The 142,863-nt window shown below is 49.1% G+C and overlaps 1 protein-coding gene across 1 annotated transcript; it reads left to right on the top strand.

Moving 5' to 3' along the window:
• Window positions 11,796–102,737, top strand: KCNK10 (potassium two pore domain channel subfamily K member 10). The gene is made up of 7 exons (XM_018053754.1): window positions 11,796–11,907; window positions 13,397–13,761; window positions 44,384–44,501; window positions 57,072–57,232; window positions 92,929–93,115; window positions 98,696–98,838; window positions 100,856–102,737. Exons 1-7 carry the CDS (start codon window positions 11,796–11,798, stop codon window positions 101,474–101,476), a joined length of 1,707 nt encoding a protein of 568 aa, XP_017909243.1. The 3' UTR covers window positions 101,477–102,737.

The raw sequence follows: 142,863 nt of genomic DNA on the forward strand, positions 1-142,863 counted from the left end.
GCACTCATCTCACACACTAGTAAAGTAATGCTCAAAATTCTCCAAGCCAGGCTTCAACAGTACATAAACTGAACTTCCAGGTATTCAAGCTGGATTTAGAAAAGGCAGAGGAACCAGAGATCAAATTGCCAACATCCGCTGGATCATTGAAAAAGCAAGAGAGTTCCAGAAAAGCATCAACTTCTGCTTTATTGACTACGCCAAAGCCTTTGACTGTGTGGATCACAATAAACTGTGGAAAATTCTGAAACAGATGGGAATACCAGACCACCTGACCTGCCTCCTGAAAAATCTGTATGCAGGTCAAGAAGCAACAGTTAGAACTGGACATGGAACAACAGACTGGTTTCAAATTGGGAAAGGAGTACGTCAAGGCTGTATATTTTCACCCTGCTTATTTAACTTCTATGCAGAGTACATCATGAGAAAAGCTTGGCTGGATGAAGCACAAGCTGGCGTTAAGATTGCTGGGAGAAATATCAATAACCTCAGATATGCAGATGATACCACCCTTATGGCAGAAAGTGAAGAGGAACTAAAGACCCTCTTGATGAAAGTGAAAGAGGAGAGTGAAAAAGTTGGCTTAAAGCTCAACATTCAGAAAACTAAGATCATGGCATCTGGTCCCATCACTTCATGGGAAATAGATAGGGAAACAATGGAAACAATGGCAGACTTAATTTTTGGGGGCTCCAAAATCACTGCAGATGGTGACTGCAGCCATGAAGACGCTACAAAGACACTTGCTTCTTAGAAGAGAAAAGCATTGAACAACCTAGACAGCACATTAAAAAAAGGAGAGATCACTTTGCTGACAAAGGTCCATCCAGTCAAAGCTATGGCTTTTCCAATAGTCATGTATGGATGTGAGAGTTGGACCATAAAGAAAGCTAAATGCTGCAGATTTGATGCTTTTGAACTGTGGTGTTGGAGAAGACTCTTGAGAGTCCCTTGGACTGCAAGGAGATCCAACCAGTCCATCCTAAAGGAAATCAGTCCTGAATATTTGTTGGAAGGACTGATGCTGAAATTGAAATTCCAATACTTTGGCTACCTGATGCAAAAAACTAACTCATTGAAAAAGACCCTGATGCTGGAAAGATTGAAGGTGGGAGGAGAAGGGGATGACAGAGGATGATATGGTTGGATGGCATCACCAACTCGATGAACATGAGTTTGAGCAAGCTCAGGGAGTTGGTGATTGACAGGGAAGCCTGGTGTGCTGCAGTCCATGGGGTCGTAAAGAGTCGGATACGACTGAGTGACTGAACTGATCTGAACTGCCTGGGGAGAAAGGATTTGCTGACTAGCCCTGAGAAGAAAGTCAGTGGTTTCTGAGCCCCAAATGAGTTCGGCAACCTTTGTTTTCTTCTCAGGCTGGGAGTGCACTACGGGGGCAGGGGTCGGTCTTTGAGTCCTGAAACCCGAATGTATGCTGTTTGGTCCTAGCCAGAGAGCCCCAGGAAGGCTGACTGGAGAGAAATTCTGCCTGCCTGGTACCAGAGAGGTGATTCACCAAGGGTGATTCATGGCATTCAACAGGGTTTGTTGTTTTTAACCCCAAAAACATTTTGCATGCATGAGTAGAAGAGAACCTTCTAGCCCTCAGTGAACAAGAAAGCTCAGAACTGAGCATTTGGAGCACGGTGAAGTGAATACTTCTCTGTCTCCCTTCTAGTCCTCCCTTGGCAATTGAACAAACCTTGAGGAGCTCTCCTTGGACTACTTGCTTTCTGAGAACTTGAGAAACTTGACTCAGAATGTGTGTCTGTGGGGATACAACCACCACCACCACCAGTCGTACCAGATTCAACGCACTCCACGGTTAAACTTTCTTTTGGGCACGTGTGTGAACTTGATGTCATAAATGCTGGCATAAGGCAGATTTATGGATGAATGGATGAATGAATTCAGGAATGAGCAAACTGTAGCGTGGAGCCTTCCAGCTGTAGGTACGGTGCTAAACTCCACGTTGAGATACGGAGAAAGTCTCAAGAGGAACGATTGGGGGCTGGGCAGTCAGGGAGGACTTCTTGGAGGTGGTGATGCATGAAGTGAGTTTTGAAGTGTGAGGAGCCATTGGCCAGATAAAGAGTGGGGGAGAGAAAGGGATCGAGAAGCAAGACCTGTTCCTCTGGGCTTGGCGTGCAGGGGCCTGGGTGCTGCTGGATTTGACTGGGGGAAAGGTTGTGTGTAGGGTGTGGTAGCCAGAGTCCAGGGAGACAGGCAAGCACCAGGTCCGGGAAGGGAGTCTTCCTGCAAGCCGCAGGGTCTGCATATTCTTTTGAAGGAAGCTCCGTGGTGCCTGGAGAGGAGCTTGGGTGTGCGGTGGACGTGATCAGCGCCACAACCCAGAGAGCGCCCCCTGGAGGACCGGAGGCTGCCGCTGGGGTTCAGGTGAGAGGAGGCAGGGACAGAGCTGAGTCAGGGTGGCAGCGGGGTCTTCCCTCCTTCTGCCTCCCCTTTCAGACCTTCTTCCTCTTGTCTTGGCTCCTGTCTCTAAAGGATCCCAATGTCACAACACCTTGGTCCCTTCCATCTGATAACACATACTGGAGTTCTCAAGGAGGACTAGAAGGAGAGGGCAGTGATTAGACCTGGGGTGAGACCCTTGTCTGGGGCAGGATTTTGGAGACATGGCTTGGTTCTTTAGTGTGTCTAGGCTGAGCATCAGTACCGTCTTTTTTTTTTTTTTAATTTTTATTGGAGTATTGGAGTTTAGTTGATTTATAGCGTTGTGTTCATTTCTGCCGTACAGCAAAGTGAATCAGTGTTACATATACATTTGTCAGCTTTTTCTTTAAGCTTCTTTCTCCACGTGGGTCATTGTAGAGCACTGAGCAGAGTTCCCTGTGTTCTAGAGTAGGCTCTTCTTAGTTATCTCTTTCATACATAGCAGTGTCTGTGTCCCCATCTCCCAGTTTATCCCGTCCCCCTTCTTACCCCTGGTAATTATAAGTGTGTTTTCTACATCGGTACCTCTATTTCTGTTTTGCAGATAAGTTCGTTTGTACCCTTTTTAAAGACTCCACATATAGGTGATAGCATATGATATCTGTCTTTCTCTGTCTGACTTAGTGCACTCAGGACGACAATCTCTGGGTCCATCGATGTTGCTGCAAATGGCATTATTTCATTCTTTCCTTATGACTGAGTAATATTCCATTGCATATATTTTTATCTTCTTATCTTATCTCCATTCCTCTGCTGATGAATATTTAGGTTGCTTCCGTGTTCTGACTATTGTAAATAGCACTGCAGTGAACACTGAGATGCATGTATCTTTTCAAATGATGGTTTTCTCCACACATATGCCCAGCAGTGGAATTGCTGGGTCGTGTGGTAGTTCTGTGTTTAGTTTCTTTTAAGGAATCTCCACACTGTTCTCCATAGTGGCTCTACCAACTTACATCCCCACCAGCAGTGTAGGAGGGTTCCCTTTTCTCCATACCCTCTCCAGTATTTGCTCTTTGATTTTTTTGGTGATGGCCATTGTGACTGGGGTGAGGTTACACCTCCCTGTAGTTTTGATCTGCATTTCTCGAGTAACTGCTAAGTCGCTTCAGTCTTGTCCGACTCTGTGCAAACCCATAGACGGCAGCCCACCAGGCTCTGCCGTCCCTGGGATTCTCCAGGCAAGAGTGCTAGAGTGGGTTGCCATTGCCTTCTCCAATGCATGAAAGTGAAAAAAGAAAGTGAAGTCACTCAGTCGTGTCTGACTCTTAGTGACCCCATGGACCGCAGCCTACCAGGCTCCTCCGTCCATGGGATTTTCCAGGCAAGAGTACTGGAGTGGGTTGCCATTGCCCTCTCCTCTCTCATAACTAGACTTTAAAACCAAGACTGTTAGAGCGATCATCGCTGCGTTCTCACCAGGGCCAGCTGGATCATGTTTAAGGTGGAGCTGTCACGTGGGAACAGGACAAGCCAGGCTTGGCTGCCAGGGTGCCTGAGATTAGAGGCAGCACACGCATCCTGTCGGCTCTTCTCAGAGGCAGGTCACCGGCTGCTGTGATGGCTGCTCCTCCTGTCTCCTCCCCTCTGCCCGTCTCTCCCCTCTGGTGCAGCCAGGGAAGCCTTTAGGGGACTCGAGGCTCAGCTTTCCCTAGGGCTCTTTGGAAACTCTGAGCTGCGTGTGTTGATGGCCCTGGAGCAGAGCCAGGCCTGGCGGGGGTCATGGTTGCAGAGGGGAAGCGGGTGTCCCCGGCCTGCACCCCGTGTGTTGTGATCACAGCTGCGCTTTGCGTGGGTTGCCAGGCACAGTCCTGTTGCTGCGTGACAGGGGTACCTCCCAGGTGGCTACATTTTTTTTTTAATGCCGTGGGTGCCATTTGGCCCAGGTGCAGGCACTGGGGGTTAGGGGTCTGAAGCTGGATCCCTGCTTACCAGCTTGTGACAGGCTCGTTGGCATCACCTCTCCTGGTCTCAGCTCCTCACCTGTCCGTGGGGGATAGATCGTGACCCCTGCCCTGCACAGGTTTCGTGAAGGTGCGCTCAGTTCACGCGGGCATCAGATCTCTGTCCGCTCTCCCATTAGATCTGAAAACAAGGAGGCGTCTTATTCATTTATCCATCCCCAGTGCCAAGCCTGGAGCCCAGCAGACTCGCGTGTTTGTCGACTGAACCTATGAGTGGATTATGCAGTTAAGTGTATGGGGCAAGGGGAAGCCTGAATAAAACAAAATTACTGAGAACTTGTTCAGACGAGGAGAGTCCCACGTGTGCCCCCGCATCCTCCCACAGTCAGGTTAAAAAGACGGAATGAGCTACCATTTGTGAGGAAGCATTTTAGTATAAAGATTAACTGCAGGGACACTGTCTTCCCACATTTTCTGTCTCATCGAGTCTAGACGGCACTTTTGTTGCCAAATCCCTTTCTGTTGAAGCGGTGACGTATGACTGGTGATGACTTTATATGTTAAGTGTCAGTGGCTCAGTTGTGTCTGACTCTTTGTGGCCCCATGGACTGTAGCCCACCAGGCTCCTCTGTCCTTGGGACTCTCCAGGCCAGAACACTGGAGTGGGTTGCCAGTTCCTCCTGCAGGGCACCTTCCAGACCCAGGCATTGAAGCCGGGCCTCCTGCATCGCAAGTGGAAGCTTCACCACTGAGCCACCGGGGAAGCATCCATTATTGACACATTTTAGATGAAAGGGCTTTTTCCAACTGGGATTTCTTTTAATTTTTTTAACCTTCCAATTTTATTGAGCTATAATTCACATACAGAACTGTGCGGGGTTAAGGTACACAGCAAAATGATGTGACTTACATACATTATGAAGTGATCACCACGATAAGTTTAGTGAACATCCATCATCTCATGTAGATGCAGCATAAAAGAAATAGAAAAAAAAAGTGTTTTTTTTCCATATGATGAGAACTCTTAGGATTTACTCCTTCATGTATAATATAGGGTAGCGACTCATTTTTTAACATTAATTTTGTTTTCAGTTCAGTTCAGTTCAGTCGCTCAGTCGTGTCCGACTCTTTGCGACCCCGTGAATCGCAGCACGCCAGGTCTCCCTGTCCATCACCAACTCCCGGAGTTCACTCAAGCTCATGTCCATTGAGTCGGTGATGCCATCCAGCCATCTCATCCTCTGTCGTCCCCTTCTCCTCCTGCCCCCAATCCCTCCCAGAATCAGGGTCTTTTCCAATGAGTCAACTTTTCGCATGAGGTGGCCAAAGTGTTGGAGTTTCAGCTTCAGCATCACTCTTTCCGATGAACACCCAGGACTGATCTCCCTTAGAATGGACTGGTTGGATCTTCTTGCAGTCCAAGGGACTCTCAAGAGTCTTCTCCAACACCACAGTTCAAAAGCATCAATTCTTCGGCGCTCAGCTTTCTTCACAGTCCAACTCTCACATCCATACATGACCACAGGAAAAACCATAGCCTTGACTAGACGGACCTTTGTTGGCAAAGTAATATCTCTGCTTTTCAATATACTATCTAGGCTGGTCATAACTTTCCTTCCAAGGAGAAAGCGTCTTTTAATTTCATGGCTGCAGTCACCATCTGCAGTGATTTTGGAGCCCCAAAATAAAATCTGACACTGTTTCCACTGTTTCCCCATCTACTTCCCATGAAGTGATGGGACCAGATGCCATGATCTTCGTTTTCTGAATGTTGAGCTTTAAGCCAACTTTTTCACTCACCTCTTTCACTTTCATCAAGAGGCTTTTTAGTTCCTCTTCACTTTCTGGCATAAGGGTGGTGTCATCTGCATATCTGAGGTTATTGATATTTCTCCCAGCAATTTCTCTTGATTCCAGCTTGTGCTTCTTCCAGTCCAGAGTTTCTCATGATGTACTCTGCATAGAAGTTAAATAAGCAGGGTGACAGTTTTGTTTTAGAATTATGTAAACTGTTTACGTGTTTCAAAGTGAAGTCTCTGACTTTTTTTTTTTTTTTTTTACTTTTTCCCTGGAATTTCCTTTTTTCCTAGCTTTCTGTTCCTACACTCCAGAGGAGAACTGACTTTGAGGTCAGGTTATTCTAATTTGAATCCTGGCTCCGCCACTGTCTAGCCACCTGACCTGGGCTTCGCTCTTTAAGCTGTCTGGGTCTCAGTTCCGTTGTCTGTGAAATGGGCATGCCTGATGACCGTGAGACCCCACGCAGGCCTCCAGCGAGAGGGCATATGACTGAGCAAGGGCCTGGTTGCTCTCTGACACACGCTGCGGGCCTGCCTCCTGTGGACCGCTTCCAGCCAGGGGTCAGGGCAGCAGGGACCCTAATGGGGGTCTCTTCTCAGGATGCAGGACCCTGAGGATGGCTGACTCGGGCTCAAGAGCTCCTTGTCAGCCGTGCTCAGCCTTCCTTAGCCCTTGGGTGCGTGTTCAGCCTTCCTTAGGCCTTGGGTGGTCCAGAACTCCCTCGCCCACCCTTCCTTCCCACTCTGCCTCAGCGGGATCATACTCACAGTGTGTCTGCCGGCCCTCCTCGCCTCCTGACTGTGTTTCCCTTAATAAAATCCACGCCCATGTAATCCCCACTTGGCATCTGCTTCTAGGAGGACCTGGGCTCATGCAGGGTTAGAGTACCGCATGGGACGATGTAAACAGTGTTCATTGGAGCGACGGGCACAGAGCCAGGGTGCAGGAAGGGCCAGGGGCTCCTGCACCTGCACCGCCACCGCCGCCGTCACCCACGTCTGGCCAGCTTAGCTTCTTTGGTGGCTCTGGGCACAGAGAGCTCCGGCGCAGGTCGCAGCTCACAAGGCAACTTCGAGCGAGAGCAGCTGTGGTTTCTGAGCAGAACAGGTGGGTTAATGACAGCATCCTTTGTGGGTGTATGTATATATAGCCCGGGGCTTCCCAGGTGGCGCTAGCGGGAAAGACCCCCCCTGCCAACGCTGCAGACCTGAGATGCAGGTTTGAGCCCTGGGTCGGGAAGATCCCCTGGAGGAGGGCACAGCAGCCCACTCCAGTACTCTTTCCTGGAGAATCCCGAGGACAGAGGAGCCTGGTGGGCTACAGTGCATGGGGCCACACAGAGCTGGACACAACTGCAGCAACTTAGCACGCACACATATGTAGTCCATATGCAAAGCCATGATTTTTTGAGTAGTCGTGTATAGATGTGAGAGTTGGACTATAAAGAAAGCTGAGCACCGAAGAATTGAAGCTTTTGAACTGGGGTGTTGGAGAAGACTCTTGCAAGTCCCTTGGACTGAAAGGAGATTCAACCAGTCCATCCTAAAGAAGATCAGTCCTGAATATTCATCGGAAGGACTGATGCTGAAGCTGAAACTCCAATACTTTGACCACCTGATGCGAAGAGCTGACTCATTGGAAAAGACTGATGTTGGGAAAGATTAAAGGCAGGAGGAGAAGGGGGCGACAGAGGATGAGATGGCTGGATGGCATCACTGACTCGATGGACATGAGTTTGAACAAATTCCGGGAGATGGTGATGGACAGGAAAGTCTGGTGTGCTGCAATTCATGGGTTGGACACGCAGAGCTGGACACGACTGAGTGACTGAACAACAGCAACAGTCTTTCCAACTCAAGGTCTTTAGCTTAATCATATCTGCAACGTTCCTTTTGCTACGTAAAGTAGTGTATTCATTGCTCCCAGGGATGCGAACAGGGGCATCTTTGGGGGTTATTATTTTACTGACCACAGAACAAGCAGGGGAGAAATAGAGGAGGTGCTTCAAGAAGTGATGTTGTTCCCACCAAATGTTGGCTTTCTCTGCCCATCAGCGCTGAACAAAAATTACTGATACAGAATTTGGAAGAAATAGAAAGATGACTTTAGGCCTCAGCTGGCAGAGGGGGAAACACAGCAGGCTAGTTAGTGCCTTAAGAACTGTGACCCCCTCCTGGGGGAACTGAGACACTGTGTACAGCCTGGGTCTCATGGTTTCAGGGAAAACGATAAGGCTCAAAGTAATGAAGGTCTTACCTTCTTGTGTGCGTGCCAAGTTGCTTTAGTCTCGCCTGACTCTTTGCAACCCCATGGACTGTAGTCCACCAGGCCCCTCTGTTCACGATTCTCCAGGCAAGAACGCTGGAGTGGGTTGCCATGCCCTCCTCCAGGGGATCTTCCCGACCCAGGGATCGAACTCATGTCTCTTGAGGCTCCCGAATTGCAGGCAGATTCTTTACTGCTGAGCCACCAGGGAAACCCCTTCTTCTTCTGCTTGCTTTGTTTAAAATATCATAGCTGGTGTCAGCTGGTTGGGTTCGTTTGTCTCTGGTTATTGTCCTGTGGCCTTCTTTCTGAAATGCAAAAAGCAACAAAGAGTGGTCTGCAAAGGGAAGGCACAGGATGAAATCAGCATGGAGGTAAATGGTGGTCGGTGCAGGATGCAGCTCAACGCAGAGTCAGGCTAGTTTTGAGGAGAGCCAACTTAGTTATAGACTACAGATTAGGAACAAAGTAGAACCTAGGAGTGATGAGGCCTATTCTCTTTATATTCTTTGTCCTCAATAAAGGGAAAGAAGAGAAAGAAAATCCCATTTCTGAAAGCAAAACTCATTCCTCTTTCTTCCTTTTCATTGCAACAATATGGAACACCAGACTTACGGGTCAGGAGGTGGGTGAAAGTGGAAGCGAGGAGGTCACTGGTGAGGCGTCTGGATTGGACCGAGCAGGGTGTGACAGTGGCGTGGGTGAGGCTGTGGCCACGGCGATGGGGAGAGGTGCCAGGGACGGAGACACAGTGAGGTGGCCGAGTGAATGGGAGATGAGGGCAAGATGGAAAGAAAGCGGCCCCGGACAAGGCTGGGCGTCTCTGCGGCAACAAGGGCAGGTGCAAATCTCAAACCTGAGTGTAATGTCTTTAGGGGAGGTTGCCTGTGTGCTGATTCGATTCAGTCATGTCGCACTCTTTGCGACCCCATGGACTGCAGCCCACCAGGCTCCTCTGTCCAAGGGATTTCCCAGGCAAGAACACTGGAGTGGGCTGCCATTTCCTATGCCAGGGGATCTTCCTGACCCAGGGGTCAAAGCTGCATCCCTCGTATCTCCTGCCTTGGCAGGTGGATTCCCTTACCACTGGGCCACCTGAGAAGCCCCTCATTTAAGATCAGTGCTGCCTTATTGATTTTCTATCTGTATGATCTGTGTATCAGTCTAGGTTAAAGCACCCTACTATTACAGTATTGTCAATTTCTCTTGTTACGTGCATGAATATTTGCTTTACATATTTAGATGCTCTTGTAGTGGGTACATGGATGTCCATGAGTGTAATGTCCTCTGCTTGTATTGATTCACTTATCATTCTGTAATGCCCTTCCTTGCCTTTTCCTACGACTTTGTTTTCAAGTATATTTCGTCTGACGTGGGTATTGCTGCCTCTACTTTCTCGTTGCGATTAGCATGACATTTGTCTTTCACTCCCTCACTTTGAGTCTCTATCTCTCTTTGGTTCTGCAGTAAGTCTCTTGTAAGCAGCTTATAAACAGGTCTTGTTTTCTTATCCAATCAGTCACCCTGTATCTTTCAATTGGAGCATTTAGTTCACGGACATTTATAGTAACGATGTGTATACACTCGTTGTCATTTTATCGTTTGCTTTCTGGTTGTTTCGATCGTTCTTTCTCGTTCTTTTAGTCCCCTTGCTTGTTTGATGATTTTCTTTCCTGGTATGCGTGTGCTCTTTTCTCTCTTGCTTTTGTGTATGGTAAGTTTCGCCTTGGGATTCTTATATGTTGGCCTGCACCTGTGTCTATTAGTTTTAAACAGGTAGTCTTCTAAGTTCAAACACAGCCTAAAAAACCTACATGTTTACTTCTCTTTCGCACATTTTTTGTTGTTGTTGATGTAATATTTTGCATTTTCATGTTTATCCCTCTACTGATTATTGTAGTTATACTTGATTTTACAACGTTTTTTTGTCCTTTAATCGTCAGACTAGCTTACTTAGGTGGTTGATCCTCACACTTTATTACGTACTTTCCTTTAGCAATGAGATTTCCCCCCCTTATCTATAGATCTTGTAGTATTTTCTTTTCTGCTTAGAGAAGACCCTTTAACCTTCCTTTTAGGGTTGGTTTAGTATTGATGAACTCTTTCAGTTTTTGCTTATCTGAGAAGTTCTTTGTCTCTCTTCCAATTCTAATTGATAATCTTGCTGGGTAGAGTGTTCTAGGTTGCAGGTTTTTCCCTTTCTGCACTTTGAATATGCCATGACGCTCCCTTCTTTCCTACAAAGTTTCTACAGAAAAATCTGCCAATAGGCTTCTGGGGGATCCCTTGTCTATGACTGTTTTTTTTTTTTTGCTTGCTGTCTTTAGAATTCTCTCTTTGTTTTGCTGTTTTACTTATGTTATATCTTGGTGTCTGTCTGTTTGGGTTCATCTTGTTTGAGACCCTCTGTTCTTCCTGCAGTTGGATGTATGTTTCCTTCTTTAGATTTGGAAAGTTTTCAGTCAGAATTTCATACAATGTATTTTCAGCCCCCTTCTCTCTGTCTCTTCCCAACGTGAACGTTGGTACACTTGACGTTTTCCCAGAGATCTCTCAGGCTGCTCTCATTTTAGAATGCGCTTTTCTTCGGCTGTTCTGGGTGACTCCCACTGTTCTGCCTTCCAGATCCCCTGTGCGTTTTTCTGTGCCACCGGGTCTGCTGTTAAGTCCTAGCGTGTTTTTATTTCAGTTATTTTCTTTGGTTCTGAGTGGTTCCTCTTCACATTTTGTTGTTCCCTGTTAAAATTCTCATTGTGTTCATCTATTCTTTTCCCTAATTCAGTTAGTATTCTTATTACTCATGCTTTGAATTTTTCATTTGCTGAATCATTTATTTTGGTTTCAGTAATTTTTTTTTCAGGGGTTTTGCTCTTGCTCTTCCAGTGGAGACAAGCTCCCCTGCCCTCTCACTTTCCTTATCTCTCTATCTTTATGAAATTAGGGCAGGTAGTTATCCGTTGCTGCTTGTGTTGGAGCGTTCCTGTTGCATCTGTGTCTGCCCAGTGGCTTGGGTGGAAGAGCTGGATGTGATGGGAACACAAGTGACATCTTTCCTCGGGTTGTGCTGCCAGCTGCCGCCTTGGTAGGAGGCGCGAGTGGAGACGGAGGGGCTGGCCGGAACAGGTGTGCCCTGGGGCTCCGTGGTGGGCGCCGGGCAGGGTCAGCCTCCGGGTTCTTAAAGCAGAGTCGCTGCGGGCTGAGCTGCCGGGCTAGCGCGGCTCGCTCCAAGTGCGCGCTCTCTCCCTCCTCACCCGGCACCCTCACTCCGGGGGAGCGAGCGGGGCTGTCCCGGCACCCGGTGAGGGCCGGGCTGCGGCCTGTGGGCGTCCGGCTGCCGTCGGGGGTCTGCGTGTGGCCCGGTCAGGGAGGGCCATGGCCGCCTGCGCCCTGCTCAGGCGCCGCTCCAGGTTTGCGCCGCCTCGCTGTCTCACAGCTGAGGTCCTCCTTGGTCACAGCCGCTCCGGCCCCACCGCGGAGCTGTGGCGTGAGACAGGCGGGCTGGAATGTCCCCCCCGCTCAGGCTGGCACACACGCCGAAGTCGCTGTGGTAGACCAGTTGGCCACTGGTGCCTCTCCGCGCTGCTTCCGGGCGAGCCAGCCCCAGTGCGCTCCTCTTGAGTGCAGTCCCGGCCTCCCACGGCTTCCTGTTAGCCCCGCCAGCCCTCCAGGGGAGCTCATTTTTCTGCAGAACTGCAGGGGTAGGGCCCCTACTATGGGGGTTGAACCGCTCACTTCCCAGGGAGAGTCTTCTCCCAGGTTAATCTCCGTTCTCCCCTGAGCACCCTCCCAGGGGCACAGCTCACAGGGGAGGTGAGTTCCATGTCCTCCGCCTATTCCTGCATCTTGATCTGAGAGGCGCTGTGTTTGAGCTTGGAGCCTTCTGCCGTATCATGGCACCCCACTCCAGTACTCTTGCCTGGAAAATCCCGTGGATGGAGGAGCCTGGTAGGCTGCAGTCCATGGGGTCCCAAAGAGTCCCACACTGAGCGACTTCACTTTCACTTTCTTGCATTGGAGAAGGAAATGGCAACCCACCCACTCCAATGTTCTTGCCTGGAGAATCCCAAAGATGGGGGAGCCTGGTGGGCTGCCGTCTATGGGGTCGCACAGAGTCGGACACGACTGAAGCGACTTAGCAGCAGCAGCAGCAGCAGCCGTGTAGGAAGCTCACCCTTCTTTTGTGACCATGCACTTCAAGAAAAGAACTTTTAAACTTGCCAGATGCTCATATCTTCTATACGCTTGGTATCACCTAGCCCTCAGTGCTTGGACAAATCTGCTGGGTATCCTTTTCCTACTTCCTGTCCAGACTGAACAGTACACTTTTCTTTCTCAAATATGGTGGTTTGCTATGTTGAAAGTGAAAGTCACGCAGTCGTGTCCGACTCTTTCCGACTCCACGGACTGTACAGTCCATGGAATTCTCCAGGCCAGAATACTGGAGTGGGTAGCTGTTTCCTTCACCAGGGGAATCTTCCCAATCCAGGGATCACACCCAGGTCTCCCGCGTTGCAGGTGGATTCTTTACCAGCTGAGCCACAAGGGAACCCTAGGAACACTGGAGAGGGTAGCCTATCCGTCTCCAGCGGATCTTCCCCACCCAGGAATCGAACTGGGGTCTCCTGCATTGCAGGCGGATTCTTCACCAACTGAGCTATCAGGGAAGCCGTAGTCTATCTCACACATTGCTTAACAAGAAAACTGAGGGAGGAGCTGAACGATAAATAACAGAGACGTGGCTTTCAGATTTGGACCCTTGTAGAGAAATATACACATTTCAGACTCAATTATTATTATTGAAAACTGGAACCCCTGGTGCTCAGCTTTTATCATTCAAGCAGACACCTAGCAACTGGTTGCATTCCCTCGCTGCGGGCTTGGGGAACCCATGGTGAGCCCTCCCATTTGACAGCCGGCTTGAAAGACCTCTGCGCGGTGACATGATGTGGGGTGTGTGTTTATAAACGAACTCTCTTCTCCCTCTCGCCCGCCCCGTTTCCCAGTGGCCGTTCCTGCAGCAGCGCCCCCGGCGTGCCCGCCCAAGGCCGCCGCTAACGGGGCTCCGCCGGCGCCTCGCCTCGCCGTGTCCTCCCGAGCCGCGGTCGTAGCCAGGATGGAAGGCGCGGCCCAGGGGGGCCTGCAGACCGTCATGAAGTGGAAGACAGTGGTTGCCATCTTCGTCGTCGTGGTGGTCTACCTCGTCACGGGTGGTCTTGTCTTCCGGGCGTTGGAGCAGCCCTTTGAGAGCAGCCAAAAGAACACTATCGCCTTGGAGAAGGCGGAATTCCTGCGGGATCATATCTGTGTGAGCCCCCAGGAGCTGGAGACGCTGATCCAGGTGAGCAGGGAGGGAGTGCGCCATCGCCTCGCCCGCGGGGGGAGAGGGCGGCCTGGATGTCTTTCTGGCTCACTGAGCCTTGCCTTTGGTCGAGATGCTTCTGGTGGTGGGGGGGGGGGGCCCTCTCTGGGAGGTGACGTTTGAGTGGAGACCTGTGACAGTGTGCGGGAGAGGGGTCCCCCAGACCACACAGTAGCAGGCGGCGTTCTGCACCACCTGCTCCGGGACGCGGTGCTCAGCGGCCGCAGCAGGCTGAGGGCTTTGGATTGTCACGTTCAAGGCCCCTTACTAGGCTGATTAACCGTTACATCTGTGTGAGATGCTGGGTAAGAGGGTGGCCTGGAAGTCAGAGAAAGAATTTTAAGCAAGTAGGGATGTCTTAACCTGTCCCAGGTGAGTGAGAATGGAGCAAAGGCCACCAGAAGTGGGATGGGGAGGCTGCGAGAGACTTGGAGTGGTTTTGGTGGCTTTGTGAGGATGGAGCAGTAAGAACATCTATAACAGGCATGAGCAAGGTGCTTTTTCGAAAATTCACTGTGTGTCAGGCACCGTGCTGGGGCCTCTCTGTACTTTGGATAGGAAGGAAAAAATACTCAAAACAAACAAACAAACAACAAAAAAAACGGAGGTGGAGAACTTTGGCCTCCTGCCTGCCAGGAAGAGGATGCAGAGGTGGGGTGGCGTTGGCGGGGGCGAAGTGAGGCTGGAAGGGAGTGTGGGGGACAGGGAGTCATCTAAGGCAGTATGGTGGAGTGGGGAGAGAAACAGCAGGCTTGAGAAGCACCTCAGGCGGAGAGGACCAAGTCTCAGGAAGAGGACGGGGGGCCGCTGAGAGCCCAGTTGGAGGGCTTCACTGTAGAGGTGACAGAGGGTGAAGCTTCTGAGCTGAGGTTTGGTTTCCAATCTGCACACTCTCCTGAACCATGAGGCGTAGAGGCTGGGGTTTGGTTTCCAACCTGCACACCCTCCTGAACCATGAGGCATAGAGGCTGGGGTTTAGTTTCCAACCTGCACACCATCCTGAACCACAAGGTGTACTGGTGGAGGGTGGTGACACGGAAGCAAGGGAGAGCCCCGTTTTTCTGGAGTTCTCACGTTTTGAAGGCAGAGGGATGGAGGAGACAGCTTTCATGGTTCCTTTGGGCCCTGGTGTGACCCACATTAAATTCTAATGGTAGGAGAATGCTGGAGTGTGTAGCCTATCCCTTCTCCAGCAGATCTTCCCAACCCAGGAGTCGAACTGGGGTCTCCTGCATTGAAGGTGGATTCTTTACCAGCTGAGCTACCTGTGAACCCCAAGAGAAAAACGAATATCAGATATCAGTGCAGGTGGGCTTCCCAGGCAGCTCAGTGATAAAGAATCCGCTTGCCAGTGCGGGAGTTGTGAGAGACGTAGGTTTGATCCCTGGGTCGGGAGGATCTCCCAGAGGAGGAAATGGCAACTCACGCCAGTATTCTTGCCGGGGAAATCCCATGGACAGAGGAGTCTGGCTGGCTATAGTCCATGGGGTCACAAAGAGTCGGACACAACTTAGAGACTGGGCATGAGCAGCATTTTAATGCATGCATGTAGAATCCACTAATAGAAAAACAGTACAGGTAAAGCTAGTTCCAGGCCAGGAATAGAGGTGCAGACCCAGCAGTGGGGAGCTGGCGGTGGGGGGCGGGAAGAGGAGAGGGGGGCAGAGTGGGAGGTTAGGATTGACATGCATGCACTACTGTGTGTGAAATCGATGTGGGAAGCTGCTCTGTAACACAGGGAGCTCAACCCGGGGCTCTGTGATGGCCTAGGGGGGTGGGGTGGGGCACAGTGGGCGTATATATGCATATAACGGAAACTGACACAGCATTGTAAAGCAAGCATAATTCAATAAAACATTCTAATGGTCACTACACATCAGTTTGCTATAGGAGTCACAAGTCTGGGCTGGCTTCTTTATCTGTTTTCAGCTCCACTGATAGGTAGGGGAATTCTGGGGCCACGTATGATCTGACCCCTTTATTGTCATTGTATTCTTTTTTTTGTTAGTATATAATCTTTTAAATGTTTCTGTAATCTGACTTGGTGGTGGTGGTTTAGTCACTAAGTTGTGTCTGACTCTTGCGAGCTCATGGACTGTAGCCCACCAAGCTCCTCTGTCCACGGGATTTCCAGCAAGAATATTGGAGTGGGTTGCCATTTCCTTCTCCAGAGGATCTTCCCGACTCACGGATTGAACCCACATCTTCTATATTGATAGGCGGATTCTTTACCACTGAGCCACCTCAAACTTGACTCTTAAGTTTAATAAAAATATACATTTTCCTTCTGGGAATGCATATGACTTCATACTATGTCCCACAATTTTTATTAAAAAAAATAAAACCTTACAATTTAAAGAGATAAGGGCAGTGTTTCGTACCACTCTTTCTTAGATGGCCTTGTCTTATTTTTTTCCTCCTTTCATGGAAACCTACTAACAGTTTTGTGATGATGAGAGTGTTGTGCTGATCTGTTTAGCACAGGTTTAAGGCTCGAATTGCTGTAAAGAATGGAGGACATAATTCTGGAGTAATTTTAAGTAAGGAATTATACATGCTGCATTGATATGTAATGAGACTCTTTTTATTTAGTTGCAGTACGTGTAATAATCTAATAGGTGGCCTGGATTGAATTTGGACTCATGCCTGAATTTTCCTTCCTTAGACAGTAAGATACTGGGGAAAGGGATCATGTCTTATTATCTTTGCATCCACATGTAGCCTCTGCATGGCTTTGCATCTGATTATTACCCAAGAGAGAAACGCTTTTGGAATGAGATATCAAATGAAATCTCTAACCCTGGTGATGCCACGAGGTATCTGAGCTTATTCGTGCATTTCTTTATCAGCTCAGTAGTTCCCTATTGTCCGTTCTTTCCTTTATGAAAGAATTCAGAGGTAGAATGAAGGGTAGGATGACAGAGAGTAGTTCTGGTGTTGCCGTTAAGACCTGTCCTTTGACTTCAAAGTTCCTCTGTGAAATGAGGGGTGTGTGTGTGTGTGTGTGTGTGTGTGTGTGTGTGTGCCCATGAGATCATTTTGATAACAATTTAAAAACCTACCCTTTGTTAGGTATCCATTGTGAGTTAGGCACCTTCCATTCATCATCTCATTTAATCTCTCCAATAACATTCTAAGTTACTACTATACCCATTTCACAAAGAAACTGATGCTAAAAGAGGCTGAATACCTTTCCAACCATCAAAGTGGCAGAGCTGAGATTCAAAGTGAGCTTTGCCTGACTCTTCCTTGCCTCACCCAATGAGTCTTTAGCCCTTTAAGTAGTTCTTGCTTGATGATTAGCTTAATTCTCTCTTAAACATTTGCTTCCTGTTTAACGCTTTCCAGAATTTTAGCAGAGTCAAAAAGCATTGGATTTCCTTGCTCTCTAACAGAAAACATTTCTTCTTTCCCCCTCTTTATATGCATAGACTGTCAGTCCTGGACGTGGGACACTTGAACAGCTCCATCCACTGCGGTGTAAGGGTTTATACCTGTGTTCATCTGCAGTTTTTGAAGGCTAAGTAGTTAAAATGCTGAGCCCATGCCAACTAAGAGTCACATTACTGGGGCTTCCCTGGTGGCTCCGTGGTAAAGAGTCTGCCTGCCAATGCAGGGGACACCGGTCCAGTCCCTGGTCCAGGAAGATCCCACGTGCTGTGGAGCAACTAAGCCCGTGTCCCACAACCCAGGACACGAGTCCTGAGCCCTTGCTAGCCAACTGCTGAAGCCCGTGCTCCGCTGCAAGAGAAGCCCCCGCGTCCCAGTTAGGAGGCCTGGCCCGCCGCAGCTAGAGAGAAGCCCGCACAGCCATGGAGACCCAGCGCAGCCAATAATGACAGCAATAGAGAACCTAATTATTACGCACTGTCCTTCAGTTCATCAGTTCACTGCTTCCTTCATAGGCTGTAAGTGGCAACACCTCTGGACCAGGGAGCACCCTCTCACTTTAGAGCATCCTCTGGGCAGCGCTCTCTGGAGTGCTCATAAGAAGCACGCTGTTTAGGAGGGTTTTCAGGATGCTGGAAAAATAGTATTATTGTATCTCAGCGATACTTTTATCTAATAGGTAAAAGGTTAGATTGATGGTATTTATCTGGTGGTGTTGGGACTCTAGGCTGAATTGAGTGAACCACTCATAGAGCTAATTCGGAAGGTGTAATTCATATTATTAATAATAACAAACACAGAGTATTTGGGACAGTTTGAGTGGCAGTCGCTCAGTCGTGTCTGACTCTGTGTTCTCCCATGGACTGTAGCCCTTCAGGCCCCTCTCTCCATGGGATTCTCCAGGCAAGAATCCTGGAGTGAAGATGCCAGTCATTGGGATCTTCCCAACCCAGGGATTGTACCTGGGTCTCCTGCATTTCAGGCAGATTCTTTACCGTCTGAGCCACTGGAATAGCCTAACACCCATGAAATGCCTGGACAGCTTAAAAGAGCTATAGCTGGGGAGGGGAGTTTTTTGGAGGTACCGGGGGACTGCAGAGGAGACAGATGGGTCACCATCCCTGACCTCGATGCTGTGATGGAGGAGACTGTCTGATTGATAGATTCATCTGTGCATTCTTCACACTGCTACTGAACTTCTGTTATATCAGGTGACAGGCTAGATGTTGAGGATAGGAAACAGGAGAATAAAATGTACCTTGAGCAAGTTACAAACCTCTCCATGCTTCTGTTTCATTATCAATAAAGTGTGCCGAAAACCCCTCACCCTTAGGGTGTTGAGAGGATTAAATTCTGTGACTCAGGAGAAGGGCTTTGAACTGTGCTTGGCATGTGGTGAGTACTCAAAAAAAAAAAAAAAGTAGATATTGCTACTTCTGCTGTTTATAGTGTTATTTAAGGAGCTCAGAATTGTAAGCAGTGGTTCCTAATGGGGAGTAGGTTGCTTCCGGGGAGGGGGCTCATCTGACAATGTCTGGAGACATTTTCTGTGTCACCGCTGGAGAGATGGTGCAGGAGGTTAGTGGGAAGAGGCCGGGGATGCTGCTAAAGACCCAGCCCACTCATCACGACGGGTCATCCAGTCTCACACGGCAGGAGACTGAGCAACCGCGGAGGGAGAGGCGTGTCAGCCAGCACCTGGAGCTCCCTGGAGCGGAGGTATCCCCCCAGTTGTATTGAGATATAGTTAGCGTATATCCCTGAGTAACTTCAAGGTGTGCAGCGTAAAGGTTTGAGTATTTATTGCGGCATGACTCCTGTAAAAAGTTGAGTGGGCATCCATCATCTCATATAGGAGAGAAACTTTTTTCCTTGTGGTGAGACCTCTTAGATTGCCTTTCTTACAGCTCTCATCTATACCGAATCGCAGTGTTCACTGCAGCCATCAAACTGTACCTTCCCGAGGACTTACAACTGGAAGTCTGCAGCTTTCCAGCACCTTCCCCCAACTCTGCTTCCCCTACCCCCATCTCTAATATTTTTCTCTATGAGTTTTTAAAAAAAAACACATTTCACACATAAGTGAAGTCATGCAAATATTTCTCTTCTCCATCTGACGTATGTAACTCAGTGTAACGTCCTTAAGGTCCATCTGTGTCTGCGCAAATGGCAGGGCTCCCTCGTCTTTTGATGGCTGAATAATATTCCGTGATATCTGCATCTGTCCGTGTGGACTTCGGCATCCATTCATCTATCTGGGCGCTTAGATTGCTTCCGCCTCTTGTCGCTTGTAAATGATGCTAGGAGCGTGGGGGTGCAGACATCTTTGCTGGTTAGTGTTTGTGTTTCCTTTGGATGCATTCCCAGAAGTGGAATTGCTGGATCATATGGTAATTCTATTTTTGATTTCTGAGGAAACTCATACTGTTTTCTGTGGCGGCTGTACCAGTTTCCGAGCCCATGAACAGTGCCCGAGATTCCCTCTTCTCTGCATTCCTGCCAGCATTGTCATCTCACCCTTTGGGTGATGGCTGGCTGGAGTTCCGTGACGTGTGTGCACAGTGGGAGCCCGGGGGGGCCAGCAGAGGTCAGGAAGGACTTGGTGGTATTTGTCTCTTTTAGTCCCTATGGTGATCGTATGAGGATTGTCTGTCATGCCGCTTCCAGAGGAGGACTCTGAGGCAGCCCGAGGTGCAGGTGACGCTCGAGTGAGTTGGAGGAGCCCAGATTTACTCCTGGCAGTCTGACCTGTGTGCCATTCTGTCATACCCAGTGTGTTGGAGCAGAGATGTGGAATGTGGGAAGGATCCGTTCAGAACTTGCCCCGAGGGCATCCCGCCAGCCTGGGGGCCCCTTGAGGGGGCTGCAGGTGGTCCGCACGCCTTGAGCGGGGAGGTGTGGGAGAGCTGATGGGTACGGGGTTGGACCTGAGAGGTGGTCAGAGAGGCTTGCCAAGAGGCTTCCTGCTACAGGCAGTGGAAAGTGAAGTCGCTCAGTCGTGTCCAACTCTTCGCGACCCCATGGACTGTAGCCTACCAGGCTCCTCTGTCCATGGGATTTTCCAGGCAATAGTACTGGACTGGATTGCCATTTCCTTCTCCAGGGGATCTTCCCGACCCAGGGATCGAACCCGGGTCTCTCTCATTTTAGACAGGTGCTTTACCATCTGAGCCACCAGGGAAGTGGGAACTCGCTGAAAGATTCAAGAAAGTTGTGACATGACGGATGTTTCCTGTTGGAGAGATAGCTCTTTTGGCCATGATGTTGGGTTGGAGGAAGGAGAAGCTGGAGGAAGGAGGAGTCATTTGGAAGAATACTGGGCCCTCACAGGTGGGTCGTGCTGAGGTGACAGTGGATGAGGCCGTATTTAAGGGAGTCTGACAAGGCCGACTTGAAAACGACTCATTTCTCATTCAGCCATGGTCTAGAGGGCCTGCCTTGAGCCCGCATCCCTGCCTCTCCAAGCGGAGGCCACGCAGACCGCCTGGCTCGGCAGGCAGCACCCACGCTCAAGTCACTCTCCCGTGTTAAGGCTTTCTTTCTGCTCACAGGCTGTGTGACCTGGGTGAGAGATGGCATCACCGCAGCCTTAGCTTCTCTTTCTGTAGAATGACGATGGTGAAGATAGCGTCCGCCTGTTAGGGAGTTCTGAGGAGTTAACAGAAAAGCTCAGCTACTCTGAGCTACGGTGACTGCTACTATTTATTTCTTAGGGAAGGCAGGAAAAAAAGAAGTTTAGAAAGCCCCTCAACCACGTGCATCTGGGGGTTTTCTGTTCAAGGAAAAGAGAAGAAAGCTCTTGAAACACCCTGTGGGGCTTCAAATCCTAAATTTCCTAACTGACCAGTGTTGATTTGCTTCGCCTGTTCATGGGTCAAGTCCGTGTCGCAGAGATGACTCTCCCAAGTGCTGAGCTGGGCTGCTGAGTCCATTTGCTGAGTCTCTGTGGCTGGAGCCCAGGGAAGCTGCCTAGCAGCTTTGTGTGTCCTCCTGAGGACTTACCCCACCCCCAGGATCATCACTTCTCCCTGCAGCTTTGGTGGGGTCACTTGGCCTCAGGTGATTCAGTAGACACCAGGCTGGCTTTGTGGCCTTTGTTCCCCCGACTGTTCCCCTGTGGGGTCGGGACATGTGTGGGAGAACCTCAGGGCCGGGAGACAGAGGCAGCCCCGGGGAGCGGGTCACCGGGACAGTGGGCTGACCGGTGACTGCAGAGTTGCTGGTCCTGAGTGAGAGCCGTGGTCCTCTGGGCCTGACGGCTGTTCGTCCCTCAGGGAGAAGCGTCCACCTTCTAGTTAGTGCCCCGGGGCAAGGCCGTTAACCCGAGCTGGGCCTCAGCAGCTCAGTCTGCAGAGCACACAGAAGACCCGTCCATCTGTGGACTCTTGCCCTTGAGACCCGGTGAGAGGGTCTGCAGACGACAGTATCGGGAGGTTTCCCGTGGAGCTGTGGTCACCATAAAAAATAGCTACCGTTTATTGGTGGTTTCCCTTCCTCTCGGCTTGTTCTAAGTGCTTTAATCCTTAAACCCTTGCACCAGACCTCCAGGTAGGATCTATCATCATCATTCAATTTCCTGGATGAGCAAATAAATTCTGAGAAGTTAAGCAACTTGCCCAAGGCCACCCAGCAAATAAGTGGTTAAACTGGGATTTGAGCCTCGGAATGCCGGGCTCCAGAGACCAGACGTCTAACCACTGTGCTAGACTGCTCACTTGTCAACGGTCTGCGTCCTCCATCCTATGTCTGCGCTTTTTCTTAAACCTTTTGCTCCAAGGAAAAGACTGGAGGGAGAAGGAGATATTTTCAGCTGGCGTGGCTCTGCGGTCCAGTTGCTGATGTGTTGGCTCTGTGCTGCCCCATGAACCGCAGCACTGTCCTGCACTGCCTCCCGGAGTCTGCTCAGATTCTTGTCCATCCAACCATCTCAGCCTCTGTCGTCCCCTTCTCCTCCTGCCCTCAGTCTTTCCCAGCATCAGGGTCTTCTCAAATGAGTCAGTTCTTCACATCAGGTGGCCAAAGTATTAGCGCTTCAGCGTCAGCATCAACCCTTCCAGTGAACACCCAGGACTGATTTCCTTTAGGATGGACTGGTTGGATCTCCTTGCAGTCCAAGGGACTCTCAAGAGTCTTCTCCAACACCGCAGTTCAAAAGCCTCAGTTGTTCAGCACTCAGCCTTCTTTATGGTCCAACTCTCACCTCTGTACACGACTATTGGAAAAACTATAGCTTTGACTGTATGGGCCTTTGTTGGCAAGATGATGTCTTTGCTTTCTAAAACACTGGGTTTGTCCTAACTTTCCTTTCAAGCAGCAAGCATGTTTTAATTTCATGACTGTGGTCACCGTCTGCAGTGATTTTGGAGCCAAGAAAAGAGTGTCTGTCACTGCTTCCACCTTTTGCCCTTTTATTTTCCATGAGTTGATGGGACCAGTTGCCATGATCTTAGTTTTTTGATTGAGTTTCAGGCCAGCTTTTTCACGCTCCTCTTCCATCCTCATCAAGAGGCTCTTCATTCCTCTTCTGCCGTTAGAGTGGTATCATCTATATGTTTGAGGTTGCTGATATTTCTCCTGGCAATCTTGATTCCAGCTTGTGCTTCATCCAACCCAGCATTTCAAATGATGTGCTCTGTATAGAAGTTAAATAAGCAGGGTGACAATATACAGCCTTCTCCTACACCTTTCCCAAGTTTGAACCAGTCAGTCACAGGACTGTAGCACTCCGCCTGTGGCCTGTTGTGTGTTCAAAGAAGGAGGTGTCAAGGAAGGAAAAGACCACGAGCCCCTTACCCCATTAAACCTAGAACTACTTTTCCTATTATGGGGCTGGGGCTGCTCCTCCTCATTTGGAGTATTGGGAGGAGGAGGTGAGATAACCCACATAGGTGCTCAGCAGAGCTCCCAGCACAGAGTTGGCATTTAGGAAACAGTATTTCCTCCCCCCGTTCCAGCTTTTGTCTCCAAGGCCAAGTGCAGGGAACGGAACTGGGAATGATAAGCGCACCTGGAGGGCTTGCCTTGCTTTGGCAGGTAAATAAGATACATTGAGCAGGTCTTTGAAGTCGTGGTTCCCACCAGCTCGGTTGGAGAGTCACTTCATTGCAGGAGCATCTTACCCTCTGTGCTCTCGCACACCACCAGTGCTTACTTCCCTGCCTCCAGCAGAGTTGTTTTGGAAGCTTCCCCTCGTGGCTTGTCAGGAAGGAAGCAGTGGAACATCCATCCTCTAGAGCCATCAAGGCGCAGAATCATGGAGCGACTTCCCTGCCCGACGGGAGGGAGCTCCGGCCTGCATGGGTGAGGGTCTGCAGTGGTCACGTTTCAGGCCGTGAATTCATAGACTTTTAAAGACTTCGAGTGTCTTCAGCGTGTCTGGTGTGGTTACAGGGCTGCGGTTTCTCCTGGAAGTCGCCCTGCTCAAGGGGGCGGTGTTTCATGGGAGTGGGTTTAGTGTTGGATGACTCAGACGGTCAAGAATCTGCCTGCAGTGCGAGAGACCTGGGTTCAATCCCTGGGTCAGGAAGATCCCCTGGAGAAGGAAATGACAACCCGTTCCAGAATTCTTGCCTGGAGAATCCCATGGACAGAGGAGCCTGGCAGGCTACAGTCTATGGGTCGCAAAGAGTCAGACATGACTGAGGGCTAACTGAGGGGCTCACAGGGAGGACCTAGGAGTTTCCTGGTCGTGGCACAAGCAAGAAAGATCCGTCTCTCTCTGGGGAGTGTCCTGACGGCTACTTGTGAGAATCCCACCCCCAGTGGGCAGGTCACCTCGCTGTCCAGAAGGCTGGCTTCTGTCCCCGGCACACTTCAGTCCTCGTCTTGTCGAGTTGCTTCACCCTCAGAATCCTCATGGCCTTCTCTGCATGCTGGTTCTCTGTCTGAAGAAAGACGGAAGATTCCCATGGCCTGGAAGCTTCCCATGGCCTGCTGCAGGCTGGCCCTGGAATTTCCGGAAGTGGGAACCTCGGGGGTGGGTCCCTCCTCGTCCTGCTGGGTGTCCCCCTCCTGGGCTGGTTCAGTGCCTTTTTCTGTTGGTGAGGGATCCTTGCCACTGGGTTTCACTTTGTGGTTGTGGAGGGTCTTTTATCCTTTGGTAATAAATGCCTAGAGCCTTGGCTCGTTTCCTCAGTACTGAGGCCTCAGGCTCGTTTTGGTGGCTACTGTTTGACACCATTGGTGAGGCCCTGACTGTGCGCAGGCTCGCGGCCAGGCTGTTCCTAACCTTGTATTTTCACTCCTCTTTATCCCAAGGAGTAGCTACTGTCACCGCCCACATTTACTGACGCTACGGGCCCTGGTTAAGTCCTCTCAACTAGCTAGTGGCAAAAGTGGGTATGGAATCCAGATTTTCTGACTCCAGAGCCCACGCTTTCTCTCTCTCTTTTAATTTTATTTATTTTTTTAATTGGTGGAAGCCTGCTTTACAATGTTGTTTTGGTTTCTGCTGTACAACAATGAGAATCAGTCATCACTATATACATATACACGTATCTCTTCCCTCCCAAGCCTCCTGCCATCCTGCCCTCTGGGTTGTCGCTGAGCACCAGGCTGGGCTCCCTGGCTTATTTAGGAACTCCCCACTAACTGGTTTACACACGCTACTGTACGGGTATCGATGCTACTTTCTCAGTTTCTCCCACGCTCAGCTTTCCCAACAACTGTGTCCTCAGATACATCCTCTACTAGGTTCATCAGCACCATTTTTCTGGGTTCCATATACATGTGGTAATATATGCTTGTTTTTCTCTTACTGACTCACTTCACCCCGTATAAGAGGCTCTAGGTTCATCCACCTCCCTACAACTGACTCAAATTTGTTCCTTTTAATGGCTGAGTAATAGTATTCCATTTGTATAAACGCACTACAACCTCTCTATCCATTCATCTGGTGATGGACATCTAGGTTGCTGCCACGTCCTGGCTATTGTAAATACTGTTGCAGTGAACATTCGGTTCAGTTCAGTCGCTCAGTCGTGTCCAGCTCTTTGCAACCCCATGGACTGCAGCACGCCAGGCCTCCCTGTCCATCATCAACTCCTGGAGTTTACTCAAACTCATGTGCATTGAGTCGGTGATGCCATCCAACCATCTCACCCTCTGTTGTCCCCTTCTCCTCCCGCCTTCAATCTTTCCCAGCATCTGGGTCTTTTCCAGTGAGTCAGTTCTTCCATTAGGTGGCCAAAGTATTGGAGTTTCAGCTTCAGCATCAGTCCTTTCAAAGAACATCCAGGACTGATTTCCTTTAGGATGGATTGGTTAGATCTCCTTGCAGTCCAAGGGACTCTCAAGAGTCTTCTCCAACACCACAGTTCAAAAGCATCAAATCTTCGGCACTCAGCTTTCTTTATAGTCCAACTCTCACATCCATACATGACTACTGGAAAAACTGTAACTTTAACTAGACAGACCTTTGTTGGCAAAATAATGTCTTTGTTTTTCACTATGCTGTCTAGGTTGGTCATAGCTTTTCTTCTAAGGAGTAAGCATCTTTTAATTTCATGGCTGCAGTCACCATCTGCAGTGATTTTGGAGCCCAAGAAAATCAAGTTTGACACTGTTGCCACTGTTTCCCCATCTATTTCCCATGAAGTGATGGGACCAGATGCCATGATCTTAGTTTTCTGAATGTTGAGCTTTAAGCCACCTTTTTCACTCTCCTCTTTCACTTTCATCAAGAGGCTCTTTAATTCTTCGCTTTCTGTCCTAAAGGTGGTGTCATCTGCATATCTGAGGTTATTGGTATTTCTCCTCGCGATCTTGATTCCAGCTCATGCTTGGGGTACGTGTATCTTTTAGAATTGTGGTTTTGACTGGTTCCAAATAGGAAAAGGAGTATGTCAAGGCTGTATATTGTCATCCTGCTTATTTAACTTATATGCGGAATACATCATGAAAAATGCTGGACTGGAAGAAACACAAGCTGGAATCAAGATTGCCATTCTGAAGTCCATTCTGAAGGAGATCAGCCCTGGGATTTCTTTGGAAGGAATGATGCTGAAGCTGAAACTCCAGTACTTTGGCCACCTCATGCGAAGAGTTGACTCATTGGAAAAGACTCTGATGCTGGGAGGGATTGGGGTGAGGAGGAGAAGGGGACGACCAAAGATGAGATGGCTGGATGGCATCACGGACTCCATGGACGTGAGTCTGAGTGAACTCCGGGAGATGGTGATGGACAGGGAGGCCTGGCGTGCTGCGATTCATGGGGTCGCAAAGAGTCGGACATGACTGAGTGACTGAACTGAACTAAACTGAACTGAATGGAATTTCTGGGTCATATGGTTGATTTATTCCTAGTTTTTTAAAGTAATCTCCATGCTGCTCTCCAGAGTGGCTGTATCAGTTTACATTCCTACCGGCAGTGCAGAAGGTTCCCTTTTCTCCATGTCCTCTCCGATATTTATTGTTTGTAGACTTTTTGAAGATGGCCATTCTGACTAGTGTGAGGTGATACCTCACTGTAGTTCTGATTTGCATTTTTCTAATGATGAATGATGTTGAGCATGTTTTCATGGGTTTATTGGCCATCTGTATGTCTTCTTTGAAGAAATGCCTGTTTAGGTCTTCTGCCCATTGCTTGATTGGGTTGTTTGATTTTCCTGATATTGAACTATGGGAGCTGCTTATATATTGTGTAGATTAACCCTTTGTCAGTTGCTTCATTTGCAATTATTTTCTCCCGTTCCAGGGGTTGTCTTTTTATCTTTTTTATGGCTTCCTTTGGTATTTGAAAACTTTTAAGTTTTATTAGGTCCCATTTGTTTATTTTTGTTTTTATTTCCATTAATCTAGGAGGTGGAGAAGGCAATGGCACCCCACTCCAGTACTCTTGCCTGGAGAATCCCAGGGATGGCGGAGCCTGGTGGGCTGCCGTCTATGGGGTCGCACAGAGTCGGACACGACTGAATCGACTTAGTAGTAGTAGGAGGAGGAGGAGGAGGTGGACCAGAGAGAACCTAGCTGCGATTTATGTCGAAGAGTGTGCTGCCTGTGTTTCCCTCTAAGTGTTACAGCTTCTGCTCTTACATTTAGGTCTGTAATACATTTTGAGCTCTTTTTTGTGTATGGTGTTAGGAAGGGTTCTAATTTCATCCTAGTACACGTAGCTGTCTAGTTTACCCAGCACCACTGATTGAAGAGGCTCTCTTTTCTCCACTGTATATTCTTGCTTCCTTTGTCAAAGATAAGGTCCCCATAGGTGAGCCCATGCTCTCCTAATCAGGTCCTATCTTTGACTTGACCCAGTGGGTTGAAGAATGTGTAATTGTATCAGGAGAAATTCCTCCTGACTAAGGGAAAACGCACGTAAGCCACAGGATCAGAGAGCTCCTTCCTGAGAGTCAGGGCTTGCCTTCCGACCCAGAGCTCCCTCCCAACATACAGAGAGCATCCGTGCCAGGGCCAGGGGCGGGGCTGTGGGCTCTGGTCTAGAGACTCATTTCTCTGGTCGAGGAGGAGTTAATCTGTGGTGTGAGCAGCTGCAGGAGAGACTGGGCAGGATGCTGTGGTCCTGGGCACCGACCTTTGATGTTGTCATGGTGACCGAAGCTGCTAGTCTGCAGACAGAAGGCCAGAGATCTTGAGCTGTCGAACTTTCTCCCCACAAGCAGGAGCTGTTGGTTAATCTGCATGACCCATGAACATTCCCCAGGGCTGTGACATTTATCATTCTCTTCTGCCCCAAATCACTCACTCACTCATTCATTAATTCAACAAATCTTTTGATTGCCTGCTGTATGCCAGACTCGATGCTAAGTACTGGGGACATGATAGTGAATAAAAGGCAGACATGATCCCTGATGTCTTGGAGCTTATAACTAGGATGGCCAAACATCTCAGCTTTTGTAGCCCTGGAATAATTGTGAATAGCACCCCTCTTCCTTTCAAAAGTTTCTCTGTTTGAAAGATAAATTACATGGTCACCCTGCTGATTGGCAATGGGAGAGGCCAACCTTATGCCAATAGTCACACAGATAGGTGTAAATAAAAACAGATAGAAATCGACTCTGAATGTTCACTGGAAGGACTGATGCTGAAGCTGAAACTCCAATACTTTGTCCACCTGATGCAAAGAGCCGACTCATTGGAAAAGACCCTGATGCTGGGAAAGATTGAAGGCAGGAGGAGAAGGGGGCGACAGAGGATGAGATGGCTGGATGGCATCACCAATTCAATGGACAAGAGTTTGAGCAAACTCTAAGAGATGGTGAAGGACCAGGAAGCCTGGTGTGCTGCAGTCGATTAGGTTGCAAAGAGTCGGCCAGGATGGAGTGACTGAACAACAACACAAACCAGATGTAGGCTGCAGAAGCAAAGCGGCTGGAGCTGGGAGGCATGTGAGCAGAACTGACTCAGCAGACGGGAAGCGGGAGCTGAAGGTTGGCCCCAATGGGGGAAGGAGGCCAGGATGTCTGGGAACTCGGGAGGAGGGGAGTGCTGTGGCCAGAGTTCTGTTGGCAACGGGAGACGGGCACTGGAGACAGGTAGTGGTGAAACCCCACATGGCCTGATGTTGGATTTTATCGTGAGAGCCCTGACTGTTTCAGGCAGCAGGTGACACGACCCAGTCAATCAGTCCATTGCCATTTTGGCCCCTCACATAAAACCGGAGCATAGCGGCCACAGTAATGAGCCAGATTTTAGTCGTCCGGTCATCCATTCACCAGCTTAACGTTTACGGAGTGCCACCTATGGCACTTTGCTAAGTGTTGTGCTCTGGATTTCTGAACTGTTTTATCCTCAGAGGTGAGAAAACTTAGGTCCGAGGAGAACCCTTCACAAACCCCCATGGTGGTAGTACCCTGCTTGGCCTGGAAGCATCAGATACTCACATTTGCCTCTGTGCAAATGGGTCTTCCCTGGGGGCTCAGACAGTAAAGAATCTGTCTGCAGTGCAGGAGACCTGGGTTCAGTCCCTGGGTCGAGAAGAAATCCTGCAGAAGGGGCTGGCTACCCACTTCAGTATCCTTTCCTGGAGAATCCCATGGACAGAGGAGCCTGGCGGGCTAAAGTCCCTGGGATCACGAAGAGTGCCCAACACTTATAGCCTCTATTGGGTCTTCATCATTTTCCCACCGGCCTCTTCTCCAGGTCTGTGAGCTTTTCGAGGCGGAGGCTATGTCTTTTATCCATGCATCCCTTATGCCTGGCGCAGTGGCTGGTCCATGGCAGATGCTTGCGGTTGAACGAGTGGTGCTTATATATCTCTTTTGGAGACCAAGAGCCCTTCACTTAGGACCTTCCCAGAAGCGAATTTCTTTCTGTGCACTCAGAGACCTTTCCTTCCAGTCAGGTTGTCCAGAGTACATGTCTGTGTTCTTCATGCGTGAGCAGACTCCTTGGTGTTGAAAGCCCCAGAGTTTTATATACTTAGGAACATGCTGGTTTTACGGAAAGAATGACTCCTGAGACAGGCACTCAGTGGCCTGTGGAAATCCTTGCCGTGAGCCGAGTTCACAGCAGGATCAGCCTTCTCCTTCCGTGACCTGGGCTCTCCCTTCTTCCAAGTGGCCATTTTTTTTCTTTTAATTGGAGGGTGATTACTTTACGGCGTTGTGTTCGTTTCTGCTGTCCAGCAGCGTGAATCAGCTGTGTGCATCCGTGCATCTCCTCCCTGTTGAGCCTCCTTCCCATGCCATCCCACCCCTCAGGGTCATTACCCAAGCAGCCTTTTGTGCAGGGTGCCTGGACCACAGCCAAGGCAGCAGGTGACCTCTGGTGAGTGCAGGATCGGGTTCTTTGAGCCCAAAGATGCAGCTCAAGTGAGCTGAAGCCACTCTCCCAGCCATTGCCCTGAAGTCAGAAGGCACTGCCCTTTCTCCAGCCACGCAGCCATGCGGAAGATTGTTCACCGTTTGCAAGAAGGGCCTGCAGCCTCCAGCCTGTCTCTGCAGGCTCCCACTTCATTACTATTATTGTTTATATCCCTGGGGTTGTTGATTCCATCACGGTTTAGTGAAGAAGATCTAAAGCTTTTAAGCCAGAAATTAAAGAGCTAATGGCAATTGGCATGACGCTAGGAACTGAATTTGCAAATGCGAAGTCAGTGTTCTAAAAACACTCTCATAAAAATAAAACAAAACCCAGAAATGAATGCTGTAGTATCCACATTATCTACAGATGTGCACGTTTATACCTTGTTTAAAGTGAAGCAAAAATCTCACTTAACAAGGTTAAAAAAATTTGTAATTAAAAAAAATTTTAGTGGCGTATAGTTAAGTTTCTCTGCCTTTTCTAAACCTAGCTTGTACACCTGGAAGTTCTTGGTTCACGTACAGCTGAAGCCTGGCTTGAAGGATTTTGAGCTTTACTTTGCTAGTATGTGAAATAAGTGCAATTGTACGATAGTTTGAACACTTTTTGGCATTGTTCTCCTTTGGGATTGGAATGAAAACTGACCTTTTCTAGTCCTGTGGCCACTGATGAGTTTTCCAAATTTGCTGGGATATTGAGTGTGGCACTTTAACCGAATCATCTTTTAGGATTTGAAACAGCTCGGCTGGAATTCCATGCCCTCCACTTGCTTTTTTGTAGTGATGCTTCCTGAGGCCCACTTGACTTCACACTCAACATCTACTCTGCTTCTCTGACTAGGCTAAAGCCTTTGACTGTATGGATCAGAACAAACCACGGGAAATTCTGAAAGAGACGGGAATACCAGACCACTTTACTCGTCTCCCGAAAAACTAGTATGCAGGTCAAGAGGAACAGTTAGAACCTTACACAGAACAACTGACAGGTTCAAATTTGGGAAAGGAGTACGACAAGACTATATATTGTCACCTTGCTTGTTTAACTTCTATGCAGAGTACATCATGTGAAATGCTGGGCTGGATGAACCATGAGCTGGAATCAAGATTGTCAGGAGAAATATCAACAACCTCAGATATATGGCGAAGTGATACACAAGTGATACACCGTATGTATCACTGTAAGTGTAAGTGATAAGTGATACATACCGTGACACCACTCTGATGGCAGAAAGCAAAGAGGAATGAAAGAGCTTCTTGATGAGGGTAAAGAGGATGGTGAAAAAGCTGGCTTAAAACTCAGCATTCAAAGAACCCAAATCACGGCATCCAGTCCCATCACTCATGGCAAATAGGTGGGGGAAAAGTAGAGGCAGGGACAAATTTTATTTTCTGGGGCTCCATAATCACTGTAGGCAGTGACTGCAGCCATGAAGTCTGAAGACACTTGCTTCTTAGAAGGAAAGCTCTGACAAACCTAGACAACATATTAAAAAGCAGAGACGTTACTTTGCCGACAAAGATCCATACAGTCAAAGCTATGGTTTTTCCAGTAGTGTGTGAAATGGATGTGAGAGTTGGACCCTAAGGACAATGAGCGTTGAAGAATTGATGCTTTTGAACTGTGGTGTTGGAGAAGACTCTTGTGAGTCCCTTGGACAGCAAGGAAATCCAACCAGTCCATCCTAAAGGAAACCAGTCCTGGGTGTTCATTGGAAGGACTGATGTTGAAGATGAAACTCCAATACTTTGGCCACCTGATGCGAAGAGCTGACTCATTGGAAAAGACCCTGATGCTGGGAAAGACTGAGGGCAGGAGGAGAAGGGGGAGGCAGAGGGAGAAATGGCTAGATAGCATCGCTGACTCAGAGGACGTGAATTTGCAGGTGCTGTGTTAGACTCTGACGATTAGAAAAATAAAAGATGATGCAAGATGCCTGCGCCCTGTTCTTCAGGAGCTTCTAGCCCGGACGTCACCGTCTCACTGGCTCACTCACACGGTATTACTGTGGCCACATATGCTCTTCAGTTTTGTTGACATTCAGCTTTTCAGTGATCGTTTGAGGCAGGGGTAAGCAGCTGAGGAGCAGAGGAGTTAGATAATTGGCCCGAGCTTAAGAGGCGGGTAGAACTGGGCTCTGGACACAGGCAGTCTGACTCCAAAACCCCTGCCTTTTCACCAGGATGGTCTGCCCCTGTTGGGGAAACTGAGGTGGCTTGAGGCTGGTCGTTAAGAGTCCAGTGTAATTGGTGCTGGAAGGTAAGGAAGTGCTCAGGCCCCTATTCACAGAGCAGGAGTCTCCAGCTCAACCTGGGGAAGCCCCAGAGGGACCTCATTCTCCTGTGAGAAGACCACGGAAAGGAATGATTATCTGCTGGTCATGCTCTCAAGGCACATGGCCTTGCATGTGCACATAAGGATGTTGGGCTGAGTCAACAGATTCTATTTAAGAACCACAGAACTCAATGTATCATTTAAGTCTGAAGTTGAGGGTTGCTTATCCATCTTCATGGAGAACATGCATTTTCCCTCCCTTCTTGGTAGAAATGAGCAGAAGAGATGCAAAGCTGGCTGATGAGCATTAGCTTTATCGAGGAAGGTAGGGTTTAGCCTTTTGTCTTGTGAAATAGGAGGATCAGAGGTACAATTCTCCATACTTCTCCATGCTGCCCTTTTTCAGGTAGAAGAAGGTGGTGTCTCAGACACGCTTTAGGAAAGAGGTTTGCGAGGTGGGCAGAGAGTTGTCTGTGGGAGACAGGAGAAGGCCAGAGTCAAAGGCAGACTTGCAACCATGGCCAGCTCTGTTGCCTGCTAACTGCTACAAAGTGGGCACGTTTCTTTCTTTCTATCGCTTCGTTTATAAACAATGGGAATGATAATAGGATTTGTTATTACAGGGGTTTTGTTCGGGTTGAATAAACTAAGGAGGCATATGGTAGATCCTGGCTCCTATGAATGTTTTCATGAACGTTCTTGAGCTTTCTTCAGAGGCTCTGGGGCTGTTTCTGTTCCCTGTCTGCCCACACATCAAGCCACTCATCCGAGAGAGGTGCCGGTAAGCGCTGATTCATTTCCTAAGGGGCACAGGAAATGAAATATTAATTGGGGATTAATATTGAGCACTCAAGAGTAAGAAAGAGTCCAGGCAGAAAACTGTCAACGTAAAAAGTAGTCACAACCTAGAAGTTGAGAGGTATGCCTTATTTGGTGGGAGTTTTTAGGACTTCAAGCCCAGGAGACGGCATCTCAAGTAACTCCGAGAGAACTGTTCCAAAGAGGTGGAAGAGGAGTCAGGTTACGTAGAAGTTTGCAGCAGGGGGCAGGTAGTCTGAACACTGAAAGATTATCGCTAATTTAGGAAAACCAGGTATCTCATAAAGGAGACTGAGTGCTCAAGAATCGATGCTTTTGAACTGTGGTGTTGGAGAAGACTCTTGAGAGTCCCTTGGACTGCAAGGAGATCCAACCAGTCCATCCTAAAAGAAATGAACCCTGAATGTTCATTGGAAGGTTTGATGCTGAAGCTGAAGCTCCAATACTTCGGCCACCTGATGCGAAGAACTGACTCACTGGGAAAGACCCTGATGCTGGGCGAGATTGAAGGCGGGAGGAGAAGGGGACGACAGAGGATGAGATGGTTGGATGGCATCAGCGACTTAATGGACTTGAGTTTGAGTAAATTCCGGGAGTTGGTGATGGATAGGGAAGCCTGGACAGCTGCAGTCCATGGGGTGTCAAAGAGTTGTACATGACTGAGTGACTGAACAAAAACAAGATATCTCAAGTTAAGGAATTTAGCGCTTTTCTGTGTATGGGAAGGTATAAGAGTCTGGGGGTACTGGAATCAGTCCTTTCATGTGCCTCTCAGCTCTCGGGGGCCAGCATCCTGGGATCTGATCGTTCACACCCTTAGTTCCTTGCTCACCTTAGGGAGTGGTGGCAGCTTGTGGCAGCTTGATGGCTGCCTGACAGCAAGCATGGTTCTCCCTGGGTTCAGAAAGTCACCTGTGGAGGGCTGGAATCGAGGATGCCTGTGACATTCTTGTTTATTGGTATGGCAGGAAGCACTCCATTCACAAAGCTACAATGAGTGCAAGATAGCAGAAGCATCCCTTTTTCATGACGTGATTAATCATCTGTTAAATCTCAAGCTCTCTCCAGTGCAGTGGTGATGGAAGGAGTAATCCTCTTGGATTTTGGTCACACAGCCATGAATCAGAATTCTAGGAGCTGCTTTTATAGCCCAGTGGGAAAAAAAATAAATTTTTTTCCCCCAGAAATTGGGTAGACTCATCTTTGATAGGAATAATCTCAACTGCAGAGAGTGGGGCATGCTTCAGACATTGCCCTTAGGACCAGAGTGATTTTTCAACGTCACTTGGCAAATTTGTTTCTCAGTCTGTAGAGGCTGAGTCCAAACTGAGATGAAAGAGTGACAGTTATTTCGTCTGAAAGTTTATTGATCTTTTCAGAGCAGACACATGTATCTCTGCCTCCTTAGGGTACTGGATGCTTTCAGATTTCTCTTATTTCATCCTTGCATGTAGTCCAAGAAAGAAAACTAATTCTATGTGGTAAGGCACAATTTGAAAGGTAAAAGAGCTCCTCCCAATATATCTTGGTCCCACATGACAGTGTTTGACTTGGTGAGTCATCAGTATATTCCCAGGTGCTAAAGAACCGAGTTATAGAACTTCCCCCAAAGAAATAACTAGTAGTGCTAGCAAGGAAAGCTCGCTTGCCCAGGGCGTAGCTCTGGATGGGCTGTTCAGCGCACGTTGGGTTTCTCTCTCTTGTTCTTCAAACAGAGTCTCTGCTCCTGCCGTCCAGTCTTCAGGTGGCCCTCTCTGTACGATTATAACCAGGCTGTAAATAAAGCGCTGATGAAAGCCTGCTGCCTGGATCCCCTGGGGACTCGAGGAAAGGCTAATATTTGCGCACAACTGGATACTCAGGGCAGCAGGGAAATAAACAGCACCCTCATATCGCCCATGGCACTGAAGGCGCTCGCGCTGCCTTTTTATGCGCTGGCCTGGTTCCTGGGTGGGAAGATCCCCAGGAGGAGGCATGGCTACCCACTCCAGCATTCTTGCCTGGAGAATCCCATGGACAGAGGAGCCTGGTGGGCTTCAGCCCATGGGGTTGCACAGAGTCGGACACGACTGATGGGGCGTGCGGCACACGCAGGTCTTGGGGAAGGTTTACTGACGGGAGACACTGAGGATGGCTGGTCTGCTCGGCCAGCGCAGGTCCGTCTGCTGCGCTGGCCGTCTGCCCGGGTGGGAGGTGGGGACCGTGTCCCTCAGTCTCCCTCTCCCATGACCTCTTGTAGACCTTTGGGGTGTCTCCTCCTGGAGGGCGGGGGCAGCCTGCTCTCTAGAGGTAGGGAGATGGGCTAAGAGGGTCTGCGATAGGGAGAAAGAGGCCCGCAGAGGATGGAGGGAAGCTGCCTTCCTGGCATTTAGGGTGATGATCCTCCAGGTGCCAAGGCTGAGCATCCGCTTGCTGTCTTGGCCAGGCAGATGTCCGATCATGGGCAAGATCCTTGTTCCTGTCTCGTGTGTCCCTGGGGGATGCTTATGTCACAGGTCACCATGAGGGTTCACTGAATTAATCTATGCACTGGCAAGTACTTAGGATTCCTGTTATCATTAATATCATTGGGTACGAGATGACAGGGCAGGCTGTCTGAAGTCATATATCCATCAGAAAGTTCTGACAGCAGCCCTGGAAGGCAGGGTCCTTTATTTAAAAACCTTTAATAGACGTATGTGACTGTGCTGGGTCTTAGTTGCCACATGCGGGATCTTTCGTTGCAACATGCAAACTCTTGGTTGCAGCACGTGGGCGCTAGTTCCCCCGTGGGCACTAGTTCCCTGACCAGGAATTGAACCCAGGCTCCCCGGCATTGGGAGCACAGAGTCCTAGCCACTGGCCCACCAGGGAAGCCCCTCGTTCATTTTAAAGACGAGAAAACCGAGGCTCGGGCAAGCCAAGTACCTTGCACGGGCTAGACGTGCGCACTTTACCCGTAAACTTTCCCCGTTGCAAGAGGAATATACGAAGTGCTTATACTCTTCTTCTGCACTGAGGACTTCTTGGAATCAAGAGGTGCCTCGCTGGGAGGTGGCTCCAGTGCTCCTCTCTGATACCCCTCTGTGCTGTTGTTTGAAGGACCTGTGTGGTGTGGTTCTGCCCTGGGATGTGAAGCAGCCTTTCCGTTCACTTCTGCTGCTGAAATATTGATATGTGAAATGCTTCTGAAGCAGGAGAAATAAAAAGCCACCGCGGCAAACAGATTAATTTCGTACTTCCCCTTCTCACCCGGGGCCCCTCCGCCGCAGTTGTGCGAGGCGCTGGGAGGATGCTGTACCCTGTTGTGGGGCTTGGAGTCATTAGGGCGCTTCTGAGCTGTGATGACTGCAGGTACCCACCGCCTTTCTCCGTCTCCCAGGGCTTGTGGCTTTCCTTCTCTCCACTAATGGCTGAAAGCGCGCCTGCTCTGAGGACATTTATGAAACCGCTTCCCCACCCCCCATCTTGCCTCGACCCCTGGCTGCATATCTCCTTCCTAAATCCCTTTGCTGGCTGTGCCCCCCTGACATGAAGAACGCAGAAGGCCTGGAGCCGCCCTGTGCCCTGGGACGAGGTCCTTTCCTTTTGTCCCAGAGCTGTAAGCATCAGTAAGAAGACCGTGTCCTGCAGTCTGGGCTGACTCATGAACCAAGCCGCTTTCCCTCTGCGAGTGTGGACACTAAATCAAACCGTCCCCGCGGTCGTTGGCGTCGGTGCGGATGCCTCCAATCGGTCGCCTTCCTCAGTCTCAGACAAGCCGAGTGATTACTGCTCCGCCTGTTTGTCTTCCTCCCGGTGCCACGTGAGGAAACAGAGAAACAGATGATCTCACGGTGGGCACAGATCACAGGAGAAAAGCCGCAGACAGTTAGTGGTCCCCTGAGGGCCGTGGTTCATCCCGGAGCAGCACTAAAGCTCACGATGGTATCGCGGACTGCCTGAAACTCTGACTTATGCAGCCTGGCCTTGCCCCATGGGACACCGACGCTGGGGAGCCTGGTGGATCGCCTCTGGGGGCTCCTCACGCCCCCTTCCGTCAGCCTCAGACCTGCCTCCTCTGTGAGAGGCTGCAGTCTCCCTGTCCCCCCTTTCTGGGGCTCCTGATGCAGGAGAGGGGGCAGGAAGGGAGGAGATTCTTTACTCACCTGTTTTCCAGTTTCACTGAGATTAAATTGACATTTTAACGTTGTGGAGGTTGAAGGTATCCCGTGTATTTATTTGATACGCGAATTTATTGCGAAATGATGACCACCATGGCATTAGCTAACATCTCCGTTGCACACTATATATATGTGTGTAATACACTATATTGTATGTGTGATACATTACACACTATGTATGAAATATACACTGTATAGTATACATATACGCTAGTGTATATATGAATATCCTGTAATAACTTCTATGGGAAAAGAATCTGAAAAAGAATGGCGATACGGAGATATGTGTATTGTTATATATGTAATATATATATGGACTTTCCAGGTAGCTCCGTGGTAAAGAATCTGCTCGTTGATGCAGGGGATCCAGGAAAGGTGGGCTCGATCCCTGTTGGGAAGATCCCCTGGAGAAGGAAAGGGCAACCCACTCCACTATTCTTGCCTGAAAAATCCCATGGACAGAGGAGCCTATTGGGCTTGAAGTGAAGTGAAGTCGCTCGGTCATGTCTGACTCTTTGTGACCACATGGACTGTAGCCTACTACGCTCCTCCGTCCATGGGATTTTCCAAGCAAGAGTGCTGGAGTGGGTTGTCCTTTCCTTCTCCAGAGGATCTTCCTGACCCAAGGATTGAACCCAGGTCTCCCGCACCGTAGGCAGACGCTTTACCATCTGAGCCACCAGGGAAGTCGTGAGTTGGGCATCACTGAGCGCTCATATCTGCGCACAGTGCTATACGTGCCTCTGATCCACCTTGCTGGGAATCAGGAATCTCCATTCTTTCCAGATTCTTTTCCCATATAGGTTATGATAGAATATTGAGCAGTGTTCCTGTGCTGTCCGCTGGGTCCTTGTTGATTATTTTATATATACAGTAGTGTGTATATGTTAATCCCAAGCTCCTAATTTACCCCCTCTCCCCAGGCTTCCCCTTTGGGAACCTTAAGTTTGATTCCCAAATCTGTGCGTATGCTTCTGTTTTGTAAATAAGTTAGAAACAGATTCTTTTAGATCCGTACGTGTTCATGTTCAGTCGTGTCTGACTCTTTGTGACCCCATGGACTGTAGCCCACCAGGCTCCTCTGCCCACAGGATTCTCCAGGCAAGAACACTGGAGTGGGTTGCCACTTCCTACTCCCTGGGATCCTCCCGATCCAGGGATCGAGCCCGCGTCTCTCACATCTCCCGACTGGCAGACGGATCCTGCACCATTTCCCTCTTTCACGTCAGCACGCTAACTGCGGTCATCGCCTCTTCACTCACCTGCTCTTTAAACACAGAACAAACATTACATTTCTTGGTGTTGGGTTGCTTTCTTATGTTTGTCTGTATTACAGAGGAATAAATTGCTTTCCTTTCACACTGCTGGGAATACCATGTGCCTACAATATCACTCATTTCTTATTGACTGAAGCATTCATTTATGAATCCCTTACTGGGTGGGTATTGGAAATTCTAACTTACAGGCTATAAAGGAAATTTAAAAAGACGTAGAATTAAATCTTAAAGTGATGCCTTCTAATTCATAGTATGTTTTCCTTGAAACACTCACATCCCATCTAGTATAATTATCTCCTTGTGATTTTCAGAAGACCTCTCTGAACTTGGTTGTGGGTGAACTTGTGAACACATGACGCTCCTTGAGTCTGAGACTGTGGCTTTAAATGATGCTGATGGGGCTTGTACCTCTAACCGATAACTGATCTTTCAAGCCAGACTGTGGCTCAGTTTTGTCATTTCATTAGCAACATGCTTGGACATTTCTAATGAGCTGGCTTATCTTCACTTTTGCAGCCTGAATGGAGAGGGTAAAAAACTTAAAAGCAAATGCTTTTCATTTTAATAGCCTTTACTTGAGTTCAAACAACTAAGATTATTAGAAAATACTTTAGAAATTTAATAAAGTTAGAATTATGAATTCAGTCAGTAATATGGAGTTAAAAATGATGCTGTTGATTCAAGTGATAGCAGTCCGTTTGTACTGGTTTTCCCTGTAGGTATATAACCTATAGACTGAATTCCTTTTAATCCTGGTTGTTTGCTGGAGTCTTTCTGATCTAGACAGTATCACACCTCATTCCTGGGCTGGGGGATCCTCTAGTCTTACCAAGAGCTTGGTGACTTGTGAGAGGTCTTCTTTTTCTCCTTCTTGCTTCTGGTTGTAAATCATATTCCAGCCCCCTGTACCCTTATATTTAAACTCACTTCCCCAAGGCATCTGCTTGTAGAGCCCACTTTACTGAAGACTTGGGGGCACAAGAGAGGGATTTACATCCGAGATCTGAAGCAGGTTAAGCTTGGGTACTGGATGGACCTGCTTTATTTAGACAGTATTTGCCTGTTCCTGGCTGTGCCGGGCCCTTGCTGTGCGGGTTTTCTCTGGTGGAGCAAGGGCTACTCTGTTCCGGTTCGTGGGCTTCTCACCGCAGCGGCTTCTGTTGCAGAGAAGCTCTTGGTGGGTGGGGCTTCAGCATTCGCAGCCTGGGGCTCAGTGCCTGTGGCACACAGGCTTAGCTGCTTGCTGGCATGTGGGGCCCTTTCAGATCAGGGACTGAACGCACGTCTCCTGCGTTGCCAGGCGGATGCCCTACCACTGAGCTGCCAGGAAAGGGCCTGCTTGTTAGAAGTCTTGGGCGTGGCAGCAACTGAGCTCAGCTGACACTTGTCTCTTTTGCTTTCCTCTTTTCCTTTTTTTTTCCCCCAGTGCTTCCTCTCTCTTTCCTCTGTTCCCTCTCAGGCTCTAAAACCCACTTTTCCCAGTTTTTATTTAGTCTTTAAATTTTTAACGCTGAGCCGTGGAGCTGCCATCCGCTGCAGCGGTCCCGTCAAGTCTGATGCCTCTGTCGACGTGTGCAAGGAGGCGGTCTAGTCAGAAACGACTGCTTGGGGCTTCCTTGCTGGCCCAGTGGTTGGGACTCCTCGCTTGCAGGGCAAGGGTCACGGGTTCGATCCTCGGTCGGTAAACCGAGATCCCACAAGCCACGCAGTGCAGCCAGAAAAGAAGAAAGAAACGACCCCTCGTGAGGTCCTTCTGCCTAAATTCTGGGACAGTGACAAGCTTCCTCCCTCCTCTGTGCCTGGAGGTGAGCACACGGTCGATGAGCGTTATTGTGTTCGGGGTACCATATGCAGAGGAAAGGGCAAAACCAGGGCTTTGGATCAGTCTGGGCTTGAATTCTGAACCCTCCTCTTCCTGGCTGTGTGACCGCAGATGGGGGAGTTGACATTCCTGAGCCTGTTTCCGTATCTTGAAAGAGAGAGGTAATATGACGTGCTTGCAAGTGTAGAAAGAATGGAATAGAATAACACAGGTTGTGGAAGGGATTAAAGGGAAGAACACTTCTAGAGCACCTGCCTCAACGCAGACACTCAACCAGTGTTAATTTCCTTTCCTTTCAACTGATAGATCCTTTCCTTGAGGGTTACATATGTAAACATTAAATATTTATCAATTGCATAATTCAGAGAAAAGAAACTTGAAAAGGAATCTTGTGTTGGATTTTTTTTTTTTTTGATGAAGCCAGTAATTACCCCCGCTTATCTTTGCTGCAAATCTGTCTGTACGTGGCTCTGGGTCTGCTTTGGATGTCAGCGTGCCGTCCTTAGCACAGAGAGGATGGATTGAACCCAAACTCTTCTCACAGCTTCATAGAAGTTGTACATATTAGGTATTGATGGTGTGATCTGAGGCCACTCAAGTGACTGGGCTCTAGAGCTATCCCCTGAGGTGGGCCCATCAGAGCTGAATCAATGATGAAGAGATAAACAAAGGTTAAGGCCTGTGGTTGGTCTGATGGCACTCACAGGAGGGTGAAAATGGGTATTTTACCAGCAGAAAGGACTCACCCTCTGTCTTCTGTCTGAAGCAGAGGATTGCAGAGCCACCAGTGAAGAAGTGATCTTTGTAGATTAGGCTGATTTAAACCATGAGCAAAGACATGTTCCATGCAGCTGGATTTTAAATTCTGGACTGCCAGGTTTATGTTAGAAGCAGTGGCCAGTGTAATAGTTCATGTTCTTAGAGGCAGGAAAGAGCAAAGACTTGAGCAAAAGAGCTTTTCTTCTTTTGTCAATTGTCTAGTGAAGTGTGAAGTGAAAGTCACTCAGTCGTGTCTGACTCTGTGATCCCATGGAATAGTCCATAGGATTCTCCAGGCCAGAATACTGGAGTGGGTAGCCTTTCCCTTCTCCAGGGGATCGTCCCAACCCAGGGATCGAGCAATTTGCCAAATCCAGTCAGTAGCCTGTTTATGAACAACTGTGAGCTAAGAATGGTTTTGCATATTTAAAGGGCTATATAAAGAAAAGAAAATTACACAGCAGAAACAACATGTGGCCCCCAAAACTGGAAATATTTACTCTCTGGCTTTTTCTGGAAACGTGTTGATCCCTGGTCTAAAGAGTTGGAAATACCTCAGATCAATGAAGGCAAAATGTAACTAACAATGGTTGACTTTTTCAGTTGTCATCTAATTTGTGGCAACCACTGTCTGCCCATTTTAACAAAGCTTGCTGCTGCTAAGCTGCTGCTACGTCGCTTCAGTCGTGTCTGACTCTGTGCGACCCCATAGATGGCAGCCCACCAGGCTCCTCTGTCCCTGGGATTCTCCAGGCAAGAACACTGGAGTGGGCTGCCGTTTCCTTCTCCAATGCATGAAAGTGAAAAGTGAAAGTGAAGTCACTCAGTCGTGTCCGACTCTTAGCCACCCCATGGACTGCAGCCCACCAGGCTCCTCCATCCATGGGATTTTCCAGGCAAGAGTACTGGAGTGGGGTGCCACTGCCTTCTCCGTTAACAAAGCTTAACGGCCATTATTTAGGATGAATATAATCACATCTCAATGTTAATTGCGTCTGGGAGTATCCACGAGGGGTTATTACAGTTTTCTGCAGAGAGTGGAGTCTTTCTTCCTTTCTAGATACTTCTAGACAGTATCTTACGTTTCTGCCACCTCCCTCTGAAGCCCCCAGCTGTCCCTTCTCCACCGCGGCTCACCTGGTTGAAATCTCCTCCTCCCCTCTCCCCTGGCTTGAAAGAGGTTGGCAGGGCCCGCTTGGGAAGAGCTGTGGAGGAACTGTCGACCTTATTCTGTGTGTGCTGAGACTCTGGAAGGATCTAAAGCAGCGGATGCATGATCAATGACCTGTGACGTGTATGTGATGAGGAGGTATAAGTCCTGGGCCTAGGCCGTCCGTGGGGGCTGAACCTGAACAAATAACCTCCTGGAAGAACTGGGGCCCAGATTAGACCCTGAAGGACGGGCACCTTCATGGGAGAGCAAAGCAAAGGTTCAGGAGTACGAGGGGCTGTCTCCTAGAGTGTTCTGCCCGGGGCTGGAGGCTTTTCCAGTGATGTGAGCTGCGGTTGGAGCGTCAGTGTGGCCAAGTCATTGGGAATTTTAAAGTGTATGAAATTCCAAATCCAGTAGCCAGTAAGGAGTCACTGTCACTTATTTTAAAAAGGAGGTGTGTGTGTGTGTGTGTGTGTGTGTGTGTGTGTGTGTGTGTGTGTGTTGGGGGGACAGTGAAATAACAATCACACAATTGGCAGCTCTTTGTTAAGCCTTGCTCCAATGCTGGGTACCTGGTTAAGCGTGTTACATTGATCATCTAATTTCATCCTCACAATAACTCTGTGGGGGGAGGAATTATCACCTCCAGTTTGCAGATGAGGAAATCTAGGCTAAGAGGGGTGAACATAACTTACCCGAGGTTCTGAGGTCCCAGCTCTCAACTCCTGAAACCAGCTCAGGGTAAACCAGTCCAACAAAACAGGCAAGAGCGGAAAGGAGCTGAAATCCCATCTTCCAAGAACAACCGCTTTGGGGGCCAGTCCTCACAGACCGCTTTCCATGGATATGCAAGACCTATGTGTTCTGCGTAACCTGTGCCAGGACAGGGTAAGACCTGTGTGCATGCTAAGTTGCTTCACTCATGTCCTTTGCAACCTTTGTGATCCTATGGGCCATAGCCCACTGGGCTCCTCTGTCTGTGGGGTTCTCCAGGCAAGAATACCGAGTGGGTTGCCATGCCCTTCTCCGGGGGATCTTCCCGACCAGGGACCGAACCCGTGTCCCTCACGTCGCTTCCATTGACAGATGGGTTCTTTACCACCGAGCCACCTGGGAATCCTACACCTGCAAATTTTACATGAATGACAGTATAGTATATATCAGGTTCCCCTCCCATTTAAAACTAATTTTTTACTTTTAATAAGTGAGTGTATAGTGCTATAAAAAAATTCTGCTAGGTAGATTTGAAGATCTAATTGGCTTTACTCAATGATTCATGAATTGGGCAGATCTCATCTGGCATCTGGAGGTATGCTTCCAGGGTCTGTACAAAATGGACGGTTTTTATAGGACAAGATAACTATTATGAAAAAAAAATGTCATATTTAGTGAAATAACTCAGACAGAGAAAGATGAATAGCACATCATTTATGTGTGTGTGCTAAGTAGCTTCAGCTGTGTCCGACTCTTTGTGACCCTAGGGACTGTAGCCCCCCAGGCTCCTCTGTCTGTGGGATTTTCCAGGCAAGAAGACTGAAGTGGGTTGCTCTTTCTTTCTTCAGGAGCTCTTCCGGACCAGGAATTGAATATGCATCTCCTGTGTCTCCTGCATTGGCAGACGGGTTCTTTACCACTAGCACCACCTGAAAAGCCTGATATCATTTATATGTGGAATCTAAAGATGATACAAAAGAGTCTATATATAAGGCAGAAATAGACTCACAGACACAGAAAGCAGACTTGTGGTTACTGAAGGGCCAAATGAGGAGTGTGGGGTTAACCGATGCGGACTACTCTGCATAAAATAGATGAGCAGAGGGATTTAGCACGTGGAGCTGTATTCTTGTAATGACCTGTAATGGAATACAATAAAAAAAGACTGAATCGCCTGCTGTACCCCTGAAACTAACACACTATTGTAAATCAACGACACTTCACTGAAAGAAAATAATAAGTATTAAAAAGATCACGTTTCTGGAGCAGGTTGGAGCTGCAGTAAAGTCAGGTGTTAAGCGCAGGTTTGGTACCGTGCGGTCCGGCACAGGCGGTGCGGTTCCGGGCCGTGCTTTCCTCTCTAACATAGTATTTCACTTTGTGACCGTACTTTTGTCCACGTAACCTGTCGTCTAGAGATCACGGCAGGTTCTTGAGCAAGGACGTCTTGATAAACTCCTTAACTGAGTCTCACGCTTTCTCACTTTCCTTGCAGCACGCTCTTGACGCCGACAACGCGGGAGTGAGCCCAGTAGGAAACTCTTCCAACAACAGCAGTCACTGGGACCTTGGAAGTGCCTTTTTCTTTGCTGGAACGGTCATCACCACCATAGGTACCCATGTGTTTGCAAGTATCTTTTCCCTGGCAGGCCCTCCTGAATAATGGCACTAAAATCAACAGATCGTCCCCATAGAATCCATGACTGCTGGGGGTTCAGAGGAGGCTTCCCAAACACTGTCGAATTATCGCAGTACTTGTGTGGTGGCTTTCAATAAAAGGCAAAGTAGAATGAACTGCTTCAGTTTTCAAAATGAAAGTCTAGGGGACCTTTAGTTTAAATGGACCTCACGGGAAGGTTAAAGTGAAAAAAATCAATCTCTGAATTGGTCATCGAACTCAGATTGCTCAGCTGAGTTGAAATTCCTTTTTAAAAACTGTACTTATTAGAGTTATTCATGAAGGAACCAAACTGTTCTACAAAGTTTGTTATGAAAAACAGCAGTCTCTGCCCTTCTCTCTTTTTTTAACCTCCCCTGGATACATTGCTTTCATCTCTTTTGCTTGATAATTTTGATATTCATCTCCATGTCTTTAAATATCTCATTTGTGCTGCACTTCCCGAATTTTATTTTAGTGATGATTTCTTGACTTCCCACTGAGGAAGATGAGGAATTAATTCCCTTTCTTCATCCCTGCCCACCGTGGAGGCTCTCTTCCCGTCCTCCTTCCTTCCCTGTGGTTTTATTAGATCAAAAGTAAATGTTTGCATTACTTTGCTGGGTAAATGCTCTTCACAGCTGATCATAAGGTGAGCTCTGATTACTTACTTCCTGCACCAATTTTTGTTCTCATTGTGTTTCTCTGTGTCTTTTATCTGATCCTCGGGGAGTCTTGTATTTTTGTCCTAGGTGTTAAATGGTTTGTCATAGGGGTTAACTTTATAATTATAATCGCATATAATAACCTTAGGGTGCAAATCTTTAAGCAGTATTAATTAGCCCTCTGTTATGGGGGATGACATCTCTTTCTCCACCACACAGTTTTAGTTGAGGCCATCCTATCAGTGTTTACTTTTACATTATTAAATATGCTTGAGCTTCTGTCAGACGACTTGCCCACTTTAAATAATGACTCTTGGCTCTCAGCGGTCATATATGCTGCAGTCAGGGAACTTGCTCCGCATCTCAGCTCCTTTTCCTCTTCCGCTGTCAGTCACTGCTCACGCCGTTCTGTAACCTCAGGGTGTCTATTCCACGTCTGCTCTGCTGCCTGGGCACTCCCGCTTGTGTTGGTCGAGGTTCTATGGTTAAATATCATCAGTGCTCATCTCTAGCCGTGGTGCACGTCACAGTTTTCCCACTGCTTTCGTCAATCTTCACTTGCTTGGCTGAAACTTAAAAACGGCTCCTGGGAGCGCTATTCCCTGGGTGTCTGTATTGTCGGATGGTAGCCCTACCCTTGAAGGGCAGTTTGGCTGGAAATGAAATCCGTGACTCACATTGTTTTTTAAGGATCTTGCTGGTTACTCTGTTTCCCCCTCTGCTTATGCAGTGGTGGAGAAACCTAATGCCAGGCAATTTCCCCCCTTTTATCAGTATGAGTGACTTGATCTTTTTGCTCAGCTACTCAAAAGATTATTTCTTTATCATCCGTCTGATAAAGCTACTAGGTTTTGTCCCTTTTATTTCAGGAAAGCTGCCTTGATAGTCATTTTGAAACATTTTCTCAGCCGTATGGTTCTGGTTCTGTTCTTTAGAGATTCCAGTCATACATCTATCATTTCTTCTTTCCATGTCTTCTATACTAGTATTTCCCCTCCATTCCTTTTTAACCCTTAAAATTGGCTTTCAATGTATTTTTTAAAATTTTTAAATTATTTGTTTTAATTGGAGGCTAATTACTTGACAATATTGTGATTTTTTTTGCCATTTATCACCATGAACCAGCCATGGGTGCACGTGTCCCCCATCCTGAACGCCCCCACCTCCCTCTCCACCTGCTCAGGGTCATCCCAGCACACCTGCTTTGAGTGCCCAGCTTCATGCATTGAACTTGCACTGGCCATCTGTTTCACATATGATGATATACATGTTTCAGTGCTATTCTCTCAAATCACCCCACCCTCGCCTTTTCCCACAGAGTCCAACAGGCTGTTCTATACATCTGTGTCTCCTTCGCTGTCCCGCGTATAGGGTTATTGTCTTTCTAAATTCCATGTATATGTGTTAATATACTGTATTGTATATTATACAATATATTGTATTGTTTTTCTTTCTGACTTACTCCACTCTGTATAATAGTCCAGTTTCATCCATCTCATTAGAACTGACTCAAATGAATTCTTTTTAACGGCTGAGTAATACTCCATTGTGTCTATGTACCACAGCTTTCTTATCCATAATTCTGCTGATGGACATCTAGGTTGCTTCCATGTCCTGGCTATTATAAACAGTGCTGCGATGAACACTGGGGTACACGTGTCTCTTTCAATTCTGGTTTCCTCGGTGTGTATGCCCAGCAGTGGGATTGCTGGGTCATAAGGCAGTTCTATTTCCAGTTTTTTAAGGAATCTCCACACTGTTCTCCATAGTGGCTGTACTAGTTTGCATTCCCATCAACAATGTGAGAGGGTTCCCTTTTCTCCACACCCTCTCCAGCATTTATTGCTTGTAGACATTTTGATGGCAGCCATTCTGACTGGCATGAGATGGTACCTTATTGTGGTTTTGATTTGCATTTCTCTGATAATGAGTGACGTTGAACATCTTTTCATGTGTTTGTTAGCCATCTGTATGTCTTCTTTGGAGAAGTGTCCGTTTAGTTCTTTGGCCCATTTTTTGATTGGGTCGTTTATTTTTTTGGAGTTGAGCTGCATGTATATTTTGGAGACTAATTTTTTGTCACTTGTTTCATTTGCTATTATTTTCTCCCATTCTGAAGGCTGCCTTTTCACCTTGCTTTTAGTGTCCTTCATTGTGCAAAAAGTTTTAAAGTTTAATTAGGTCCCCTTTGTTCATTCTTTATTTCCGTTACTCTGGGAGGTGGGTCATATCACTTGCTTGATTTCATCCTCTCTCCGTTTTGTGCGTGTGTGTTTTCACAGAGCTTACCTCCTCCGTGCGCGCCTTCCAATTTCACTTTCTTTACTGTGATCATTAGGGGACTCTTTTCTTTGCTGTTTTTTCCCTGAATTCCATCAGCTTAGCTCACATTTCATCTACACTTGTTACCTCGTCATCTTCTCCCGGATGTCCTGCATCTTTGTGGTTTCTCTGCGATGATTCTGAGAGGCGATTACTTCATGGCTATTTACAGTTTTGTTTGGTTGGGGCAGTGTCTTTCTGCCGAGTATCTTTCATTCACTGGTAAGTTCTGCTGCTCTTTCACTTTTTTTTTTTAATGGAAGCTTTATCTTCATGCCGAGGCAGTTTCTTTTGATGCCGAACACCCTGGATATCCCTGGACTAGCTGTCTGCTGAACTTTTCCGGGGGCTGGAAGAGGAGAGCAAGGAGAAGCTGGTAACCGTTCTGGCCGCACATGCCAAGACGCCCCTCTTTTCTGCTAGTGAGGCAGGGTGCCTCCTGCAGACCTGGCCCACCTGTGTTCCTCTCTGCATAGCGCTGCCTCTTCTGTTTTTCTGGACCAGGTCAAGCTCAGGAAGGCTTCTGTGGCTCTTCCTGTTCACACTGTGTTTCACACTTGGTGCAAACAGGGAAGTATCTTTTGAAGTTCAAGGTGAGACCCTCACTTTCATAGTTGGATTTTTACTGACACTTTCTGAGCTTTGCCACCAGTGGGCCCTTTAATTATTCTCTGTGCTTCCCTGTATTCTTTCCCATGTTGCCTCTGCAATCTCAGCTTCTGGGTAACCCTAACATATATGGTGGAATCTGTAGATTGCATCCCTCTCCCAGCTCTGCTGAAAAAGAGTTTGAGAGTTATTTGCCCTTGTTTAGTAGTGAAGTCACGTTGCAATAAAAGCTCTCATTCAGAAGAATGGGAGACACACAGCCATCACCAGTTCATAGCAGTGATGGCCAAACAGAGGGAGACTCTTCTGTACTCAGTGGGAGGATTCTTGCATTGACATTTGTTTATATTTTGTGGGAGAAAAATCTCTCTCATAGTTCAAATCTCTCAAATCTCATAACCCTCTGAGGCCTTCTGTGAGGTTTCTCCTCCTACTTTTCATAGCCACACATTAGCTGGGTGGTGGAGGGTGTGCCTTTTTGGGGGGAATGCATCTTTGGTGATTGTCTTCCTATTGGTGCAAGTTTCAGAAGCTCTGGGTTGTTTTAGAGGCACGGGTTTTTGTCTGTGGTTATAGACCGCATCTTCAGAACCTGTATGATTCTTACCTTGTTGCATTCAAGAAAGTTATGTGCAATAAGGAAACCTGGAGTGAGAGAGAATTGTCATTCCTTTTTGGAAAGTCTCATAATATAATTTCTGGCATACTGGGTTTGCACGTACAAATCTGTAAGTGTATTAAGACAACTATTCCAAGTAGCAGAGGTATAAATTATGCCAGGAAGTCTGGGGCCTAGAAGCCTTTCAGACACTCCAGACCAGATTAGATCATATTTGTCCTCAATCCCGTGGCATCCAACAAAGGATCCAGGATTACATGGCACCATTTGATGTAAGGGCGAAAAGCGCCATCCAGCTCAGCACCCCTCGAGGGCATTGCTGAAGCAGACCAGAGAAGACCAACGTCAGGTGCAACTGTGTGCAGCGGTCTGGATATTAAGATGGGGAAAGGTGTCATGTGTCGCTGGGGGATTTACGGTGAAGTAAGTCAGAAGGAGAAAGACAAATACCATATGATGTCGCTTACACGTGGGATCAAATATACGGCACAAATGAACCTACAAAACAGAAACAGACTCACACGGAGAAAAGGCATGTGGTTGCCAAGGGGGGAGGGGAGGGGGAGGGAGTTTGGGGTCAGTAGATACAGGCTATTATATATGGAACGGGTGAGCAACAAGGTCCTGTATAGCACAGAGCTCTATTCCATATCCTCTGGTAAACCATAATGAAAAAGAATATTAAAAACGTGTGTATATATATGTATGTATAACTGAATCACTTGGCTGTACAGCAGAAATTAGCACCTTATAAGTAACTATAGCGAAAGCAAAGCGAAGTGAAGTCGCTCAGTCGTGCCTGACTCTTTGTGACCCCATGGGCTGTAGCCCACCAGGCTCCTCCATCCATGGGATTTTCCAGGCAAGAGTACTGGAGTGGGGTGCCATTTGCTTCTCCAGGGGATCTCCCCAACCCAGGGATCAAACCCAGGTCTCCCACATTGTAGGCAGACATTTTTACCATCTGAGCCACCAGGGGAGACTCATAAGTAACTATACTTAAATTTAAAAATTAAAATTAAATTAGAACCATAAAAAAAGAAAGAAATTCAGTAACGCGCATGTGCATGGCCACAGTCCTGAGTTCAGGGATGGACAGGCTTCCTGGATTAGGCCAGTAAGCGAGTGGATTCCTGCAGGAGGAATTCCAAGTGGATTCCTTGCATGAGTTTTGGAGGAAATGACTTCTTTTTCTTACTGGAGGTAAATCGGGGAAAAGGTAAGTCCAGGACCCTGCTGCTCATTTCCTTCCCTTGAGGGGTTTTCCTGCCTAGAGTTCAGCTGATAGTGAAGAAGCCGAGTAACAGAAGAGGAGCCGTAAGTGAGGTCCCGCTTGCCCCCTCTGCGCTGGGCTCTATCGTGCTTTGAGTTTTCTCTCACCTAATGAAAAATCCTAACAAATGCACACTTATGGCTCAGCGATCACAGAGGGCCACTAAGTGTCCTCTGACCTCAGAGCCCGGGCTGGACCCTGCTGGCCACTGCGGCCGCGCCTCCTCCTCCTGTGGGCTCCTCGCTCTTGGTTTCAAGTCTTAGGTGGAGCTTCCTATTGGATAAGCCCCTAGGTTTCCGCGTGCTGGTGTCCTGGCAACCTGGGATGCTGTTGCCTCTATAGCGGGAGGACGGGTGCTGTGTCACACTCGGGCAAAGGACAGGGACCTTTCCCAGAATCTGAGGGAAGATGGAGCCTGAACAGGAAACGACTGCACAACAAGCAGGAGACAAAAACAGACAAAAATAAAAGCCAACCCAGACCCCAAGGCCCCTTCAGGCTCACGGCGCAGTGTGCGCATGAGGGATCGCCTTCGTTTCTATTCAACAGAAAAAATGCTTTTTTTTTTTCTCTCACTCTGTCTTAATTGAAAAATAATGTGTTGTGAGTTGAACACCATTTAGCTGGCTAAATTTTGACTGCGGGGTGGAAGGTTTTAGAAAGTCACACCATTAGAAATTTCTAAAGAAAACAGGAGTACAGTATGAGAAAGAATAATAAGGTGAGGAGATGATGTTTTCTCATAATTATTTAGTGGCAAATTCATTCATTACAAGTGGTAGCAAGGCTCATAAGAACAGTCAGTTCAGTTCAGTTCAGTCACTCAGTCATGTCTGACTCTTTGCGACCCCATGAATCGCAGCACGCCAGGCCTCCCTGTCCATCACCAACTCCCGGAGTTCACTCAGACTCACGTCCATCGAGTCAGTGATGCCATCCAGCCATCTCATCCTCCGTCGTCCCCTTCTTCTCCTGCCCCCAATCCCTCCCAGCATCAGAGTCTTTTCCAATGAGTCAACTCTTCACACGAGGTGGCCAAAGTACTGGAGTTTCAGCTTTAGCATCATTCCTTCCAAAGAAATCCCTACGAGCCTGCTAATTTTTCTTCTTCTTTCTGAGACATTTTCCATTATTTAGAACTCAGGCAGTAGGGCAGTTGGAGCTGAGGAGCTTTTTTATTACTTGTGAAATATGCATACATTTGCATGCGTGCTTGAGTTCACACAATGTGCTACATAATCTTGTAAACATTGCCCCATATTACTAAGGTTCTTTGGAAAAACATCATCTTTGATGGGTTCTGTTGGATCTATTATCAATCTTGTAATCACATGTTGTTGCAGGCTTAAGTGGTTTTTACTTCTGTGATAGTGTGATATCACAATGAAAACCTTAGTTCTCGAAGGACGATCTTCATCTCTGCTTGTTTTCTTGGCAAGATCCCCCAGGGGATGCTGTGTCAAAGGGCCTGAACCTTTTCAAGGCTTGCCAAGTTGCTCTCCAGAAAGACTTTCCTGGGCCACGTGAGGTTATGTGCTATTCAGACACAAAAAATGTGCTCATTATGTAGAATGCATATACAGAGATCTTAGGAATAATAGTTTTTTCCTGAAAAGCAGTGATACTACTCAGTAACAGAGGTCCTTTTTATCGGAAGATATCAAAGCACTTTTTTTGTTTTTTGACCAGATTTTCTTGTGCTCAGCTATACAGGAAAATCTACAAATGTGCGGCAAAAGGGGAACATGGTCAAGCTCTCCTCCAAACCAGGAGTCACGTCGGGAGGAGACTGGACTGCTGTCCTATCTGAGGTCACCTTGCACCCTGTCCCCTTTCTCAGGAACTAATTCTCATTTGTTGACTGTGCGGGTGGATCTCCAGGAAGTTTACTTTTCCTCAGCTGGAGGAAGCTGTCTGCAGATTCTTCCCACAAAACATCATTTGTGGAAGGACAGAAAATGATTTGAGTTCTCACCAACAGCTCTAGAAACCAATTAGATTTCCTCTTTGAAGCTTTTTTTTGTCCTTGCCACTCGGCATTTGGGATCTTATTTCCTTGACCATAGATCGAATCCATGCCCCTTGCAGGGAAAGCACACAGTCCTAACCACTGGACCACCAGGAAATACCCCATTTGAGGCATTTTTGGATTAGGTCACTTGACTCGACCCTCATCCTAGAGAGCCCCTCCTCAGGTCCCAGGTGGTAACCAGTAACCATGTCCCTCTCCTGGAACTCAATTAAGAGTTGTCGGACTTCCCTGGTGGTACAGTGGATAAGAATCCGCCTGCCAGTGGGACGGCAGCCATGAAATTAAAAGACGCTTGCTCCTTGGAAGAAAAGTTATGACCAACCCAGAGAGCATTTAAAAAGCAGAGACGTTACTTTGCCAACAAAGGTCCGTCTAGTCAAGGCTATGGTTTTTCCAGTAGTCATGTATGGATGTGAGAGTTGGACTATAAAGAAAGCTGAGTGCTGAAGAACTGATGCTTTTGAACTGTGGTGTTGGAGAAGACTCTTGAGAGTCTCTTGGACTGCAAGGAGATCCAACCAGTCCATCCTAAAGGAAATCAGTCCTGAATATTCATTGGAAGGACTGATACTGAAGCTGAAACTCCAATACTTTGGCCATCTGATGGGAAGAACTGACTCATTTGAAAAGACCCTGATGCTGGGAAAGACTGAAGGCAGGAGGAGAAGGGGGCGACAGAGGATGAGATGGTTGAATGGCATCACAGACTCAATGGACATGAGTTTGGTTAAAGTCCGGGAGCTGGTGATGGATAGGGAGGCCTGGCGTGCTGCGGTCCACGGGGTCACAGAGAGTCGGATGCAGCTTGGTGACTGCACAGCAGCAGTAGGTGCAGGAACTGTGCTCCGCATGTATTATCTCACTTAGTTTCACAATAACTCTCATTTGCCTCATTTTACTAATGAGAGGACTGAGACCCAGAGATATTAAGTAGCTTGTCTAATATCTCAAGGTTAGTAAGCCACAGAGCCCCACTTTATCCACCAGGACCAGCTACATAAGCACAAAGCCTATTGTCAAGTGAAAATGCAATCTCTTGTTAAAAAACAAAAAAAATGATTAAGAGCCTCAAAATGACAACAGCGGAGCATTAGACCAAGAGCGAGGCTCTTTTAAGTGGGGAACGCTGCATGACTGCCACACACCCATGAACGCACAGCCTGGCTTGAGAACGTTTGCTCTAACCCAAACCCCAGAGCTGAACAGCACACGGTTTGGCCAAGGTTTGACTTCAGCACATAAATAGCAAATGGGAGGTTTCTGTGTGTGCTGCTCAGGCCCGCGTCCTGTGTAAACACCAGCTTTGTCTTCAGAAAGGACTCGGGCTCTTTTCTAGCCAGGGGGTGACCGGCGCTGAGCGCTGCTGCAGGCTTTCTCATTCACAGCAGAGCGTTCTCGCTAGGCTGGTCTCTTCCTGCTGAGCATCATCAGAAGCCAGCTGGTGGAGGATCCCTGGAGGCTTCCGCTTTAGGAAGTCCACTTGTAATGCTCTGGGCTCCGTCTGCCTGTCTCGCAGCTTCTCACCCCTCAGCCTTTGCTGCCCCAAGGACCCACACCCCAAGTCCCGCCATGGGCCCCCTGTGCCACCCAGCCGGTCCAGCCTGGGGCACAGGCATTGTGTTAGTTGTCTTGGTGCTGCGGGAACACGGTGGAGTTTCTGGGGAGAAAATAGGAAGCAGCTCTTTTTTCTCCTGGGACTTAGTTTTGCTGGAGACACAAAGTGATTTCTTCCCGCAGAAAACCCAGGCAAGGTGATAATTGCGGATCCTTACTGAATGCTTACTCTGGGCCTCCTGTTTCACTGTGGATTTAATCTCCAAAGGGTCCTTAGGCTTCACATGTAGCTCTTGAAGCTGTAAGGTAGGTGCTATTCATAGCCTCCTCATTCAGACAAGGAAAGTGAGCCAGAAAGGTAAATTGCCCAAGATCTGAGAGTTAGCAAGTGGAAGGATCAGAATAGAAGTTTAACTTCCTGAGCTCTCAGGCCCTGTGACACCTTACTTCAAAGTTGTATCAAGCCTTCAGGAAGAAGGGGCAGGGAGGTCTTGAGGGCCCAGTACAAACAGAGGCAAAAATCCAGGAATGTGTCCTTCCTGTTGCCTCAGAGCAAAATTCCAAAAAGTAACTTATGCAATTTTCTTAGAGCAACAGGGTTGAGTGTCAAACTGGAGAACAGCCTCTCCATATAGTTCATCAGAGGCAGGGGACACACATAAGATAAGTCATAGCTCAAAAATGGTGATTACTTTACATCCAAAGTGAAGTGATGGCCTTAAACAGGCTATTCGAGGCTTGAAAGTGAAAGCCGCTCAGTCGTGTCTGACCCTTTGCGACCCCATAGACTATGAGTCCATGGAACTCTCTAGGCCAGAATACTGGAGTGGGTAGCTGTTCCCTTCTCAAGGAGATCTTCCCAACCCGGGAATCGAACCCAGGTCTCCCTCATTGTAGGCGGATTCTTTACCAGCTGAGCTACCAGGGAAGCCGAAGAATACTGAAGTGGGTAGCCTATCCCTTCTCCAGGGGGTCTTCCCGACCCAGGGAATGAACTGGGGTCTCCTGCATTGCAGGCAGATTCTTTACCAACTGAGCTATCAGGGAAGCCCCTCAGTTCAGTTCAGTCACTCAGTCGTGTCCGACTCTTGGTGACCGCATGGACTGCAGCATGCCAGGCCTCTCTGTCCACCACTCACTCCTGGAGTTTACTCAGACTCATGTCCATTGAGTCGGTGGCACCATCCAACCATCTCATCCTCTGTCATCCCCTTCTCCTCCTGCCTTCAGTCTTTCCCAGCATCAGGGTCTTTTCCGATGAGTCAGTTCTTCACATCAGGTGGCCAAAGTATCCCCTATTCAAGGCTCATTTGCATATTACTTCTTGAGTGCCTGAGAGCTTTGCTCTAACTTTAGTGTCCTAGCCTTTGAAACCCAGAAGAAGGAGCCACTGTAATAAGATCCACACTACTGCTTATACTTTGCTTTGGAAGCATACGGCCGACTGGTTTCCCCCACATTTTCCTTGAATCCCTCCAGAACCAGGCTTGGCGATGTTAAGTGAGTCTCAGGATAACCAGGTGAAGGTGGTGGTATTGGATTGGAGCCTCCTCTTCCTGCTTTGCTCTCAGGCTCTTTAGATGAGGGAAATGTCCCCTGAGCACAGTCCTGACCCAAGCGTTGGAACGGATCCTGTCTTAAAGCTGGCGGAAGGGGTGCAGCACTTGTTAAGGTTGATAAGATGCCAGCTCTGCAGATTCAAGGCCTCAGTGTGCCTCCCTGTGCCTGCAATGTGCTTCTTCCTGAGATATTCAAACTGAAAGATAATCGGCGTCCTTGACAGTAATCAGGCAATTGGGAGACAGTAAATTTATGGCCAGAGCCATAAACGTTTCCATAAATTACCAGAATATTTCCAGGTGTCACCATAATCCTCCAGGAATTGGAGCTGTATAGGCACCTTTATTCCTTTTCACCAGGGCTGTGTTAATGTAAATCAGATTATTCTGGAGGGAAATGCTGACAGAATGATTTTGTCCAAGTTCCTGAAAACACCCGAAAAAAGTTGAGAGCCTTTTTTTTTTTTTTCACAATTACATAAAAATCATGGTGAGTCAAACAAAAAAAAGAGCAAGATTAGAAGACTTACCTGAACAGTCATTTAAAAAATGGAAGCTATAAAATTTAGATGATTTGTGATAAGAGGTTTGAATGATTCTGACTTGGAAAGCTGAACAGGAAAATAACCGGGTGACTCAGCACCCAGAGGCAGGAAGCAAGAGTCCTCCAGGCCCACAGGAAGCTGAGCGACGGACCGGCTGTCAGCAGTATCGTTGCTGTGACGCATTCCCCGCGTGCTAATAACCATGAGCCCAATAGCTCACTTGCTGCGTGGGTTAGAGATAGACTCCCCTTCAGCTGTGCTGTGTGAGAGAATGTTAAGTTAGGTGACTAGCTAGACACTAGTTAGCGTAATGTTGCAACACTCACTGGTGTGACTACGAGTAATTTAGAGTCTCGTCTCTGTATAATGTGTGTCAATGCTATACGCCTTTTTCTTCCAGCACCACTGTCTTCGGTCCTGTCAGAGAGAGTAAGCCAAACATTCACTAGTTACTTACCTAACTGCAGAACTCTCGAGAATGCGGATGTGGGTGTTTCTGAAGCACTATTTGAAACAAGTGACTAGATCGGGCTATTAGAGGATTGTTTTGTATTTACACATCCATTCCACCACCAAACCTTTAGTTTGCACCTGAATCCAAGAATCCTTGGATTCTTGGTGCAAGAAGTGTGTGGGTTGGGGTGGGCAGGACTCCAGTGGCGTGGAGTTGCCAAGGAAGAGAAAGAGAGACCCAGGCAGAGCTCCGCATCCTGGTCCACGTGAGAAGGAGCACTCAGCCTCTCCTCCTCCACTCCTGGCTGTTTTCAGGCTTCTCAGGGCAGGGCTGTATGATCCAGGGGTCCTTTCTGAATTCGTCCTAGACCACCCATCCTCCTTAATGTGGAACACCCATCACCCTAAGAAGGCAAATGCAGGAGAGAGCCACAGTCCAACCCGTGGAGGGGATGGCCACAGGACGAGGCTGGATAGGAGAAGCTCTTTCCAAATCTAAAAAAGCAGTGGTAAACCCTCCTCAGGTGCCCAGTGTCCCTAAACCAGACATGCTGAAGATGTCTGATGTTTCTGAAATGGGTGGTAACATTTTCCACCAGAAACGCAACTCCAGATGACCACAGATCTCCTAAAATGTCATCTAATGAAATACATGTCATCTTATCAGATCCTGGAAACCTGGACCCTCTTGACTGTATACAGGGAGAGAAAGAAGAGTCGCGATGGAACGATGTTCTCAATTTTGTAGGGCCTTTAGAATGGAGCTCTCCTAAAACTCCTGAGGTTCAGGGTGGGGATGAAGCAGCCCTCTAGGAAGTCAGGTTCTTTGGTCCCGTGCTCTAATTTCTCTGCTGCTTCACCACTCTCCCTCTCTCTTTTTAATATTTCTCACCAGGGTATGGGAAGATTGCTCCAAGCACTGAAGGAGGCAAAATCTTTTGCATTTTATATGCCATCTTTGGAATCCCACTCTTTGGTTTCTTATTGGCTGGAATTGGAGACCAACTTGGAACCATCTTTGGGAAAAGCATTGCAAGAGTGGAGAAGGTCTTTCGAGTGAGTACTGCGTCTGTTTAAACCCTAACCTCTGTGATCCAGTTGGCTTTAGCCTGACTGGATCCAGAAGAAATTACCAGGGACTCATGCTGCCATTCTGATTTTCAATGGGGTAGTTCAATGTTGTGGTCATATTTTTTTATTTCGACCCATGGTAGTCACAGGTACAGTTCCTAATTCTTGTCTCTTGTCAGGAATCACAACACAAGGGGGTTAAGTGTGGATTTTCCAACACATATTTTGGAGGCATGTGGCATACTCAGCTTCTTGTTAAAGAAGGAAGATGTGTTTTTTAGTGTACTGGCAAGAAAGTGGTGCTCAGGCGCTCAGTTGTGTCCAACTCTTTGTGACCCCAGGGACTATAGCCTGCCAGGCTCCTCTGTCCATGGGATTCTCCAGGCAAGAACACTGGAGTCGGTTGCCATTTCCTTCTCCAGGGGAATCTTCCTGAACCAGGGATCGAACCCGCGTCTCCTGCGCCTCTCGCTTTGGCAGGCAGATTCTTTACCGCTGTGCCGCCTGGGAAGCCTGGCAATAAAGTGGAGAATTAGAAGCCCATCCGTTTTGTTGCTGGAGCGCCTTCTCTCTGTTTTATTTCCCAGCCTGGCGTCTTAGGCTGCTCCTGGCTTCTACGACCTCTCCCAGACGCCTGCAGTTTCCAGACGTTGCTTTGTGTTTTGCCTCTGTCTCCTCACGGCCCTTTCCTCTCCTCCCGCAGTTGAGTGCTCCCTCAGCAATAGCCTGCTCACATACTAACTCATACTAAGGTGTTGATGATTGCTATTGCCTTAGTGAGTTTTTCTATTTGAGAATACTCACCTTGAAACAAGGGACAGAAGTCTCAGTGCAAGGGATTTGTTTACTAGAGGTGGCATTCCTAGTATCAGTGCCAGGCATGTGGACTTGGGTTTGCACTGCCCTTTAGCTCATACCTGATCATGTAGTTTAACAGAACACTTGTTTCGGAGTAAGATCATTTCTGCTCTCTTTCTCATCTCTTTACCTAATTCTCAAGTCTTTCAAACTTCCTTCAGGGAATTATTTCTTATGATGCCTTCGTATTTAAAAATGACAATTTGAGCTCTTTATCAGAATCTGGAAATGATGGGCAGAAATAGGTCAGTGATCTGTTCTAAGGCTGTGCTTGTTTTCCCCTCTGAGACAAGAAATCATGACATAAACTTCTCTTTAGAAGAATGTAAGGGAGTGCGCCCCTTGAGCAGTTTCATAAATTCTTACTGAGCTGAGTGGAGGAACGAGGCACTAGAACTGGCTTGGAGATGTCTTCTGTAAGCTCAGGGACTTTGGATGAGCTGCCTCAGTTTGCATGTGTGCTTGCTAACTCGCTTCAGTCATGTCGGACTCTTTGCCACCCCATGGACTGCAGCCTGCCAGGCTCCTCTGTCCATGGGGATTCTCCAGGCAAGAATACTGGAGTGGATTGCCATGCCTTCCTCCAGCGGATCTTCCAGACCCAGGGATCAAACTTATGTCTCCTGCACTGCAGGCGGATTCTTTACCACTGAGCCACTGTGGAAGCCCTTGCCTCAGTTTACTCATCTGCAAAATGGGGTGGAATTCGAATTTACTTTGTAAGGTCTTGGTGATGGTGAAATGGAATAACGTACGGAAAAGAGCTTGGCACAGGGCTGGACACAGAGTTCAGTGCTGCTGAGTGTTTGTCTCCTGAAGGGGGCACTTGTTGGCAAGCAGGCCACAGTTAGAATTTCATGAGTGGCTCGGTGACATGGGGGTCTTCCTGGAACGTTCCACAACCTTTGGTCTGAGTTGCTGGCTGGCCAGCCAGCCTCATTAGAGTGTGCACCTGGGCTCCGTGGTCACCATGGAAACCATCAGATGCTCTGGTCTTTCTACCAGACATGGCAACCTTGTTTCCAAGGGCTGTTTTGAACTTCTCAAAGGTGGCCTGTTAGCCATGGCCTCATGGCTTCTGAGTTAGGGGAAAATGAATCTGGTGGCTTGAACACTCAGAAGAACAGAATTCAAGAGGAGAAATGTCTGATCTAGTGTTTTTATTTTTATATTGCTTTTCTAGATCTGAGTTTATTTGTGGAAAGGAAAGATCAGACTGCAAGCTTTTGAAATTCCCCCTTAGCAAAAATAAAATTTGGAAACTGTATTCTAAATGAGGGAAGAGGTTGCAATCATTTTGACGGCATCCGCTCCTGAATTTGGGGACTTAGTTCCCCTAATGAATTTCTTACTGCAAGTAGAGAGGACGGTTCTCCTTCCCCTTAAAGCTGCATCTCAAATGGATCATTACCAGGACTCTGGGACAGAGCCTTCAGAATCTCATGTTTCATTTTATGCTGATGGCCTTCTCACTTCCTTGCGGTGCCATCAAAGATCGGGAGTCTTTCAGGAAGGAGCTGGCGGTACATTACTGAATTGGCAGCACACGATGTATGCCTTTGCAGAACATTGGAAGGTGCTGTGGATGGGTGTCTGAGTTCCAGGAAGACTATGAGCACGCTTCCTCAATCTACAAACAAGTGATTCTGCCTCAGGTCGCTTGCTGTGTGCACTTTTGGTAGAAAGTCTCAAAGCTTGGCTATTCATGTAAACTACATCTAAAAGGCCACTTACTCTTGAAAAGTGGAAGTGCTGGTTGCTCAGTCGTGTCTGACTCTTTGCGATCCCATGGACTGCAACCCACCAGGCTCCTCGGTCCATGGGATTTCCCAGGCAGGGCTGCTGGAGTTTGGCAGCCATTTGTTTCTCCAGGGGATCTTCCCTGCCCAGGGCTTGAACCTGGGTCTCCCTCACTGCACGTGGATTCTTTGCCATCTGAGCCACCAGGGAAGCCCACTTTGAGAACTAAAAATTGTATAAAGTAGCAAAGCTTGGGGGTGTGAAGTTTTGGTTCCCACGAGGGTGACCTATTTAGTTTTCACTTCTTGGGGATGTAGCCTTTTCCTTCACCTGTGGAAACAGAGGATTTTTAGTGGAGTAAAGGTAAGATATACAATCTAGGAGCCTAGATTCTGAGGTGACATGGTTTGGAGTCTTTTATCCCATTCCAGGTCTGAGCCTCATTTTAAAGAACTGTTGAGAGTTATTGTATTAATATTATGTAGAAATGCCGAAAGTATTCTTAAATATCCGACTGTTGAGGGTTTTATGGGGTGAATAAATGAAAACTCTTTCTTCCCCCTCTGGCGTTATGAACTAATTGAGAAATAGATACAGAAGTCAGATGGAGATTAAGAGGCCAGCTTTCGTGCTAATAAGCTTATCAGAGAATGTAGTTTTAGCTTTGATGCCAGGAGGACTTACTAACCATTTTCACCCTGATTTAGAAGGATTTCCATGCCCTATTAGTTTTATATTGCTGTGTAACGGATTAATGGGCACTTAAGGCAGCACTGGTTTATCACATCATTGGTGTGTAGGTAAGACATCAGGACGGGCTTGGCAAAGGTTCTTGATCAGGATATCAAAGGCTAAAAAGTCAGAGTGTCGACCAGGACTGTGTTCTGGATCTGGGGAAGAGTCTGCCTACATACTCATTCAAGTCTTGGCAAAGCATAAGTTCCCTGTGGTTGTAGGGCTGAGACTTCAGTTTCCTTGCTGGTCATAGGGTGGGGGCCATTCTCACCTCCGAGGTGGCATACATCCCTTGGCACAGGTCCCCTCATCTGGGAAGACAGCATGGACCCCTTCTTCTATCTCAGTGACTTCCCCTCTGCACTCTCCTGTCAGCTGGAGAAAGCACTGTGGATTAAGAGCGCACGTGATTAGATGTGTGTGTGTGTTAGTTGCTCAGTTATGTCCTCCTCTTTGTAACCCCACCGACTGTAGCCTGCCAGGCTTCTCTGTCCATGGAATTCTTCAGGCACGAATACTGGGGTGGGTCGCCATTCCCTTTTCCAGGGACTCTTCCCAACCCAGGGATCGAACCCCGGTTCTTCTGCACTGCAGGCAGATTCTTTACCATCTGAGCCAGCAGAGAAGCCTACAGTTGGATGAGAGATGAGATATCTCACCTTATCTCTGAAGGTCAGCTGTGCCGTGTAAGCTAAGTCACGGGAGTGATTGCTTATTGTGGTCCAGGTTCTGGGGCTCAGGGTGCTGTGTCTCTGGCCATTTTAGAGACCCTGCGCCCCCGCCCCATCTTGGTCTTTGGTGGCACAGGCCTTCTCGGTGAGGGCAGGGTCTGCTCTACTCGCTACACCAGAGAGAGCGAAGCAGAGTGCAGTTCCCTTGAAGAAAGGTTTCAAACAAAAGAAATCTTTGAAGAAGGTTTCAAACAAGAGAGAAACGGGGCCGAGCCGAGCCGAGGGAACTCAGTCCCTTCTGCCGAGCCCACCGGGTGAGGGAACTCGGTGCCCCCCACCAAGCCTGCCCAGTGAGGGCGCTTGGTCCCTTCTGCCGAGCCCACCAGGTGAGGGGCCCCGGTGCCCGCTGCCGAGCCCGCTGGGTGAGGCCCTGCCCAGCTGCGCGTGGCACAAGGAGGCGCAGAAATGTTACCCTGGCTGGCGTTCTTCTGTGTGGAACTCGAGGCCAGGAAAACGGGCCTTGCCCCCATGCCGATTTACAGAGGGTTAAGAATTCGACACAGCTTTCATAGGGAGAATCCTGGAGCGAGGTTGCTTCAGGCTTCAGGCATCCTTTCCCAGTAACACGCTAAGGATTCTGGTGCGAGTTCCAGAGTGTGGATTTTTTTCCCCGTATGGAATTCTCTGACACCACCTCGATGTCTTTCAATTCAACTCAAGTCTGGCACTGTCTGCCTGGAATCGGCATCAGGTCCCATAGGCCTGCTCAGCATGTTAGATGGAGCAAGTCCAGCTTCTTTCTGTGTTTCTGTTGAGTGGAGGTTCATGAATCAGAGGTTCCCCTCAACCCCTTCCTTCCTTGGGTTCAGATAGTTTGTTAAAGTGGCTCAGAGAACTCAGGAGGCCCACTTACTCACTAGATGACTGCTTTATCACCAGGAGTGTTTAAGGGTGTGGATCAAAAGTGAGACACAGAGCTACACAGTGCAAGGCCCCAAAGCAGCTGTGCTTCCCCAGGGGATCTGGGGCCTGGCCGGCTGGCATGTACAGTGATCTGGTTTACCAACCTGGAAGCCTTCTGTAACTCCTCCATTTTGAATTTTTATGGCAGTTTCATCCCATGGGTGTGATTGATTGAGTCGTTGGCCACTGGTGATTGATTCAATTTCCAGCCCCTCTCCCAGCCCTACTGGAAATTAGGGGTTGGGGGTGCAGTGAGGGTGTGGCTGAAAGTTTGGCACTCTGTTCCTGGTTGGTTTCTGGTTTCCCTGGTAACCAACTCCCATCCTTAGATGACCCCAAAGCCACTTCATTAATGTAACAGAAGCTTTATGGCTCTTGGGAAATTCCAGGGGTGTTAGGAGCCCTGTGCCAGGAAAGGGAAAGTGAAAGTGAAATTGAAGTCATTCAGTCATGTCCAACTCTTTGCAACCCCATAGACTGTGGCCTGCTGGGCTCCTCCATCCGTCCATGGGATTTTCCAGGCAAGAGTACTGGAGTGGGTTGCCATTTCCTTCTCCAGGGGGATCTTCCCGACCCAGGGATCGAACCCGGGCCTCCCGCATTGTAGGCAGATGCTTTTACCGTCTGAGCCACCAGGGAAGTTCATAAGACCGTAACCAAATACATCTTTCTTATTCTGACTCACAGTATTACACACATACACCCAGGCTTGCTCTCTTTCTGCTCTAGTTTCCTTGGCACATTAGCTTTTCATCCACAGACTTATTACCGCGTGGTCTGCAAGATGGCTGCCTCAGGACCAGATAGCATGTTTTCACTCAATCACATTTAAAAATTTATTTTTTGAGGTATAGTCAATATTGTTGTTGTTTAGTCGCTAAGGTGTGTCTGACTCTGCGACCCCCTGACAGGCTCCTCTGTCCATGGGGTTTTCCAGGCAAGAATACTGGAGTGGGTTGTCACTTCCCTCTCCGGGGGATCTTCCTGACCCAGGGATCAAACCCATGTCTCCTGCATTGCAGGCAGATTCTTTACCACTGAGCCACCTGGGAAGCCCCTTGACCCTGTCAGAGGAAGTTAGTTTACGTACGATGGTCACAAACACCAGCAGCTTACTCTTACCCCCTCCGAGGCTGCTGCCACCTGGGCGTTTCTCCAGACGTGAGGGTTTTTTTAGGGGAACAGACAGGACATTGCTCTTCAGAGCTTTGGCCTCCAGTCACAACCCTGCCCCACCCAGTGGAAGAGGGCCTGGAATGCACTGTTTGATCTCCAGGAAGGGGAGGGGGTGGGTAAATTGATGAGTCATGTCACGTGCAGATTCCCTCGGACTACCTGTTGGCTCCGTAGGATGACAGGCATCCCTGGGATTTAGATGCAGGTGGCCTACGACTTGCTCTTTGGGGACCACATCTCTAGTGATGCTCATATTGCATCCAACAAAGATGGAGCCCGTGATTTGTTAAGTGACTTGCCTAAAACCACAAAGAGTTGAGTGAGTGAGCCTGGACTTGGGACGATTTGTAAATGTTTATGTAACATAAGGAAAGCCTGGCGGTTCAGTGGTAAAGAATCTGCCTGCCAATGCAGGAGACGTGGGTTCGATCCCTGGGTTGGAAAGATCCCCTGGAGAAGGAAATGGCAACCCACTCCAGTCCTCTTGCCTGGAGAATCCCACGGACAGAGGAGCCTGGTGGGCTGCCGTCCATGGGGCTGCAAAAGAGCCGACCACGACTGAGCGACTAAACAACGACACGTAGAGTAAAAGTAACTCTTCCTCGGTTTCCAGCAGGAAATCTGAGCGGTTAGCAAGGAAGGATAATTACCTGGGATTGAGCAGGGCTGACCTTGGTTCCAAAGGAGCTTTTGGAAGTGGGCAGCCTTTCCCTTCCCAGAGGTGGGCTGGCTCTTGCTGGGCTGGGCTGACTGTCACTTGATAGGACGCTGTAGGAAACTTGGTCGGATTTTGGACTGGATCTCATTTTCTTGCTCTGAGTTGGACTTTGGCCTCTGGTAAAGAGCAGCTGCCTCTTTTCATCTGGTGGATCCACTGGCTTTCCCATAGTGCCTCTAAAACCAAGGGACACTTTTCTTCTTTGGCCTTTCCCTCCCAAGGGAACAGCAGAAATGTTTATTTGCCTTTGGAACCAAAGGAACTTGGTTGTAGCTGACAAATAACGTTACCCTAGTCTTATCAGTATTGGAGAAGGAAATGGCAACCCACTGCAGTGTTCTTGCCTGGAGAATCCCAGGGACGGTGGAGCCTGATGGGCTGCCGTCTATGGGGTCGCACAGAGTCGGACACGACAGAAGCGACTTAGCAGCAGCAGCAGGAATAATTTAGGAGAAGGCAGTGGCACCCCATTCCAGTCCTCTTGCCTGGAAAATCCCATGGACGGAGGAGCCTGGTAGGCTGCAGTCCATGGGGTCGCTAAGAGTCTGACATGACTGAGCGACTTCACTTTCCCTTTTCACTTTCATGCATTGGAGAAGGAAATGGCAACCCATTCCAGTGTTTTTGCCTGGAGAATCCCAGGGACAGGGGAGCCTGGTGGCTACCGTCTATGGGGTTGCACAGAGTCGGACACAACTGAAGCGACTTAGCAGCAGCTTAGCAGCAGGCTTATCAATGCGGTGATCACTTAGGGACTTTCTCAGAGGTTAAAGCATCTGCCTGCAATGCGGGAGACCTGGGTTCGATCCCTGGGTTGGGAAGATCCCCTGCAGAAGGAAATGGCAACCCACTTCAGTATTCTTGCCTGGAGAATCCCATGGATGGAGGAACCTGGTGGGCTACAGTCTAAGGGGTCGCAAAGAATCGGACACGACTGGGCAGGACTTTAGAACCCGCCAAATGCTTAAGACAGGGTAATGACAGTCTCAGGCTGGCAATGATGTTCAGTTTGTGGGCGAATTAGTTACTTTGGGTTGGAGAAAAGAGCTGGTGGTGAAAGCCAAGGGCTCCAGAGACCTCTGCCATGTGCCTGGAATGAATCAAGGAAGGGTTTTAAAGAGCGCCTTTGGCAGGAGGGCTTTTGTTTCTCACCGGGTGTCTTTGAGCTAGTCCCCACAGCAGTGGGGTGAGCAAAATAATTATTATTGCAAGAAGATAAAAGCTCTTGTTTTGGGAACTGCATGTTATTCTCAGCTCTGTGGCTTCAACTATGATCTCCAGCTCTTAGCATTACTGGTGAAGGTCAGTGGGGTACTAGTCATGCGCACCAGCATCTTGCCTGAATAGTCAGGGGAGCGGGGGAGGGCCAGATGGTGAGCTGAGAGTGCCTGACGGTGTGTGGGTGTTTGTGTGTGTGAACGTGTGTCTGTCCGCCTCTGTGACATGCCTGTACTAATGCATACCGGGTGCGCAGTGCAGTCCTGGGAAATAACCCAGTAGGACTGATGTTACACGCAGGCAATGCTCCGCAGTGCTTAGTTGCTCAGTCGTGTCCGACTCTTTGTGACCCCGTGGACTGCAGCTCGCCAGGCTCCTCTGTCCAAGGGATTCTCCAGGCCAGAGTACTGGACTGAGTTGCCATTCCCTCCCGCAGGGGATCTTCCCAACTTAGGGAAGGTCCCCCACTTTGCAGGCAGATTCTTCCCTGTCTGAGCCACCTGTTCCGTGGATTTTGATCAGAGAGAAGACCCTGGTTTTAATGTGAACCGTTTGCTGTCTTACTTTTCCTAAGGGGCTGGAAGGGGATGGGAGCTAAATGTTTTCTGAGGTTTGTTGATTTACTTACGGATGCCCTAGGTCGTCGCTGCTGCCTTTCTCTAGCTGTGGCGGCGGGGCTGCTCTCCGCTGCGGTGCCCGGGCTTCTCATTGCGGCGGCTTCTCTTGCTGCAGACCAGGGGCTCCAAAGCGCGTGTGGCTCATGGGCTTAGTTGCTCTGCGGCATGTGGGATCTTTCTGGACTTGGGATCAAATCAGTGTCTCCTGCATTGACAGGCGGACTCTTTACCCACCGGGGAAATGCTGGTAACTGTTTTTAAATGCAGAGAAGGCATATATTTTTAAAGCTTTCTTGATTAGGTTCAGAACAGCTGAAATCATTTAAGAATATTGTCCCTAATGTTCACTGGGCACAAACTATATAAGTGACACCCACCAAACAGACTACACAGTATCCCTTAATGACAGCTGTGACACAGTTTGTCCATGATGAAAGAAGGTGAAAGTCGCTCAGTTGGGTCCGACTCTTTGCAACCCCATGGACTGTACCGTCTATGGAATTCTCCAGGCCAGAATGCTGGAGTGGGTAGCCGTTCCCTTCTCCAGGGGATCTTCCCAACCCAGGGATCGAACCCAGGTCTCTTGCACCGCAGGCAGATACTCTACCGGCTGAGCTACCAGGGAAGCCCTTGTCCATGATGGTCGGATGGTCCTTCTTTTCCCCCTTCCTCTGATGCAGTCTTGCCCAGCCTCAGCTCTGTGGACATTTGGGCTGGAGATTGTCTTGAGATCTGTTCTGTGCATTGTGGGCTGTTTAGCAGCTTCCCCGGCCTCACTAGATGGCAGTATCATCAGTGTCTCCCGTTTGAGAGCCAATAATGTATCCAGACATTATTAAATGTCTCCTCGAGGGCAAAACTGTCCCAGTTAAGAAACTTGACTCTGCTGGATTTAAGGGATCAATTGTGCCACAGGTCCCAAGGGGCACGTCCTGGTCCTGTGGCTGAATCTTCCTCACAAGCTTTTCAGGGCCAGTGCTGTTGCCACTCAGAATTCTCTTCTCTCAGATGGGTCCTTAAAGAGGGCTTTAGAAACTGTATACTCTGCAAATGAGATTGTTGTCTGTGTGCTGACTCATATCTGACTCTTTGAGACCCCAGGTGCTGTAGCCTGCCAGGCTCCCCTGTCCATGGGATTCTCCAGGCAAGAATACTGGAGTGGGTTGCCATGCCCTCCTCCAGGAAATCTTCTCAACCCAGGGATTGAACCCAGGTCTCCTGCTTGGCAGGTGGGCTCTTTACCACTGGCATCACCTGGGAAGCCCAGAAATAAGATCATTCTAGCTAATAAGGGAACATGCCTGGAGGCTTGATTCTGATGATAGACCCAAAGATAGTTGGTTCCACTATTCTTCAACAGCAGACCATCTTAGCACTATCTCTAGCTAGCCCACCGGGGATTAATCTAATGTATGATTTTTCCTCTTTCTTGTCAATCTTTTATAACTGGCCAGTGTCCCTTAGGTGTCTCCTGTTGCCATCTGAGATGAATATTTTAATGGCCTTTAAGATGCATCTTCCCAGTTTCCGAAAACAGCAAGACTATCAAATTGCCTAAAATATAACTACTTAAAATACTGCCTAGATAATGTTTACCTTTTAAACATTTTTAAGGTAGCTTTAACAGAGTCTCTTTTTGTCTTTCTGGCAAACTTTGATCACAGGAAGCTTCTGGGAATCTGACTGCTACTTTGGGATGGGCATTCACTTACAAACTTCTGTATGCAAGGATCTTTGTAGGGAGACTTGTCATTTGTCCAGTGGGATTTGGTTGAGGCAGGCTGAGTATTGTGGGACTCAGAATGGAAGTCTGGAAATAAGATATGCATGTGTTTTGAGAATTTACTGTATGCTGGACACTGGGTTGTGGGCTTTACCTAGAGTATGCTCTCAAGGTCTCAGAGTAAGCTCTATGGTTTCTCCAGTAGTCATGTGTGGATGTCAGAGTTGGACCATAAGGAAAGCTGAGCACTGAAGAATTGATGCTTTTGAACTGTGGTGTTGGAGAAGACTCTTGAGAGTCCTTTGGACTGCAAGGATATCAATCAGTCCTGAATATTCATTGGAAGGATAGATGCTGAAGCTCCAATACTTTGGCCAACTGATGCAAAGAACTGACTCACTGGAAAAGACCCTGATGCTGGGAAAGGTTGAAGGCAGGAGGAGAAGGGAACGACAGAGGATGAGATGGTTGGGTAGCATCGCTGACATGATGGACATGAATTTGAGCAGGCTCCAGGAGTTGGTGATAGACAGAGAATTCTGGCGTGCTGCAGTCCATGGGGTTGCAAAGAGTCAGACATGAGTGAGTGACTGAACTGAACTGAAGCTCTCAAGGGACCATTCTTACCTTCTTAATTGTGAGATTGGAAGGCTTGAACTGGTTCTGTGAGCTCTCCAGGATCACTCAGTCTATAAGTGACAACAGAGATTCCAAACCAAATCTCCCATCCCAATGAGCACGCGTAGACTTCGCTTTCCCACCATCCTTCCATCCCTCTTTCTCTTGTAAGGTAGGGATAGTGTCTGATGGTTCAGAAGAGTCTTTCATGAAAGCTTTAGTAAGAGCTGGGGACATACAAAGATGGCCAGTTGAGAAAAAAACCTAATATTGGCCCTGTCTTTATCTGCAATCAAAGGGTTTTGGTTTTCCAGCTTTATCTCATCTGTGGACACTGAATTGGCCTATTGTCTCATATTCTTCTCTATGCACTGGCTCTAGCTCCCGAACCTGGCTCTTTATTGTCAGACATCTCTGCTTGGTGTTCTCTTCTCCTGCAGATTAATCTAGGGCTGAAGCCCCCTTGCTCGTGTCTGCTGTGTGATTAATGTGGAGGTGAACTTGTAGAAGAGGGCCTTGTACTGTCCTGGCGGCTGACTGGTCTGGGCCCGCCTCTGCGAGCGGGGTTGCCAGGCAGACTACGTTCCCCACTCTTCCATTCATTTCTGTCCTGTGTGCAACCCACTCGATGCTGACAGTAAGAGGAACACACAGCTCTAAGCCCAGCTTCTTGGCAGATGGTCTTGTCTTCCTAAGGCAACTCTCCTTTTTCTGGATTCAGCAGATTGCCTCAGTGGTTTTGAGAAGCTGGGGGTTTGAGGGCATTAATGTCAAGATTTTAATTCCCACTGGGGATTTAACTCAGTCTTAAACTCATGGAAGGGCTTCCCTGATGGCTCAGTGGTAAAGAATCGGCCTGCAAATGCAGGAGACGCAGGAGACATGGGTTCGATCCCTGGTTTGGGAAAGTTCCCTGGAGAGGGAAATGGCAGCCCACTCCAGGATTCTTGCCTGGAGAATCCCATAGACAGAGGAGCCTGGTGGGCTACAGTCCATGTAGTCGCTAAAGAGTCAGACATGACTTAGTGACCAAATAACAAGGACAAACTCCAGGAGAGTGGTGGGAGAAGCTCTTCCTAAACCACCCTCCAACTGAGGAAAGTCTCTGGAATGTTTGTATGGGTATTCCTTACCTGCTGGGTCATGCTCATGAAAGAGATGGCTGCTTCCTAGAATCCCAGGGATTTGGGGAAGAAAACATTATATTATTTGTTTATTTTCTTGGCCAAGTCACGCAGCATGTGGGATCCTAGTTCCCTGACCAAGCATCGAACCGGCCCCCCCCCCCCCCCCCCGGCATTGCATGCATGGAGTCTTAACCTCTGGGCCACCAGGAAAGTCCCACAGAAACATTTTATATCTTGGCATTTTGGAAGTACTGACAGTCCAGTAGTGCCTTAGTGTGTATGGTAACTGGTTTTTAAAACTTCCAGGCACTTCTGAGTTATGAATTTAATCCAAGAATTTTATCAGTACTCATATTTTTATTAGTATCATAAAAGCAGCCTAATAGGTGGATGATTTCCCATGTTCACCCTTCATCACCAATTTTCACAGGATGGTTTGGGTCTTTGGAGGACATTTATATAATAGAATAATAATCCTTTACCCTTTTATGGAATTCTCCTCTTTTTTAATATTACATTTATCAATATTAAAAAAAACCACATTTTTTTCTTCTACACTTAGCCTCATGCTAGTTCTGTGAACCAAGCAAGTAATAAAACACTCTAGAATAGCCTCTGACAAGTTGTTGTTCAGTCACCAAGTCATGTCTGACTCTTTACAACCCTGTGGAGTGCAGCACGCCAGGCTTCTCTGTCCCTCACTACCTCCCGGAGTTTGCCCAAGTTCATGTCCATTGAATCGGTGATGCCATCCAACCATCTCATCCTCTGTTGCCCTCTTCTCCTTCTGCCTTCAGTCTTTCACAGCATCAGGGTCTCTGACAAATTAGGCTCCTAAAAATTGAGGGATGCCATGGTTGACCCGAGTCTGCCCAGTGCAGAGCAGGGTGTGTGGTCTGTGACTGGTATGTCAGTAGTCATTGATAAATTCCAAGCCACTTCTGAACTTCTTGTTTTAGGAGAGGGAGAGCGTTTAGGATACGTCATTACCGAGAGGTGTGCCGGTGCTTTGAACTTAACCCCAAAGAGGCTGTTCCCTTGGGGGTGACAGCAGGCTAGCTATGGTGTGGTCGCCCTGCTGAGCAGGCTCTGATGGCTTTGAGTAAGAAAGGGCTGCCTGAATTGATGGAGCCCAGGAAATGTACATTCTCGTTAGAGGAAGTACACTTTATTTCGGGGGAGAAGATACTTGAATTTTATTGATATTTTCTGAGAAGAGCTGCATTTATGCATCATAGCATTTTGACTTAATGATTTTGCACTGTATCTTGAAAGTTTACTGCTGAGTTTAGTCTCTTCTTAAGACAGAGCTGTGGTTCTCACCCTGTGGATGCAGGTCCCTGAATCTTTCCTTGCATCAAGCATTGTTGGTAGACAGAATAATGCTGTGCACAGTTGCTCAGTCGTGTCCAACTCTTTGAGAATCCATGGGCTGTAGCCCACCAGGCTCCTCTGTCCATGGAGACTCTCCAGGCAAGAATGCTGGAGTGGGTTGCCATGCCCTTCTCCAGGGGATCTTCCCAGGCCAGGGATCGAACCCAGGTCTCCGGCATTGCAGGCGGATTCTTTACCAGCTGAGCCACCAGGGAAGCCCAAGAATACTGGAGTGGGTAGCCTATCCCTTCTCCAGGGGATCTTCCCGACCCAAGGACTGAGCCCTGGTCTCCTGCTTAGCAGGCAGATTCTCATCACCAGGAAATCAGGCAATCATCAGTAATCCACTTAAGTTCATTTAAAAATATGATTCCTGGATTCATAGTTCCTTTTTTTCTTTATATGTTTTCATAATCAGTGGCACCTCAGTTCAGTTCAGTTCATTTCAGTCGCTCAGTCGTGTCCGACTCTTTGTGACCCCATGAATCACAGCACTCCAGGCCTCCTTGTCCATCACCAACTCTCGGAGTTCACCCAAACTCATGTCCATCGAGTTGGTGATGCCATCCAGCCATCTCATCAGTGGCACCTAATGTCCTATTTTAATGTGTGGGAATTGAGGATTTTTTTTTAATGTTTACAAGGGATTTCCATCATCAGAAAAGCTGACTATAAAAGTAGAGAGCAAGCCTGTCTTTTCAGATCAGCACGTTTCTATAGAATTAAGTTTTGTCCTGGCCCTAGTCACTGTTTCAGAGAAGGTCTTTTTTCATTTAAGGTGACCCCAAGAGTATGTTGGATTCTTTAGAGCCTCCTTTAACTTTTTCTTTATGCCTGTTTTGTTCTGGTGTGGTAAATTATACATAACGTAAAATTTGCCATTTTAACCATTTTTTAAAATTAATTAAAAAAAAGTCTATTGGCCACACCACACGACATTAGGGGGATCTTAGTTCCCTGACCAGGGATTGCGCCCGTGCCCTGTGCTGGGGAAGCTCAGAGTCTTAACTGCCAGGCTGCAGTGGAAGTCCCGCATTCCAACCATCTCTAATGGGCGCTGCAGTGGCATTGTGCCTTGGCGCGGTGGTGCAGTCGGCATCACCATCTGTCTCCACTGTAACCGAAACTCTGCCTGCTGATCAGTAGCTCCTCCTTCTCCCCAACCCCCAGCAGTCTCTACTGCACTTTCTTTCTCTATGAGTTTGGCTGCTCTAGAAACTCCCAAGGGACTCACACAGTACTTGTCCTTTCCTGACCGGTTTATTTCACTTGACACGGTATCTGTAAGGATTTGCACATGCTGTGGCGGGCGTCAGCCTTACCTTCCTTTTTAAGGCTGAATGTTCCCCGGTAGATATGGACCACGTTCTGCTTGTCCAGTCATCCGTCTGTTGGTGGGCTCTGGGGTTGCTTGGCCTTTCAACAATTGGGAACAACGCCACTCAGACTGTGGGTGTGCAAGTGTCTGTTCGAGGCCCTGTTTTTAATTCCTTTGGGGGTACAGCCCGGGATGGGATGGCCGGAGCATACGGGGATTCTGCTTTATTTTGCGAGGAGCTGCGCTCTTTTCCCTTCCCGCCAGCGATGCAGAAGGCTGCCAGCTGCTGTGCATCTTCACCAGCCCTTGTTCTTTCCTTTTCCTTTAACTTTTATAGGCCACATAGACTGACGTGCTGGCTGTCCCCTTCAGTCGTGGGGGACAGAGTGGACAGGCTGGGCCCCACCCGCCTCCCTCCCACCTGCCCCCCACCCTCCCCTCCGGCCGAGTCTCCATCCCCAGGCGTGTCCCCACCCGGTGCCCCTGGCCCTGGCCCGCCCGCCTGGGCCTCTGCGGGCTGCTGACGCCTGGCTTCTGCCCGGCCGTGCTGCTCTGAAAGCCTTGCCTTCGCCTTGTAGGGATTCAGTCTCCAGCTGCCCACCGTGCCCGCTCCTTCATACCTGTCCCCAGGTCGGCTGCCTAATCAGTAATCAAATAAGGCCTCCTGTGTTCTCCACACGGCGGGGGTATATGACAATGAAGACAGACAGTCCCTTCTCCCAAGGAGGAAACAGACTTGATGAAGACCAGTGTCCATCATGAGGCCTGGGTCGGGCAGATGGCCTCGGAAGTCATTCAGCCTCAGGGCGTAAGCCTTGAGCTGTCACTCACCAGCCATGTGACCCCAGGCGATGCCTCAGGTTCCTTGTTTGAAAAATGGAGATTAAAAACAGGAGCTACTGCCTTGGGCACTTAGTTGATCATGAGAGCAATGCCTGGCATCCGAGTAGCACCTAGTAGATGTTACTTACTGTTTAGCTTCGGGAGCTCAGGGTGGGGCCTTGTGAATTCCAGCTTGTGTATTTGACGTCACACGTCTTCAGTGATGCACCTGTCTTATGTAGCTAATGGATTATTCTCTTTAATTAAAACATAAAGCCTTTGAAGCTAAGGGATACTCTGCCTTTCTTTTACTTTTCTTCTTTTTCTGCGAGATCTTTGCTTCCTAACCAGGGATTGCACCCAGGCGCCCTGCAGTGGAAGTGCAGAGTTCTAACCACTGGACTGGCAGAGGATTCTCCTCAGCCTTTCTTTTCCTGTCTGCCTCTGGCACCTGCTGAGCCAAGTGCTTTGCCCGGGTAATCACTCAGTCACGTCCAACTCTTTGTGAGCCCGTGGACTGTGGCCCGCCAGACTCCTCTGTCCATGGGATTCTCCAGGCAAGAAGGTAGCTGTTTCTTTCTCCAGGGCATCTTCCTGACCCGGGGACTGAGCCCGGGTCTCCTGCACTGCAGGTGGATTCGGAGTGGGTTGCCATTTCTCTCTCCAGGGTATCTTCCCAAACCCAGGGATCGAACCCTCATCTCTTGCATCTTCTGAACTGGCAGGCGGACTCTTTACCACTGAGCCACCTGGGAAGTGCTTCTGAGGCATTCAGTAAGTACATATTGATGGCGAATTGGAAACAGAAACAAACAGATTCCTTTCCACACACCCAACATGTGCAGGCTATGCAGCGGCCCCAGGGAACCCGACTGAAGAAGGGACGCTTACTAAGGCAGCCTTCGGTGCTACCCTTTGAGGGACGGACGTGGAGGTGGGTGGGGCTGGGGAAAAGAAGTGGCTGAGCAGTAACAGACAAAGGGACTCTGATGGACAGGAGGAGTTGGGCCTGGGACGGAGTTCCAGCATCAGTTATTACCTTAGGAGGAAAAGATGCATTGGGCATATGAATCGGCAAAGGAAGAATCCAGAAGGTCTGAGCGAGCTCCTGCCGTTCGTCTGAGCGAGAGGGGAGGTTGTGCCTTTCATTAGTTGCAGCTGCTTAGGCAGATGTGTCCATGGTGTTCCACCGCGGAGCACGGAGAGAGTCCACGGTGTTTCACCGCAGAGCACGGAGAGAGTCCATGGTGTTCCACCGAGGAGCACAGAGAGATGCAGGGGAAAAGAAAGTGAAAGGGGGAAAATGAATTTATGTCAGCTACACGTTGGTCGCCTCTTCACTTGCATGTGTTCTTACCAGATCTGGGACACACAGGGCCTCACATATGTTTCATAAAGCAGCAAGGAGTTCCAAGACTTTCCTCCCCAAAGATGCCTGGCTCCTCACATGTCACCTGGGGATCCCCCCGGAAGATGGATTTTGCGGTGCTGCTGTTCAGAGACTGCGTTCTTGCCACCAGGGCTCCACTTAGACTGAGCAATGTCCCTTGGGTTCGTTCTTTTTCCAATCCTTGGCAGAAGTGAATTTTACTGTAAACAACATCAACACCATTTCTACCTGAGCCTGGGGAATGGTTGAAGGGCTTGTGTTAGATTGTTATTATTCATATTTGGCTGTCTCCCCATCCACATTCTGCGCCCACCTTGCTTCTGTCTCATGTTAAGTAGATACAGATGAACGTGATCGGAATCTCGTATCAGTACCGGGGTCTTCCCTTGCAATTCGATCAACGCTTTGCATTTTAGTTTGAACACTTAGAAACAGGAATCTAGAGCTTGCAGTTAAAAAAAAAGCAAAGGAATTTATGTGTGATTTTTAAGGATAGCACAGGATAGCACAGAAGCTTCTCTGTGTGTTTTTTTTTTTTCAAAGTGAATTTTATCAAGGACGGTAACAGAGTTGGCACCAAAACTAACAAGAAAGCAAACATCAACATTTGAAACGGAACGCATGCCATCTAAGGGCCATATGGCGTGCTGGCAGTGTTAGCACCATTTTCTTTTTGGCTTTCATCCTTTTCCTGACATCGCTGTCAGCTTCTTGCCTCTGTTGCTCTTTAAAAACAAGTCTCAGTCGTCCTTATCCCTTTGATTCTGTATGTCCGGTGGGTGTCTTTTTCTCCTACCTTCCCTTTGGAGGCCTGTCAACTTTTCCTCCAGGGAAGAAGGGGAAGAAGACCTGTCCAGATGGCTGGATAAACATGTGACACCTGCTTCTAGGAGCCTCTCCGGGGGGTAGTTGGAGGCTTAGATGAGACCGCTCTCTGCCTGAAAAATGGGCATGTTGCTTCTGTCTCTTTTCTAGTGTTTTAAAAAAGTGATCGCGTCGTTAGCTTTAATAATATTTTGAGAAATGTCTTGAATTCAGATTCTCTCCAGTTATTAGGGAAACAGCAACAGAAAAAGAACTCACCAACCGGATGAGGAAAGTTCATCTTGGTCAAATTGTTTTAAACAATGAGTGGAATAGGTGTGGGAGACTAAGGTATGAAATTCTGGTTCCAAACTAAGAGTCGTGGAGATGAAATGTACAGCGGGGGGCATACAGTCAGTAATACTGGAATGTCTCCACGTGGTGACAGATGGTAACTAGATGTGATGCAGTGATCCCCTTGTAATATACAGAAATATCGAACCACTGTATTCTGCATCGGGAACTAATGTAAGTGTTGTAGGTCAACTATGCTTCAAAAATTCATTAAAATTTTTTTATTTTAAAAAAGCTTTTCACAGTTAACATCCTTTCTTAGAGTAAGATCCTTGATGATAGTGTTTGGGGAGAAATCTCTGCTTCCACAGGGGAAATTCCAAAGGCCTGTGTGTTTGGCCCAAAGGGCAGCCCTCTTTCATCTCCAGATTTCTACGTGTTTGTGCGCGTGCTCAATCGCTCAGTGGCGTCAGACTCTCTGCGACCCCACAGATTGTAGCCTGCAGGGCTCCTCTGTCCAGGGAATTTTCCAGGCAAGAATACTGGAGTGGGTTGCCATTTCCTACTCTAGGGATCTTCCCAAACCCAGGGGTTGAACCCCGTCTCCTGTGTCTCCAGCATTGGCAGGTGGATTCTTTACCACTGAGCCACCTGGGAAGCCTCCTACACAGTTCAGTAAACCCAATACTGAATCAGACCTCTCCTTCTTCAAAGTGCTAGGCAATATTCTTACTGCCTTTATTTCACCTTAAATCGCCCAACACCCCCTTTTAGAACAACGATTTATTACTGTTCCTTTACTACATGCAAATGAATTTCATACGTAGTGCAACTTACCTACACACCATTTTCTAACTGCAAGATGAAGGAAAAATAAAAGCAAGGTAATTTATAATGAAGGAATCGTATTTTTGTAAGAGGTGCTTGGTCATGAATCCCTGGGAGACACACGGATGTGGTTAGACCTTGCATCTATTAATACATGTCAGATGCAGAGGCTGGGCCAGGTGTGTTACATCAGTGACTAAGCTGCCACGGGGACTTTCTTGCCAGGACTGTGGTTTTCCAAGATAGCAGTTGTTGGCAAGGGTCCAACCTGTCAAAATTCAGCCTTCTTGCTGAATTTTACGTTGGAGTCATAGTCTTAGGAAATTCAGCCTGTATCAAAACTATGCAAAAAGAACTGTGTGTGCGAGTGTTTGTTTACCTAGAAGGGAGTTATGTTCTCAGCTCCTGAATTTTCCTCGGTGGTTATTCACGTTAAATTTGAGATAATCCTCTGACTTACGACCCTAACTCCTCATCCATTGTGTGCCAGGAGGGCCCAATCCAGTGGTGACAGCCACAAACATCCTCACAGATTTACTAGCCACCTGCTGCTGCTGCTGCTGAGTCGCTCCAGTCGTGTCCGACTCTGTGCAACCCCCACCAGGCTCCCCCGTCCCTGGGATTCTCCAGGCAAGAACCCTGGAGTGGGGTGCCAGTGCTTTCTCCAAGGCATGAAAGTGAAAAGGGAAAGTGAAGTCGCTCAGTCATGTCCGACTCTTCGCGACCCCAATGGACTGCAGCCCACCAGGCTCCTCCGTCCATGGGATTCTCCAGGCAAGAGTACTGGAGTGGGGTGCCATTGCCTTCTCCGAGTCACCTCCTAGGGTGTTATAAAGCAAATGGGGCTATAAAAAAAATTAGAGGAAGTGCCCGTATAACTTTCAGGAATATAAACAGTTGCTTTTCCCTTTTCTCCAGGTGCTAAGAAAGAGGGAGCAAGCGTAGAAAAAGACACCTTGCAGGGCCCCCTGGATGCAGGGTTAGGGGGGCAACGAGCAGGAAGCCGGCAGTTCGGGGAGACAGGGGAACGCGCAAGGAAGGCGGATGGCAGGGAGCAGGGCTCGGCAACGGAGCCGGCGGGGCTGGCCTACGGCGTTCGGCGGGGTGAACGGGCTCTGCCAGCCAGAAGGGGAAGGAGATCCCAGCGGATGGGACAGCCTGGAAAAAGACACAGGAGCGTGGGGAGGTGCAGGGTTTGGGCACGATATGTGATCAACCCCTTGGAGAGTAAGATACAGGAAGACGCAGAGTGTAGACACGAGTCAGGGGGCGGCGTGTTCCTCAGACGTGGAGTGTAGACCCGACTGAGGGGGCGGCGTGTGCCTCACAGAGACGCGCAGTGTAGACCCGACTGAGGGGGCGGCGTGCGCCTCAGAGACGCGCAGTGTAGACCCGCTCAGGGGGCGGCGTGTGCCTCAGACAGGCGCGCAGTGTAGACCCGCTCAGGGGGCGGCGTGTGCCTCAGAGAGACAGGCAGTGTAGACCCGACTGACGGGGCGGCGTGCGCCTCAGAAAGACGCGCAGTGTAGACCCGACTGAGGGGGCGGCGTGCGCCTCAGAAAGACGCGCAGTGTAGACCCGACTGAGGGGGCGGCGTGTGCCTCACAGAAGACGCGCAGTGTAGACCCGACCGTGCCTCCAGAGCGCAGGGCCGGCGGCGTGTGCCTCAGAGAGACAGGCAGTGTAGACCCGCTCAGGGGGCGGCGTGCGCCTCAGAAAGACGCGCAGTGTAGACCCGACTGAGGGGGCGGCGTGTGCCTCAGAGACGCGCAGTGTAGACCCGCTCAGGGGGCGGCGTGTGCCTCAGACAGGTGCGCAGTGTAGACCCGCTCAGGGGGCGGCGTGTGCCTCACAGAGACGCGCAGTGTAGACCCGCTCAGGGGGCGGCGTGCGCCTCAGAGAGACAGGCAGTGTAGACCCGCTCAGGGGGCGGCGTGTGCCTCAGAGACGCGCAGTGTAGACCCGCTCAGGGGGCGGCGTGTGCCTCAGAGACTCGCAGTGTAGACCCACTCAGGGGGCGGCGTGTGCCTCAGAGAGACAGGCAGTGTAGACCCGCTCAGGGGGCGGCGTGTGCCTCAGAGAGACAGGCAGTGTAGACCCGACTGAGGGGGCGGCGTGTGCCTCAGAGACGCGCAGTGTAGACCCGCTCAGGGGGCGGCGTGTGCCTCAGAGACGCGCAGTGTAGACCCGCTCAGGGGGCGGCGTGCGCCTCAGAGAGACAGGCAGTGTAGACCCGCTCAGGGGGCGGCGTGTGCCTCACAGAGACGCGCAGTGTAGACCCGCTCAGGGGGCGGCGTGTGCCTCACAGAGACGCGCAGTGTAGACCCGCTCAGGGGGCGGCGTGTGCCTCAGAGAGACAGGCAGTGTAGACCCGCTCAGGGGGCGGCGTGTGCCTCAGAGACGCGCAGTGTAGACCCGCTCAGGGGGCGGCGTGCGCCTCAGAGAGACAGGCAGTGTAGACCCGCTCAGGGGGCGGCGTGTGCCTCAGAGAGACAGGCAGTGTAGACCCGCTCAGGGGGCGGCGTGTGCCTCAGACAGACGCGCAGTGTAGACCCGCTCAGGGGGCGGCGTGTGCCTCAGACAGGCGCGCAGTGTAGACCCGCTCAGGGGGCGGCGTGTGTGCCCGGCGCGGGGCTGCCCAGCAGCTCTGCTCGGGAAGGGCTCGCCGCATCCCGCGTCCGGGGAAGGAGGCGGTGCAGGCGGGGCGGTTGCTGCTCTGGAGCAAGGCCGCGTCCTCGCAGGTTCGGCGGCCGCCTCCGCAGCGGTCCCGGGGTTCGGGTTCGGAAGGCCGTCTCAGAAGGGCCCGTCTCTCTTACTTGGCCTTGGGCCGAAGCTACTGCCCCTGCTCTTTCTGGTGTTCCCGCAAAGGCAGGGTCCTCGCCCGCTTCCCCCAAGAGAGGAAGACACGGCGCGCGGTTTCCAGGGCCTTCGTGCAGTCTCTGGGGACGACTAGAGCACAGTCGTCTGTAGCATGGGGGTCGCTTCCTCTCTCTCCCTCTGCCTCCTCCTCTCCTCCCTGTCCCCCTCGTTCTCTCCACCTCGCCTCCTTTCCTTTCACTGCAAAGATTACAAAAGAGGTAGACGGTCGCTGGAGAGACGTTGGAAACACGGAAGGGTACTAAGGAGGGGAAAACAATCACGTGAAATTCTGTCGTCCAGAGAGACCATCAGGAACATGTGGATGATGGTTCTCCCGAGGCTTCTCTCTGCATTTCTGTGTCGCCTCGACCCTGGTGCCCCAGCAGGCCCCTCCCCAGCTCCCTTTTCTTCTGGTCCTTGCAAGGATCTTCGCTCTTGTGTGCGGCTGTCGGGACTTCCCAGGTGGAGCTAGTGGTAAAGAACCGGCCTGCCAATGCAGGCAGAGGTAAGAGGCAGGTTCCATCCCTGAGTTGGGAAGGGCCCCTGGAGGAGGGCATGGCAACCCTCCCCAGTCTTCTTGCCTGGTGAATTCCATGGACCGAGGAGCCTGGTGGGCTACAGGCGATAGGGTCACAAAGAATCAGACTTGACTGAAGCAACTGAGCACACGAGTGCCCGTGTCTGTCCTGGCCGCAGCCTGATCCTCCCCGTCAGCTCCTCCGGATTACGCCTTTCCTCTCACCCTGGACCTCTCTTGGCAATGCTGCTGGCCCCTCTGCAGGTGGCAGACTCCTCTGCCTTGGTTGGTACTTGCTCCTGCCCCACAGGTCTGGAGGCTGGCACCACGCTTCCGGTAAATATCCATCCCAGGAGTGGATAGAGCCTCTTCTACACCACAGTTGAAACTTTTTTTTTTTTTTTTTTTAAGATTTAGGAATGTCAGAGGGATATTACCTAAAGCAGTTAAATCACATCTGATTGTAGTTCTGCCTGATCTTAAGAGTCCAGGATTCCAGTGGGGAACCCATTCCAGGCCACATCCCTGACCTGCCTCCAAGTGGCTGAAGCCAGCTTACCCTGACCTCCAGGAGTGGCAGTTTAACTGAATCAAGAGACACGAAAAATGGCTACTTTAAACAAAAAATAAAAATATAAACAAATTTCAAGCTATTGTATAGCTACTGAATTCCTGAGATGGATGGAGACCTAGATTTGGGAGGCACCCAGGCAAAGAGCCGTGACCCAGTCATGCCGCGGAACTAGACCTGTAAGAAGCCATGACTGTGTCTGCCGGGCAGACAGCACCAAGCCCTGCTGCCCCCTGATTCTGGGCCCCCGATGCTGCTACACCTGCCTTTGTGACCATTCCTGGAAATGGGATATAATACCACCGTTGGGGCCGCCAGTCCCAGAACGGAGTCCGCATGGTCCGTGCCTCTTTCTGTAACACCAGTAGTGGTGTGCTCCCTGCTGCCTGCCCCGCCCTCCTGCCCCTCGACCCCATGGAAGCACCCGTCTGGTCCTATTCAGCTCCACCTTGATCTTGGCAAGGCTCTCGCTCCTCGTCTCTACCCCACCCAGTGTCTCGGTCCCCCAGTCTTCGCTGAAGAGACGCAGGAGGATCCAGGACTCGTCTGGGTGGGCTGTGCGCAGGTGGTGAAGCAGGTGGTCCCGCCCCAGGGAGAGCTCTGCATCAGGTCCCTGCCTCCCTGCCTCTGGTCCTGCACTCTGGTCCTGCCTCTGGTCCTGCCTCTGGTCCTGCCTCTGGTCCTGCACTCTGGTCCTGCACTCTGGGGGTCCTGCACTCTGGTCCTGCCTCTGGTCCTGCATCTGGTCCTGCCTCTGGTCCTGCCTCTGGTCCTGCACTCTGGTCCTGCCTCTGGTCCTGCCTCTGGTCCTGCACTCTGGTCCTGCCTCTGGTCCTGCCTATGGTCCTGCACTCTGGTCCTGCCTCTGGTCCTGCACTCTGGTCCTGCCTCTGGTCCTGCCTATGGTCCTGCACTCTGGTCCTGCACTCTGGTCCTGCCTCTGGTCCTGCACTCTGGTCCTGCCTCTGGTCCTGCACTCTGGTCCTGCACTCTGGTCCTGCCTCTGGTCCTGCACTCTGGTCCTGCCTCTGGTCCTGCACTCTGGTCCTGCCTCTGGTCCTGCACTCTGGGGGTCCTGCCTGGCAGAACCTAGGGAGACTCAGTCCCTCTCAGCTTCCTCCCTCTCCAGGCTGAGTGGACATTCTACCCCTTCTCTGCGTCCATCCCTAGCTAAGTCTTATCCAGTCTCTGGGAGACGAGGAAGTGGTTACATGCCTCTGAGAATCTTCACCTCTCATTTAAGAATGGCCTTTGGGATTCCGGGGGAGGGGGGGAGGACACAGGAAACAGCCTTCAGATGAACACTTCAGGACCCGCTCTGCCACACCTGCTCACTACTGCCTGGTTCAGGGTCTGGCTTCCGTCTCTCTGGCTGGATGAGCATGCTTCTGTTGCATGCTTCTGTCCTTGCAGTAGGGAGACCAGGGAAGTGAGTCGCTGGCATTCTTCAGCTTCTGTGCTGGGAAGAGGCCTCTGTCTTTCACTAGACCAAAGAAGAGGGCTCAGATGATGGGCAGACAAAAAGGAGTGACCGGTACCCTCTAATGTGGTCATGTCCTAGGATCTGATTCCATCACGATGTGATAGTAGGGTGGTTAGTTGGCCTTCAACAGAGTCACGATGGTCTTGAACAGCACACTTCCAGCTGGGTGTCACCAGGGTGGGTCCAGTTCCATTTTCTAGTCTTTTCTCAACATGAGAATATCAGAAGGCCTGGATGTCTTTTTTTAAACATTGTCTTTGGCGGCGGGCGGGGGGGTGGGGAGGGTATGTCTCCATTTCTGGTTCTCTCAGGAGAATTATTCACATAAGAGCGTGCACATCTCTGTTCAACACTTGGCAGGATTGAAGTCATCTAAAACTGTATGTGAAGGAGAATACGTTTCTAAAGAAATTGTCATCTGCAGAGACGCAGCCCCTACCTAAGCGTGGACCACTATGGATTACTTTTTCTTACAGAGCATGTGATGTTCACGCCTGCTATAATTTGCATAGCTAAACAGCCTCATTGTTTCATGAAAGATGAAGGAATTAATATGCTTTTGTCCTTACATTAAGCTCCATTAAAGGGTTTGTATGTAACTTAATTCTCTTAAAAGGAAAAGCTATGCGAATGAACTAACAACAGGGATATTTATTGTGTGTGTTCACTTAGTAATACAAATAGGATTCTGACTGGTTGTGTCTAATCAAATCCACATTCTAATGGAATCCATTCTAATCATGTTAAAGGACAATGCTACTTTTTAATAATTGTGGAAGAATGGTCGATGCATAAGTAGAGATGAATTATGAATTTATTTGCCCACAATGCATGCACACTTGGGAGGTCCTTGAGGCATCTGTGTAAATTTTGATACAAAGAGGACAAATCTATCAGGGAGTCAGGATACCCACCTTGGATGATTGCCATGAGGTTGTCAATGAAAACTGCATTAGGAGCGGGAACCAACCAAAGTATGTCACGTCTGAGTTCATTAGCGCCTCCTGGGCCTCCTTCAGGGCCACCTGTCTCCAGCACCAGTCTGCTGCCTTGAATCACTTGCAGTAGCCCCCTTTACTACCATGGTGGTTTTAGTCGCTCAGTCGTGTCTGACTCTTTGCAACCCCATCGACTCCTCCCCATGGAGCCCACCAGGCTCCTCTGTCCATGGGATTCCCCAGGCAAGAATACTGGAGTGGGTTGCCATTTCCTTTTCCAGGGGAACTTCCTGACCCAGGATCAAACCCGGGTCTCCTGCATTGCAGGCAGATTCTTTACTGAATTAAGTCACAAGGGAAGCCTCATTACTACCATGGGTGAATCTTTTTCTTTAATGTTTATCAGGGTATAGAAGGAAATGGCAGCCTACTCCAGTGTTCTTGCCTGGAGAATCCCATGGACAGAGGAGCCTGGCAGGCTATAGTCCATGGGGTCGCAAGAGTTGGACACAACTTAGTGACCAAACCACCAACCACGGTTGCTCTGCAATGCTGTGTTAGCTTCTGCTGTGCAGCAGAGTGCGTCGGCCATACATATACCTCCATCCCCTCTTTCTTGGGTTTCCTTCTTGCGCAGGTTGCCACAGATTGCTGACTAGGTTCCCTGTGCTGCACAGCAGTCAGTGATCTATTTTTATACATAGTTGTGTGTCAATCCCAACCTCCCAATTCATCCCCCCCACATATCTACAGATTTGTTCTCTATGTCTGTATCTCTATTCCTGCCCCGGAAATAGGTTCATCTATACCATTATTCTAGATTCCACATATAAGTGTTAATAATATACAATATTTTTTTCTCTTGGGTAGATCTTTTTAAAAAAACTTTTCATTTTATATTGAAGTATAGCCGATTAACAATGTGATAGTTTCCAGTAGACAGCAAAGAGACTCAGCCATATATATGCATGTAACCATTCTCCCCCAATCTCCCCTCCTGTCCAGGCTGCCATATAACATTGAGCAGAGTTCCCTGTGCTATGCAGTAGGTCCTCACTGGTTATCCATTTTAAATAAAGCAGTGTGTACATGTCGATCCCGAGCTCCCTACCTATCCCTTCCCCTCGTACTTCCCCCTTGGGTGATCTCGGGCTGTGTATGTGGGAGGACGGGACAGGCACATAGCATCACTGGGGCTCCATGCTGTGGTTTGGTGAGTGCTGTTCGCTTCTCTCAAGCTGTGATGATCTGTTTGCTTCTGTGATTGTTTAATGCTTGTCTTGGCTCCACTAGGTCTGTGAGGCTGGTGGCCATTTTGTTTTACTCACCTGTGGATTTATCTCTATAACAGATGTAAGAGTAGTGCCTGATAAATATTTATTGAATGAAAGAATAGAAAAGTTATAGGATTCGACTTCATTCACAGCTTGAGAAATATTCTGCTAAAGACAAATTCTCAGCTCTGGATGCTTCTGTCAAATTCCCTCAGCGCAGGGCTTCCCAGTTTAAGATTTATTTCTGTGTGACTTTCTATGAAACTGTGTTCCATTCTTATTTAAACTTCTCTGTTCTCAGTCTAACTAGAAAGATCAAGCATCTCTCTCTCCTCTGTTTTCTTTCTGTCTCTCAAACAGAGAGGTACAAACCCAGCTGAAAGCCTTCTTATACCTCCAAGAAGATTCTAGGCCCCTAAAACCATTATTCCGTCTTGCTTTCTAAACCCCTAAGTCATTTTCTCTGCTATGCTCATCCTTCTCAAAGACTTTCTTAATTTTTCTTGCTTCTCATTGCCTCCTTTCTCATTCACACATCTTTCCCTTATATGATTTTTTAATGCTTGTTTCATTAATTTTGTAGATTCATATGGGTGGGCATTCCTACGAGATTTCATTAAAAAGTGTCTAAAAAGAAAGAAGGAAAGAAAGAGTGTAACTCTTGAGAAGGGGATTGCTCACTACTTGCCCGATAAAACCCAGGAATTTTTACAGTTATTGACGCAACAATACTCAGGTGCTTTTTAAGGTGTTAACCTAAATCTGGTTAATCTTGGGGGCTTTCTTCAAATCTTCCAACAGGTAAGAGAAACGAGGCCACAGAAAACACAAGCTTGTTTGTTGCTTATCTTGATTCCTGGACATGTAGACAGTTGTTTCAGGAAGCTCACAAATGCCTTCTCCCTGGGCTACACACACCCAAGGTGGGGGCATTTGAAGGCTTTCTTCTCTCCCATCCCCTTTAGATGCCCTTGGATGCTGGCTCCAGGCAACAGTGACATGGCTGAGAGACGCCAGAAAAGGCGAGAAAGACTGAAGAGCTCCTTCATGAGCCACAGTGGGGCACAGGACCACTGGGCTGACCTACTGTGCTAGGCGGCTGCCTTCTGACCACTGATCCCAGCTCCCCCCTCACCAAACCTGCCCCCCACCCCAGTCCCTGGGCGAGGTTCTTGTCTCTTCTTGACAGCTCCAGCCAGGACTGGTCTTTCCCAATTCCTTATCTCCTTTCAGGAAAGCATTCTTAGCAAAAGGCTCACAGTAATCTCCTTCTTTTCCTTTTTTGTTACATGTGTTCCTTCCTGGTGAGGGGCCACAATCTAAAGTAGGGAATTCACCTTCCATTGAAAAGAATTTGCTGCATACTACATGGTCTGACCTCTTTCTCTGCCTTATCAGTTCAGTTCAGTTCAGTTGCTCAGTCGTGTCTGACTCTGTGCGACCCCATGTATCGCAGCCCGCCAGTCTTCCCTGTCCATCACCAACTCCCGGAGTTCACTCAGACTCACGTCCATTGAGTTGGTGATGCCATCCAGCCATCTCATCCTCTGTCATCCCCTTCTCCTCCTGCCCCCAATCCCTCCCAGCATCAGAATCTTTTCCAATGAGTCAGCTCTTTGCATGAGGTGGCCAGCTATCACCAAAATTAAAACAAATAAACAAACACATGGTACCAGGGGCACTGGAGCAGGGAGACTTGAGATGATTGGGGTCTTTGAAAGAAGCAAGTAAAGGGCATCCCCTTTTTTCCACCCAAGATATGAGCCAACTGAGAAATAAGGCGAACCAGATGACAGGTTGAAATCCAGTGTTGTTACATCCCCTCAATACTGGAGAGTTTGGCTTATGTCTGAGGAAAGAAGGGCTTCTTCATACAATCTGAGAATTAGACAGGAGAGCACAAGTGGGTGTGCCTTGAGGGCAGCTGTTTCCCAAAAGGAAGAAGAGAGGAAGACGCTGGGTTCTCAGGTCCTGTGTCAGAGTGAGAGGCTAGAGAGGGGTCATGTGTGTTACAGCACGTGGAGCCCCGTGAACAAGGGCAGAAGCATCAGGGACGGGAAGGAACATTTATTCTGTTCGGGTGCTCTCCTGTCTTCACTGCTGTGGTCTGCTTGGCCGATGCACTGTGACCTTGAACCCTTGTTAGCAAGAGAAGAGCACATACACCTTTCAGCTGTCTGTAGCATTGTTTCCATAGCATTATTATTGTTTGCTTGTGCGCGTAATGGTGGAGAGGGCATTGTGGGGTGGGAACATTGTTTGTTTTGCTGCTGATATCTGGGTAAAGCAAATTCAGAAGCTGGCTAGGTGAGCAGCTGGGTGTGGCGTCTGTCAGGATTGCCAGCAGTTATGCCGTTGGTGCGGCTCATCAGGAAGTGGCCCTGTCCTCTCCTTTCCATGGCCCTGCCTATCATACCTCAACTAAAGAGGAGGACCTCTCTTCAGCCAGGGTTACATCTGCACTGGTGTGGTCACTTACTTGTTGTTCTGATTTCTAGGACATAGCTTCTGAGGGCTTAGCTAACAAAGATCCATATATCTTCTATTATAGGTACACTGTTGTTTTTTTTTTTAATTCTAGGATTTATTATTTAGACAATGTGTATGGTTTTACAGACACTGAATCATTTGCAAGCAACAGTCAACCTGCGGCATATCTGTGATTTTCTTCCCCAAACTTAGATGAACTGTACTGATTTTCCTTGAACTTAAGACAAATCACAACTTGTACAAAGTTTTGCTTTTGATTTGGTATCAAAGTTCCTGTTGTTTTTCAGTTGCTCAGTCATGTCTGACTCTTTGTGACCCCATGGACTGCAGCAGGCCAGTCTTCCTTGTCCTTCACTATCTTCCTGAGTTTGCTCAAACTCATGTCTGTCGAGTCAGTGATGCCATCCAACCGTCTCATCCTCTGTCATCCCCTTCTCCTCCTGCCGAGAAGGGAACGACATGCTATGCTAGAGTAAATATGCTAGAGTTTGACCTATAGCTTAGTGGGTTCCAATAAAATCTGGCTTGAAGTGATTGCTGATATAGTTCTTTTAAATGTCTTTGGTTGTTGCTTCTTTTTTATTTAAATTTTTACAATGTTGTGTTTGGTTTCAGCATACGACAATGCAAATCAGCCATAATTATTTGTATTTCACTTGCAATAGCTACAAGAATAGTCCTTTCTTCTCTACAAGGTGATGTTTTTAATCGCTGGGATGTCATTAGGTAAAAACTTTTCCTTCAATGGTGAGACCAGGGCTGGGCACCATGGACAGCGCCATAAAGACTTCAGCCAAAGACTCAGATGTTCCCAGCCTGCTCCAGCCAGCTAGACTTCGTGTGCACGGGGAAGGGAACTTCTTTCTCTCTCTCTTTTTAACTGCTATATCCCTTGTAATTAGAGCAACCTTTGATATGTAAAAGGTTGTTAATAATTATGTGCTGAATGAATTACCTGGTTGAGTTTTGAGTGCAAAATCTTGTGTCCCAATAGAGTATTTTCTTCAAATGTGAAAAGCCACAGAATTTTTGAAAAGAAAACTTTCAAAGGTTTTAATTAAAGTGATCCTGGAGTGGAGCTGCTCAGAATTTTTTTTATTATTTCTGGATTTTGTCTCCATCCCAGGTGCACCTGGGACGCAGTTATAAAAACAGTGATAAAATCCAGTGAAACAGTGATAAAACCCAGGTCTGAAACTGTGATAAAAACCATTTAATTGCATATACCAGAAGCCTTTTCTAAAACTTTGCCTGGTGATACCAGCAAAGCACTGAACTGACCAAAAATCTGTTGGACGCTGCAGTGTGGCTCAGAGGCAGATGCTAGATACAGCCTTTTTGGGGGTTAGATACTATCCATTTGTGTAATCTGTATCCGCCTTTTTTTTGTGTGTGTGTAGATACTCTCCTGCTTTTGCATGGGACATTTTCAGGAGGCTCCATAGAGATTTTACTGGACGATTCTCACTAATGTGTGTTTATACTATCTCTGCCATGAAGATTATAGGCAAATGGTGTTTAAAAGCTCTCCTCATAGTTTATATAATTGCTGGTACTACATGGTTAATTGTTGTGATGGTGAAACCATTAGTTAGAACTGGACTTTTAGAAAAGGAGTCTTTGTGGAAAACATAATAATATCAGAAAATAAAGTCGGCTCTTTTGTGAGGCAGCTTCTATTATCTTTCCATTTGGAGAAATCATTTTCAGCTCAAGCGTATTACCATGGTGATGTGTTTGCATTTCAACAAAACAAACCTGAACCATAAACTAGAGCGCTGCATGTCTAGCTCCCGTCCTAAGATTTTTATTGCAGTATCTTTATTATTCAGTGAAATCTCCAATGTCCCTGGCTAAAAATCACAGCAAATAAAGTTTCTCAGTCAGAACAATCTGGATCACTAATCTCAGAATTGTAAGAAATCGCATTAAAGCGAAAAAAAGAGTAGATGTTAGAGAGGGGTGAAAAAATAGAGAAATAGCCCACAGATGAATGGAAATATACTTGTTCTCCAAAATGAGATTGTGGAAATAAGCAAGCATGGTAGGGCACCGTGCTTAATGGGAACTGGGTGTGTGGCTTCGCCCTCTGAGGTCTGAAGCAGGTAAACGCCATCAGAATTGCTAGTATGTACATCCTCTCTCGAAGGAGCGCTCTGAGAACTGGCTCCCCTGTCTCCTGTGTGTGAAGCTTATTTTGCTTTTTGGAATAATTGCACATAATTTTGACAACTGAAAGAACTCTACAGGAGGTGGGGTTTGAGTTCCTCAAAAATTCCTGCACTTAGCGCCAGCCAGCAGGATGCGGGAAATAGTTGTGCATAATGTCATTTGCATATGGAGAAAGAAAGACCACATCATCTAATCCACAAAGTGAGAAAACAAGATTTGGACAGATACATCCAAGTATTCTATCACTTCTGCCCAAATATTGTATCAAACCATCTCTTCCCAAATAACAGTTTTGTTAGCCTAGGAACACATTAACTCAGTCAGATCTGGGCTCTCACAAAGCTTTATGGTAACTGCTCTGCTTACTGGTAAATAAGCAACGTGATTTTTGCCTAGCAACCCCACCGTGGAAACACAGCTTGACTCTCTAAGTGGCAGGGGAGTTGGGAGGGGCAAGGAACACAAGGGCGGTGCCTTTTAGGGACTCTCTGCAGCTGGTCCCTGACACCCCAAACATTATCTGCAATTCTTGTCAGTTTCAGAAGAATGATGAAAAAAGCTGGAGGGGCGGCGGGAGAAACGAACTGAAAGGAAAACAGAAAAGCTTCCAAGATTGTGAGCTGAGACTGTCTGAGGGCTCAATCCTGGGTCAGCACAGAAGAACCAAGAGAAAATGAGGACTTGTTTCTTATTGAAAAAGGAGGTCATCATACGAGACAACGTATCCGGGAAGGGACACCCAGCAGTGACCACCCGAAGCTAGACAGAGATTATCTTAAAACCAGATGTGAGGGAATGTTCCTCCATAGCAGAGGGCAGCGTTCAATGTGGGACTGCCCACATCTAAGGAAAGACTCGAACTTTTCCATCAGACACGATCGGTAACAGTCATCAAGCATTTAGCGGGCACTGAGCTGAGCTTTCAACACACTTATTTAATCTTCCAAACACTCCTGTGAGGCGGACTCTCTTATCTCCATTTTTAGAGGAAGAAACTGATGCCCAGAGAAGTTGAGAAACTTGCCCAAGGTCGCTCAGTCACTTAGCAGTGGGGATGGGGTGGGTCAGGCAAGCTGCCCCAAGGCTCCAGCTTCTTACGCACCATTTTACAGTAGTGGTGAATGGGCGCAGAGCTAGGGGGGAGGAGAAACCCAAAGATCGCTGGATGACGCGTTTGTGGTTCCACCGTGGAAGCTGCAGTTGAAAATGTTCAGTTAAGGCAACTGTTTTAAGTGTCTAGAGGACAGCATAAATGTGGGTCTCCAGAATAACAGATACTATCAAAACCTTACGCCCATACCTCTTCCTTTTATAGTGAAGTACGGGTACACACAATTTCATACACCTACACACACACGCAAGACACTTGATTTTGTAAGTCCCTAAAATACCCTGATGATTTAAGCCTCCGGGGATTTGCTGAGCATCACCCTAGGATATCTGGAGGAAGTGGTCCAGGGACACACTGGTTGGCTTGGGCAGTGAGCAGTGGTGAAATGCTAACTTGCAGATAAACTCTCTGACAGATAACGCCATTAAGACGCCACACTCTAGCCTCTGTTGCACACCTCCCTTTGCCACCAAACAAATGCTGCCCGGTGCCATCATCTCTTTTGCCCACCTCCTGGAGCCTGGGATTGGCTCCAGCTTCCCACGCACTTGCCACTCTCCTCTGCCAGCCTCAGCCTCATTTGGATTGCAGTTGCGTTCACATCCTAATTTCTGACTTAACAAGTGTCTTGCAAACATTTAATTCGCTTTAATTTCATTATGCATTTGAAGAGGACGATTTATTGAGGGGGAAAATGATGTTCCGTTGCCAGCAATTAGATTAACTTAATGGTCTATGATAAAAATTTCCTTTTGGGCTTTGGCTTTTGTCCGTGTTTACAGACAAAAGTAGGCTAATAATAATAATAACGAAGTTCCTGGATTCTCAGAGGGGTCTTAACTCCCCCTCCAAGTTCTACAAGATCTAATATGGAAATGCATGAAATGGGTAAAACATTCTTTGTGGTTCTCAGGTAGTTTGTCTTGTCACAGTACTTTCATTTGTGGGAAAAAATGTGTATTTTCATATGCAAAAATGTCAATAAATTATCTTTGTTTTGATGGCTTTTCTGAGGAGATGGGAACTATACAACAGCATGGATCAGTTTATCTCTTCCTGTGCCCACTGTGTATCCTGAGTACTCTCTTAGAAGTCAGAGAACTTGACTCCTTTATATGAAGGATTGTATTTCTTTAGCTTTTCCTATGAATATTTAGGGACTAGCTTTCCTGATGGCTCAGATGGTTAAAGAATCTGCCTACAATGTGGGAGACCCACATTCGATCCCTGAGTCAAGAAGATCCCCTGGAGGAGGGCATGGCAACCCACTCCAGGATTCTTGCCTGGAGAATCCCATGGACAGAGGAGCCTGGGGGGCTATAGTCCATGGGGTCACAAAGAGTCAGACACGACTCGGTGACTAACACTTTCATTTCACTTATACTGATCTCAGTGCGGATTGAGATCTATGCAGATAAATATTTTCCACTATAGCTCTTCTTTGTCACTTACCTGCCCACAGTTCCACCACATTGAACACACCCGGGACTCAGGGCCCTCGGCAGGTGGGACTGGTGCTTGTGAGTCTCGATTGCAGAGGACAGCAGCCTCCCACCACCCTTTCCCAGCTCTCATGTCCCTTCACGTTTCCCAGAGAAGAGGTGGTTCTGAGGTTTGTCTCCGTAAGTCAGGAAGGAAGAGGGGAGTGGGAGGAAGAGAAAGAGGGTCATAACCAACCTTCCTGTCTGGAGAACATGGTCATTTCTTGTCTGAGCTGTGTGGTTGGTCATAGGAGAATCTCTCTTGGCCTGGAAAACCTGGCTGGGGTGTCCCTGCCTTGAGGAAAGGTTAGGATTTCCAGGATGGTGACAGGATCGCCCAGTGATGAGGTTTTATTCTCAGCCTTCCTTCCTCAAAGGGGAAACAGGGTAGTCTGTTCTTCACGGAGGTTAGTCTGGTTTCTTTCCTTAGAGGAGTGCTCTGGCGACTCTGAACTGGTGAACTGTTGAGTAATTTGAAAAGCGGTTTCCATCCCTGTGCGCTAATCACAGCTGCATTCTCCTCTCAGCTCTGCCTGATTAGCAGCATCTTATGCAAGCTCCTTTTGCGTCCATAAAATGCGGTGTCTGAATGCCAAATGCACTCTGTCCTCTGGACCTGCTCTTCCTTCTAATTCACTGGAAAGCGATGACTAGAAAATATTAATAGATCCCATGGTAGAGATTTCCATATCGATTCCCTGAATGTGTGCTTTGCAGGGATTCAATCCAGGCAGTGTACAAAAGTCCAGGCACTCTGGTGTTAAACAGACATTTATGAGACGTTGAGTTTTTGGTCGAGTAATGGTGCCAGGGTCCCCTGATGACAGTCTCCAATGGCAAACTGGGAGCTTTGAGAAGACCTTAACAGACTGTTCAGTTCGGAGGCGATGCCAATGTTGTCTTGAGTGTCATTCAAGGGGACACCAGCGCCTCCAGTCTGCCTCTGGTGCCCCATAGGTATGACTCCTTTGCCGCAATATCAGGGTCATTCCCAGTCTAGGTGCCTCTTCACCTCTTAGCTACTGAATCCTTCAGAAGCTGGCTTGAGATGGAGCTTCTGTTATTCGTTGTAGACACTGAGCCTGCCATTCAACGTGGACTCCTACCCTGTCCGCTTATGCTTATACAGCCAGCAAACATGACGAGCACAGCACTGACTCAAACACACGCGTTTTAAAAGAAGAATGTGATATAAATGTACCGTCTCGGTGAGGGGCACGGGAAGGTGAAGAAGCACCCAGGCAGATGGTTGGAGTTCTGTCCCAACTGAGGGTGGGGTCAGGTCAGCTGTGTTTTTCTTTTCATCCTAACCTTCTGGTCTGTCTCAGGAGCCACTTTTTCCAGCATGTGCCCTTTGACTTGAGGGAAGCCGGGTGCAAATCCATCACCACCCCTGTGGAAGGAACCCCCAAACCTGTGCCTCCTGCAGAGGGTCAGTGAAGCCACGTGAGAAATGGCGGCAAAAATGGCCTTCTTGGGAAGCAGTCTCGTTTACACCAGTGAGGAGGTTAGAAAGTCAGCATTTGGGCTGCAGTCAGGGAACCACGCAAAGGACATTCAAGGGTTCTCTTGCCCAAGGACCACCGAGACCAGCTGAAAACTGCGGTCCGCACGTTTTTCTAGGAGAGGGTCCACAGCTTTCATCAGATGCTCCCCAAGCTGCCCACAAACAAAGAAAGGTCCAAAGCCATTGACATTTTTTTTTTTTCCTCTCTCTCTACCTCTTGTCTTCCGAATCCAGGGTGATGGAGCTGACTTCCCTGTCTTTCTTTCTCCTTTGCTGTTCTTTAGAAAAAGCAAGTGAGTCAGACCAAGATCCGGGTCATCTCAACCATCCTGTTCATCTTGGCTGGCTGTGTCGTGTTTGTGACAATCCCTGCTGTCATCTTCAAATACATCGAGGGGTGGACGGCCCTGGAGTCCATTTACTTTGTGGTGGTCACCCTCACCACGGTGGGCTTTGGTGATTTTGTGGCAGGTAAGCACTCTGGAATATCCCAGTCACTGGGGTCCTGGTGGGGAAAGCATTTACTGTGGTCAGTGCTTTTCCAAACCACGAGGAAAGATGGAGGAACAAATGGGAAAGGCTCAGCATCAATGCTGCTGGGCACAGGCTTGCTCCAAACCTGCAGTCCCCTGTGGGGGGAACAGCAGCCAGCTGCTGCCTTGGGAGGAAGCCACTCTCTCTCCTCCCCGACTCAGGAGGCAGGCTATCTTCATCATCATATGAATTATGACTTGCCGGGGTCCAGCCCCAGTGGATCCAGGGTAATTTGAAGTGGGGACGGTGTGGTGAGAGAGATATATAGATTTAGAGAGAGAGAAGGAAAGAGTTTGCAGTTAAGAGAATAGAGGAGAGAAAGAGGCTGTATTCCTTGGTTTACATAGAAAGCCAATAAAGCCCAGAGACAAGGGACTTGAACCGTCTACGTAGGGCCACAGGCGCCCGCCTGAATAGCGGAGGGTGCCCTGTCTTGGGCTCCCTCTCATGTGGGTCTTAGAAGCCCAGGCAAATAAGTAGACATGGCAAGCCTCTATGCCCCAGATGGGAGTCAGCCAGAAAATAGAGTAAGAAAGTAAAGAAGAGATGGGGGAACCAGTCTTTCCAGGAACTGGCCCATCCTTTATTGTCTAGAAAAGCTTTTATACTTTTGGTTATACACAGAGATCAATGGATAATACAAAATCACGCAGTGTCAGCAGCCCTGACTCTTATTGAGACTAGGCTTTCTCCCTGCATCCCTAGCTGTATCCACAAGTCTTAGGTGATTTACATCATCTTCTGGCCAGGAGGCCTATTAGCATTTTACGACCCTTTTCTGATAAGGGTCTGTCAACCAGAAAACTTATTTGGCTTACAAGTGTTGTTCTTTCCAAAGTCTGGTGCCACTCTCAGAAAGCACCAAATAAAGTTACATTCTTACATAACAAGGACACAACTATTTATAACAAAGAAAGAGGAATACAGTGATTTATAACAAAGAGAAAGTTCATTAACTCAAAAGTCTATTGTTGCTAACATCAAAACTACTATATTCCTTTTTCTATATCCAATTACATTGATTAATATCCTTCAGGTGCCTAAAAGATAAAGAATATGGAGGCCTGGCAGCAGTCATTGACTCAACAGTGAAACCCATCACCAATATAATTTTTAGCTTTTTAGAAAAGGCTCTATATCTCTAAGATGCTTTAAGCTTCATGCCTCTCTCGAGGTTGGGAGCTGTAAACAATTCACAAGCGTAGTTGTAAAAATCCAGACAGACTGGTCAGGTAAGTTAGAAAGCTATCAGAGGGGTTTAAGCGAGACATTCTTTTTACGCCCAGGAGACTTATTAACTGGAGCTCTAAGTTAATTCTAAAAGAGGAAGGTGGTGGGGGACAGCCCCTGTTAATGTCAGAAGCATAAGTGAAAAGCATAATGCAGTATGGCAGGCAGACTCTGGTTTCGGGGTTAGATGCTCGAGAAATTCCAGCGAGGCTGCCTTAAGGCCGGACTCGCCTTTGCCTGTTGGACCCCTTAACCTCATGACCTTTGCCACAGGCAGGACTCCTCGTGCTGGCTCCCGACATCGACTGAAATGAATTTCTCATTGGATTTCAGGCTTCTGAATTGTGTTAAGGCTCCTTGCATCAACTGATGAAGGCTATATTAGCAAGTGGCAAAAATGAAGCTCTGGAGAGATGAGCGTTGAGTTTAGCCTGCAGGGACCTGCAGATGAAGCTTCCTGATGCTGAGGGCAGAGTCACCATCCCTGGAAAAGTTGCTCCAGGCATGTCCGGATGCAGGACTAAAGACCCAGGTGACCACCTGGAGTTGGAAACTGCCCCAAGGGAATTTAATATTATAATGGATCCTGCATGAATCTAGATAGACACAACAGCCTTCATTCTCAAAATAAATGCCAGTGAACCGTGCTTAAGGAAGAAAAAGAAATCACCATCAAATTCTAGGGACAGGGAGCTTAGAAACTGAAATGAAACCTGGCGTTTTACGTGTTTCGCTCTCCCAGGGTGGTGGGAAGGTAGGGATAGAAGGAGGAGGCCACCGATCTCCTTCCGGATGGATTAGTTCTGGGTGGTCAGACAAACGCTCGGTTTCTACTCCCAGAAGTGAACACTCTGACCCAGTAACTCTGTCGTAACTTAATATATTTAAAGAGGCCAGGGATCCCCCCTTCTGGAATCTGGAGAAAGGGTAAATTCTGGAAAGGATGTTGAAGGTTGCTGTCTCCATGGTAATTCTAAGGAAACAGGCAACCGGAAGAGTAGTTTTGCAGCTATTCCAGCTAGGAAGGTGAAGGCCGAAGTTGCCTTTGTAGAAACAGCAGTTTTAATGTTTTCTTCCTTTTGACTGTCTTAAGGACTAAGAACTCACCAAGTCAGAGTGACTGAGAATTGCTTACACAGAGCCCAAGGCCTGGGGCCCCTCCCACCTTGGCTTGTCCTCGATGCTCAGCTGCTGAGCAGCTCCCCAGCTTGGGCAGGAAGTCACTTGGTGCCACTTGAGGAGAGGCCTGAATCTCTGGACAGACAGCGTACAGAGACAGGAGGACAGTACCAAGAGCGACTGTCCGGTCAATTCCTTAGCATCATCCATAGCTGCTCTGTGGGGAAACTCATTGAGGTTCCAATCCCAGCTGCAGTTTGGAGCTATTTCACCGACATCTTTAAGTTCCCTAAAGTATCGTCTGCACTCTGCCGTAACTGCAGAGAGTCCTCTGTCCTAACTCTGGCCTGTCCAGAGGACTGTCTTCTGGAGGACACGTGGGGCAAACCCTGCTCTCTAATCGGTTGCTCCGTTCAGTCTGTTGATCTGGGTCACAAATAGCACAGCCTGGGGAACAGGAGATTCATAAAACTGCTTATGATTTAAGTTTATTATTTATCCTTATGAGCCACGATGGGCCGTGAGCGCTTAGCACACACTGGCACTCGGCCTGATGTTTACTTACCTGGAAAGGCCGTGACCTCCACAGCCACAGACGTAGCATGGCTTTGTTCTTTTGTTTTTTAGTGATCTTTAGTGATGGAAGATTGTAATGAATCTAATGGCCAAGTGTATAGATAAATACAAAGAACCGTTAGAAAGCTTTAAAGTCTATTTTGGTTGCAATTGGGTCAGAGGAAATGGACATACTTTCCTGTGGGTTTTGATAACAGTAACCACTGTACATGTAAATTTGTCTCCTGCAGAGTACCTTTCTTTTAAAAAAATTTTCTTAAATCTCTATTGAAATATAGTTGATTTACAATGTTGTGTTAGTGTCCGGTGTACAGCAAAGCGATTCAGTCATACACATATATGTATCTATTCTTTTCCCATTCAGGTTATCACAGAATATTGAGCTGCATAGTACTGTTTTAATTGCCTTACCTACCTCTGATTACAGAACCATATTTCCTTTGCCCCGTAGTCTCTGCAGACTTGGGTCTGTTATAATTCATGGTGCTGACCGCAGCTGGACCAGGCCCTTGTAAGCTGCCATTTCCATGGCTTACAGACACCAGTCTGAAGCACTGCTGCCTTGGAACCCTGGAAGTGTGTCAAAGCCTTTTTGGCAATACTCTCAGAGCGAAAGGGAAGGCTGTCCATCGTTTAAAAAGATACATTAACAAGAGCTGATGGTTGCTGTGATTTGACAAGGCATCAGCTTGGAAACAGAATCAGAACATCAATCACCATGCAGGATTAAGTGCTGGTTTATTTTGTAGCTGACTCACTTTAGGACAGTCTAACAACCCAACAAGCATTTTGCAACCCTGACTGACAGCACTTGAATTCCAGGCCAGCAGCTGATAAACGAACAGGCAGAAGGGTGTTTCCTGCCTTGTTTGCTAGCGCGCCCTAGTGACAATCTTTTGTGGACGATGGTGATTGGTTGGTAAATATTTACTTTCCGAGAGCTCCCAGGAAAAAGTGGCAGAGTTCTCCTGCCTAGTGCAGAGATGAAATGAACCTCAAGACTCACTTCATGTTGCAGAAAGTCCAACAGTATCCTAGAGAAAGCTAGGGAGAGGGCAAGAATTGCCTGAAAGGGAAAAGCAAGGCAGTTAAACCAAACCAAGTGGGGTTTACCACAGAGCCCTCTAGCAAAGTTTGGAATTCTAATTTTCAGAAGTGGCGGTAGCTATGGAGACCTTGTGGGCTCTGTTGCAAACTGAGAAGTACCACAAGCCACAGAGCCTGCCCAGCCGCCTTTGGGAGGTATTACTGATACCATAAGAGCTCAGTGCAGACTCAAAGGTGCTACGTGAGGTTACAACCACAACCCAGCAGGAAAGTCCAGTGACCATTCACCATTTGGCACAGTAATTACCAATCCATGGCTAATGTCGATTTTCTTAGAAATGGCCACAAGCCGGCTTCATTGGAAAATGACATCTCACAGACGGATATTTCATGAAGTGTCTTCACTTCTTTATGAGAGGGGACTGGGCTTAGAATCTCTCTGTTCCTTGGCTACCTTGGGCAGGCTTGTAGAAGTTCTAGAATAAATAGGCTATTTACTTGGAATAAACGACTGGTCTTTTCAATGGAACAGCCAGCCAGTCAATGCAGTCAGGCAACTAGTCAATTTGGTTTGATGGATTTTTTACTATAATCCCTATTTGTAAAATAAAGGGATTGAACTAGCTGGCCTTGAAGGTCCCTTTTTATTCTCACACAGTGATTCTAATTGACTCGGTCTAATTGACCCTATGGATCAGCATTATGTAAACACCATCCTTTGGTCAGCCTTAAATCACTATTGCCTGGGTCTCAGTCTCAGGGATACCATCAAGCCTAATTTTACTTCCACACACCTACTTCTCTCTTGGTAAATGCATATGTGCTTAAGGAGGAAATGGTGCCAAGAGTTCCAAACCATTTGAGATTATTTAACGGTCTTTTATTTTTTATTAAATTTAAGGCAGTTTAAGAAAAACTTGACAAAATCAACTACACCCCAATAAGAAAATTAAAAAAAAACAAAAAACACAAAACTTGAAACTGGGCCTGCTCTGTTGTCCTCTAATTCAAGCCATTCATTGTCAAGCTCAAGTTTAAACTGGATGGATCAGGCTGGTCACTGACTTATTTTTTGTTATTATGTATTGTGTGTTAAGGGCTTCCCTGGTAGCTCAGCTAGTAAAGAATCCGCCTGCAAGGCAGGAGACCCCAGTTCGATTCCTGGGTTGGGAAAATCCTCTGGAGAAGGGATAGGCTACCCACTCCAGTATTCTCGCCAGGAGAATCCCATGGACAGAGGAGCCTGGCGGGCTACAGTCCACGGGGTCGCAAAGAGTCGAACAAGATTGAGCAACTAATCATAGCACATGATGTATTGAGATTATTGGTCAAGATTCAAAATAAGTGAAGCCACAGGTCAGGCTCCTTTGGAGAAGAGACATGACTTTTCCTTGCCCTCCCACCCTTGCCACATCGCGTCTACAGCAGGCCGAGCAGCTGAGTGTTGGATGGTGATGCGACCGCATCTCTGCTACACAGACTGGGATGCGTTTGCTCTGCGACGACCGTTTGTCGGATCCTGGTTAAAGTAGCGCTTGTTTTCAGGGGGAAACGCCGGCATCAATTACCGGGAGTGGTACAAGCCCCTGGTGTGGTTCTGGATCCTCGTTGGCCTTGCCTACTTTGCTGCTGTCCTCAGCATGATCGGAGATTGGCTACGCGTTTTATCTAAAAAGACAAAAGAGGAGGTAGGATTCCTTCCAGATTCTCTGAAAGTTCCTGAGGTCAGGAACATTCTCGTCTCAAGAATTACCTGTCTCTCTTCTATGGGCTAGACTATCTCCTACTAAGTGGAGGCCTCCTAGACGTCCTTGTTTGGAATCCTTGAATGGTTTTAAACGCCACGTTAAATGGGATAGCAGTTATTTCTGGATTCTTTTTTAGCAGGTGAGAAAAATCTGGTGACTCACCAGCCCACAGCTCCTGGAAAAACTAGTAAACGGCAACTTATTTTTAAAAAAGGAAGTGAAAAAAAAAAATACCCAGACATAGTCAGCATACATAGACTGCAGTTGGGGGAGGTGTGCAGTTGCCCCCAATCAGCAAACGTGTGCATTTTCTTCAATTCCATATGAGACTGAAGTTATTGAACTGTGGCCGGCCGTGGGGGGTGAACTCACGGGCTCCCTTTCACTCATGTCCCCTCTGGGTTGTCAGATCTGTAGAAACAAATATACGTCTGCGGCCAGTGGCACACACACAACGGCCCTTCCTTCCTCAAAGCAATGTGCATGGACGCCTACACACAGGCGAGAAAAGGAATGGCTAGGGAGCAAAGGTAGATTCTGTGATAAAAAAAAAAAGAATGTCCATGTAGTTCTTCTGGAAGGAGAGGAAAAGAGATAAGAAAGAAGAGGGGTAAAGAGAAGAAAAGCAGTAAAGAAAGGAAAGGAGATAAAACCTAAAGAAACAGAGGGACAGCCTGTTCAAGGGCGACCGTTCCCTGCCCAGGGTGCAGACATTCCCAGCGGAGTGTCCTGGGAGAGCCTCCTTAGATGGCGCCATCTCCCACACCATTCCTGGGGGCAGAGGTTTAATTTTCCTGGCTTGCAGAAGCAGTCTCCAGTCTGACTCCCCAGAGAGCTAACTGACCTGCTGAAAATCAGCCATAACAAAAGAGAACACTCAACAACATAAATATTGACATTTCTCAGTGCAAAAATCCGAGTTACTCCTCTGCATAGGAAAGCATGTTCAGTTCAGTTCAGTCGCTCAGTCGAGTCTTGTACTAACAGTCTTGCTGCAATAAAGCCTAGAGAGTTAGTCTTGATCCTCATGCAAGACTTTGCTCTGAGAAAGCACACCTTCTGTGGGCTTTGGCAGAAGATGTCTCCTTCCTGCACCCTGAACAGGGAAACTTGGTTATCAGGTACCCTGCGCGGGGGTGGGGGAGTGGTCTTAAACCAGTGCAAGCCGGATAGCACAAGGTCATAGACAGCACTGCCTAGGTATGGGGCGACACAGGACTTTCCTTTTTAGCACTAGGCCATTTTCAGGCTAATGGGGACGGGTGGAGCACTCTAACCCAGACAGAGGTCTTGGAGGGACAGGGCAGGGCAGAGGACCCGCTGGATACTGCTTTGTGCCCAGGGCCGAGCTAGGTGCCCGGCTACCTCACCTAACAGGAAAAGCTCTGAGCTAGACAAGACTGCCTCCGAGTTACGCAGCAGGAATGACGCCGGACCACGGAAGGGTGAACCCAACAGACGCTAAGTCAGGTCCGTCCCCGAATCCAGGTGTCTGGCGGCGGTCGGGTTGCCCAGCACGTGCGCCTCTAGGAGGCACCTTAGTCCTGAGCGGGAAGGGCGAGGGTGGAAGTAGCCTCTCCTTCCCTTGGCGGGGCGGACGCAAAGCCACCGCCTCTGGGCCTCCTTCCCTCGAGGACCCCCGAGGGCTGCGGGCACGGGAGGGTGGTGGCGATGGGGGGCTGGTGGCAGTGGAAGGTCGTGGCGATTGGGGAATGGGTGCGATGGGGGGTGGGGGCGTTGGGGGTGGGGGCGATGAAGGGGTGGGGGGATGGGGCGGTGGTAGCGATGGAGGGGGGTGCGATGGGGGCGGGGGCGGGCGGAGGCGGGTGCCCTGGCGCGGGGGGATGGCAGCGATGGGGGTGGCGGCGATGGGGGGCCAGTGGCGGGCGCCTGGGCGCGGGGCGTGGGGCGGGGGGCAGTGTCTCAGCGCCCGGTCGTCGCCCCGTCTCTCCGCCAGGTGGGCGAGATCAAGGCGCACGCGGCCGAGTGGAAGGCTAACGTGACGGCCGAGTTCCGGGAGACGCGGCGGCGGCTGAGCGTGGAGATCCATGACAAGCTGCAGCGCGCCGCCACCATCCGCAGCATGGAGCGCCGGCGCCTGGGCCTGGACCAGCGGGCGCACTCGCTCGACATGCTCTCGCCCGAGAAGCGCTCGGTGTTCGCCGCGCTCGACGCGGGCCGCTGCAAGGCCTCGTCCCAGGAGAGCATCGACCACCGGCCCAACAACCTGCGGCTGCAGGCGTCCGAGCCGCTGCAGAAGCGCGGGCAGGGCGCCTCCGAGGACAACATCGTCAACAAGCTGGGCTCCGCCTCCAGGCTCACCAAGAGGAAGAACCGGGACCTCCGGAAGGCGCTGCCCGAGGACGTGCACAGGCTCTACAGGACCCTCCGCCACTACTCCCTGGACGAGGAGAAGAAGGAGGAGGGCACGGACAAGGGGTGCAGCTCGGGCCACTCCAGCACCGCCGTGCTCACCGACTGTGCCCAGCCGCCGGCCGGCGCGGGGGACAGCGTGGGACCCGCCGACGCCAAAGACGCGGAGCGTGACAGCAGCGCGCTGCTCGAAGCCAGAAACTAAGCGGGGAGGACGCAGTGGACGTGACCCAGCCTTGTCTTTTGTTTGTTTGTTTTTAAATATATTCACCCTGAGACACGTGCCTTAAAACAAGACTTCTCGTTAGTCCGAAATTACATAGCGTCGAAGAAGATACTTCACTGTGCCATAAACGACCGAGAAAGCAAGCTCGCTCTGCCAAAAGGGAATCAAAAGAACAAGGACTTGGCTTTTGATCACAGCCGCGGGACACCCAGGGCGCCTTCGCGGGAGAGGGAGGTCATGGCCGCCGAGGTCCAGGGCACATGCTGGCGATGGATGCGGTCGCCCTGGGCAGCGCCGCCGCGCTCCGAAGGGCGTGCAAGGGCAGCTATTCTGTAGACCAGCCGTCTGAAAGGAACAGGTGTGTCTTTTAAAGGAAGTTGTTTCCTGAACCCACTGTCAGTAATGTGTGCACGCACGCACAAGGGGCCTGGACTGGGAGGTGGACTGGTCCTTGTCACTTGGGGTCAGAGTGGACATGCTGGAATGTTGCTCTGAGCTCCGATTTTGAGACAAAACCGTTCAGTGCATCCCTAGTCTTTGCTAAGCTCCAGATGAATGTCCCTGGGACCCAAGAGCACCTAGAATTTGTTGGAAGCAGATGAGAGCACACGTATCAAAAGGTGCAATTGCTTTCCTCATTACAAGAGAAAAAAAAAGTCACATCACACTGTGGATATCACCTTAACCAATGACAGAAGCCTGCTGAATTTTGTCTTTTTCACAGGTCCAATCCAACTCGCAAGCATTGGTGAACACTCAACCTCAGCCGCTGCGTGATGACAGGCAAAAACCAAACCTCAGTGCACGGTGCGCTGAAAAGGCACCGAAAGGGTGCAATGGTGAAAACAAACTGGTTTTGAAATGTTCATGTTCACTTTTCTAGTGGAACTTCTGTTACAATTGGTTTTGATAAAAGGGGGAAAAATACCAAAACTATTGCCTTGCATGATGCCAGTGGCTTACTGTCCTGTGTAGCTGATCCTAAATGTTTGTAAACATAGACATCCTGCATGTCTGAGACATACCAAGGAGGACCATGGCATCGTTCCTTCTCAGGGCTTCTCGTCCCTTTGGGTGTCTTAGGGTAGACACAGTGACACCAGGTCCTATCCTGCTATTTGCAAACAAAAGGAAAAGGACTCCCTCAAACCAACCCTTGTACGAGAAGATTGAATTGTTTTCATTGCTTGCAGCTTAAGTGCCATTACTGCCATTTTTTAAAAAAATAATACTTAAAAGAAGTATTTGAAAGACTTCACTTTTATGTTTGGGTGTTCCTTTATTCTGAAAGCATTGCTCCTTTTCCTTGATCATTTCTTGTACCTGCTAGCCACTAAAGTTACAGTGCTACTGTGAGTGATTGTTTCTAGGAGAACAGTAACCAACATGTGGTGATAATTATGATTTTCTTTTTCACGAGGTTAGAACACCAGGTGAAGGAAAGTGGGGGTCTGACGGGTCATAGGTTTGGGGAGGAAGACTCTAAGTGGATTTTTAGCAGCAAGGAAAGAGTATGTACCACGCCAAGCATCCCACATGTGCCTCGGCCTTTTTCAGAGTTGGCTGGCCATTATCCTGGTTCAAACCTAGCTATTTGTGCCACATACTTCAGTGTTTGGACCTGGCAACACCCGAAAGTTGCTGCTTATGGGCCTCCTGGGCTCAGTACCACTGTTTGGGGATGTCACATAGCTAACAGGCAGGGTGGATTTGTCAAAAGGTCACAGGACTAGCAGAGACTTCCAGAAACCATCTAACGCTTTTCTGACTTCCAGGGAAAAATGATGGCCACCGCGTCCTTGACTGCTTCTACCGTGGCAGACTTTTTGCTGCTGTTTCCCCCAAATGCACAGCTCTCATTTGTCTAGAGCACAGGCAGCCCCCGTGTGCCACCCCCGTCATTGTAAGCTCTGATTAAAGCACTGGCATTGCTTTTGGGAAGGAGCCAAATAAGAATCAAGTCTGATTAGTGCCCCCTGCCCCATCCAAGGTATGTTTGGGTTAATGCTGCCACAGGGCTGTGGCTCACGGGTGACATCCTGTGTCCACAGAGTAACAGACAGACGCTTGGGCAACGACGTATATGCAGGGGTGTAGGCCTTGGTTCTTACTACGGGAGTCATTCCAGTCTGACAAAGTGTGTGCTAAGGAATCGGTAGGTTAACTGGGCTTCCCTGGTGGCTCAGACAGTAAAGAATCCGCTCGCATTGCGGGAGACCTGGGTTCGATCCCTGGGTTGGGAAGATCCCCTGGAGGAGGGCCTGGCAACCCACTCCAGTATTCTTGCCTGGAGAATCCCATGGAGAGAGGAGCCTGGTGGGCTATAGTCCATGGCGTCACAGAGAGTCTGACTAAACCACAGCACAGCACGGGGAACTGGGACTTTCTTATTCTGACAAGTTGAAAGCTTCCTGATTGAACTGTCCAGGGATCTCATTCATTTGGTTTTCTACCCTCTGTTAGTCGGTACTTTCTCTATAATAGTGGGTTAAAATTCTAGACTCTACAGGCAGAGCTGGCCAAGAGGCTTCCCTGTCATAGATGTGGCACTTTAGGGGCTTGGGCTCACTGAACCGCCCCAGCAACGCTCTGCGGGAAGTGTTTGCAAACCCATTATACACGTGATGACACAGGCTCAGGGAAGCCAAGTGAGTAACTTAGCTAAGAGCACACAACAGGAAGGCGGCAGAGCTAGTGACCAGAGTCTATTTGACCACAGTCTGCTTTTGACTTTGCTGCAGTGTCCATGCCGCACACCTTGTGTGTGTGTGTGTCTGTGTGCGCACGTGCATGTGTGTCTTTCTAGTTTCCTGGACGTGGCATACAGAGGTAGGGGGAAGCTCTTTACTGCCAAGATGGGATGAGGTCTTTGTGAACATGGCCTAACATGTTGTCCTTACAGATGATCATTGCACATTGCTTTGGTTTTGGTTTTGGGAATGCGCCTCCTGGCACCCTTTCTGTACTGTTAAAAATGCCCTTTGAAAGCACCTTTTTGCACTTTACTTGCTTGTGCTGGAGGAACTCGGCATACAGGTGGAATAAAACAGTTCAAAACTCTAAGCTGCACACTCTACCAAATGGAACCACACTCTACCATATACCAGATGTTGGTATATGTGTGTGTAGACACTCAGTTGCGCTGATTCTTTTTACCACTGAACCCCTGGGAAGCCCAGACCCACGGCCAGAAGAGTCAGGTCCCAGTCACACAGATGGAGCGAGAATAGCCCTTGCCCGGGAGTTCCCCAAGTACAGATGGGACTGAGGCCCTGACGAATACAATCAAAGAAGAGATGATCCATTAGACGTGTGGGCACAGTGTCTGACAAGCTATAGCCTACCCTCCAGGCTTCCCAGGTGGCACCAGTAGTAAAGAACCCACCTGTCAGTGCAGGAGACACGAGAGATGCAGGTTCCACCCCTGGGTGGGGAAGACCCCCTGGAGGAGGGCATGGCAACCCACTCCAGCATTCTTGCCTGGAGACTTCCATGGGCTACAGTGCCTAGGGTCACAAAGAGTCAAGAGGTGACTGAATCAACTTAGCCTGTACACACACATGCAACCTACTCTCCAGAGGAGAGGCTTGGGAGGGCATCCAGGGGTTGGGCTCCACTTCATGTATACAAGCTGAGATTTGGGAAGAGGAGGCCAATTGTTTTGGAGTTGTTTGAAAGCTACCTTTTAAAAATGGGGTCCAGTAACACGGGAATTCACATGGATAAGGCAAACTTGCTACAAATTCTACACACACATCAGAACAGCCCCTTCCCTGCCCGCACTTCCCACCCCACCATAAACCTGGAGAAAACGTTTTGATTTTGTGCATGGATAGACCACAGGGACAGTGGCTTTGGTGGGCAGTGTCCGTTGTTTCTCTTGGTAACTGGGTGTTGAATGTTTACTCCACAGCGGATCTGGGAGTTTTTACTGGTGAGAACCAAAGGACAATTTGGAGAGACTTCAGCTCGATGCCCAGTTGGAACCTGGTGGCGACCCTAGGACTTTACTGCTTTGGGGCAAGGCCTTATGTGTGTGCAGGTAGGGCTGTTCTGACCTGCAGCTGAGGTGACTGGGGCTGTCTGTGCTTCCCTGACCCGGCCCGTGACCTTGAGCCTCTCAGACCCTGTGCCTGCATTTCTGTTCCCTCATCAGCACATCAAGGGAGTGGAACCCGAGAGTCAATCTTGAAGGTCCCTCTTAGTTCTGCAGTGCTCTGACCGAACGCTAAGCGGTCCATGAGTTAAGCACGCTGAGAACTTCACTAGCCGGATTTGTAAATGCCGATGAATGGGCCCCGCTTCCTTTAGGCAAGATGAGCGCTTAGTCTCTTGCCCCTTGGGATTTGTTTCCTGGGTGATGGATGGAGACCAGATATATTTGGGAGCCTGGTGTCCAAATGAGGGTCCTGCCCTGTGTGGCTCATTGTCACCTTACCTCACACTATCACCTGTGTTTGGAGGGGAGGCGGTGGCTCATCCCATATGGGCATTTTTTTGCATGGTGTTTAGACTAAAGAATTTTAAGCTATTACGGTCTGCAGTCAATTGCAGTAGAGGTTTCATTTGATTACTTTATGAATTCTTACACTATAAACAGGTTATTTCTTACTCAGATCCCTACACACACAGACACACAGACAGAACACGTACAGAGGCAATGGCTGCTTTGGGTTCCTTGGGGATGGTTCCATGCTGAAAGTTCTAGTTGGGCTAGGTGTTAGCAAACCACCCCTTCCCTCCCTCTGAGATGGTGCTTCTTGGCTGAGTCGATGCTGCTCGTGTATTTGGATGCTGCTCGTGTATTTGGACGCTTAGCTTCGGGGGTTAGTGAGAATGTGGCCGGAATTTGGGTAGGGCAGGTTTTTGCCCACTATATTGGGTAAGAATGTAGACCATTCCAATGCATACGATGGTGTCCAAACCGTGAAAGCAAACAAACATGCAGAGACTCTCTTAAAATTTTCTTTAAAAGCCAGCACTGTATCTCATGTCTGTGCTTCCTACATCCCCTTAGGTTTTAAGGGGACGCGGGTGATCCCTCCTCGAGGTTCCCACGCAGTTGTGTGCAAAGGCAGTAACAGCAGGAGCAGAGGGAGCTTCTGGAGGCAGAGTGTAAGAGGTAGCTAGTAAATGGCCTTAAAAAAAAAATGGCAGCTCTCGGAAACAAAGGTGATTTTTGATTTGGCTTTGTGGATGCTGTGAACGCTGCGTATGGATACTCTGGAGTAGCATGCCAACTCCAGGGCTGTAAATAAAGTCCCGTCCTCCGTCGCTGGGCGAGGAACCCGCTGTTGCGTGCTTACTTTACCCCCCAGCCCGCAGTCCACCTCCCACCCAAACCCAGCAGTCCCCGGGTCACGTGACGTCAGTGCCGTGGCGCGGAGGAGAAATAAGGGGTGTCTCGGATTTTACCGAAAGCGATTTATTTCACAGGTGCCTAGGAGTTCTGGAAACTTTCTCTTCTCGGTTCTTAAGTGAAAAATCTCAAATAGTTCCGTATGCATTACAAACCCCCCTTTCCCCCCAAAAAGGCGACAAAACTCCTTGCGAGCACTTCCACCCCATCTGCACGGCAGTCCCGTGCTGTCTGGGCGAAGCGTTCCCTCTGCTACCAGGGCGCCGAGCTTGAAGTGAAACGCGCAGCTGCGGTGCCTAGAAGCGTTATGCAAAAAGCCACCATCACGCCAGCCTCCGACTTCTTACCTACCCCAGCGTCATAGGCAGGGGACCCCGTGACAATGATAAACCCATGTGTGGAGGTGTTTCACCTATTTCTCTCTCTGTAGGATTTCATGGTGCTTTAAAAAAAAAAAAAAAAAAGGCGTTTTACAGAAAAAAAGCAGGGTGGGGGGAGGAGGGAATTTCTTAATGTTCTTATTAGGAAAAGTACAAAAGCAACTTTGCTTGTAACATTTCAATAAGCTGTGCTGCTACTGTCTTTGGTGATGTAAGTTTTTTGTTTTTATTTTTTATTTTTGAACAATGGAGAAAATTGCAACAAAGACCTTCTGGAAGATCTAATACAAAGTCTCTCCTGTTTTCCTTTATTTGTGGGGCCAAACGTGGTTTATCGAGGCTGGGTTGGGAGGTATGCTAAGGACCACAGGTCATCGGGAGCTAGGCTTCTGGCCTGGCTGGCGTTCATCAGCAGAGAGCCAGTGCAAACTTAACTGTCTGGCAGGTGGGGGAGCCCACAGCAACCCAAGAGGAGGAAACTTGACCCAGTATGGTTACTGCATATTCGCTTTCACTTTCTTGTTTTTATCTGATCCTGATTGCACGTTGCTGGGGATTGGACAGCATGTCACCATTTCTAGGTAAGACACTGAATTTGGGCATTGTGCCATGTCTGCCCATATGAAATGGACAACTGCTTGGGTATCCAGATTTCAAGCTGTATTTGGTTTTGCACTTAACTTTGTGTTCACTAACCATGGGCTTGTCAAAACGGGTAGAGATAAAATGCCCACCACTTTTGAGCACCAGCTTAGTAGAGCAGTAGTTCAGTTGCTAAGTCATGTCCTACTCTTGTGACCCCACAGATCGTAGGCTCCTTGTCCATGGGATTCTTCAGGCAAGAACACTGGAGTGGGTTGCCATTTCCTTCTCCAGGGGATCTTCCCAACCCTGGAATCGAACCCAGGTCTCCTGCATTGCAGGCAGACTGTTTACTGACTGAGCTACGAGGGAAGGTACCTGGTAACGTACGATGTACTCTGCTAGGCAGTTTGCAAACATGCCACTGGGTCTTCTAAAGTTGGGTTTCTTCATTTTGTCCATGAAGACTTTGAGGCTCAGAGATGATGAGAAACTTCCAACCCTAGTCAATCAGCTCCAAGCCCGAGTCTCTTTCTCCAGATCACACAGCTGCATGGAGCGTGTGCTTTGCACACTCGCCTAGTAAAGGAGTTGTGGTTCTTTCTGATTTGTCTGCGCTGTCTCGCCCACCCTGTTTGTGAGAGAGGTGTGCCGTGAGGTCAAGGGTGAGTTTCTGGCTGCAGGACCGAGCAAGGCCAAGTGACTTCCATTCTTAGCCGAAGCCAAGAATGCGCCCAGGCCAACCCAGTGCAACTACTGGTTGTGGGCTGGCCAGGGACAGATCTGGTTCCTATTTTTATTGGGTTCACTTGCATGCATGGTGGTAGAGTGCATGGCACATGGCAGGAATTCAGAGCGACTTTTCCAAAATGCAAATTGGCCCGTCGATCTCCTTGGCCTTCGGGATAAAAACCCCATAGCCCTAGTCTTGGTCAGGCCCCATGTGGATTTCTGCCTCATCACACGCCAACCTCGGCCGTCACCACTTTGAATTTCTCGCCGGCTCTGCCGGTGGTCCATGATTTCTTCTGCTATCTCCAGGTCTCTGCACGTGCTGTCCCTTTTGGGAGGCCTCCCCGCCTTAGGAGCCACCTCCTCCATCCCACGACCACCTGGCCCCCTCATGTCTTTCAGTATTGAGCTGAAGAGCGGCCTGTGTGGGGAACCTTCCCTCCCTCGTCCCCTCCCCTGACTGTGAGTTAGCTGCCTTCTACACAGCGGGCTTCCCTCAACTCGAGCACCCGCTATACGGCTCTACGGTTTAGCGGCTGGTTGCCTTGTCTGTCGAAGCAGGAGATAAGCTCCTCGGTGCAACAACTCAGCATCTCATTTCTCTTAGGACTGAGCACTGTGCCTGATAGACAATATAGATACATTAATGGTGGAATGATTTTAGTGCCCTTCTTGACAGCACATTTGTATCCTTCAAGGGAGATTTAATTTTTTGTGAATTCAAAGTCATTTGGAACCCAAGACTATTCAATTCCTGAGTATCCTCTTGGTCAAACTCAAGTTTGCCCCGTACTAATAATAAAGAATTTCTGTGTTTGGTGTTTACGGAGAGCTCTGAAATTTTGATCACAGTGATAGTTAAAGTAACTAGACTCTAAAGATGGCAACTTTGATGGAAAGCTCTCATTTGGAGGTACAGATAAGGGAATATTCATTTAAAAACCATTCTTAATATTACTGATAGTTTGAATGTATATGACCTTAGGAAATACTATTTTTGTGGGGATGTCAAACATGACAAACGGGCCACACTCCTTACACCTTTGTCCAAGGCAGATACTGTCATCAGTCATAGAATGCCTTTCCTCTTGATCCAGGTACATTCTCAGAATTCACTGTAAGACTGTACTCAAGACCCACAGTTCTCAAAGTATTCTCCAATGGCCTTCTTACATCCCTGAGATTCTCTCATGGTATCCACAAGGTTAGAACTATTTCCCAGAATAATACTAAAACATCATTTGCCCACGTTCTCTCATGAGGGCATAGCACTTAGAATTGAGTAGCCTTAGTCACTTAGAGAGGGGTTTCCCAGGTAGAGCTATGGGTAAAGAACCTGCCTGCCAATGGAGGAGACACGAGAGATGTTCAATCCCTGGATGGGGAAGATCCCCTGGAGGAGGGCATGGCAATCCACTCCGGTGCTCTTGTCTGGAGAATTCCACAGAGGAGCCCGGCAGGCTATAGTTCATAGCGTCGCAGAGATGGACACAGCTGAATTGACTTAGCACGCGTGCACACGTGCAGTCACTTAGAGAACACAGGCAAGGTAACAAGAAACCTTCATTGAAGACTAAGAATTTTCCAAAATGCTAGCAAATGAGCTTGCATTTCTTAGAGAACCCCAAAGTAGCTAGCTATGATTTTATTGAAAAGGGCTTTCTGCCTGGCCTCACAGGAATGGATCATGGCAACAGCCATACAACAATATTCCTGTGGGCTGGGCTTGCTGCCCTGTGGGCTCCAGCTCCTCAAATTCCTTCCAGTTAGCCCTGCGAATCCCAGAAGTCTCATGGACACTCAATTTCTTGGCCACTGTGCTGTGGGGATCACTTCTTTATTAAACAGAAAGCTCCTTGCCTCTCCGGGGCTGGACGACACGGCTCTCTGTTGATCCCATGGTAGCAGCAGCCTCTCCGATTGGGTAACTGTCTCTCTTCCCCACACTGGGAGCCCCTCGACAGAGATCTCCTTACCTTCTTGTTTTCATGGGCCTGTCACAGAGCCTGGAACACGGTCAAAGATTGAAAGGTGTTTGTTGAATAAATATCAAATCCAAGAACGTGGAGTTGAGTAAGGGCCTCTGCAGAGAGTAGGGGCAAAGGAAGAGAGCCCAAAGCTGGGGTGAGCTGGAGGGGAAGTTGGAAGGATGCAGTGTGTAAGGGGAGCCAGGGCAAAGGGCGGCAGGCCAGGCAAATGGAAGATGTCTAGAGACAGTACTGACCCCAGTGGCAGCTTCTACCTCATCACTTCTGTGAATTTACATGAAGGGCAGGAACCAGAGTGAGGCACACAACTTCAGTGCAAAACTATTCAGTTAAAATGCTAGTGCATACATGGCGGTGTGAATTTGAGACAGCACACAGGTCAACAGACATCCATTGTATCTTTATGGATGACTTGTTCCAAGGAATACATTTAAAAATATATTGCAAGACTCTAAAATTTTTTTTTAAAAAATGTCTCACACAACCCATTTGAAAGAGTTATGTTTATTAAATGCATCTTAAAGGTCGTTTAAAGATTCATCACTTGGAATCATTCAGGATAAGAAAAGATTTTTTTTTCCCCTCAGTTGGAAAGCGGTAACTTTAAAATGTTTTCCAATATTGTAATCTGTTATCTACAAGCTGCCTGTATCAACAACTCTTTGGAATCTGCAGACACCTGAGGCAAAGAACAAGTGCAAGGCCTCAGTGAGACAGAAATTTGTTTTAAAATAAAGAAACTTGGAGGACTCCAACATTATAGAATCAAAAGCATGTGTTGCAAATGTATGAAACAGAAACACACATGATGCTAGCATAATCTATGGCTCTCAGTTTCAACATTTTATGTAGAACAGTAATCTATGCCTTAAAGAACATTCTGTGGTTGCCTGATTCCATAGAAAGAAGAAAAGTAATGGACTGTTTCTTTCCACGAGTGAATGCAAATTTGAAACAATTTTCCCACTGAATTGGTGGTGGTGGGGGGGGCGGTGGTGAAGAATAGCTAATGGTGGCTCAGACAGTAAAGCCATCTGCCTGCAATGTGGAAGACCTGGGTTTGATCCCTGGGTTGGGAAGATCGCCTGGAGAAGGAAATGGCAAGCCACTCCAGCACTCTTGCCTGGAGAATCCCATGGACGGAGGAGCCTGCTAGGCTACAGTCCACTGGGTTGCAAAGTCGGCCACGACTGAGCGATTTCACTTTTTCAGTGGTGACAGTAACTGGTTAAGACTGTGCAATCCATCAATCTGTTCCATCCATCCATCCATTTAATAAATATTTATGGAGCCCGCCTCTGTGTAAGGCGCTGGGAGAGCTGCGGGGTGTGGCGGAGCCTTGACCCCTGCCCTCAGCCATCTCAGGTTGCAGTTAGTAGCCCTGTGCCCACTGTGTAGTGTGGTGGCAAAATCCTGCCATCTGGTTGGAGGGAGAACCATAATAGGACTGTGCGTGATTCTGTTCAAAAGTACAAGAAATTACCCCCAAAGTGCTGGGAATTCAGACAGTGTGAGGATTGGCACACATGGTGACAGTCAAAACAGGCTTCCTGTAAGAGGTGGCATCTTTAAGAAGGCTTAGTAGACTGGTTAGGGAACGGGAGAACAGGAATGACTCCCAAACATATGAATCCATTTCTCCCGAGGACACCACAAATGAGTCTTCACTTGGGGCTACTTTAATACATTTTCTGAAATAAACCACAAACTCGAAGCCAAACTTAAAGATGAACAGAAGGTAAGCTCTACAGGCCACCACCAATTGCAAGAGGAATTGTTAACTCCTTCTGAAAGCAAGCGTGACTGAGGAACACACAGTAGATAAAGCAGCTTCTCTGCCTTCTCCCGTCTCCCCCTCCCTCTGTCGCATCTCCAGGGGCTCCCAGGTTCTAGTCTCCTTTTCTCAAGCCGAGGGATACAATGGCCAGAATTCCTGGCTTCTTTGTTTCAAAAGTCACACCCACAGGAGGACTTTCATTCAGCGCAGGCTTGGGAATGAGGTTTCCCCAAGTCAAAAGACACTTTCTTAGGTTGGGGACCGAACAGTTTGGAGTTACATAAAGGGGATGAGAGGCTTCAGCAGAGGCGCCCTGGGGCAGCCCTGCCGGAAGGGCTGGGGGTGTGATGCGCAGGTGAGGGGTGGGGTGGAGTCGGGGGCGGGGCCGGTGCCCGTGCCCAGGATCCCAGCCCAGGACAACAACCCAAGGAGAAATTTTCCACATTCCTGGTAGGATGGATCTTAAAACTGAAATGGGACTGATTTTTAGAGAAAATAAAAGGCGTCTTTCTTGCACACGTAAACATTTTTTTCCCCTTGTTCTAAATGAAACTTCTTGGTTTGAACCTTCATCATCATCTCTCTCTCTCTTTTTGACTTGTGCTCTTTTAAAAAGATTTTATTGAAGGTCTTTATAAGGCAATATGCAAACTCCAGATCCAGTGGCCAAGGAGACCCTATGCTGGTGTGGGTACCCAGCTGGGGTATGGCAGGTGGCTCTCTGCCTTCCCACCCCTCTGGTTCCAAGATGAGGGTGGTGGCGGCTTCCAGTCACCTTTGGGTTCCACAGTGCTCCTGTGACCGGGCAGGGGCTGTCTGGGCCAGTTTTACCAGCCGGGCCCTAAGGCCGGCGTGACCTTTTCCCCCATGCCCAGCACACCCTGTCTGCGGGGCATAGGGTGCCGGCGCTGTCAACACACGAGTGAACAGGGTCCCCACTGCGGATCGTCAGGCCATCCACAGACTTCACGGTGGCTTTAGCCCTCTGTCCTCAGAGTCCTCCCAGACATGGCGACCTTGCAGCCTCTGGCCCCGCTCTCCATGGCGACCCGCAGCACAGCAAGGCCTTCCGGGAGGGAACGTAGACGCTCGGGCTGGGCGCACAGACCCCTTTTGGCCTTCTTCTCGGCACAGCGCTCTGTACTGCCCTCGGAGAAGCCAGGTCTCTTCGGAACCACGCACACGGCCCCCACCGGCCCTTCTCACCGGGAACATCCCGTTTCTTCGCGGCCAGGAGGGTGACCTCGGTCCCGCTTGGTGTGTGACTCAGGCCTCAGCCCCGGGGCACCCATCTCTGAGACGCCCTCGGTTGGGCTCTGAGGGCGCCGCGCCTGCCACAGGCCGCCTCTTCCGGCAGCGCCGCGCCGCCATCTTGCCGCAAGGGCTGCTGGGAGCGAAGGGCGTCGTCTCGCGTCGCAGGCGAGGACGGAGGGTTTGTGCAAGACCCCGATGCCGGAAACGCTTCGTGCGTACGTGTGTACGTGTGCCAGCGCCTGGGGCTGGACCATCTCTCTTTGGAGAATGGGGCGAAGCGGGTGGCTCCCTCTGAGGAGAGGTGGGGAATGCCCTCAGCCGAGCTCGGGTGTTCCGCTCCCTGCCTGCCCGGGTGGATGGCCGGGTGGGGCTGAGCAGGGTGGGGCTGAGCAGAGTTTGTCTCCTCCCTCAGGGAAAGAGGAGGCCGGGGGGCACAGGGACAGAATTGAGGGTCCCCCTGTGAGGAGAGCGGGAGCCAGACAGCTCCGTGGCCAAACCAGGTCACGGAACTCAACTCCAGACCTCCCCAGGCCCACACACGACCCCCGCACCCGGACAGTCTATACAGTGGCCCTGGGCTGTCTGTGTCTCCGTCACTTAGCACAGTGGGATCTGGGATCCAGGGCCAGTTTTCCAGCCACCTTGAGGGGTGACTTACCCCAGAAAATAGGCTTGTGTGTATGTCAAGGAGAGGAAGGGGCCATGCCCCCCCCTCCCTCCCACCCCTCCTTCCCAGACCTTTAGAGGGAGCTCCTAGAAGAAAGAACTTTATTGCCCCAAACTGACTGCTTGTTATGACTGAAGCTGCATGATTATTCTGCAGTATAAACATTTTTCTCTCTTCTTAAATTTTCCTCTTTCCTCTCCTCAGTCTGGCCCCTGTGCACCACCCCCCTCCTCCACTGCCCCAATTCGAGCAAGAGGAGGATTCGACAGAGACGGAAGCAGAAAGAACCTCGTGTTTCCCCTGACTTTTTAATATTCTCAAAATTCTGAATCCTTGAAGGGGATGACCAATAGAATAATGAACACTGTTAAAGATGAAAAGGTATGGGGATACAGTCAAAAATATCTTCCGAAAACAAAGAGAATAATTTTATTCATTCTGGGGGTGGGGTGGGGGGGAAGACTCCTCTAACCTGAGGAAAGAAGAAGGGAAAAAGCAAAGAGGGACGTGGCAAGAGTGGGAGAGGGTTGCCTGCAAAGTGTATCTGGGCAGTGGGACCAAGGGTCTGCTTCCCGGTAGAGGCATGGGGGTCATATTCCCGGGCCTCTAGGGGTGGAGTGACAGGGGAGAACCAAACCTCCTGGGGGCTGAGGGGACCCCCACCCTGTCTGAAGCACAGAGGCAGGTCAACAAGCTAAAGGTAGCCTCAGGCTGGAAGGGGACCAGACACTAAACGGGTGACAAGTTTTGGAAAAATAATCCCAGAAAAGGTCTAGAGCCAGAAGAGGTGACCCGAGGCCATAAAAAAAGGACCCAAAGGGAACTGAGCAGAAGGGATGAGGGAGGGCCTTTGAGATCGAGTTGGGCAGGGGGCCTGGCCCTGGAGACGGTTTTCTCCCAGGAACTCTGCCCCTGCCCTGGTACTGTGATCCCCCCTCAACAGTCGAGGCGGTTTCATGGGACTGGCTGTTCCTAGGGGCCTGGACAGTGTGTTTAAAACAAAACAATTCATCCACCATCATCTGAAAACATGTGCCAAAAGCACCTGCCTGCGACCAGGGGATCTTTGGGGGAGATCTGAGGCCAGACACTGAGAACGCTTGGCTTCATCTCAGGTCAGTGTGAGGACCCAGGGGTTGTTGGGCACTGACTTGCACGCCAAGCCCAAGCTGTGAGTTCAGGTTTGTGCCCTTGCACAAGCAGCTCCATCTGTCAAAGGGGAGGCGAACAGATTTGTTGATGGTTACAGAAGAGGTAAACACATATCTGGAAGCACCAGGGGACTTTGCTACCCAGGTCTTGTGCCCTGTGGTGCCTTGGCAGGGGCTGGTTTAGAGTGGAGAACCAGCAGACACACAGAGCAGAGAAGCACATGTGATCCCTCCTAAACGAAAACAGCGTTCTGTGCTCTTGGCCATGGGGATCTGATGAGAGACCGAGAAGATGTCCCAAATGCGTTTAGAGCAAAGCCAGAGGTGGCCTTTTACAAAGACTGAGGAAAGAAAAAAATCAGATTAGAATTTTCTGAGTTCAACATCCCAGGGCTACTGTGTCCAAAAGAATCTTATTGATCTGGTGGAAAAAACATCTGAACCAGCGTTTGGGTCTTGGCGACTCTTTCTTTTCAGGAGTCTGTTTCCCCTTATCAACGTCTTTTTATTTATGTTTTAGACCTAAGAGAAACTGGAGCGCCTTTCAGCAGTTGCTGGCTTGTCAGGCCCTACGAGAAACTCAAGCTTGACGGTCTCCCTGGTCTGTAGTAAAGAAATGTGGTTCCTGTTTGCCTTGGGGTGGACTTGCCCAAGGTGACAGCTACCCCCGGCAGGCAGGTGACGGGTGGCGTATAAGATCAGGAAGAGCTTAGCTCCAGATCCCAGTTCCTCCTTGGCTCCTCCCTGCAGGGAAGCTTTTCATGCAAACGTGAAAGTCGCACCATAGTAGAGGCCATGGAGCCCTGGGAGATGCCACTTCTTTGTCAAAGGCATTGCATGGGCCCGGGCGCCTCATCTCTTCCCACAGTCACCTGGGTGAGTTTCCTAAGGCAAGGCCCTGGGGATTTGGGGACTGAGACCCCTGGGTTGGAAGATTGAGCAGCAAGCCACAAGGCTGCTGTCTGCCATGGAGACCTCCTCCCCAGGGTCCCCCCTCCCTCCCTCCCATTTATTCTCTGTGTCTCAGCTAAAGCACTGAATTGGCGGCCCCCTCCATCTTAGGGGAGGGAGCAGAGGGAAAGCTTGGGGGAGGGGCCACCTGTGACCCCACCAGGGAATGTCAGAAAATTCTCTGGTTGTCAGAAAGTGTGCCAGGCCGTCCAGCATAGGTACACGTACAGAATGGAAAAGACCAGGGGTGTCTTCACCTTCCTCTTTTTCTGTCTCCCTCTCCTGTTGTGCTGAGTTCTGTTACCCCTCCCCTGGCCTGAGTGGCCTGGTTCTCCTTCCTTGTTGGCGGTACCGCGGTTTCTATCCATTTCCTCTGTTTTCCTGTGAACTCCAATAGGTAATCAAAAATGCCTCTTGGCCTTTAGAGTTCATTTTACCTTGGACGAACCTTCTTCCCTCCAGCCTTCATAGACCTGGAAGGCTGGTGTGGGGAAGGGGAGGGAGCTTGGGGCTGTTAACACTGTTCGTGTGGAGTTCAGTCTCTCAGACAGTTCCAGTTTTTTTTTTGTTTTTGTTTTTTAATGAAAAGGTTTGTCCCATGAGCCAGGTGAGGTCTAGGGGGCTGGGTGGTGATGTTGGGGCAGAGATGGGTGCTGTATGGAAGAGGCTGCAAGCTCCAGCAGGGCTGTGTAGAACGGTGGCATCCTGTTGCCCTACCATGCACAGAATTTGCCCGCTACTCTCCTGTCCGCCACCCACCCCACCCCCCCTAGGCCTGGCACAGTGCTCAGAGGCCCCATATCCTGGACCTGGACCCATGTGGGTCCGGAAGACCTGTCCTGACAGTCACTGGATAATTATGAGAAGAGGCAGCTTTGCCTTCTCTTGCCCCTATGGATGTTGTCCTCTGTCCTTCGCAGCTGTCAGGCGGTGGATTTCTCGCCCCTCGCCCAGCCCCCAGGCAGGCTTCTGCTGCCACAGCACGATGCAGGCTGCCTTCTGGGCTTGGAGTTGTCATTTCTATTCACTCCCAAACGTCTCCTCAGGAGTCATCTTAGTCCAGTAGTTCTGAATGCAACAAGACTGTGGGAGACTGCCCACTTCGCTGGGGGTTAGAATAGCAGCAGTGACCGCAGTGACCACAAAACAATATCCCTCTGGTGCTGACCACTCCCCACTGCTGCCCTGTGGGGCTCCAGCCCCTCAAGTTGCTCTCAAATCCCTCTCACGGTCCCTGAGAGTGACTCTCGCACGCAGTACTCATCCTTGTCCTCTTCACCTGAGGGATCTGGGCTTCTGCCAATATTCAGACTGGCAGATCAGTTCTGGGAGGTTCCAGAAGGTTCTAGAGCTAGTGCTGAACCACATATATTCAAGTCAAGGCCCAGGGAGGTGCTTGGGCCAAAGGCACTGAAACATGGAGCCCGATGCTGCCAACACTGCCCCGACTAACCAGGGAGCAGTGGCATTTTGGTAACTGTCTTTCTCTGTGACTCTGACTTTCACTTTCCTTTTCATAGGTTAGACCTTGAAAGAATCTGGGGGAGGAGAAGAACCAGACTTTTCTTGGACGGGGCCAGGACAAGGGCCATACAGGCCTTTGGAGACACCCTTCCCCACCTGCCACCCTTGGTCCCCTTTCTGGGGGAGGAAGTGGTAGGGGGCTGAGACAGCAGGTCTGAATCACGCCCCAATCCCAGTTTCCCCAAACTGCACTCAAAGGTTGAGAGCTGCCAGTACAGGGAATGTTGAGGTCACGTATTCCAACTGTGCAGAGCTCACGTCCCCTCTGCAGTCACCCTGACAGATGGCCCCTGTGGCTGCTATTTGCCCACTTCCAGCACGATTGGGGACGAGTCCAGGCTTTCCTTGGTTCACTCAAAAGTAGAAAGCGCTGTCTCCTGGCCATGCACTTTGGGTCCCTGGGAATAGATTTCAGGGAGGGCTCTGCCTTCCAGAGCCTCCCGCTGACCCAGGCCACCTCTGGGGTTTGATGCTTTCTGGTTGTGTCACTGGTGCCAGACTTCCAGCCGTGTATGCTGCTTGGCATCTGGGAGCTGGCATGCCGTTAAAGTGACAAAGGGGAATAAGGGAGAAACGAGAGGGCACGAGGAGGAAAGGGGCAAAAATGACGCGCCTGCCGGGAGGACGGTGGGAGGGCCTGACAAGCAGAGTGGCTTCAGACTTAGTTTTTCAACCTCCTCAAGGACATTTGGGTGTCAAGCGCAGGGAGAAGGTGATCGTTGGTTCATTCACCCCTTCACCCAACAAACATTGATTGAATGCCTACTGTGTGCCTGGCTTGGGGCTCTAAGGTGGAGATCCAGTGACAGAGGGGAGACAGTGTTTCTGCACAAAAGACCTCAACGGCTAGGGTGGGTGAAACCCACGAGGCCAATAAACGTCATAGAAAGTGGCCAGTGCCACGAAAGAGTCATACCCAGAGGAAGGGGTCCCACTCACCGCCACCTGGCAGCGGGGTCACAGCACGGTCCAGGAAGAGGCCTGTGTAGCGGTTGGTTTGGGGGTGGGGACAGGTGAGTGTTCAGGGCAGAGCAGAACCATGAGCCAAAGCACAGAGATGGGCAGGTCACGGGGTGGGTGGGGGTGGGGATCAAGGGTGATGCGCACTGTCCTAGAATGGAAAGACTGCATGAGGGCGGGAGGGGGCCAGACCCAGAAAGACCTCAAATACCATGTTGAGGAACTTGGACTTTATCCTCCAGGCTTTGAGGCTGTGTGAGCAATAGCCAGGCCTAAGAGAAGGGCCCAGCGGAAGTGTGGTCTAGGAACACAAACCCAGAAACACGAGAAGGAACGGTTCTGTGCAGTGACAGGAAGCTTCCAGCCCTCTGAAGTCGAGAAAAGCAGGAGCTCACACATTGGACAGTCTGGCTAAAGGGACTGCTTCACCCAGCTAGAAAGCAGCAGCACTGAAACCCGAATCCCGTCGTTGAGAAATGTGATCCACTGGCTTCCTTCTCAGAAGCGAATTCAGCAAAAATATGAGACTTTTAGCTGCAAACTCAAGACAGGGATGCTTCGAATCTCAGTGTTTGTTTCATCTGCGTTCGTATTTCGCCCTTCCTTCCCTCTGTCCTTCCCACCATTCCTCCTTCCTGCCTCCCTTGTCCTCTCTCCTTCCCTCTTTCCTTCTGTACTGATTGACTGATCTTCAGGAATGCAGGCAAAAACTCACAGGAAGTCTCCCCTCCTGTGGCCTGCAGGTTAAGGCACAGAAGAATTTCCCTAAATCGTTCAGCCTTAGGAAGCGCCTTCGTCAGTAAGAATAGAAGGGAGTGGAATGAAGAATGGGAATATGCCTGATGCTGGGAGCTAGCCCTTCTCTAAGTTACAGGGTGTGGAGGGCTCCAGTGCGGGGACAAGGTGGAACAGAGTTCTGCAGCGAAGCCCATCAATCAAATGGCTCATCCAGAGGCGGTTTCTGTGCCTTGACTCTTCCCACGAGATAGTATCTGCTGCCGTCAATGGGCACAGGGTTCTTCCTTGGAGAAAACAGGAAAAGTAGTTCAGTCAGTAGTCCGGGGAGTTCCTCAAGCTGGAACTTGAGGTTACTTCCCAGGGTCAAGTGAGGTGATGTCCCAAGGTCAGGCTTTTGCTTCTGCCTCGTTCTGTCCTTCAAAATGCAGTTTTATCCTTCTCTTATTTTGCTAGGCCCAGCCATGGGGGTGTCAGAGGGACCTGCCTGAAATGAGAGGTCTGAAAAAGGCAGGGTCCCAGAATGTCAGAGCTGGAAGGGGCCTTGTAAATGAGCTTCACATTTATTCAACATAGTTTTTTGGGAACACCTGTTTCCCTGTTTGCCAGGCTCTGTGCTCACTTCTGGGCCTGGCCCTCAGGGGAACAAAGAGTAGGGGCCCCTGTCTCTGTACCCCTTCCTCATCCTCAGGCTTTCCTGTCTTGGCCACTGGAGCAGCTTTGGACCTCCTCTCCACTGAGCTGAGCCCACTGAGTCTTTCAGAGACTCCACCAGATGTGCTGGGTCTTGCAGCTGTCCGCTTGAGCCTGGTCCTGCTGCTCATTTTCAGTCCTGTTTCGCTTGGGTCTGTATGTAGGCTTCTCAGCTGTCTTGCCTTCTCTCCCGCCTCCCCCCTTCCTCTCTTTCCTTCCATTCTTCCATAGTCATTGGCGTCTCGGGATGTCCCAGGTTTGGGCTGATGCTCTGAGATAAATTAAGTGGCTTATAATCAGGTGGGAGAGGAACAAGAGTCATGAGTTCACTTGGAATATAAGAGCAGGCACAGTCTGAACCCCTTCCCACAAAGGCCCTCTCTGAGACTGGAGGGTTGCTGTGGAACCTTCGCCAAGGTTCTGTTCAGTTAAACTGCCCTGGGGGCTGCTCCTGTCCACACTTGGAGTTCTTCAGAGACCCAGCACAGTCTTCTCTCTGTGCTTGTCTGACTGCACCTTGAATCTCAAGGTTAAGATCCAATTTCTTCAACTTCCACCAGTTTTTCCCCTTCTCCACATGATTTTTAATGGGGTCTGCTCCATTCTTCAGTATGATTTTCACGATGACTTGGGGGCCAAAGATTTTCCAGGGGAATAGGTAGCCTGCTCTATAATACAAGCTTGAGAGGAAAGCTCTTTTGAAGAGTTGGCACAAATGTGGGTGAATCTCTAGGCAAATTCTGGTCGAACAGGGCCTGGAGAGGTAGTGCTAGGACCATGGTTCTGGCTCTGTAGATCACCAAGATTTTGAGTCTAGTTGGATGCATCTATCAGACAATGAGAAAAACTAGGACATCAGCACAGTGCCCTTTAGTTAAGTAATATTTGGAAGACTCTTGCACTGCAGAGATGTTTCTTAACTAGCTAACTGAAGCTAAATTTAGAAGTCAAACAAGTATTTGGACTAATGTTGGGATTTTGATACCATTGATCAAGATCATTTTCCCTGTTTCACTCTGATAAAGAGAGTGCTGGCTTTTAAAATTCCCTGGGGGACGATAACCTTGCAAGACAGGTGGTTTTCAGTGGTCATGCCTTCAGCCCACCTTCAATAGGCAAATATGCATACGTACGCGTCACATGTCCCCACCAACCATCCAGTGTAGTTTTTGCTGATGTACACAATATTCCCAAAGCTAAGAAAAAGGGAAGGATCATTGTCTTGGCTGATAGGAAATCCTAATAAAGTTAGAGAAAAAAATCCAAGGAGATACATGGATTGCTTATCCATCTTCCCCTTCCACCTTCCCACAAGAGCCCAATCAAATTATAGAAATGGTTAATATTTTTAAAAAGTCAATGAGGGTGAAAGGCAGCAACTAAGCCTCAGGAAAATGTATCCAAGCTCCCAGGGAATATCTGTTGAGTGTTTGAATGCCCAGGGTGCCAAGATCTAAACAAAGCCTACAAAATTCCTCATCACCATAGGTGATGGGGGAGAAAAGATGAGATCGAAGGAGGAAAGACAGTTAAAAGTCAGCAGATAAGGCACAAAGCATTGACTCAATATAAGTAGACCACAAATCAGGTTTAACACATTTAAAAAAACATCAGCTGGAAGGGAAATCTGTTGAGCCTGATGACTATAGCATTTTATGGAGAAAGGGAGATGGGGTGATGGGAAGACGTAGGGAAATAGTCTACTAGGTTTTTGAGTTTATTCAATTTTGTTACATCTTTTTCTTTCTATTCATATTCAGAAACTTGTCAAACTTCGCAATTTTCTTTCTCTCTGGGATCCTTGTTTTATTTCTCTCATGCCTGAGGGACAGTGACTTTGGAGACACCTGGTTTGAATTTAAGTCTTGACTTTGGCACTTACTAGCTTTGTGACCTTGGGCAAATTAATGAACCTTGTTTTGCGTTTAGTTTTTCTTCTAATAAAACTGGAATGATATTCCTAATCTCATAAGATTGTTACGAGTGTGAGCTGAGCCAAATGCCTGCTCCTTGTTGGCACCTACAGGTGGCGCTCAATAAATACGAAGCTCTCCTCAGAGGAACAAGTGCTGTTTCTAAAGCTAAGCTCTCCACTGGCCCCTCAACAATCACCTTCTTTCCTGATTTTGTGGAGACCTTCCTTTTGTCTTTTGCATCTACAAACTTTCTCACTGTGTGAAACCCTTTCTTTTATGGAGGCACCCAGATTTAGTGGGTCTCTCTTTGTACTTGGAAGTTGTGGGAAAGGAAAACTCAGTCAGGAAATGAGGTACCTGTGGGTTCTTTGGAAAACTGGGACCAGGAGGCAGTGAGGAAAGGACTTGGTGACTCTGGGTCCACTTGTCCAGGCAGGGGGCCATGAGGACGGGTAGGAGCCCTCTCAGTACTAAGCACATGGAGTGAAAAGCCTTGGGGCTTGCCGAAGGAGGAAGGGAAACCAACAGCCCCGGGGGTCAAGCCGGGGTCAGGGGAGAGAAGCAGAAGGGGTGTGGGGATCCCAGAAGCCAGGGCCTGGGCTGGGCCAGGGCAGGAGAGAAAGCGGCAGGGCGTTTACACATCACAGGGCCTGCACGATGTCCACTGAGCCTTGTTGTGTATTTAAGAGGAGCCTAAAACTTCGGCCAGACCCTTTCCAACGGTGCAGCGGTGGGAGGCGCGACTGCAGAGCTAGAGGAGATCAAGCATGAAGGGAAAAGCATGGTGGATTTATTTGACGAGCTTGGCAGGGAAGACAGAACCAGCTGTAAGAGAAAAGACTGCTTCTGGTGGGCTGGGGGCATAGAGCGGTACCCAAGGAACCCTACGACAGAGGTTGAGAAGGCAGGGGAGTGGGGAAGCCCAGGGGAGGATCTGGGCCAGGGAGAGAGGGGCGGGGATGTGCGTGCAGGGCATTGATGGTGGGAAGGCCCCTGATGGAAGAACAGAGAAGGTTCTCTGAGGGAGAAGGAGTGGGTGGTATGTGGGGGTTTGTAGACTTGGATGCATTCACAGGCAGCGAGGAGCTTGCCTGGTTCTTTGGGAGGGCTTTGTCTTCCTAGGGTAAGTAGGAGGTACGCCCATCTGTGGAACGCAGGGAGTTGGGGGTGAGAGGGGACCTTGGTGAGGGAGTGGTGAAGGCTGGGAACAGCCACGGTAGAGGGTAGGGCAGGGCCTGAGTGTGACTCTGTCAAGCAGTGCTCAGCAGCACAGAGGTAGGAGGCGCCCCAGCGGCGGAGGAGAATGTTTGGACCGATCCAAGGTTGGGAATAGGGCAAGGTGGGGTTGAGGGGCGAGGACGCAAGGGCGTCTGAGGGGGACGGGAGAGGCTTTTCCCTGTGTGCGTCTTCACGGTGGGTTCTTCCAGAACTGGAAGAGAAGCTGTGAAGAGGGACTGGCTGGGAGGAGGCAGGGAGAGAAGGCGCAGGCAGGGAGCCGCCCTATCCATGAGGCTGAAGAGCTGGTATCAGCCCCCCACCCCAACCCCGCCTCCCCGCCCCAGCTCCCCCACATCGCTTTTGACAGTGGAGGTAAGGGGCACGTCGAGCAGTCAGACGCGCATTCTTCCCCTAACTTTTAGGGTTCTGAGTCCCTTTGTCTTTCTTCTCTTCCTTTTACGACATTGAGTAGATTTTTTTTTTAAAGATCACCCTAACAATTACAAGGAGTTTTAGGGACCATACATAGCTGACAGTTCTCCCCTCTACCTTAAATCTTGGCTTCTTGCCCAAGTGGGCAGGTCCAAGTTTTGGTTTTGTTGATGGTAACTGGGGCAATGGAAAGGGTTGGGTTCAAGTAGAAGCAGGGAGCCAGAGGTCCGTCCCTCATCCACCATGGGGACCTGTTGCTTGCCCCCCACCTCCCGTCCCCAGGACTGTGGTTCATAGCTGGAGCCTCAGTCTCTGCACCTCTTTCAGGAATCTTCTGTTCTCTGTGAGCAGTCACAGCGGAGGCAGGATACATTCTCGTGAACGTTTCCCTCTTGAGCCTTTTGCTCTTTTCTTAAAGCTTGTAAATTGGAAATGCCAAGGAGCTATAAATGAATTCTGAATTTGGGCCAAACGGAATCCACACACTCTAGACTGTATGGAGCTTCTCTGATTCCTCCATGAGTGACTTCCCCTTTCCAGATCTGGTAGAATATTCCTTCAACTGGAAGTTGGACTTGGACAAGTCACTGTGGGCCTCAGGGTCATCTGTGGATTTGAACGTCTGGGTCTCTTCTACCCTTGGTGCACTGTGGGTATGGGGACATCTGAGAACACCTGTACACTCTTATTACCCATTTTATTATGTAAATGGAAATGGTGCAGAAATGGGCATCTTTGATAGACTCAGAGAAAGTGCAGGTGCAAATGCTTCGTTAGGAAGGAAGTCAGTGTATCCTTCCCAGGGTACTTAATTCATGTACTTCCTGTATGTCACAAAACACTGGAAATTAGGACGGAAGGAGCCTCCTTACCATAACCTATACAGTTAGTCTGTCTTGTAGTTCATTTGTTTGTCCAATTGCATTTCTAGTGTTGAATGAAGAAAGAGCCTCATCACTGGTTTCCTAAAGCCGTCAACAGGCATCAGTCACGGAGGCAACAGCAACATGACTCCCTTTTCTTCCTGAAAATCCTTCCCATTTTGGATTCCAAGAGGAGGTAGTTAAGAAAATCAGGAGCTCTGTGTCGGACCTGCTCTGGCTCTATTTCTGGAGCTGGCTTGGTGCCTCCTTCTCTTTCTGGGTCAGTGGAGAGTGTGCTGGGCCCCCCTCTTGGGCCCCATTAGCTCCTGGAGGGGCCGTGGCTATGTGCTGTCTCCCTCATGTCGTCCAGCCATATTTGGCTGAATGTTCAGAGCACACAGACACTGGACTTCCTCCCTGATATTCCCTGGTCAGGGGTAAACCCTTTACCCCAGATTAAGTTTCGCTTATCTTGGGTCATCAGGCTAGGTTGGTTTCAGTGAATTATCTCAGCCAGTGGAATGCAGAAGATGATTAGAAAGGCCTGGGTCCCAAAGTATGGACTGTGAGCCAGTCATATCATGAGCATCATGTGAGAACTTGTTAGAAATTCTAGGTCCCAAGACCAGACCTAAGGATCTGTGTTTTACCAAGATCTCCAGGTGATTCAGACACCCAGTAAGCATTGAACAGCACTTGTTGAGGTGGCATGTTAAGAGAAGCCGACTGGCTCAAGTACTATCTTACCTTTCACTCTGAGGGTTAAACTATCTCAGAGGCTGCTTGGTTTTTTAGTTTTTTTATTCAGAAAATGAAAGTATTAGTTGCTCAGTTGTGTCTGACTCTGCGACCCCCATGAACTATAGCCCGCCAGACTCCTCTGATGGGATTCCCCAGGCAAGAATACTGGAGTGGGTTGCCATTTCCCTCGCCAGGGAATCTTCTGGACCCAGGGATTGAACCTGAGTTTCCCGCATTGCAGGAGGATTCTTTACCAGAGAGGGAGACAAATGGAGACCCTTTAGGAGTCTGTTGAAGGCCCAAGGGATGTTGGAAGTTTTATACCTGTTGGAGGTACTAGCATTATGGAAATTTGTCCCCTCTGCTTGGCACACCAGTCTGTTATGCTACTGCTAATCTCTTGTGAGCTTAGGGCGGCACTGTATTCCAAGACGAGAAAACCACGTGGTAGGTAGAAAAGGGAAAAATATGACAGCCATCTTCTGTTCTAAGACTTGGAGGCAAGATGAAGCCCGATAATGGTCATTACCAGTGGGTCGGTCATTACCTGCTGTGGCTTTGTAAGTCCTGTAAGTTTCGGCAGCTCCGTTGTGAACAGCAGTGGAAGGGGAGCCTTTGAGAGAAATCGCTGTGTTTTGTGGCGTTCTGGCTGCTGGCAGGGCATTGCCTGTCTGTGGTCTCCTGCTGAGGGCCTGGGTGAGTGATGCCTGGTGTGGAAACAGGGGCTGCCTTTCACCAGGAAGGCTTCTCTTCTGCACTGCAAAGCAGTGTGGCGAGATGCATTCGTTGCAACTGCTGATATGATTTGGGAGTTGAGGAAATAGGGGATTCATCATCTAAATGAAATATACATCTCTTTGGCAGCCATAAACTTAGATAGTTCTTGTAGGTGACTAAGTGTTTGGGGAAGCCTGTGAGAACACACACAAAGCTTGGATCAAACGTTTTGGAACTATTTATCTTTTGTCCTTTTATGTAGGCATCCATCACTTTCCATCCCACTCGAGCTAGATGAGTTGAATCACTTGCGGAAATGCCTGGATTCTTTCTCTCTCAGAGAGACGCCCTAAAAAAATTGCCTACATTGGCAAGTAGTGGAGGACTGGTAACCACTTTAAATCAACCACGGGCTTCTTTTGACCCTTGCTATGATGAGATAGCTTAGAAAGAGAAAGGAAAAGGACTCAGGAATCTCCTCTAATTGAAACTGTAATCCTTCGGTCTTCACCCAAATTTCTATGCAATTTAAAGAACAACAACACAATTCCTTATTAGTTTAAAAATACATGCTAAATATTATTAAACTTGAAGGGTATTAAGGGAAAGAAAAGCAACAAAAAATCACCTGAAGTCAGCTTCATGCAAAGAAAACCAGATATTTTGGTTTATAGTTTCTCTGCCTCTCAGACTTACATGGAAACGTATAAGCGCAGAATATTAAGTGCAGTATCTATACAGCTCTAACAACAATGCTGCCATCCCGCCCTTTGGCATTTAGCAGTGCACGTTCTCTCTCATTAATACTCTTTTTCTACGTGATTTTTCAGTGGCTTCCTCCTGTGTGGCTTAGTTCCTCTAAGAAATGGGCATAACTGTAGTTACTGGTCTAATCAAATAGGGAACAAGAGCAACAATAACAGAAAAGCCTTCGTTCCAGGAGCGCTGCAGTGGGATCCCATCTCCATGGGGGAACCGTGTGACTGGACAGCGATTTGGTTTCATTTCTCTGTGTTCTATGACTTGCACACACTTGACTCAAGCTCTCATTTTTTAAAATGGTCTGGGGCCCCAGATGTTTTCTTGTTCTAAGAGTCTCAGATGTCTCTCCATCTGCCTCTGGAAATACCTTGTGAGTCCAGACCAGAGCTTCGATAAATAAGCTAATATGGAGTTAGGGAGAGAAGCTAACGAAGGGAAACAGAATTAGTTCTTCCTTCTCTGTGAAAACACACCAGCCCTTCTTCTGTCTGCATTCCTTTCGGAAAAGGGTCTGTAGGTGATGATGAAAGTTTGAAACTGTATAGCTGTTAGGATCTGCCTCAAGAACCTTCCAGAAGTGCAGCTGCTATTGTGAATCTGCCCCTGCAGAGTGACTCCTACTGGCTTCTCATTGGAGAAATTTCAAAATCCTTGGCCCCGCACGTTATGGCCCCACCCTGCCACTCTACTGTTAAATTCATGGTGCTTGCCTGTATTTATCTGACATGCAAATGGGTCTGTTCACATCCAGAGACTGGCTCCTCTGCCTCTGCCTCATGCGTGACATGCTTCCTCCTCCGACAGCAGCCTCCTGGAGTTTTCTTCCCCTTGGAAATCCCGCCCTACCCCTTACTCAAGACTCAGTTCTCTGTGGAGTTGCAGCCCTCTGGGCTTCCTCGCTCAAGAAGCTTACTGACACAGATGGCCTTCTCCCAGCTGATGTTTCTCATGCGTTTCAGCCACGTGATAATGTGTTTATGTGCTCATACTTACTTGGTTACGCACCTGTGTGTGTGAACGCATCCCCGCTTAAAGCGATAACCCTTTTGTATGTACAAGTCAGATTTCCCATCAGTTGACAAAAAAGATGTATTTCTTTTGCTTTCATTTTATAGAAAGCCACACCCAAACCTCACAAATCACAGATGGGAATGGATTTTAAATCTTTTGAATCGGCCATGACTGGCCACAAAATTAGGATCTCTGTTTTCTTATGTCTTCAAAATGACTTGTACCTTCCTTTGAACTGTAATCTCCAATCATAATGAAAATGCAATAACAGGTTGCGCAGGGGTTGATGGGGAGAGAATAGCACACAAACCTCAGAAGTAACATAAGCTGATGAAGAGTCAGATGATTCAGAAACATGAGGCTGGAAGCCCTCCCCTCCTCCCTCTCTCTCCTTGGTTTTCTTCTATGCTCAAGACTACTCTATTTGAAAGGCATAATTTAACCCATCTCTTAAATTGTAGTCAGTGTCTTCAGGAACCATTTGTGTAAGGGGAAATTTGCCCATGGCTATTTCACAACCTGGGGACCATCTGTAGAGCTAAATTGTGAGACCCTGCTAAATAGGACCCTGCTGTTTATTTCCTATTTTCCCCAGTAGTGACTGGGACTAAGTCCCTTTGCATGGAAGCTGCCCAATGCCTTTGAGGCATTAGGAACAATACCACATGAGTGTCTTTTTCCAGTATGCTTCCAGTGGTATAGGCATAGTAATTATGTATACCTATGTGTGGAAAGTGCATGGAATTCTCCAGGCCATAATACTGGAGTGCCTTTCCCTCCTCTGGGGGATCTTCCCAACCTAGGGATTGAACCCAGGTCTCTCACATTGCAGGCAGATTCTTTACCAGCTGAGCCACAAGGGGAGCCCATGTATGTGCCTGCCAGACACAAACTTATGTACGATCACAGGTTTCCATATGGAGTTTCTGCCTTCTTTAATAAGGTAGGCACAGGGGACAGTCATTGGGAGACCCTTGCTGGCAAAGGCTCCGTCATAGGAGCAGGAACATAGGGCCAAGCCCCCCTTGACAACCTTGAGCTAAGCCTTGTGGTAGCGCTGGTTGTGTGTGCAAATAAACTGATGTCTCTATTTGAGATGCTGCCTGTCTTCTTACCCGCGCCCCTCCAGGCTGCCCGCCCTCCACCCCCACCTTCCCCAGCAGAGGACTTGGTTTCTCTCGCCAGTGGCCCCCGCCGCAAACCCATTTCTGAGCATCAAGTACTAGCCAATAAGAACTATTTCACTATTTCTGTGAACCCAAAATCATTCCCCAGCTCCACTGTCCGCCCCCCGCCCCCCCCCCCCCCGCCCACCCAGATATAGATAAGAGAATAAGCTCAGAAAAGAAGAGCTTCCTGTTTCTCTGTCCTCTCGCCTGGTCTCGGTTTTGTTTGGTGACTCCCTGGAGGCTCACACCCCAAAGGCCGGGGCCCCCGCCATCGCTGCCCCCTGCCCGCCTCGCCCTGGGCGGGAATACACGGAGGCAGGAGTCTTGTCTGCAGATCCCTGTGGACTCACACTGAGCTGAAACACAGGCCGATGGGTGGCGTGTTACCTTGGCAATACGGGCATCACCTGAGTTATCCAGACAGCCCTTAGTTTTGCCACGTTATTTGGAATGCTTTCCAGGCAAAGCTTTATGTGGCATATCTACATATACCTATGCTATCTTGTCTCAAAATGCTTCCAGTTCAACAGAACAGATGCCCCTCACCCCAACCCCACCCTGCCCCCGCCCTTGCTTTCTGAAGATGACCATATCGGTTTTACACAGCAGAGCAGCTCTGGGCATTCGTTTGTTTCACGGTCTTTCCCTGTCTGAAGTGTGAACCTCACGGATGGGATGGGGCAGTGCTTACCCTGTTGTGCGACCCTCAGCTCGCCCCCCACGCCGCTGCTAAAGCAGTCCGCGGTGGTGCTGACCCCTTATCCCCTCTGGCTCTCCATCATCTACCCCCTGCCTGGGAGGCTGCAACCATCCCTGCTCCTGCTGTTCCCCAGGGCTCCCGGGCTCCAGTCCTATCAAAGTTCTTTTCCTTTCCAAATGAATCCTGCTGTTTCACCTGCTGGGAACTTGCATTTGCTTTCCTTTTTTTTTTTTTTTTTCCCCTAAAACAACGACCTGCCCAACTCTCTGCCCGTAGAGAACCTGCCTTTTCCTTTCATATGAGTGAATGTTTCTGCTTCTGGGGAAACCTTTCTGAACTTTGTTTTTTCTTCTACTTGAAATATTTAGTCCTGTTGCTATCATTATGAGAGGGTAACAGACAGGAAGGCCAGGGGTCTCCAAATGGAGGGAATAGCCTACAAGTGTCAGACATTTTTATCTCCCTTAAGCGGCAGGAAGAAACAAACTAGCGATATTTTTTTTCCTTCTCTATACAAATTTAAAAGGAGGTTTCTCTTAAAATTCTGTGTTGCCATGACACCTGGTTTCACCTGAAGTGAAACCTTTTTCTTATGGAGATGCCTTTCTTATGGAATGCCTTTTTCTTATGGAGATGTTTATCTTAAGCTATGCTGCTGTACTATACATTTACCCCAAACTCTGTCTTCAAGTTGGTTCCGCCTTTTGGCTCAGAACCTACTTGATAAACCAGTATGTTATACTCCGATATTGTTCCTCTAACCTACGTAAATGACACTATTTGTATGGTGCTCTGCCTCTCTTTAAGATTCAAGTTAATCTTTTTATGACCCAAGATGAACCATTTGGAACCAAGATTATCCCAAAATACATCTTGTGGGTGAGGGGCCTGGTGCCATTCTAAGTTTTGAGACATTACTTTTCTTTCATTAACAGACTGCTGATGACTATATAACATCCAGCTAAAGACTAGCAGAGGGGTACTCTTTCTGCCCCCTTCCGATGCCTATGTCAGAAGGTTTCTCTATCTTCTTTATACTTTAATAAAACTTTGTTACACAAAAGCTCTGAGCGATCAAGCCTTGTCTCTGGCCCCGGATTGAATCCTTCTCCTCCGGGGGCCAAGAATCCCGGCGTCGTAATTCAACAACAACCTTTCAATTATTTGTGGACATGTTTGTTTTCCTTAAGAGCATAGAACTTCGTGAGGACAGAGACCACTTGTTTAATTCATGCTTCTGTCCCACATTTCCCTCACTGCCCCTCACCCCAGGGTCCAAGAAAAACAGGTGATTGAGAAACACTTGTTGAAGTGACCCTCATGAGTCCCCTGCACAGCGCGTTTCCTTTCAGCTGGGTTGATGTTAACTTGTGACATGTTTGCTTAAGAAAAACCTCGTCCAGGATTCCTCATTGTGATTGATTCTATGAACAGCTTGACTCTTCCAATTTTCATGGACTACTTAAATTTCCCAGGGCTCCAAAGAGGTCTAAACTTGTATTTGCATTCGGCCTACCTGAAAAGGACTTGTTTCGGTTAAGCCGCTCCTTTTCCAGGAGGGGGTAATGGCCCACCTCAGCTGACACAGACAAAAAGTATCATGGTGGCTTGAAGCAGACAGCTCGGATGACATATTAGAAGCTCACTGGAAACACGGGTGGCGCTCCAGGAAGTGTTGCCTATAGAGGATAAGCTTCCATATGCTAGAAGATAAGCTCACATGTTGACTGCCGGGCATTTGCAGGTATAATGACCTCTCCTTACCTGTGTATCCAAGGATGGAGTTGAATGTGACATTTTAGAGATGAAAATGGCCAAGAAAAAAGGCAGAGAGAAAAAGGCAAAGCTGATTCCCAATCATTCTTTCACCCACATTAGGAGATGGTTCTCATGTCAAAGGATAAAGAGTGCAACCTGGTCAGCTGAGAAGAGGGAGGGAGGTGAAGGGAAAGGCAGTCACCTTCCTGAAGGATCCACTCTTTGCTTGATACTCAGCTTAGTACTTGACCTACATGACATAATTTAATTTTCCTAAGAACTTTGCCAGGTAGAGTAATTATTTCCACTTTACAGATGCAGAAACTGATGCTCAGAGAAAACAGATGGACTTGCCCAAGGTAAACACGACCAGTGAGTGGCAGAGCTCCAGCCTCGCTGGCACCAGGAAGCAGAGGGGCAGCTTCACACACTCTTATGTTGCTTCTGTGTCCTGACTAGGGAGGTAAAAACAGCATGCTGGGTTGTGGGGCTGAGGGAAGCAAATGGGCATTTTGCAAGAGCAGGCTTTAGGCAGGGCTCTGTGGGGCTTTCCAGTTTTTCCTGACACTTAACCATGTTTTTCTGGCCTGACTCCTGTGGGGTCTGTCCTGCATAGATGGATCAGAATATTTAAAGGTGACAGCCTTAGAAACTAATTCAGGATACAGCTGGGGTAGGCTGGTAAGATATGCGCAACAAGACAAAAGGTAGTATATACTTTGCATTAGAAAGTAGTACAAGTCAGGGTGAGTTGGTGACCCATGGCATCAGCCAGTCTGCAGGCACTAGGCTTGCCCGACTGTTGAATGTCTAAGGGACAGAGCTTTAGAAGGACAAAGATGGATGACTGTGTCAGGCACTTCCCTCTACAAACTCTAAAAGAAAGTCTGCATTGGACATCTTATGAGGAATCATCTTCTATGCTTTCACCACTTAACAGATCTGGGAGAAGATACGACGTCCATGCCAATGAAAGTCTTTCTGACTGAACTGCATTGAACAGAGCAGCTGTAAAAGGGCATTGGGAGGGGTCAGCTTCTCTGCGCTGTTTCCAGTGAGTTTGTTAGGAGAGGAGAGTGAGGGAATGAAGGGAAGAAGAGGGCGTTTTCTCCAGGGGAGCCGCAGCGTCGAGCACAGAATCATAAGGTGGATACTCCAGACATGGGAAGTGGGGCGAGTGCTAGAGACGGTGACAGAGACCACGTCTGGAAAGCGCAATAAACAGAGCCAGCTTCTGGCTGGGCTGGAGGCTGAGTGGCTTCTGACAGGACGGGAGGGCGGCTGGGAGGGTCTGGCCTGAGACGGGCAGTGAGAGAGCTATGTGGCAGCTCCCCTCTTTTCTGTGGATGCACGCCCTGCGTCCTTCCTGTCTCCCCAGATCTGGGCTCGCTCCTTTAGTAGCTGCACACCGCCAGATCAGGGCTTCCGTGGTGGCTCAGACGGTAAAGACTCCCCCTGCAATGCCGGAGGCCTGGGTTTGATCGCTGGAGGGGAGGGCATGGCCACCCGCTCTGGTATTCTGGCCTGGAGAGCCCCCCTGGACAGAGGAGCCTCATGGGCTATGGTCCATGGGGTCGCAGAGTTGGACACGACTGAGGCACTAAGCACAGCACAGCTGCCAGGTCAGAGTCCGTGCTCTGAGGAGTCTGCTGTTCTCCCAAATACGTCCAAGGACGCTCTTTGGGCCTTGAATTTCTTGGGTTCTTTCCTTTTTCCATTTTCATGCGCCTACTGACTCCCCTTCTTCACTCTTCCCAGCCTCTTGGAACTCTTCTCTTTCTGCCTTAGGATGAATGAAACGTAGCCCCTTTTCTTTGTGTATCTGAAGGCTGGGGTTAGTGGGGATTTTAGCACTGCCTAGTAGAGGAGACAGAGTTCACTAGCTCTCCCCGGCTCTGGGGGCCTTCCTGCCGGTCCCTCTCCCCTTACTCCTCTTCCTCCGCCATCCGCCCCTTCCCGGCAATCGCTGCTAAGTACCCTACTTAGTCTCCATTTCTTCCAAGTCCCCAGCCTGCTCCCTAGTGGTATCTGCACCTGAGGGCTCCAAGACTCTCTGGGTGCTTTATTAAAGCAAAGCAATTTAGGTCTCTCAGGCTCAGGCTGGACACACTTAGTGAAGCTCAGCGGCCTCACTCCCCAGTCATCTCAACAGAAAGACAACCCACCTCGGCAAAGAGGTGGATCATGCCATTTCCTAGCGGGCGGAAGTTGTAACTCCTGTGTGTTTGCAACACAAGCCTTTTCCCTTCCTCCAGTGTTGAGAGCATGCAGGACAGAGTCAAGGTGTTACAGAGGCCGGAGACACCTGCACACCCTGCTCCCAGCTCTGCCGACAGCAGAGGAGCCTTGAATGGCTTGCATCAGGTTTGCTGCTGGCCTTACTTCTTGCCTCAGTCCTGGGAGAGGCCAGTGGCTTGGCAGTGGTGTACTCCTCACTGAAGAGAAAACTTGGGCGGCCGAGAGGAGTTAGTGATCCAAGATCTCAAGGCCAACCCTCAGTGACCTTGGGCGAGTCCTAGACAAGCAGGACAAATGGAAGCACGGCAGCCTGCCCTTGATAATGACTGCCCTGTTTGCAGGGGGCTGCCCTCGCCCTCGGACGGCACAGCTGGACCGGCCACCTGTCTGCCTCTGAAACAGTGTGTGCACTGAGCGAAGGAGGCATCAGGACAGTCTCTCCCCGAGAGCCGAATGCGGGGCTGCTTCCAAGTTTGGGTTTTGCTTTTCTTCTTTGTGGCCTTGCTTTCCCGTCACTATTCATAACTCCTTACTGGAAGCCAGGTGGTCCCGCATCCCCACCCACACTCCCCACCAGCCACCCAATCAGAATCCAGTCTATTAAGATGTCCAGTTCAGAGAGCCAATCACTCCCTGCTGGAAAGGACCGTGTAGTGTGGCTAGACTGGAAGGGCTCATGTCAAGGGCGATTGTCCTTTCCTGATGCATAATTTAACAGAGTCTCTGAGAGGGGACAGAATTTTAGTCCATCCGATTCCATCTGTGGTACAAATGGCTTTAAAAAAATCAGTAGATTAAGGATTAAGTTAGAGAACTTCCCTCCAGCCTTTACGCCTGTTACCATGCATGCTGTTAGTTCATTGCACTGTATTGTATTTCTTTCTTCAAGAAATAAATACAAGGAAAAATCATTGCATATCAGGGATTGGCAGAAAGCTGCTAAGACTTCTCATGGTCTCTGGGTGAAGAAGGGCTCTGTCACCTTTGAGGGGACTCTTGGCTTTTTGGTGGCCCAGCTTTCCCACCCAGAAAACGCTGGAACACTTAAGGCACGGACTACAGCTGCGTCTGTTCAAATCTGTGTACTTTTGGATTTAGACGACATTTTCCGAATCCACGGTTTGACACACTTGGGTGCCCACAGGGGGTGTGAAATGTCCAGAGGTCACTGCCCATTGTGGCTGTCTTCATTTTGCACAAGTTGTAACTAAGGCCCCGAGGTTTTGTGAACAGGCTTGCACAGGCTGACCCCGGCCTCGGGTCCGGAACTCCGAGTGCTGGCTCTTGCCCTACGTCTGCCTTTCTGACCAGAGGGCAAAGCAGATTGTGCATGACTCTTCCTGCTGAGTGAAAGGTGGGCAGTGTCCTCATGGTCGAAAGGTGAAGAAGACATAATCAGCTTTGCAAGTCTTGATTTATGAGGCATAGACCTTTGCTGTCTTCACTCTGTAAAATCGCAGAGGGCCAGCGTTTCCAGCAACAGAGTAAAGAGTCAGGATGCCTCTGCTCTCATCCTCTCCCTTCCTTTACCCAGTGCATCCCTCCTTTCCCTCCCAGACTTCTCTGGATGGATCTGCCCTTGAACGTTGTCTGAAGAGGAGGAGAGGGGGAAGAAAATGAGAAGGGTTGAGCCCAAGGGGCAGGAGGGAAAGGAGGCAAGGGGCGATGGTGTCCAGGAGAGGGGCAGCCAGGCTGGAAGGAGCCCTGTGGGGTTCCCTCCTCTGCTCAGATTCCTGGGGAGATGGGGCCGTTGGGGCCAATCTCATCACTCCATGGGGTGGGCAAACCCTACCACAGAGGGTCAGAGGGTGCCCAGCCGAAAAGACCCATTTCCCTACCCAAATACCAACAATACTCTCTAGTTTATCTAGGAGCTCGAGTCCAGATGGATCTGTTTTTGGATGATTCTCAGGAACGAAAGACTGTAAGATTGCCTCCAGGGAGTATGCAGGTCAGGACCATGGACAGCACCCTGGGGGCAGCGGCACTCCCCCTCCTGGCTTCCCAGGATGCGGCAGGCAACGTCGCAAGGGGTCACACTGCAGGGCCACAAAATACTTCACAAGAAACTTCCTCCCAGCCCCCCGAACCAACAAGCCCACCTGGCAAATAAGTAATAACCTTTACGGTGAGGTCTGGCCAGCTAGGCAGTCGAGAATGCAGGAGAAAGGAAGGCTGTCTCCTTGTTGTGGCTTCATTTGTGATGGCAAGGGAGCATCTGAACATCTTCCCAGTGAGGACCAGGGCTCCACTTTCTATCAGAGAAGAGGGAAAGTGATGCTTCAGCACAGTACTCAGTTTCTTCGCTTTTAGAAATTTCAAAGAACAAAACGTGGACAAATTGACTGCCTGGAGCCCTGGTTGAAATGCCCTTCTTTCCTCCAAGGCTCTGCAAAACTGGTAAATATGAGAAACTCTTCGGGGAACCTCCATAGGCAGATCTGAGGAGATGAGAAGTGGAAAGTGAGGGAGTGTAGCCAGACCGGGAAGGAGAAGCTCTCTATGGCCAAAGGGTTAGCATATTCTTTCTTGACGAGGGCCAGAACCAGGGCATCAGGTAAAAAGCAAGAGCTGAACAAGTCATTGAGCCAAAGAAGTTGACTGAACCAGGTGTCTCCTGAAATCAAGAGCCACAGGAAGTAGTGGGGAGTGCCTAGTCAGGTAGTTGCTGGCAGGATAGAGCAGTGTTCTGGGAGAACCGCTCGTGGGGTGCCCTTGCTTGTAATGACCTTCTACCTGTACTCGATAGAGGAGAGCAGAGGTGTGCTTGGTTGCATTTAAGCGTTCAGAGACAAGCCAGACCCCCCATCCCAAACCTTTGGGTGCCCTTTCTACTGCTAGATGACAACAGACAGTTTCCAAGACCCCCTGATGGAATGGTGTGCTGAAGGTGGGGAAAGGGAACACCTAGAAATTGCTCTCCTGGTTTGTGCCCTTCCTGGTGGAAATAGGTACTGAAGCTGACCATGGTGGCCATGGCGACCGGTGCTTCCTTAGTGATGAGCTCTGGGACCCCAGACTAAGTCACCTCAATGTGTGGGCCATGAGCAGAGACTTGGGGGGTCAGTCATGGTTGAAACCAGGGAGACTTGGGGTACAGGCCTGGGGAAAGAGGTTGACAGAACAGGAAGGCCATGGGATTATGGCTCTGGTTTAAAAGTGAAAAGTCAAATGGCTCCTGCCAGTGGTTTTCTAGGTTTGGCACAGGAAAATGGCGTGTTTTCCATTTTGTACCAGATGACGGTTCTTACTTGCCTGGAACATACCTTAGAGCAGTGAAGTTTAACGTCACTTGGGTCATGGATTTCTCTGGGAGCTGACGAAAGTCATATTTGCAGAAAGACAACATTACACATAATTCCAGTGTGTTTATGGACCCCTTGGTGACAGCCCCCAGACCCCTTCTCCCTCCCACCCCAGACCCTGATTTAAAAACCACTGCTTTTGTCTGTTTTTCTTTTTGCACACCAGAGAGTGTATAGGAATTCTGTAAGGCACTGGCCAGGTGCCAAAGTAAAGATGGGAATATTGGGATGTGACCTGAGCTTATGCCAAAGGGGATTTTCTGGGTGGAGGGATACAGTGAGCTTTGTGAGCCTCCTCTTCATGGAAAGACTGTTTTCCATAGGACATGTGGCAAGATTCTGTTTTTTCCCCAGATTACATTCATCTCTCCTCTGCGCTGTGGCTGGAAGACAATGGATAGATTGCACAGACGGAAGGATACCTGTCTTTAATAGCTGCTCCAACACTCTACCACCTACTGGATGCTAGGCTTGGGGATGTGCCAGCTGTGTGGCGAGTGCAGACTGGAGACTCTGTGAATGGCAGTGGCTGGTGCCAACTTAGCAGCAAACTCACCCTGACAAAATGGATGGAAGGTGGATCGCCTCTTCCCTAGCCGTGAGGCAGCCACATGCGTGAGGGGAGGATGACACAGCTGAGGGGAGCTCCTGCAAAGTCAGAGGCTTATACGCAAATGCCAACAGTGTCAGATTGATGGCTAGAGAAGATGGACCGTGATGACACAGACGATGCCAAAGTACCGTGGACTCTGATAAGGACTTTGATAAGGACTCTGATAGGCAGTCCACCAAGGAAGAGACGGGAGCAGTCCCATGCTTCTCCAGAGTGCCATTAGGCCTCCCCACTGCCTGGGGGATCTGATTTGGAAACTCTGTGGGTACATTCTGTTGTAGAGTCTAGTGGTTCACACTTGTGATGCACTTGATCCCAGCTGATCCGAAAGAGGCTGTTAGTGGCCCCGGGAAGGCAGCACCACAGGAGTTGTCAGGAACTGCAGTTCTCAATGCCTGGGGTCTCTCCTGGTTTCCCGCCTCATTGGACAAGCCTTGTCTCAGGAAAAAATCCTCTGCCCACCTTCTGCAGGTGTGTGGGGCTCTTTCTAGAATATTCTGTTTCTTAATACCCTCCCCACCCTTGCCAGAAGGTGGGCGTGGTCTGCAGACTCTCTGATGACTCTCATAGAGGCTTGAGAAGCTCCTCTCTGATCTATCCAGTGACAGGGCTACACACCGAGTGCCCAGGACATGCAGTTTGGGTAAATGTTGAAATCACATTTGTACAACAGGACTGCATATTTGAAATCAGGACTGTTCTGGAAAGTCCAGCATGGTCGGGGGAGGGTCCCACACCTTGGTCCCGGGGGCCCTCCAAATCTCACCACCCCCCCAGTGGAATGGGCTCTTTTTGACCTGAGTCTCCTGAATATTTATCTGTGTACTCTCATGAGGCGCTGGGACAAACAACACAGGAGACTCCGAAGCTTGCCAGCAGTCATGGTTGAATGCAGGTTCTCTCTGTGTTGATATTCAGTGAATTTCTTTGGGTAAATTATAAAAATGGCCCCTCCTTGCTTTCCCTCTCTTCTCTTCCATAGCCTCTTCCATCCTTTGTGGTTTCTGAAACATTAGCTGGCTTCCTGCAGGAATATTCTTTAAGAATAGACAGGAGTTAATGCTGTTCTAAAAATGGTAACAGTTTAAGCCACCACTTAAAAGGGTGCTGAGCTACAGAATTTTAGTGTGGCCAGACCATTGGCTTTCTGTGAGACATGGTCAAAGTAAGGAGGGCTGGGGGCCGGCTCTAGACATGCTGCCCCCCACATCACCTCTGGGCTGGGGTGGCCCCTGGGGCGCTGAGCCCAGCCACGGCCCCCACATCTGAGACCGGCCAGGTGGGTGGGGCTGCTTAGTCTTCTGGGTGGTCTAGCGAACTCTCATCACGAAGCTGGACCCAGGTGGTGAAAATTCACGGGGGTGCAGAGAGAGTCAGCTGGGCTGGCTGCTCTCCACAAGAAGCCTCATTTCCTCATTCATCCATCCAAAATTCTTTTAACTGGCACAACCTTTTGTTTTCTCTCTGTGTTAGGCAACATATTTGCACTTTTATGTGGCATCCCTGGTTATACGGAAATGGTAAAAACCTCATCTCTAACTTTAAGGTCACAGCTCCTAGACGAGGCAGTCAAGTTGTAGTGGAACACAACAGAACACAAAAGCAGGATCCTGGAGAGAAGCGACGATGGGGGAGGGGCTCTGAAACCGCAGGGCGACGCCCTTCACCCTGCTGGGCTGTGGCGGTCGGGACAGGCATCCAGAGAAGGGGGGTTCTGCTTTCGGTCTGGATCCCGCCCAAGTGGGGGCTGGAGAACCCGAGTGAAGGTCATATTCCAGAAGAGGGTGCCCACCGCTGGGCTGGAGAAGCCTGACTTGGTTGTGATTAGGGCTCAGGGCTTCGATCTGGAAAATTGGAACAGCAGACTCAGAGGACCAGATTGGAGCATCCAACACAGGACCTGGGCACCCAGGATACAAGGCAGACGCCCGGCTCTGTGACCTGGGGCCCAAGGGGATCGATTTGGGAGCTCTGTGCAGGATGAGAAGTCTTGACTGTGTGGTCACCAGTTGGGGGTGGGGGTGGGGAGTGACTTGCCCTCGGGGATGTGTGGGAGCCTGGGGATCAGTCCTGGGGCTTCGAGGTCAGGACAGCTGCCTGACTGGGTCCAGGCATGGAGCTGTGTGGCCCAGTGACCTAGCCATTGAGTGTGGGCACCCCTCCCCTGTCAGTCTGCAGGCAGGGGACCCTGAAACTAAGCCCGGCCAGATGGGCAGCGGGGTAGGAAGGGCAAGGCCAGGGCGGGGGTCGGAGGAAGGGTCGGGAGGGAAGAGAACTGAAGCGACTCCACCGTTTCCTTCCTGGGGCCTGGCTTGGCTTGGACCCAGACCGGGGTGAGGTAACAGCGTGTGCAGGGCCCAGCTGTGGCGGGGGTACAGGGGAGCGGGGCTTGGCATGCAGGGGGCCTCATAGCTGGACGCGGTGCAGAGCTGGGCGCCATCTGGGTTGAGAGTCGCATGGTATGAAAACCGTCCCCTGAAGACAGACGCTTAGCCCTGTGGTGGCTGGTGATAGAGTTGACTTGTCAGGGGAGTTAGCCGATCACACCTCGGACCGGGGCGGACCCTCCATCCTTCTGATGCCAGGCTGTCTGCGACCTGGCTGCTCAGCATAGCGCCTGGGAGGTGATGGGAGTTGACACACTGTGGGTCCACAATCGTTGGCCCCTCTATCTTGATTCATCCTAACCCAGCCCATTCCGGGAGGACGTTTCTGCCTGTGCCTTGTGCGCCTTGCAGCCTGGGAGCTGATCCAGAGCCTTGACGCAAAGCGCTCTCGTTTCCCACCCTGGCTGCCCTTTGATCTGCCTCTGTATGCCTGTCCCTACAAGGCGCTTGGTCCTGGACTGACCCCAGCTTGACCCAGTCTGTCTCTGATCCAAACTGTGCCCTTGGCTCTAGCTTCATCAGTGGCATGTTTCAAAGCCAACGTCAAGAGCACAATCTTGCATACCTGGCCTCTGTGAGGAACTTAGGATGAACAGAGTTTTAAGGATAATAACTATGCCTCTAGGGTGAGATTTACAGCTTGGGGTCAGAGCGTTTTCGTTTGAAACCATGGATATGTTTTCTGTGTGCAGAAGCACAGACAAAGAGGGGTAAGAGAGGTATCAGGTTCTTGAAGTCTCCATAAAATCTGGCTCACTGGGGCAAGTGAAACTGGTCTGAACTGGCATTTGTCTTCGTGTTCTGAGACTCCAGTGGCCTCTTCCTTGTTTACTTCCTTGCAAGGCCAATATCTCTGCTAGCCTCAGATTACGTACTTCAGGGTTTTCTGAGCAAATTGGAAACTGTGCCCAGTACTCTTGGAATGTGATTGCTCTTTCACCCTTATTCTTTGATGCAACAGCTTTCCTCTTATGATACCCCAGAAAAGCCCGCAAAAATGCTGAATTAAATGAGGAATGCCCTCACTCTCTGATAAGGCCATTCATCCAGTAGTACAAGTATTGAATTTCTCTCCTTTGGCAGTCATGGGCCGTTAGGGTTATTCAACTACTTTGACTAAATATTTATGTGTGTATGTGTATATATATATATATTTCAGCCTAAAGCTTCAAAAGTGATTAAAAAAAACACCCATAGCTAAAGCAGAGGTTTATAACTGCAGGTTTGGAACTGATTTCACTGCCCTGATTTAAACACATTTTGCTTTACCAATTCAATAGTAAAGATAATTCAAGAGATTCATGAAAAATATTTTTTGGAGGGAAGAGAAATTAGTGTTTCTTAAATATGTTCAATCCAGCTCAGTTCGGCAGATGTTTGCGTCTCCCCAGTGAATACCCTGTGAGGCCTGGGCTGTTGGGATGATCCTTGTCTTTTGCTGGCAGCCCCAGGGAATGCCAGAAATAGATAGCACATCTATATTTAAAATATATCTGTAGTATATTTATCCTGTAACGGAGACAGGAGAGGAGCTGTTCCCTGAGATGACTGCCAGCTACTGTTGATGGTACTTTCAGCTCCCTAACACCTCTGGGTGGGCTTTTATTTCCAGGAAATGGTTGGTGTCTTAATGGTTGGTGACACCTGACTTTGCCCATGAAAATAGAATTGATATTTAGGCATCTTTATCTGATGTGGCTTCTCTCTCAGATGCCAATGGGTCTACTTTATTTGGAAAGGAAGAGGACAGCTGGCCCAGCCCCGTTGGGGCGGCGGCCAAGGACAGTCGGTGAGAGCCGGCTTACTTCTTCCCGGCCACTGGACACGGAAGCAGCCCTCGTTCAGAGGGCCGGGTTGCCCTGGGATTTCCTAGTTGTTCACGTGGCAACATGGAGAGGGCTTGTCCTTTGGAAGGGGCGTGATTTCAGAAAGATACACATGTTGAAATTTATGCACGGAGATGTTTATTTATCCGGGGTGGGGGTGGGGAGGACATTGCCCAAGTGTAGAAGAGAACCTCAACGGCCCCCCAGCGCTGCATACAGACCCCCCCCCCCAACATAGGCACGACCCTTCTTGCTCCCACACAGGCAGGTTTTCCCCTCTGTGAGTGAGGAGGGGTTGGTCCAGCGGTAGACGGGATTGAGGCTCTCCAAGGACACAAGGATTGACGATAGAACAGCCGTGGGCCTTCTATGCGGGTCTACGCGTTTCTCCATCCCCATCGGGCTCCTTCTGTGAGAGGTGCCCCACCAGCCCTCCTGGGATGATCGTTTACTGTTGGAATCCGTTCTGATTGCCTGGAGCCCATACCCTACCGGTTGTTAAATATTTTGAACATCAGCTCGGCCGGCTCAGAAGGGAACTGGGAAGGGAAGGAAGAGCAGTTTAAAGGATGTGAATGGGTCAGAGGTGACACTCTCAGATGGGAAGAGTCCCAGCTGTGACAGCCCTCAGTGGGAGGTGGATAGGATGGTGAGGGGGGAATTGACTGGACTGCCCCGAGCAGGCGTCAGAGAGCTGAACCTTTAAGCGCCTTTCTGGAAGCGTCCAAAGGTGGAAGACACATTGACCCATGAGACCTAGGGAACAGGAGTGGGCTGGAAAGGGAGGTGAGGCCAGGGTTCCAGAGTTCACGGGGACGGTGAGGCCAGGGGGGTGGCTGGAGGGGACACGGGGAGCAGAGCTGGAGCGTGAGTGGCTTGCCGCGATCGACCCGCGTCTGATGGCCTGTGGGGCCAGCTGCCCTGGAGGCCCCGGGGGGCGGCAGATGCGCCCGAGTG

This window comes from Capra hircus, chromosome 10 (assembly GCF_001704415.2).
Source record: "Capra hircus breed San Clemente chromosome 10, ASM170441v1, whole genome shotgun sequence".
Classification (NCBI taxonomy): domain Eukaryota; kingdom Metazoa; phylum Chordata; class Mammalia; order Artiodactyla; family Bovidae; genus Capra; species Capra hircus.

What these genes read in the sequence shown, in the direction of transcription:
- KCNK10 (XM_018053754.1), top strand. Translation starts at nt 11,796, where the DNA reads ATGGCCGCCTGCGCCCTGCTCAGGCGCCGCTCCAGGTTTGCGCCGCCT. An exon ending in CTTTGGTGATTTTGTGGCAG is followed by an intron (nt 93,116 to 98,695) that starts GTAAGCACTCTG and finishes GCTTGTTTTCAG; the next exon opens with GGGGAAACGCCGGCATCAAT. An exon ending in CTAAAAAGACAAAAGAGGAG is followed by an intron (nt 98,839 to 100,855) that starts GTAGGATTCCTT and finishes TCTCTCCGCCAG; the next exon opens with GTGGGCGAGATCAAGGCGCA.